The 103,424-nt window shown below is 38.8% G+C and overlaps 1 protein-coding gene across 1 annotated transcript; it reads left to right on the top strand.

Moving 5' to 3' along the window:
• Positions 1–14,237: 14,237 nt before the first annotated feature.
• On the top strand, positions 14,238–94,909 carry PLPP3 (phospholipid phosphatase 3). The gene is made up of 6 exons (XM_083361110.1): positions 14,238–15,044; positions 52,300–52,457; positions 68,360–68,643; positions 69,817–69,874; positions 82,409–82,585; positions 93,015–94,909. The coding sequence occupies exons 1-6, from the start codon at positions 14,906–14,908 to the stop codon at positions 93,135–93,137; spliced, it is 939 nt and encodes a 312-aa protein (XP_083217236.1). The 5' UTR covers positions 14,238–14,905; the 3' UTR covers positions 93,138–94,909.
• Positions 94,910–103,424: the final 8,515 nt, after the last annotated feature.

Raw genomic sequence — 103,424 nt, 5'->3', positions numbered from 1 at the left:
AGAGGCTTGTTAAAGCCTTGAAAAACTCTGTGCAACAGGATAAAGGAAAAATGAAGAGAAACCAAATCCTATAGTAACTTTTGAATGAACTAAAGATTAAGAACGTTAGAAATAAAAGTAAAGGATATGAAATTCATTTATTTGATCAAGGTAAAACAAGATATGTTGTTCCTTCTGGCAACCCTTTATGGACTTTCAGCTGACACCAGCAGATGACTGAAAAGACATTTGATGGGTTTATAGATAAGAAATGGGGTATGGGATGAAGAGATAATTGTTTATAACCTTACAGGGGATGAAAAATAACTAAATTTCTCCATACTTGTGATGAAGGTTGGAAGTCTCTTCCTTATATATTTCTCTTTATTATAGTCTGATTTTTCTCTGATTTTTTTTCTTCGCACTTTTTATTATCTTCTATTCTCATTCTTTAAATTTAGTTTGTTTTAGAATTTACTTTTTTAGCAGTATTTGTATACTTATTATTTCTTTCTTTAAAGATAACTACCAAAATACCTGATTTTAAAATGTACTGCAGAGAACGTATAGCTATATATATAGTTCTATATGTACAGTAGTTGCAACAACATGAAAAAGATACACACGCACACACTTTTGACCTACCAATGTTTATTTCTGCTAAAATGTCTAACAATTTGTTCTTCTTTCTGCCTTAATAGCCTGCCATATTTAGTTTAATTTGGCTCTAGACACTTAAATTTGACAGCTGAACTATCTTGGATGCCACAAGAGATTAATTTCAAAATATACTTATTGAAATAGAAACTGAGGGAATAAAAAAATGGATGATTTTAAATAGTGATAGGTGTATTGAGTTATTCTGGCAGAATAGTAATTGTTTTAAATGCAGTGTAACAATGGAAGTCTTCTTTCACAAATGATTTTGGTAAAATTCTGAATTCTTTTGTAGCTTGGAAATGTTTGATAATACCATTTTTAAAATTCATTCATCATGTCCTTATGTATCTTTATTCTTTCTTTTTTATGATGAAAATTTAACTTTTGGCCCTAGTAAGTATTGCCAGATTTTCGCTTTCAGCAATATGTAATTGTTGTTAAATCATAATTTAAAGTTGAATATTATGAATTAACCAGGTGAAGTAATGCTTGTTCAAAAACCATGGTTAAACAAACCCTGGTTAGTATGTTTTATAATATGCTGAGTTGTGTATTTGCTTACCATAGTAGTAGTGTGTCATCAGAGATAGTGGCTGTAGAATGGAACGAAGTCACATCACACAAATATGTCTAGCACTTACCGATCCTAACCAATATAATTATTTTATTAACAAGATTATTTCAGATTCAAACTCTAGAAGTGTTTGGTTTAAACTGAAATCAAATTTTTCTTTGAACATATAAACTATGTTGCAAATTAAAGAGTTCCAACAACCACAACAGAGCATGTGAAAAATTATACGGATGGGGTGTTTTAGTTGTACAGACAACACTAGTACATATAATACACATTTAGCTGCAATTATTTTGGATGTCCATGGATCTGTTGCACATTGGGAATTAAAATTGAAGAGATCTGACTTGGGAACCACCCAATTAAAAGTGTTGGTAGGATCCCTGTAACTAAGTTATCATTCATAGACAATTAGTATTGTTAGCAACTAAATATATATATATTCAAAAGTAATAGTCTTGAAAAAAATATACATTTGGTTGATAAGTTTAAATTGTTTATCCTACTGAGTTTTCATAAACACTGAGTTAGAAAGAAAGATCTAGATAGATAGATAGATAGATAGATAGATAGATAGATAGATAGATAGATAATAACCTTTATTGTCACTGGCACATATTAAAAATGAAATTTTGTTGCTTGCTCTCAAAAGTGTACACATACATAACACACATTTAAACATCCTATATACAATAAATGTATTGAACCTACACCCTTACATATAAATAACATATAAATATTAATCACTGTCCATCTTGAATGCATAGCAGAAAGAGGAAGCTTTAGAGTTCACAAGGTTAATACTGCATGGAACAAAATAAAGGTTGTTTGAGTGGTTGAGCATAGACTCATTTTTTTTCCTAATTTTATCAGCCTGATATCTGTTCCATTTTTTTCAGATCCTTGGAGCTAAACACGCAAAAGATGGAGATGTTCTTCAGTACTTCTATATTCCATTCAGTCCATGTTGTTGCCAACTGATGAATCTACAAGGATCCTTTGTTGGACTTCAGTAGCCTGGGATGATACATCATGAGAAGCAGAAGAGTAGCAGAATTTACTTGCATGATTCAAGTTAGTTATCAAAATCAGAATTTGGCAACCCTTCTTTTTGAACAGGCAAATAAAGACCCTTAGTTTTTTGTAATGTTATTTCATGCTTAGACAAAGGGAATTTTTTTTAATCTATTCAACTTCTCTGTACAGTTTATTTTTCTACCTTTAACCTAGTCTATTTCTCTCCTCCATTCTCCTTCCTTCTGGCTGGTAATTGTGGATATTTTGAAGCTCTGGAGATGTCAGACACAGTTCCCAGTGCAACATCAGAATATCAAATAATTAGATCACAATTAATAACCTGAAAGCTCATGATCGCTGGAGGATCTCAGTACTGTCTATTTGTAATGAATATATCAATGCAAGGCAATATAACTATTAAAATATGTAAAATTATTTTACTTATTACTGGTTTTAATAGACCAAAAAAACCCCCAGTTTTGAGTGGAATCTCTGCCAGTGAGCATAAAGAACGTATGAGGAAATGAGAGGCCAAAATCAATATTCTGCTCCAAGGTCTTTCGAAGTCTGAAGCAAGCTGTAAGTTTCTCAGCTTTGTTTTAGAGCGTATGTTTTTATGGAGGCTTAAGTTTAAAACCTGACTAATTATGTATTCAAGATTCAATCAAGACATTTACCTTGATTGCATTAATATGTGGAAGCACTAGATGGTAGCATTTCCTTCTGTTTGAGTTGATAAAAAGCCTTGCCCAATTTCAACTGCTTCTATGAAGGGGGGGGGGTGTAGAAAAATCTGATTCAAGCCATAAAATAGAAAGAAACTTTATTCAAATTGTTGTGTATATGAATTCCTTTGCCAAATTGCCCTATATTCGGTTTGGTAACAGCTGATGTTTGGAGGTTGGGACTTTTTCTGAAGATGAAATGGGGAAGAATGAGGACCTCCGATAAAATTAACCCTCTTAAAGTTGTTTCATATAAAACTGACCCTCTCTGGAAGATATTAATTATATAATTATGTGAAATTAGCTGAGTTTAATAAGACATTCTTCAGGTCCCATACTTGTATATCTTTTCTGAACATATACTGTAGGTTTTCCTCGACTTGTGACTTATTGTCCAGGACACTGCAACCGTAGTAAATGCATGCCAATTGCCAAGCTTCTGAATTTTGATCACATGACCAGGAGGATGCTGCAATGGTCGTAAGTGTGAAAAATGGTCATAAATCTCTTTTTTCAGTGCTGTTGTAATTTTGAATGGCCACTAAATGAACTGTTGTAAGTCAAGGATTATCTGTACACAATAATGATTTGAATTAAAAAATTTCAACTATGAATTAAAGTTTTGACTATTTGATTAGGCCACACAGGATTATGTATTTTATTTCATATAGCACATCATTTAACCATGTTCCACTCAGACTGCATATCTAAGTTCAGATAATGAGACTAAACCATACTACAGATATTGTCTCACTTTGTGCCAAATGTTTAGGGTTCTCAGGAATCACAGCTATGAAGTATGATCTTGTTTCCATTGTTTACTTGGAAGAAATTCCCATCAAATGTCATGGAAATCTTTTACAGAAGGATTCCAAAATATTAGATCAATGTACTAAATTCATGTTTAGTTATATTTAGATATTGATTGAAATTATTGGGCATTTAGCTAGAGCTGATGGGTTCCTTTAAAATTAGAATAATCTAATTCTAAGTATGGCAAAAACTGCACTCAGCCCATTGACTACTAACCAAGTCTGTTTTTCATTTGGAACACTAGTTACTGCTGAAAAGAGTATACTGTATCTTGATTAAAGACTATTTTATTGACTGATCACAATTTTAATCAATCACTTTTGCACAGTCCTTGCATATGTGAAACATTTCTGAATCTAAAAGCACATTTATTTTTAGATGGGAGGCACATTTTTATGGAATTCAGAGGAGGTGCTACTCCACATGTGAGAGACATCATAATATATTCCATAAGATAAATAAAGCCAGTTTGGTCTAGTGGTTAAAGAAAGCAAGAGACCATGAGTTCAAGTCCTGACATGGCCATGAAAGCCCAGATAGGTGACCTTGGGCCACTCACCTCACAAGGTTGCTGTTGGGGTTGTGGGGAAAACGGGAGGAGGAAACTGTGGTGAATATGTTTTGCTGCCTTGAGTTATTTCTAAAAATAATAAAGACTGGAAACAAACAAACAAACAAACAAAATATGACAAATCTTGCCACTTCTATCCTGAATGTGCATTTGTGTCAATAATTTCATCTAAATTTGATTCTCAATTAATTGGAGGCATATTTGAACCTATGAGTAGTTTTAATGAATAATTGTACTTTATACATGTAATCCACGATTTATAACAGTTGGGAGCAGAATTTCACCCACTAAGCAATGCAGTCACTAAGTAAGTCATCTTGTGACCAGTTCCAATTTCACAACTATTTTTTGCTGTGGTTGTGAAGCAAATCCAGCTTCCCTAATTGACTGCTTTTTGGGAGGCAGCTGGGAAATTCACAAATCACAATCATGTAACTACAAGACACTGCATCATCGTAGATGCTAGCCAGTTGCCAAGCCACCAAATTTGGCGAAGGATTTTTATGAACCATCGATGCATTTTATGATATTATGCACTTGCTTTCTAATAATTGCTCTGGGTTTTTCTGCTATTTTCTTCATAAGGTTAACAGGTCATCATTTCCATAAAAATTAATAGGACTTTTAAGAACAGAAATTGTAAGCTAGAAAAGGACTACTAATTCTGAAATATTCTTTTCGCAATGTATCCTGTTTTAGTGCTACTAGGATCTTGGCATGACTGAAGTTCCTGTTCACAGCAGAAATCCAGTGATTGTGGATCAAGGAGGTTGAGTTTCATGTACATTGCATGACATGTCACAATATTGCAACTCTCCTTATATTAAAAACGGGAATGATTTCCAAACTTATTTGGAATAAGGCAACAGTGCATGAATATTTTTATTATGGTCACTGACTAAAACTGCAGACAAATTATCTGATTAACTGGACCCGTACCAATCGGGTTTCAGGCCCGGACACAGCACGGAGACGGCATTGGTCGCGCTGGTGAATGATCTCTGGCGGGCTCGGGACAGGGGTTGTTCCTCTGTCTTAGTCCTATTAGATCTCTCAGCGGCTTTTGATACCATCGACCATGGTATCCTACTGCGGCGTCTCAGGGGGTTGGGAGTGGGAGGCACCATTTTACAGTGGTTCTCCTCCTATCTCCTGGGCCGCTCGCAGTCGGTGTTGACAGGAGGGCAGAGATCCACCCCGAGGCCTCTTGTTTGTGGAGTTCCTCAGGGGTCGGTTCTCTTGCCCCTCCTGTTCAACATCTACATGAAGCCACTGGGTGAGATCATTCGTGGTTTCGGGGTGGGGTATCATCAGTACACTGATGATACCCAAATTTTTCTTTCTACCCCGAACCAACCCAGCGATGCCCTCGCCGTGATGTCCCGTTGCCTGGAGGCGGTCCAGGTCTGGATGGGGAGAAACAGGCTTCGTCTCAATCCTGCCAAGACTTGAGTGGCTGTGCATATCGGCATCTCGGGTTAACCAGACCATTCCACCTTTAACAATGGGGGGTGAGGTGTTACCCCCCCCGTTGATAGGGTTCGCAACTTGGGCATCCTCCTTGACTCCCGGCTCAATTTTGAAGACCACATAGGAGCCGTGACCAGGGGGGCTTTTGCTCAGGTTCGCCTGGTGCACCAATTGCAACCCTACCTGGACCGAGATGCCCTACGCACAGTCACTCATGCGCTCGTGACCTCCCATTTAGACTACTGCAACGCTCTTTACATGGGGCTGCCCTTGAGGACTACTCAGAGGCTTTAGCTGGTGCAGAATGCGGCCACGCGAGTTGTGATGGGGGTTTCCCGATACTCCCATGTAACACCTCTACTCCACGAGCTGCATTGGCTTCCGGTTGCCCTCCGGGTAAGATTCAAGGTGCTGGTAACGACCTATAAAGCCCTAAATGGCTTGGGTTCGGGATATCTGAGGGAACACCTGCTGCCGGCATCAAGCTCCCTTCGTCCAATGCACTCCCACAGGGAGGGACTTCTCAGGGTGCCGCCGGTAAAAGATTGCTGGCAGGTAACACCCAGTGGGAGGGCCTTCTCAGTGGGTGCGCCTGCCCTCTGGAACCAGCTGCCCGTGGAGCTTAGGACTGCCCCCGACCTCCGTTCCTTCCGCCGGGACCTGAAGACCTGGCTCTTCGAGCTCTCTGGCCCAGGCTGAGAATTTTAATTTTAATTTTAATGGGGTTTTTTACTTTTTCAGGGACTGTTGTAATTATTTTTAATTGTTTTTAACTTTTGTATTTCTTGTTTTAAATACCCTGTAAACTGCCCTGAGTCCTGCGGGAAAGGGCGGTATATAAATCCAATTAAATAAAAAGCCCCCATTAAAAATAAAGTAAAAATAAATAAAAAAAATATTACAATTGATGTGAAAGTGGGTAATCAAAATCTGCCTGATTTTACAGACAGTGTAACAAAATTAAGTACAGGAGACTAAGATATACTGATCTGATAAAAGCTGTACATAAAGGTCAAACTTTCCAGCATATTTTACCAGGTAAGGAATTATAAAGTGGATCTTTGAGTCCTAATATAGAGGGTACAATATAGCAGGACATGAGCTATAATTTCAGCAGTTCCTTGTCTACAGGGACACAGTCTTAGCTTGTAGAACAGTGTTCCCCAACCTTATTGACTCCATGAACCAGCAGTGGTGGCGGAGGGGAGGGGATGGTTTTGTGTGCGCAACATAATGCCACGCATGTGCAAATAAATCTTTGCACACTTGCCTGCCACTTGTACAGCCCAGTTCCCAGTGGACCATGGATTGGTATTGGTCTGCAGACCTGGGGCTGGGGACCCCTGTCATAGTGGACTTTTTTGTATCAGTCTTCCAAAACTGCTATGTGGAAAGCATTAAAGTTTGCTTTATGTGGTATAAATATCTTGCTGGTTTGTGGGGCAACAGTTTATCTCATATGGGTAAGAATTTTCCCCCCACACTATTTTTCTTTTATTCCTAATGATTAAAAAAAATAGAACTCTTATTCAGTCTAAAAAATATAGAATTACAGACAGCCCTCGAATTACAACCATAACTGAATCTGGATTTACAGTTGTAGGTTGTTGCAGTTGTAAGTCGAGGCATCACATTTTTTTTTACCTTTTTGCAGAACTTGTTAAGCAAATGCAGAGGTCATTAAGTGAATCAATTTTCTGCAATGGCCTTTTTTTTGCCAGAAACTGGAAGTCAACACCTGAAATCAGCAAAAAAAGGTCACAAATCTTGGTCTTCTGTCTGTAGGACACTGCAAACAGCTGTAAAGTTGAACTGGCTGCCAAGCACCCTAAATGCAGCGACATGACCACGTCCCTTGTAACTTCAAAAGTAGGTCATAAGTACCTTTTGGGGGGGGGTGTCCCCAGATCTCCAAAGGTCACTAAGCAGCCCATCGCAAGTTGAGAATTACTTGTAATGCAGCAGGTTTACATATATTTATTCAAAAGTGAGCCCCATTTAGTATCGGGGGGGCTTCACTTTTGAGCACAAAGATGCAACTCTTACCTTCCAGAGCAAGGTGTAATGATGGCCTCTGTTGTCCAACACAGAGGGTACGGAGGGTACCGTGTTGGCAAAGGCTGATATAACAGTTGTGCTGTTTTGTACCAAGTTTCATTTCGTTTCATTTTCACCAATGTCATGTCGGCCACTGAAGAAAGTCATCATGACGGAAATCTTTTCTAAAATATGTTCACTGCCAACTGAGAGGTTTTTTTTCCATTTTAATAAAATGGATGTCGGTATGTTCTCAGTAGTATTTTCTTTCATTATTGCTAATTCAATAAATAAACTCTAAGTTTATTCAGAGCATGTTCTCTACCGCTTTACGTCAGAAATAGACCCAGTATGGTGTAGTAGTCAAGGTGTAGGAATGATGTTGAGGGAACCTAGGTTTAAATCCATTCTCGTTCACGAAAGGTCACTGGATAACTTTGGGCCAGTCACTTTTTCTCAGCTAAAGCCTTCCCGGGGTTATTTTTTAGGGGAAAGTGGAGGAAAGAATGCTAACTACGCTGCCTTGAGCTCCTGAACAAAAGGTAGGGAATAAACCTAGCAAGTAAACAAATACTTGTCCACATCTATGACAGAGAAGCTAGCCTTAGTAAAGAAGGCCAATCCTTCAGCCTACAATCGTGTGTGTATTAAGCTAGAAGTAAGCTTCCTTGAATACAAAAGATTTAAGAGCTTTACGTGGGATTGCTTTGTCGAAGGATCCTCCTACCCCCAATTCCACCCCAGCCACTCCACCCTGTATACTGGTAGTAATATAGCTCTAAGTATAGTCTTACTGAGCCTCTCTTTAGATAGCATTATTTTATTGACTGATTGATTTTTCAAATGAACTGGGTTGAAACTGATTGTTTTGTGGGACCTCATTGTAGAATAGATAATGCTAGATAAGAGGGATGTAGCAAATAGGTTTGTCTCCTTCCTTGTGCAATGTCCTGTCTTAGTACACATTGGTTTACCCAAACAGATTGTCTTTTGTGTGTCTACACACGGATGCAAGAATCTGTTCTTTAATGTAAGAATTATACTTATCTTGCTGAATTGGGAGTGCTGGGCTGAACCTCACTGACAGTCTGGAGATTTTGCACGCAAAAGGCTATTGGTCCAAGGCCACCCTTTCTAGACAAGCTAAGAAAACCTTCTGTCTGAATTTTGGGAAACTCATTTGGGGATCCAAGAGCATTTTCTATTTCCTTGGCTATACAAATATTCCATTCTTAGATGGCTTTTCCAAATGCAAAATTAAAAGGTTTTCAACCTTATTTGTTGGATGGACACCATTCTATTTATTTAGGAGCTTACAATGGCGTACATCAGGAGTATGCAACCCTAGCAAATTTAAGACCTGTGAATTTCAACTCCCAGAATTCTTCAGCCAGCATGGGAATTCTAGGAGTTGAAGTACACAAGTCTTAAAATTGCTATGGTTGGCTGCCCCTGGCATACACGGTTCTCCTTCCCCTTTTTCCTGACAACAATCCTGTGAGATAAGTTAGCCTGAGAGAGAGGGTGATCACCTAGTGAAGGCCAAAGGTGGATTAGAAATTGGGTCTTTCCAATATTTAATAGCATTTAGCACAATCAAGCAAAAAACAGATCAATCAAGTCCAGGCTGATGAAGGTTAGACTTTTATGTCAGATGTAATCCAATACTGAGCCAAAATCTGGTGGAGAGTGCTGTAGCTGGTACTGTTTTTATCAAACAGTTTTCATCTCTCTCAAACAACCTTAATTGCCAATCTGAAAAAAAAAATCTTAGAAGGAGCTTCCTGATGATGCTTTCTGTTTGTATTTAACTGTAGTGTGGGAAGCGAAGGAAAAGACAGTAAATGGCTGGAAGGAAGATGGTTGTTGAAGGAAAAGCATGACCCTTAAAAGTGACAGTAGCAGCTCCATTGACAAATCTTGTGATGACAGTTCCCAAATATATCTTATGTTGGCTTTCAATGGAAATATGGGAAACCAAAATGGCTGGGGACAGTTGGGGAGATGATTGTAGGGTAAAGGAGAGAACATTCACAAACATCCCACTTGTTTGTGTTATAGTTAAATAAGGGCAAATGGGCAAATAATTTATATAGCACCCATGAGAATCTCATTAAACTCAGCTAGTTCTCAACTTATGATCACAACTGAGCTAAAAATGTGTGTCATTAAGTGAGCTGTGCTCCATTTTACGACCTTTCTTGCCACAGTTTTTAAGTGAATCACTGCAGTTGTTAAGTTAGTAACATGGTTGTTAAGTGAATCTGGCTTCCCCATTGACTTTGCTTATCAGAAGTTCACAAAATGATCATGATCCCGGGACACTACAACTGTCATAAATCAAATTTTCTCTCGTCGAACTAACTGGACATTGGTATGAAAAAATGCGAAGTAATTTTTCTGCAGGTCCCTAATTCAGAATGAAAACGCTGAGGTTCCTCCCTAAATCTGTTTTCAACTCCACAAGTTGGAACCGCTAGAAACAACAACCAATAATCAGTTGTTTTGGTTCAGTTTAAATGTCAGATGTTAGTAAGTCAACACTGCATAAGAATCATGTGAATATTTTTGCTAGTCACTTTCAAATCCCCCCCCCCCCGTTAAGGCAAAAAAAAAGAGGAACAGGTATGTTAAAAGCATTAGGCAATGTGTGCATTATGCCATTACATTGTACAAGTCAAATCCATCTTAATAATTTAAGAGTTCTGTGTCCTGCCTTTGGAGATACAGAATTATTCTCATGCCAGGTATTTCGTATAAAAAGCTATATGTTTCCCAAGTAGCTTCTAGCGATCAGGTAAGAAAACGTAAGAAGAATAATCCTAAATGAATAATATAACCGCGATCTCACAATCTGGGAATTGGTCTTACCCAAATCCCAATATGTCAATCATTGTGTAACCATGTAAACAAACCAGTCTCGTTTTGCTTAAGGAACATGCTAGATGAATAATCCAGTCAAGAATAATGCATTATCCTTTCCCCTATATACAGGTAGTTGACTTACAACAAATTCATTTCGTGACCAAAGTTATAGCGACACTGAAAAAAGTGATTTATGACCATTTCCCCCACTTATGACCTTTGCAGCATCCCCATGATCATGTGATCAAAATTCAGATACTTGGCAACTGGTTCATACTTATGACCGTTGCTGTGTCCTAGGGTCATGTGATCCCCTTTTACAACCTTTTGACAAGCAAAATCAATGGGGAAGCCAGATTCATTTAACAACCATGTTACGAACTTATCAACTGCAGTGATTCACTTGGTAAGTGTGGCAAAAAATGTAAAACTGGGCAAAACTCACTTAACAAATGTCTCAGTTGAAAACAAAAATATTGGGCTTAATTATGTCTAAACTTAAAACTTGGTTCCATACCCACCCAGCCTATCCTCAAAGGAGTACCCTGATTCAATTATTGTTCTATTTGGGTGTTTGTGCTTTGCACTGAAAAGCTTTCTGCATCCATTTCAGTGAAAGAAATTGATTTAATTTTTTTGTGCAATTATATACTAAAATAGATTAACCAGCAAAGGTGATGCTAGATTCCTTCTGATTTTCGCCAGTATAGACTACGTTGGTTCTCTTCCACAAAGTAGAGGTGACTACGGTCTGTATTTGGACTAAGTCAAAATAAAGTATATTTTTGCCTGAATGAGTGGATACACTGCATAATGATGGTGGCAATTATATTTATGCAATGGATAACAGTATCTGGGCTGTTTCTGTCTGCTTTGTATATCTTATGCAACAAAGCCCATATAAATGAAATTTTTGGTTTTCTTGGAACTGCAATTAATTTATGAGCAAGATTTTAAACTTCTGGGCTTTCTAAAATATTTCACCTTAAGTTTAGTCTCTTTCTTTTGTTCTGAGCAGAGCTATTCATTGTTTTATTTTTCAATACACATTTTCAGTCTATCTGGCTATCAAGGCCATTTTTCAAAATTCAGAGGATGTCAAAGGTGGTGTGCTTTCTAGAATACCAACTTTCTATTGTTATGTTTAAATACCATTTAAGTAAAACCTTTTTTTAAAAAAAGTAGAATATGACACCAAGAATTGTTTATGGATAATTTAATCCCCAGAAGCACTATATTTCGGTTAAAATCAAATAAAATAAAATCAGCAGGTAGATTTATGGTGGGGAAAATTTCTTATGTAACATAGACAGTTCCTGCACACAAATATCTTGTAGGTTATCGGGTTATTTGAGATATATAATGTACAGAGATGAATATTTTGAATATGAAAGATGCATACAAAGGTTCTGCCACATACAGGCTGCCGCCACAGGAGACAAAACACTGCTGTGTTGCGATTATGTCTCCTTCTCTTTAAAGAAACATAACTACAGATTCATGTTGATCTGGATAATCCAAATAATCCTTATTTAGGCTAACCAGCCCTGTTCCAGGATGCCGACTCTCCAAAAGGAAGACAAATGGATTTTTTGGAAAAGTGTCATATTAACATTCTAATTCTATGGTAAAATTTGGAAACTTTTTTTTAAAAATAACATTATTATCATCCTAACTAAAGTTTTCATCTCATTTTCTTTCCCAATATATTTGACAGGCAGTCTAATTTGACAGTAGCTATTACTCATTTCGAAAGGCAATTGAGCATCTATTTAAAAATCTTTTAAGGTGGCTAACTGAAATCAATATGTCAAATTCAATCCCATCCTGGATTCTTTTTTTACTAATATTAGTAAAATATATGTAAATCCAGCCTTATTTACGTATGACTGGATTCACATATTTGTAACAAATGTAAATTGGTTTTCTGATCTACCTACCACAATGCAGCATTGATTGTCAACAGCAAAAATAGTTTTGTTAAAAAATAAGATGCAAAATAAGGCAATTATATCTCCACTAGGTTTAATATTCTCTATTGCATTAACTCCAAAAAACAAAAGGCGGTTAACATCCAAAACCAGGTGTGCAAGTTGTACACTGCACAAAGGCACCATGACTTGCGGCAATGCCAAATGATAGGAATGGCGGTAGCTCAGGGCTGCATTGCAAGGTACCTGTTTGGGGGAAGAAACCCATCTAGTTATTATTCCATGCACAGTGTCTGTACATGCGCTGTAGGGAAAAAAGGAAGCAATAGGAAGCAACATGACTCTCTGGAAGCAAGTATTGTTCTCCATTATAACCACTATGTTCTCTCTAATCCTTGGAAGGCTATTTTGAAAGACATGCAACACTAATCATGGGTGAAAAAGATGAATATTTGTGACGTGGATCATCAATTAAATAAAACCTCCATGTGCATGCTACTCTCTGATGCATACGGAAATCCAATTGTGTAGTAGAGGCTGCATAATATAAGTATGGCAACAATACTCTAAGGAAGGCATTCTGCACATATTTAAAAGTATTGTTGTCTGAGGATTCCTTCTCTTTTTAAAGAGGGGAATGATGTAGTTTTAATATCCTGGGATGATTCCAAATTCTATCCTGTCAACATTTTAAGCCACCTGCTAAACCAGGTTTCTCAACCTCAGCAACTTTTAAGATGCGTGGACTTCAACTCCCAGAATTCTTCATTAAACAGTTTCTTCATTAATCAGTCTGTGTGAGGGTCCCCAAAAACCTTTGTCCCTGAATTGCATTTTAATCAGAAGAAAAATGTTATAATCCATTTTTAAAGTTATGGATAGTTTTCAGCCTTCTGCCCCAAAGGCCTTGCTTGGCCCTGTTCTTAAGATCACTTTTGATTCTATTAAATTTCCATATAATTTGGGGGGGGGATGGGAACAACTTGGGAAGAAGAACATTTAAAATCAAGCAAAGAGGCGTTTCTGAAGATTTGACCCCAGTTTCTTCAGCTCTTTATGAAACAGTCATTCTGAACCCAGTATCCACCAAATATGATGGAATGTATAGAGGAGCCCCTTACAAACCCAGCCCACGTGTTCCCTGCTGTAAAGCGATCTCCGTCTCCCTCTGGCTGTGGATAATGGGCTATGAAGTCCATTATCTATCCCTCTCGAAGGAACCAGGCTGGGAAAGTCTACTTTAATAAATGTAAGAGATCTCCCCCATCGTTTTTTGCCGCTGAGACTTTTCCCGAGCGGCGGGACATCCATCAAACTGCGAGAACTTACGAGCCATTTTTGCCACAGGCGGGTTGCGGGTAAACAGTCCGCCTTAAACCGGCCTGGTTACTTTCCGATTCACCGCTGGGGGCACTCGCACGCCGGTTTTCTGGGTCGTTTTCGCCTCTTGGCCCCGCTTCGGGTGGGGACGGGACGGGACGGGACGGGGAGGGGAGGGGGGGAAACGACCGCGTAGTAGTTAATTATCATATCTGCCCGTTTAAGGAAGGGGGTTGTACTTGGAGAGCGCACAGTGGAAAAGGACCTGACGGAATAAAAGTAGCGATACAACCAGCTCGATCCCACAGTACCGGTGGCGGCGCTAGCAGCGGCAAGCGCAGCTTCGGCATATTTTTGGGGAGGTTGAGCTCGGCTTGCGGGCGAGGTCCTCCTGGACGCTCGCCCTTCTCTCTCTCTGCCCGGCCCCCCAGCTCCATTCATTAGCAAACCAGCCTCCTGGCTGAGAAGGACTGAGGTAGTAAACCCGAGCCCTGGTCGCCTCCGGTCGGGAATAGCCGGATCACGGAACAGGCTTGTGTGTGCAAAACTTTATTTTTTTTTTCCTTCCCAACTTTTGGAGACTCATCCTTTCCAAGGAGTTTTCATTAGTCCTCATCAGGACTTCATAAAAGATCGAGAGGAGGGGAAGGAAGGGAGAGCACCCTTCCTGCGGTCTGGAAACTTAATTCTAAGCGGCAAGTCGAGCCAAACAAAGCTTGCGACCCTCTCGCCTCTTCCTCTTCCACCACCACCACCCGAAGATCCGGACGCAAAAAAAAAACAAACCAGCCAGCCAGCAGCATCGTTTCTAACGCCTGGATTTTTCTGCTATTTTCTTTTTTTTTTTTTGCTTTTGCCCTCTTGCCTCCCGTCTCCATCAGCTCGCCCGAAGACGTCGTTGCTTGGAAAGGCGATTTCGGTCTCCCCCCCCGCCCACCAAAACATGCAGAATTACAAGTACGACAAGGCGATCGTTCCGGAAAGCAAGAACGGGGGCAGCACTGCCTTGAATAACAATCCGACCAAAAGCTCCAGCAAGAAAGCTTTGTTGGTTTGCCTCGACCTCTTCTGCCTCTTCATGGGTGAGATTTGAAACCGAGCAGATCCTTTCTTCCGATTTAATTCTCTTTTGTTTTTCCCCCCGGATATCTTTCAAAGAAAAGAGAGGGGGAAAAAAACCAATCCCAAACTTACAACGTCGGTTCTTTTCCACAAACTTTTCTCCTCCTTCCACAACCACCTTGTGAATACTAACCCATTTCTCCTGTTCTCACTCTTCAGTCGTCCTGCCTTTTTTTTTTTTTTGCAAACTTTTCCCCCACCCCTTTTTCCTGCAGACTTGATGGCTGAACTTTCTCGCGCTGATTTTCTGCAAGAATATCGTTGTTTGAGGCTTGTTTGCACCCTAGGAGCGGCTCCGCGGTGGGGAGGGGGAAATCTCAAACTCTCCATTGTCTTGCCTTAGGTGACTGTGTAAATTATTGGCAAAAGCCCTTCTTCGATTTGAGGCACAAGTCCCCTCTTTGCCCCTCCCCCTTAATGGGCTTGATTTTAACGTAGGAAAGCACCTAGCTTCGAGATCGACTCGAAATAAAAATGGATGTCCTGCCATTGAGCTGAGCCTCGTGTAAACAAAGCATCACTTCCCGACTCGCAACCTTAAAGGCAACCAAGCAAATGAGGCGCCGTTTCTGTGGGCTAAATTCATTTGGTTGCTCTTGATTTGAGTTTCTGAAGTTTTCTGGGGCGAGAGGGGCTGCTTTTCGTGTGTTCCAGGTCTGAAGTGTGTGTGTGTGTGTGTGTGTTTGTTTTAATCTCAAGGAAGGATCCTATTTGCAGCCGCTGGAACAAACTCGGAAAAAGTTGTTAAAGGGGTTGGGGGGGTGGGTGGGGTACATATACACACACCATTATAAGTCCGCACCGAATGGCGATGCAACAAAGCCATAGTAATTGGTGAGCTTGAAAGTTTGTTTTGTGGACTTCTGAGGGAATTGAGAACTTTGAAGTCAGCAGCATTCCTTTTAAATAAGTGTTGTCTTCTGCAACATGTGGGAAGGGGCTAACAGTAAATAATCCCCTCCCCCCCTGCAAAGCTCCACTGCTTTAAGCAACTGTGTGTCATGCCATAATCTGATAGAAAGCCTGCCTTTGTGCACCTAAGAGTTACACCTTTAGAACTTCATACTACTCAGTAGCTTTTAACAGGACACATGGACCCTCCCATACAACATATTGGATAATCATAGTAGGACTCATTATGCTTTATATGTGGTAGCTTCAGTTTTCATGAATGACAGGCAAAGTGGTTAAATGCACATAAATGTAAGGTAGAGGATGAGACTTGCTCAGTACATAAGCAGATATTAAGGGATGTTTAGAAGTTCTGTCTGTCCCTGGTAAACATTGATCCTCATCATTAACACTGCACACTATTGAAAGATGCATCTAACTTCTTTACTAAAAAGATAGGATATCCTGCTGATGCTGCAAAGAAATTGAACATATCATCATGAATGCTGTATGACAGTAGTACCAAGGCATTTGTTCAAATAACCCAGTGGGGAAAAGAGCAAGAATGCTGTCCAAATTTTTATGATAACGATGTAAAAGGTTGTTCCTTTCAAACTTCTCCATCTTCTCCATTTCCAATATATAAGATGTATGGGTGATTTCTTCTTCATTTTGGGGTGCGCGGGTGGAAGGGATTTTACAGCTAGTAAAATAAATCTGTACTGAAATGGGATTATATTAAGGTCATTTCTAAATTTATCCACTTACCAAGGAGCAGCAACTAATCTTGCCTCTTTTCCCAAAAACTTTATTAAATTTCAAAAAGATATAAAATACAAAACAAAGAAAAAAGTTAAAAAGAGAAAGGGATAGGAAAAAAGGAAATGTATGCTATGATCAATTATATGATTTGCTTATACTTTTTTGTTGAAAAGATCATATAAGTGTATTAGCCACAGGAAATTTAGTCATTTATTCTAAGTAAGAATCTGGCTTTGTTGCCCTCTGTAGTTGCAGCTGTCCAGCTTACACAGTCTGATGGATTTATAATAATGTATACATATCAGATGGTTGGTTTGAACAATTAAATTTTAATTGGAGAATACTTTGGTATCCTATGACTTGACACTTTTAAAAGGGATAAGACTTATGATTCTAAAATTCCTAGTCATTGTGATTGGAAGTTCTGGGATTTGAAAGGCCAGCCCACCAAACTTTTGGGGAACAAATGAAAATGATCCATTGGAAATGTAACTGATATGATATCACTCAAAGTATTGCAATTAAATAAAACTGGCACGAATGTGGCCTTATTCTGTGCAAATAGGACAATATATCACATTGTTAAGTATATTACAATCCACATTAAGCAAGAATTAATATCTCTAACAGTCTTCATGATTGGTGTTTATATTCTTAAATGCAAAGTTAATTCTGTGATCAGCAAATCAGTGGCCATCTGCTCCTGCATCACTCAAGTAATTATAAGGGATTCTGAACATAAATGCCTTTTTTATTCAAATGATTTTTATATGCAAATGATTATATATTATTTTCTCGTTAACTTCAAAAAATACAGATACCCTTAGACTTCTGACATACAAAAATGATGACATTTTGAAGCAAAAGTTTACTTAATAGTACGGTATGTTTATACATGTGAATTCCTTAGTCTCTTTAAAGTTAAACAAATCATTGTTTTCCCCTCATCTGCCTTATGCATAATAATCTATGAAGGCTAATGCAAACAAGAAAAAGAACATATATGTAAATGAAGACTAAGGGCACTGTTGTGGCCTGTTGAATAAGGTGCTGTTAAAGGTCTCATCCTGTTTTGAAACCTAAAATAGGCATATAGTTTGGGATTACAACTTCCACAGTACTCCGCTATTGATACAGAGGAAGCAAATTGATTTTGGCTACTGGATTACACAATTTCCTGTCAGTGGGTTACATTCCTGGAAAAAGTCAGATTCATGATGCTACCCTTTTTATTTCATGAAAGGCACTTTATGTAACTTTATAATTTTATAAAATGTTTTATAATGAAACAAATCTAGAGTAGCATTTAATATGGCACAGATGCTTTATGGGCAGTGTTTTCTTATGTCATTCTGCTATTTCATTCTTCCAACCCAGGGAGATTAGAGGCTGATTCTCTCCAGATAAATTGGGTTTGGGCACCCTATTATTATTCAGTAATGTGATATGGAGAAATCGTTCTACAAATGATTGCTCAACTCACTATTCTGTACACTTTTCACCAAGTTAGCATTAGATGCAATCCTTTAATGTTTTGCACACTATTAGATTGCTAAGCAGGTAAACATGCACTTATATTTCTGAAAACCCTTACTTTTAACGTACTCCTGGAAGTATGTTAAATAGAAAAATATGTCATCAGGGTGATTTATGTCATTTGAGCAGTTAAGTCATTATACAGATTTGTCATAAAATTAAGCTAGATGTAGCTGCCCTGTTCTTTGGATCCAGTGGATTTCTCTGTTATTTTACTAGGATGTCTGGACACACATTTTGGTCCATTGGAGCCATTACATGTGGGTCTGTGAAACTGAGCTTTCACTCTAGCCATTTAATCATAGTTTTCTCCCCTCATACTTCCTTCATCACACTGACATGGTTCATACATCAAACTAAGCCATAATGTGGTTTATTTAACTTTTCCTTGGCATGTTCTAGGAACCCAGCTGTTATGGATTGTAAACTGTAGTCTAATTAACATATATGGACCCAGCCACTTGTGATTTATTTCAGTCCTTCCTAGGAGTAATTCCCATTGAATTCCTGATAGTTTCCTTATGAATGAAGTTACGCTGTCATTTTAAGCACAGAGTACAGTACAGCTTCTCTGCTTTAGAAAAGGCACTTGTAGTGGGAGCTCTTTGGCCAATAAATCAACACTTGTTTAAGAGCAGTAATTATCTGCCACTGTGTTCTCTAATGAAGCCTCCAGCTAGATACTCTAGTAACATTTGCATATTCCCTAAGGTACTTCTTTAAAAAATGGCTTAGCTATTGGAAAGTGTAGCAATTACAATTTTTATTGTGATGTTATGGTAACATTAAAAATGCTTTACTTATTCCTCCATATTGCAACTCAGCTGTCACATAAAAATACAGTACAATAGCATGTCACCTTAATAACCAAATTCATAACACAAATGGTTTCTGCTTTGAGCATATTTTTCTTCATTCTGACAGTTTGGTCTAATTTCTGAAGACTTCTGTTCATCTGGTTCCTATTACTAGGCACTAATATATTAGGCAAAGATAATAGATTCCACCTCCTCCTTTTTTTGTTATCCCCTGCAAATATGGACCTCAAGGAAGAAATAAACTCATAGGAATGCACAAATAATATTTTTTTAAAGTAGAAACATACAAATACTATACATTAATCAGCTTTTCTAAACTGAAAAATAAATTCCCTGATAGGTGTTTTGCTTTTATCAGCATTTAGAACATTTATATTGTAGAAAATGTGATCCTAAATTCACTTAAGGGGAGTAGTTCTCATTGAACAAATTATTATTTTACTTCTGCATAAATATTCATGAGGTTGGTTTATAAATGTAGTAAAAAGTCCATTTTAATTCTTGAAGATCCTTATGATTACCAGCCATCAAACACTTAGATGCTCCATTAAATATATTGGGGCTTGTAAATAGACATGGGTAAGATTATTCTGTTTTTTTTTTAAGTTTTATAAGTAACACAAGATAGCAAACATATCTAATGCTGCTTCCTCCAGCTAATTTCCCTATTACAGCAACCCTGTGAGATAAGATGGACTAAGTGTGAGTGACTAGCCCAAAGCCACCTAGCCAGCTTTCGTGCTTAATATGGGACTAGAACACAAAGTCTCCTGGTTACTAACCTGGTGCCTCAATCACTAGACCATACTGTTTGGTGATTCTGGTAATGACTGGCTAAATACATGATCATAGGATCAGTGACATAACATAATTAACAAAAAGCCTTTGTGTTCCAGAAGGCCTTTCTATTTGGTGTCATTTAGCATGTTGAAACTTGGAATGAAAAGCCACAGCTCAATGTTAGCCATGTCTACTACTGTAAGAAATAAATCCCATTGATTTTAGCGGGACCTACTTAATTCCATTAAATAACCACTTCAGAGTATTATGACACAATGCTATTCATGTACCCTTGGAAGCAGTAAGGCTTCTTTCAAGGTAAATATGAATGATCTTAAGATTTGTGAGCTGACCTGAGCATGAACTAGCTTCTTGATAAAGGGACAATATGATTATTGAATTATTAAGGATTAGTTGAATTTACATCATCTATGATCTCTGTAAATGTAGGAAGAGCAAGTGAATGACCTTTTCCTGTGCACATTCAATTAAGGACACTTAAAAGTGGGCTTCTGTGTATCTTCCCACATATCCTCGGGCTGTCCTTTGCTTGGCTATAGGCCAACATTTTCATTCCATGATGACAAGGAAACAGGTGGTTTTATTGTTATTGACTTTCCTTTTCTTGTACAGAATATGTAGATTCAGATTGTCAGTCCAATTACTGCCAGTTGCTGATTTTCAAATCACTTTTTGTAAGGATGTAAGTGTAAATGTTCGAATGAAAGTTAATAATTGTCTAATTTAAAATTCATTTCAGATATCTATTCTATGCCCAAAAAATGTTTCTGTAATTAACAATGCAATTATACTCATTAGGATTTCAGTAGAACTTATTGTGCTAAGGGTGTACAAATTTACCAACAGGTTAAGTACAAATTAGTGTTTTGCTGAGATATTGGCCGAAGTTTTTTTCTTTCCTCTGTTGGGTATATCTTAGATGAACCTTCAACCATATTCCTGTGGGATTTTAATCCAATGATAGTTTAACATCGTTTTCAAAACAAGGAAACTGTAGCTTGTTAGAGAAGAAAGCTTACTTTAAAAGAGTTCTGTTTATTTGTTTCATTTTATTTCTATTCTGCTTTTATTATTATTACAAATAATTCAAGGCAGTGAACATATCCAACACCCCTTCTTCTACCTGTATTCCCCACAACAACAACAACCCTGTGAAGTGGGTTGGGCTACCAGCCAATGACTGACTCATACTTGCCCAGCTGGTTTCATGGCTAAGGCAGAACTTGAAGTCACGAGTTCCATGCTTTCTAGCCTGATGCCTTAACATTAGACTAGACCAGGGGTAGGCAACCTCGGCTCTTTTATGACTCATGGACTTCAACTCCCAGAATTCCTGAGTTGGCTGACTCAGGAATTCTGGGAGTTGAAGTTCATGAGTCATAAAAGAGCCGAGGTTGTCTACCCCTGGACTAGACCAAACTGGGTCTCAAAAACATTCATAAAGAGAACACATATATTAGCTTAGATTCTGTGGACGGTGAAGAGGTTTATTGACATTACAACTGAGTTACAGATGGAGTGGTCTTGGACAAATTGTTATTTCTCAGCCTGATTTCTCCAGTCTCCAGATAGAAGAATAATGTGAAGGGAAATGAGGTAGGAATCATAAAATACTTTGAACAGTGGTATGATGCTTTTTATTCCTTTCTCTAGAACACATTCTAGTGTTCTTTAAAAATATGAAACAAATCTGTACATAAAAACACATCCTGTATTGGAATAGTAGTTTGCCTAGTGTACCAAGTAACAGGAGGAAAAATGGTAAATAATTGTCTTAATTGGATGCCAAAAAGAAATATATTTAATTAGTATGTATCAATTCTCCCTTCACTCAGTGTAAATCATTATGATTTTTTTCATATTCTCACTGCTTAGCATACAGGTGGAAGAATAGTAATTAACACTAGAGTTAAATATCTTCTACATTAGAGCAATTGGCACTGAATTCAGTGGGACTTACTCCTAAAAGGGGGGAGGAGATTGCATATTTAATCAATAAAGATGAATTGAAGCAAAAAAAAGTAATTGGGATCAAAGATATCAATAAACTGTCAGGCAAGGATATTTATCTCATTTTTTTGCCTACAAAGTATGCAGCCTTTATTTCTGAATGCTGTGTTTCCTGCCAGGATTAACCATTAAAAAGACTGTGCATTTTATCTGTTTACTTAGCATTTTTGTGAGAATGTACATTCATCATATTTAGATCCTATTTAGAAGTTATTTAGGAAGTGTGATCCAGCTAATGGTTGACGTTTGTAGTTTCAGTACAGTATCCTTCTTAAAATCCTGTACCTGTATTAAATTACCGTAGATATGAAAAATGGCCCTGGAGCAGGAATGAATAACTTCTAGTCTCCCCAGTTGCCATGCTCTGTACCTCTAGGCAATCAGCAACAACATTATCTGCAATTGCTCAGTTTCAGCTTCCACCAACTCTAATTTGCAGCACAAATGGAAAGAGATGATCTTAGGTCCAATCAGTATCAGTTGAAGATCTCCTTTGTGCCTTTTATAACTGATCCATGAAGTGTTTAAAAATGTTCTGCATCTGCTGGCAAAAAAGCATTAAAACTTGTTTCTCTCTGGAGGATACTATGGATTGGCAGATCAGAACAAGTTTTTATGTTTATGTTGCAACTGATGCCTATATTCAGCTACTGAGGATCTTTCTATTGCATTAATCAGTTACTTAAGACCAAGCAGGAGCTGATGAGCTGATAATGCCTTTGTTACCTCCTTATACTCTGTAAAGTTGATCCAAGTAGGTGGATCCTGTAAACCGTTTTTGAAGTGGAATTCAAGCACAATAGTGCTAAAAATAAAAAAGACACTTATTCTATCTGAGAGATTTCTCCAGGGTAATGGATATTTTAAAAAGATAAGCAAAGTCTAGAAGTATTACTTTGCAGTACCCAAAACAATGAAGATTGCAGTTTTAAGAATTTTATTCTGGAATTGAGTTTCATTCAATTGAGAGAAAGGTTGTCTAGCTTATTCACTACTATAAAGCTCAGTTAATGGGAAACAAATGATTTTTTTTTCAATCCAGGAGCAAAGGATCACTTTTATACTCTATTATTAAACACATTTTCAATAAGAGATTATTTTGTATTACATATGATCAAAGCTGTTGGGAAATCAACAGCATGCTTTATTCCTAATCTGTTAGATTTGAAATGCTACTCAGATTTGTTAAGATTGCAGATTACATAATTCCCAACTAGTATTGCTTAAAGTTGTTCATCATTTTTTTCCTGCTCCTTCTACACATGTTTTCACCGAATAATGCATTGCAGGTAAAATCTGTAGCTAGTCCCAAATGCATGTGGTCCAATTTTCCAAGTTCCATCTAAGATACAAAATCATAATATATGGTATGTAAATGCCTGATTTGAAATACTAATTCCATAACTAGCTCTGATAGAATTTCTGCAGGCTAGGTATTATTGAAGTTTCTCTTCTAAAGACTAGAAGCAGAAACTAAAGAGACAGTTGATACCATTGTATATAAATATACAGTATAGGAAGGTTTAAACCTGGTTGATCTGACTAAACAGTCTATAAAATTACTAGTTTTCAATCTTGAGCCATTTACCAAGTCAACATGATTGTCAACATACAAAAATAATTTGCCAGAAAGTATTTCCCACCATGCAGGCATGGTATTAAATACTTGGGTTTGCTATCTGGCATGAGGCCCTGGCAGTAGGAGTGAGCCCATTTCATGGATGTTATTGAAGTTCTTGGCAATTTTTTTATGCTTTTGATTTTTTTAAAAAATATAAGCAAATTTATCCTGTTTTTGTTTTTCATTATCAGTTTTCCAGAGTCATGTATATGTAATGAGCATCCAGGAAAATTTATTAAATAAATATATTTATTTCTTTGAAATTTATATGCTGCTTATCTCGTGGTGCACAATAACACTCATACATACAGAATATATTTCATGGAAAGAGAATCAATTGCTGTAATGCTTAATACTATTCTAGTACTACACAAATACTAAAAGTTGATAGGTTCTACCTCCTTATCCAGAAGAACGTTATTATCTATAGGTTTGGAGTCTACTTCCTATTTGTAGAAATGTCTGGGTTTGAAGCTAATCTCAGATAATATTAATTAAACTAATCTACTTTGTGGGGATTGGCCAATTTTGTTGTTTTCTGCTTTCCATAAAAAATTGAAAGAATAATCAGTGAAAAACAATGGGAATCCAAGGCCAGGATAAAATAGTTTTTATCCATTTGTTTATTATATACATCTATAAAATATCTACTTTGTAGACTTAAGGTGGTAGCAGTTGGTAAAAGTGAAATGTTAAAGATACAAAATGCTCTCCCACCAAAATAGAAATACACAAGGAAGGTTATAAAGTAATTTACTCAGGAGACTATGACCCTCTCTTCCCAGGTATTATCCATCAGAATTATTATAAGTGGATCCTACACATATCAAAGGCAGTACATAACAGGAGAGATCAGAAGTCCGTGAATAAGACTTCTGTATGTGCAGCTTATGTTTTGACAGCTGCCATAAAATATTGGGAAAGTAGAGGTTTTGCTGGATTGGTGGTTGGTATAACTAGCTACAAGTGTAATGTCTCTAATCAATAAAAGTAGCTTGTGAAATTATTAGGGGTTGTCATCACTTTGAGAAAGGCAGGCAGAGGACAAATGGAGTGTTCAGCCAAGTTTGTTTGGGGTGGCAGTTTGCACACCTGTGGTCAAGTACAACATCACCAATTCAAGGCAGATTTAGCTGAACACCATCAAGCCTCATCAAATGTCTAGTATGTTCTTAAAAAGCACAGTATTTGTTGACTATTAAATTTAAATGTGAAAACAGGACAAAATAACTATATCAGCCTTCACTTAAGGCTCTATTCTTTCTAGCCTTTTCCTTGATTTTGCTGTTTCCAACTCAATTTGCTTAGTAAGAGGGCTTACTCGGTGACCAGTGGACTAGGTCAGGTCCTGTTTTGCCCTTCCTATAATCAGTACCCATAGGCATCAAGCTGTTAAAATGTAACATTGCAAAAATCGATCATGAGTGTCATGACATTAGAAGTTCCAATACACCGAGGACTATTTTTTGGATTTTTTTAGATGATGGTTTCAGCATCACAAATCTAGATTTACTTTTTTTCCCCCCCTAGGATTAGGATGTCAATTATTAGGGTCTAAATTCCTGTTGGATGACACTTGCAGCTATACACAAATGAAGATAGCACTTTGGGGAAAGCTGCATTTAAGTGCCATCAGACATTCTGCTTAGCTATGCCAAGCAAGGAATTAACTCATTACCAAGTGATCTACTATAGGGGCTTCCTCTAGAGAAGGAAACAGGTCTTTTCAAGCTCTGAAGATCTTCTTCCATGTACTATGCCAATAGGTGCTTCTTTTAGATTCCTATCCAGTGTTTTTCCCATTTAAAACATTTTGATCCTCCCTGTGATCCACAACCATATTGATAAGTACAGTATTACATAACTTTTATTCCAGATTTAGATTAGTGGCTGTTATACTCTGGGGGAAAATGGGATCAAGAAATTAATAATAATAATAATAATAATAATAATAATAATAATAATAATAATAATAACAACAACTATTATTATTATTATTATTATTATTATTATTATTATTATTATTATTATTATTATTATTATTATTTGAATTTGTATACCGCCCTATTCCCGTAGGACTCAGAGCGGTTTTCAGGGCAGTTAAAAGCATGAAATACAAAAATTAACATCAATTAAAACAATTAAATTCAAGCCCCAAAAGTAAATCTAAAAACCAATTAAAATTAAAAACCCCTCAGTCTGGGCCAAACAGCTCGAAGAGCCAAGTTTTCAGGTCCCGGCGAAATGAGCGAAGGTCGGGGGCAGTCCTAAGTTCCGTAGGTAGTTGATTCCATAGGGCAGGCGCTCCCACAGAGAACGCCCTTCCCCTGGGAATAACCCGCCGGCATTCATTAACTGGCGGTACCCTGAGAAGGCCCTCCCTGTGGGAGCCCACAGGACGATGGGAAGATGATGCCGGCAGCAGGTGTTCCCGTAGATAGTCCAGACCCAAGCCATTTAGGGCTTTATAGGTCATTACCGGCACCTTGAGACAGATAACCTAGTCTTCTCTTTATCAATCAAACATTAAGAAAGGCAGATAATTCCTTACTGAGTATTATATTGTACTGATGATATATGTTGGATTTGCCCCACTGACCCATCCTGCTAAAGAAAACCTGCTGCCTTGTGTATTCTTACAGTGTTGTGGCATTTACTGCCGTTTAGAAATCAGTAAATTGTTTGTCTCTGCACTTGTTTGTGACAGGTTGGTGATAAGGTTAGGTCTGAAAGTAGAATCTTTAGTTGGAAAGAAAAACTTCAGAAAAAGGTGGAGAAAAACTAGTAATGGTGGATCCCCTGTTCAATCCAGATTATTTGTGGCTCCTTTTCCCCAATCCTAGAATTCAGAGAATGCTCTGAGTAGTTTCAGTATTTTCTTAGAAGTAACAGCTTCAGGTGCTAATTCATTAATCACAGAGCTAAGATTCTATGAATGCTACTTTGAATAACTTTTTACTTTTTAATGCACTGACTTCTAAACAGGCTACTGCAGCTTCCATCAATTGCTTTTCATGAAAAATGGTGGCAGCATTGCATCCAGCCACAAATCCAGTGTCTTTTCTTTTAAAATGGTCTCAAGTGCAATTGTTTTAAGTAAACTTTTCTTTAAAAAAGAAGTTAGACTCTGCACAGGTTTGATTGGGAACAAAATAACATCTTCAAAATGGGTATTAATTCCCTTCCAAGAATTCTTTTTCCCCCCCCTCCCATTGTAGGCTTCCTCAGAGTGTAGCCATTCTGCAATAGAGGCAGGCCCACCCTTTCTTTTCATGGGTTTGCTGAGGCATTACATTCAAAAAAGGGGAGAAAACGAAGAGAACGTGAAGTATGTGTGTCCCAGCTCTTTGAAATCTTTGTCAGCTGTTTCAATTCTTCTGTGTGGGGAAAAGAACAAGGGAGGTGGGGAGGCATTTTCCTGCTAGTTTTTTTTCTTTTTTTTTCTTTTTCAGTGCTAAAGCTGTTAGCAGAGGTTAGTTCCTGTGGCACATAATTTGCACAGAAACCTGACTGAGCTGTCTTTCCCACTCTTGGGCTCAGTGTAGGCATTGTACAAGCCTTGTCTCCATGGCAACTGGCCAAGAACACCAAGCTAAGGTCTTCTTAGCAAAAGAGGCCCGTTGCCATGGTTTTGAGGCAAGAATAACACCATCCCAGAAGCCTTTTGAAGTAAACTGGTAATTTTAATGCAGTTAATTGTATTTCTCACCCAAGCAACCTCAAACAGACTCCCAGTGAAAAATTCTTTCTTCCTTGCAAGTCATCTCCTCCCATTGCCCAGGATCTTAATTAGAGACCACTAAGGCATCTTACTAAAATTGTTCAGAGTCAATACCTAGCTGTTAAATATGACCTTGTTCAGAGTTGAAGTAGCCTTTTCTGTTTCCTGGGACTTTCTTGGCCTTGTTTTCTGGGAATTTTCGGCAACATTTCTAAGTATTTGGAAAGGTGAAGTCTCTACATGTCTAGAGGAAGACTGCTTTGAACCAAGCATTTGACTTTGTAGCCCACCATGGACCCTTCATCTTTCTTCATCTTCTCTATTCATTACTAGAAAGGTTGAATTGTCTCTCCTTATATCTTATACCTTATATATACCATAACTTAACCCATATCAAGATACTAAGTGAGAATGCATCTGTGTTTACTATTTTAAGCAACAACCCTGCTTTCATCTGAGGATACTAGACTACTCCTTAAGTGGCAAAAAAGTAGGAAGGCCTAAATTGTGTTTAACCCCTCCTCCCGATTTCTGATTTCTATTTTGCCATGTTGACAAACAGGAAAAAAAATCCCGGTTTTATTTCCCGTCAGGACAATCACCACCAGTCTTTCTCCTTAACAAAGGATGGGTGGCATAGGCCAGGTTTACTCAGATGCTGAGAATGGTGGGTCATTCAGCTATGAAGTAGCATGCATTAAGAGGGATGGTGAGTTCTGCTGTCTGATGGAGTTAGTGCTTCCAATATGGCTGCTCAGTTCAGGTTTGTCGTTTGAGTGATTTTTGAACAGGAATGAAGTGCTTCCTAAAGAACAAAAAACTTTCTTTTCAGAATTAGCCCAGCTGGCAGGTAACAGAGAGGGCTTGGAGTTGACTGGTCGGTAGGATCAGCGATCAGTAGAGCCTGGTACTAAGACCCAAGGTAATTTTGAAGCTAGCAAGATCCAGAAGTAGTAACCTAGGAGCATCCATGAATAACAGACGCACAGAATAGACATCTAGAATTGTTACTGCCAAAGCAAAATTGAGCCCTTCTCCTCACCAAGGAAAGTAAAAGTGACTGTGATGTGTTGTACAAGCCGTGCAGTTGCCTGGGGCTTGTCCCAGGCATATTGAAGTCAGGGCATAGTTGCAATCGTCAGCAATAATAAAATATAACAAGTATAGTAAAAAATATACGTAATCACATGAAGTCTCTGGTCCATAGTAGGAGCAGAAAACTCATAATGTGCCCAGAAATGACATGATAATATGCAACTGGAAGAACTCCGTTTTCTTTGCTGGTTTGAATCAGCTTTCTATGCAATGTTGAATCTGCTGAAAAAATTACACATATAGGACCTGATAAGCATTACAGAAAACACTAGTTACAATCTATATGGGCGGATGCTGCAACAAAAATCAGATTTGGTGTTTCCTGCAGCCTAGGTCACAGGGTAGGAACCTTGGCTCTTTTATTACTCGTGGATAGGCATGGCTGGCTCAGGAATTCTGGCAGTTGAAGTCCACGAGTCATAAAAGAGCCAAGGTTGCCTACTCCTGTGACCTAGTTTAAAGTGGCCACAGAAGGCAATTCCCAGTGATCAGATGGAAAAGATGTTGCGGCAGCAATTCAACATGGCCAGTAAGAGCTGGGCTGATGGCCATGGTGAATCAGACAGCAGGTGACCATTGATCAAATCCACAGTGAAAATTTGCCAGGTGAAGAAGAAGAAGGCTACTTTAAAGCTGGGACAGTTAAAGATGACTTTAAGCTGCCCCACAAGTGGTGGGGGATGAAACAAGGGCAAGATCATGAGGTCATGACAGGAAAATTGATTGCTAAACTATGTTTGTACCCTGGTTAGGGTAAAGAAAACTATCTCATTCAAAGATTAAGTCGGTTGGTTATTAAAGACAGAAGGAGAATGATGAATCACAAACACACAGCCTTCTCCTAGAATTGTTTATTCAGATAAGGCAAAGAAATAAACCAATGTTATCAAACTTTATCTTCAGAGGGAGATGGGTCTTGAATTCTATTTTCATCAGAGGAATAAAGGAACTGAGGTTTTCTGGGGTTCTAAAATTGCCTTTTTCAGATGTCACCAGTTGCTCAGAAAAGGAACACATGACAGCACTTTTAGTCAAGGTTCGTTGATATCAACAAGCCTGTCTCCCATTTTGATGTAATTATTTGACTGTAGCTCATTTATCAGCAGTAATTGTCTGCTCCTGGAATTCCATTGTGTGCCTCTCTGTTTGATTATATAAGTAGTCTGCCTGGTGCTTTGCTTGCATTTTTAAAGGCTTAGATTGTATTGCCAGTGGCATATTTATACAAATAACCTATTTATAGTTTGGGGCAAAACCGAATCAGAAGCAGGTGGGAAGCCGAGTTTCATACTAGGATCCCTAAGGCTTTTACTGAATGGGCGTATTCCTTGCATTTATTTTATTGAGGTCTTTACGCTGCTGTCAAAGTGGCAGCACTTTTCAGATGCTGGAAAACTGATGCCTAATTATAGAAATCTTGTGAAGTTTACAAGTTCTGGTTTGTTTCTGGTACTTGGGTTTCCTTCAAGCAGGTGGAGAAAGGCCCCTAAGACATCAAGCTAATGTTCTCATTAAATGGCTGGGTTTTGAAATCCAAAACCAGAGAGCAAGGGCCAAGTTAGACATGACTAAACATGACATCTCTTCATCTGCGTAGAGTGGAGCTGAGGCTGATTTTGAGAGCAGGAGGGGCTGCTGGATGAAGAATGGAGAACAATTCCTTGTCCCTTTCTTTTTTATAGCCAACTTTCCAGATCTGTTGTATTATAAATCCTGTTATCCCAACAATATATCTCTAATAGCCAGGAGTGATAGGAATTGTCATTATTGTACATATCTGACCAGCAGGTAAAAAGGATGCTATTGAACCTCTCTTTATCCTATGCTACAATCACTGTAAAAGGAAACTAATAATAAGGAATTATTACAGTTGTGCAGGATAGCAGTACCTGTTCTAGTTTAGACATACTTTTATAGACTTTCACTTTTGCAGTAAGGCTTACAGGTAGTCCTCAACTTACACCGTTCACTTAGTTACAACGGCACTGATAAAAGTGACTTATGGCCATTTTTCACACTTATGACATTTGCCACATCCCTTTGGTCAGGTGATCGAAATTCAGATGCTTGGCAACTGGACAATTGAAGTGTCCCAGGGTTATGTGATCAGTTTTGTTGATCTTCTGACAAGCAAAATCAATGGGGAAGCCAGATTCACTTAATAACAATGTTACTAACTTAACAGCTGCAAGGATTCACTTAACAACTGTGGCAAGAAAGATCATAAAATGGGGCATAACTCACTGAACAAATGTTTCACTTAGCAACATAAATTTTAGGGTTGATTGTGTTAGTAAGGCAAGGACAACCCACATATAAATAAAATCATATAACCTCATTCATGACCAAAGGTCAATATCCCACCCCCAATAGATTTGTTAAGGAAGAAAATGATGGAATAACTACACTTTTTTTCTCATCTATTATCGTTAAGCAACTATCTGCTAGGAAACATTCTGTATATTGTACATCTATTCTGTACATCCATTCTGCAGTTTTTCTTAAATCCTCTAAAGGCTTATCCTGATATTTGCACACATGTGGGGCTAAAAGAAGGCATTGCTCAACACAAATTCTGTTCCAATGTCTGTGCACATCTGTCTAAAAGGGATTTGGACCCCCGTCCATGATAAGGAACTCTTTCATATCAGTGTTCCTGGTCACATTTAGGACTGCAAATGGGTTAAGTCTTATCTATTGTATAGCCTCCTTTTGTAGGAGTATCTATGAACAGCTGGGTAAATGCAATTACTTGAAATTGAAGCTTTTGTGCATGCCTGTATCTCTCCAACTCTATTTTGCTCCTATTTCATGCTGAGCCTTACTTGGCCTGTGTCTTTGTGGTAATGTCATTCAAGGTTGCATTAGTTTGTGAGTGAGCTTTTAGAAAATAATACTTTCCAATAGGTTTGCAACATTGTCAATCTTTTCTCTTTTTTTAACTTGGCATGAATTATTCACAAACACAAATCCATGGAAAAGTCAGATGGAAACAGCCCATTTAAGGGAAGAAAAAGAAACATCCTCACATGCTTAAAGTTACAAAGAAGTTTCCTGAAGGCTTGGCTCTGTCCTTCCTTGGAAAAACATTTCCCACACCTTTCTTTTTCTATTTTGCACAGCATACTGTATACCAGCAACCATAGGCTTTAGCCAATTCTCTGGAGTGGACTTTGCTTGGAATTTAAAAAGTGAACAAACTATGGGTATGTTTGGGATAGTGTTAAATGACTTCTTGCCAATCGGTGTGTAATCAAGTCTTTTTCTCTGAAACTCCAATTTTCATCCGTGCTATTTGGCTTTGTCAAATTCCCCCAGTGCCAATGAGTGAATCATAACAGACATACAAAACTTCATCTAGTGCAAGATATGCCTCTGATACTCCTACAATGCTAGCTGTGGCAGAGCATTGGAAGCAGCCAAAAAAGCCTGGTTAACCAGAACATCTTCAAATTATTACTTTTTTTTCCCCTGGAGAAAATGTACGGTATATTAAAGAGCATGTCTCCCAATCTTTGCTTCTTGATTAGGAAGCTGTCTCCATGCCATCCATTGTCTCTCAGTAATGTGAAACAAAAGTGTCTGGCTTACATTCCATAGAAGACAATTTAGCAGCAATCTAATTGGAAAATCATTTGTTTGTTCTCCCATGAAATAAATGCCAGCATTGGAAGAGATATTTCCTTAAAACAGAGCAATAGTGATCCAAATAATTATAAACTTGACCCCCAGCAGATAGGTACTCTACATCAGGCATGTAAAACTCCCAGCCCGTGGGCCAGATGCATCATGCTGAACCACACCCACCCCATTGCCGACAATGGGGGAAAAGTTGCAATACATCGCGCGATGTCGCGAGTTTGCCATGCCTGCTCTACATTATTAATATTTATTTGTAAAGGTAAAGGTTCCCCTGCACATGCGTGCTAGTCGTTTCCGACTCTAGGGGCCGGTGCTCATCTCCGTTTCAAAGCTGAAGTGCCAGAGCTTGTCCGAGGACGTCTCCGTGGTCATGTGGCCGGCATGACTAGATGCCAAAGGCACACAGAAGGCTGTTACCTTTCCACCGTAGTGGTCCCTATTTTTCTACTTGCATTTTTATGTGCTTTCAAACTGCTAGGTTGGCAGAAGCTGGGACGAGTAACAGGCGCGCTCACTCTGTTACGCAGCACTCGGGATTCGATCCATCAAACTGCCAACCTTCTGATCGACAAGCTCAGCGTCCTAGCCCACCGAGCCACCGCGTCCCTGCATTTATTTATATTCACCCTTTATTATTTTTATAAGTAATTCAAGGCAACAAATATATTCAACACGTTTGTTGTTGTTAGCTGCGAAGTCGTGTCCGACTCATCGCGACCCTATGGACAACGTTCCTCCAGGCCTTCCTGTCTTCCACCATCTTCTGGAGTCCATTTAAGCTCACGCCTACTGCTTCAGTGACTCCATCCAGCCACCTCATTCTCTGTCGTCCCCTTCTTCTATTGCCCTCGATCTTTCCCAGCATTAGGCTCTTCTCCAGTGAGTCCTTCCTTCTCATTAGGTGGCCAAAGTATTTGAGTTTTAGCTTCAACACACTTTCCTCCTATTTTCCCCACAACAACATCCCTGTGATGTGGATTGGATTAAAGAGGAGTGACTGGCTCAAAGTCACCCAAGCCAGCTTTCATGGCTAAGGTGGGACTTGAACTCACAGTTTTCTGCTTTCTAGCCTGGTGCCTTAACCACTAGACCAAACTGGCTTTCCACTTTGACTCTGCTTTGTCCTTGAGGCAAAACCTTTCTGCTGATTTGGATATCAGAGTTAGAAGAGCTTTGCCATTCGCTTCCAAAGTTGTCTTAAACAGAAATAGAACTAAAAGCGCTGTGTGAGAATCAAATTATTTCATACCACTGATTTGGATTTCAGATGCGTTTCCACACTGAATGGTAATGTTACAACTTTGTGTTTCAAGCAGAGAATCATTGATAGCATGGAAAATAATGGCTCTGCCACCTGCAGTTTTAGTGCAGCAAGATTAGTTTAGGTCACGGGGGGGGGGGGGGAGAGACTGTATAAATTTATTCAGGTTGCCATTTGGTATTAATGTAAAGCGCATACTGACCCTTAAATACTGGTTTGAGTGACGGAACGGGAATTTTATGAATGCTTATCCTTACATCTTTGATTGATCTTTCATAAGCTAACACCAGAGTATCTTAGTATCGTTGTTGGCAGTCAGTGAAAATGACGCGTTTTACCTGCTGTAAAATCATATTGCCAAACCCAGCTGTCCTGCTATAAATATTCCTGAGTCTTCAGTGCGTCTCTCTGGAATCTGAACTGAGACTGCCATTTTCAGGACCAAGCTGTATGTCACCTTAACTTAATGGCTTTCGTTTGGGACGCGTGATTTCTGATCCCGATTCAGGTGGGTAGGAAGGAGGGCCTTTTACCTGTTACTTTACATTGAAATCTTGATTCAGTTAACCTTCCCCACAAATTATATGTTGTTATGCCTTCAAGTCAGTGTTGACTCCTGGCAACTGCCTGGACTAGGGTGCCTGCAGTTTTCTTGGGAAGATTTTTCAGAAGTGGTTTGCCATTGCCTGCTTTCCAAGGCTGAGAAAGAGTGATGAGCCCAAGAACACACAACTGGCTTTATGCTTGATGTGGAGCTAGAACTCACAATCTCCCAGCTCCTAGCCTGATGCACCAAACTGGCGCTTTCCCCAGAAGTTACACAAGAGTTATTTCCCCCCCCCCACATTCACAGAAAATGTAAATTGCAGGTACAGCAAGGAGATTCTTGATCTCATTTTTGAAAGGAGGGGGCAAAAGGTTAGAAGCCCTGACCTGAATCAGCAATTCCACGCTGGCAATATGTGTGTGGATGTGGAGGAAGATCGACACTACAGGCTGGAGCACAGTGGTATGTATTGGCTCTCAGTGATGCCAGCATTGAGCTTTCAAGTCTAACCATTGGTATTTATTTAGGAAAATAAATGTTTGGATTTTTCATAAGCAAAGAACTGGCAGTTGCCTTTCTGTGTGTTGCCAGATAGTATTAGTTCAGCAGACTATTATGGAAAGAAGCAGATTCATACATTTAACTTTGGAAAGACACAAGATGGAAATGTATGTTGAGATCAAGCTTTAATATTAAAAATAAATTTCATACATGTGACGTTTTTAGAAGAAGCTAATAGTGGGAACAAAAGGGACATGGTGGCTCAGTGGGTTAGGACGCTGAGCTTGTCGATCAGAAGGTCAGCAGTTTGGCAGGTCGAATCCCGAGTGCCGCGTAACAGAGTGAGCACCTGTTACTCGTCCCAGCTTCTGCCAACCTAGCAGTTCAAAAGCACGTAAAAATGCAAGTAGAAAAATAGGGACCACTACGGTGGGAAGGTAACAGCGTTCCGTGCGCCTTTGGCATCTAGTCATGCCGGCCACATGACCATGGAGATGTCCTCAGACAAGCGCTGGCTCTTCGGCTTTGAAACGGAGATGAGTACCGGCCCCTATAGTCGGAAACGACTAGCACGCATGTGCGGTGGAACCTTTACCTTTTTTAATAGTGGGAACATTTACACCATGACCTTATCTACTGCTTTATTTTAAAAATGACAATCAAAAAAGGGAAAGCAGGAAAAAAATAGCATCCTTTAGATTCACTTTATAATACAGCATTAAACTACTACAGAATGAAAACAACCCATTTCAAACTTTATGGTGTTTCTTACCTAGACTTTGCTGGATAATGGTGCCTTTTCTAATTTAACCTGGAGTGGGATAATTCTAGATCTCTGGCAATAATTAAGGATAAAACTTTCACTTAAAATAATTCTATGCTATTCTTTCCTTTGCTCGGTTGATTCCCCCACGTTTTTTTTTTATTATTGGCACTAGAAAGAGCTTCTTGATAATAAATATGCCTTAGCACTGATGCTTGAAAATCTATCAAGGGGAACCATAGACCTGTTAGCAGATCCTTCCAATAGCTAAGGCCCACCAACCATACTACAGGATTAAGGGGTTCACTTGCAGGGTCTGCTGAGTTGGGAGGCAGCAGCCAACAAAGAAGCTTTTCAGTGGCCAAGTTGAGATTTGGCTTTGCTGAAAATTGTTCGGGATTGGTGAAGCACCCAGAGCTCTTGGTGAGGAACAAAATATATTAGATATATGCAGTGAAGTAGAAAAACCCCTCAGCAGAGCATGGCTTTTTCTATAAGCTGATAATCTCATTTATCTACTTTGTTTCTCAGCTTCTCTTCACCCTCCAGGGACAGCTCTTCCCTTATTCCAACCGTTCTTGAGTTAGCTACCTAGAACGTTATTGATGCAGAGGATGTCTGAATACAGCCTAGTAAAAATCAGGAATTTCTACTGAAATCTTGCATTAAACATAGACTATTCACCCACGAACATGAGGATTTTTCCTCCTATGGAGGGAGCTTGCTTAGTTTTACAGTGTAAATTACATTCTGGTTTTTGTTTTTTTATTTTTGTTCAGTGAGACATAATACACTAATTACTGCTATGTGTACCACATTTGTTCTTATTTTGTTGACTTGAATCCATATTATAGAAAGTAATTGGAGGAAGATGAGTTATGTTTGGAAGCAGGGAGTAACTAAATTCTTCTGTTATACGAATAAAGCCAATTACATATTTATTTTTATTTATAGATGCTATTTTACAGTGTTGTTTTTTTAATTTGAGGCAGAATCATTCCGTCTCTCTATTCCACTGATATAGCTTTTCTCTTTCCCATTATGCTTGGGTTCTCCATTAATTTTTCCACTAAGAGACATGTGCTATTAAATGACTGTAATCATTCTGTTTAAAGAAAATAATAATACTGTAATATAAATTGGAGGGATAGGGAGAAACCAACCATGTCCAAAGCTCAGCTGTGAAGTGCCAAATTCATATTTCCCTATTGTTTTCCTAATTTATTTGAACAATTTCTAATGAAAAAAAAAACTTTTATGAATGGCTAAGACTTGCCACCTTCGATGCATGCTGAGATGTTTAAAACACAAGGGTGGGGGAAGGAAGGTTTGGTTACACTAAAACACATTATGATTTCAGCAAACCACACACTACTTTTTCTAATCTGTTTGGTAACATTAAGAACACGTGTGGATTTAAGCTTAGTGAGGTCCTTAAATCATTGAAGAGCATTCCAATTTTGTATCTAGTTTCTATCTCACTATTGTGAATGTAAGGGACTGCTTCTAATGAATTCCAGAAAGAGAATTAGGATTTCCTAGTAAGTAAAACATAAAACCTAGAACAAAGGGCAAGCATGTTTCCAGTGGTTTGTGAACCTGACAGCAAACCAACACTGTACCAGTCAAAGTACAGGTAGTGCTTGACTTGTGACCAAAACTCAGTGTAAAACTTCTGTTGTTCAGCAAGACAGTTGTTTGTCAGAAGGGTGCAAAGGGTGATTTACATCAGGGGTCCCCAACCCCCGATCCGTGGATCACTACCGGGCCACAGCATGCCAACAGCTAGTCTGCACAAACAAGAAAAGCCCCATCCGTGGGATGCAGGCAGCACACAAACCCACACACTTCGCGGTCCACGGAAAAATTTTTCTCCATGGAACCGATCCCTGGTGCCCAAAAGGTTGGGGACCTCTGATTGACATGACCCTGGGACCATCATAAATAGGAACCAGTTGCCAAGCATCCAGAGTTTGATCACCTGATCATGGGGAGGTTGCAGCGGTCGTAAGTGTGAAAAATGGTTATAGGTCACTTTGTCAGGGCCATTATAACTTCAAACGGTCACTAAACAAATGGTTGTCAGTTTTGAACTATCTGTAATTCCCAGTGCTGCCCAGATACTTGATGCCTTTCAACAAATACACTGTTAGCATCGCCAATAACTCTCATGGGTAGGTAGTCTTGAAGGATTATGTAGAATGTATAACTCAAAACATCTCCACAGTTCCATATTATATATTTAATTAATTAATTAATATATTTTGATTGCCTGAGTCACTGCAGAAAGACAGTAACTGCTTTAGACCAGATATGAAGAAATCTGTGGGGGAGATACACTCAAGGTTTTTGAGGTCTGGGTGTGGTGTTGCAGATTGTGCTCTGCTAGTCTACAATATTAATCTGAGGAATTTTTTTTTGTCTTTTAATTTTTTTGTGGGACACTAAATATGAAGAGCATCTCTAATTACCAAGAATCCTCACCATTTCATACGAGATTCACAGTCTGGCTTCACTCAGCACACTAAAACCTAATATAGGAATTGTTTAAAATGCCCAAATTACCTGGGTGTTTGCATAGCATGTTGAACCAATGTTAAACCATTTGTATTATGCCTTAACATGCTGTCAGACATCAATTAACCTAGGTTAGCATCAACTACAGGCTATTTTAAATAGGGTTAATTGCAAGCAGTGTACTGTAGTCTTTTAACTTTATAAGTAAATTTGGGGAGGCCAACTCTTATTTAGGATCTTCATCGACTTCTTTCAGAAGAGAGAGTGATAGAGATGCAGTCTTTACTATGGTATAATCATCTGGCTTCTGTTGCTTGTAGAATATAGAATAAAGGACTCCAGGGTTTGACCTGGTTCAAAGACACAATAGCAGTGCTGTAGGACTTTATATATTTTACCTGTAGTTTAATGGTTGTACGTGTCTAGTACAAGCCAGTGGACTTAAGGCACTTTTGAAGAAAAAAATAATAATTGCTATTTACCCAGCTCTGTAAGTATATACAATGTTACCTTTTGGTCAAATAAAAAATATAATTGAATTTTTCTTCTGAAAAAAAAATAAACATGTTTCCTGACTATTTAATATTTGTCATTCCTTTAAAGTTAAAGTCATTTAATTGCCTGCCTGCACAATCCCCTTATTCTGAACCATATGGCCTATTGTTTGAACTATTTGCTTGAGATTAAAGTTAGCAAACAATATAATCTTATGTTGCTTGCTAGATAGACATCCCAAGACCATTAAGCCCTCAGCCCATCCAAGCTCCTATCTATAACAAGAGCAGTCAGATATAATTGATCATGCCTTCATTTTCTGATATCTTAATCTTCAAACGTACGTTTCATTTACAGGTAGTCCTCGACTTAGCACAATTCGTTTAGTGACTTTTCAAAGATACAGTGGCACTGAAAAAGTGACTTATGACCGTTTTTCACACAACAGTTGCTGCATTCCCATGGTCACATGATCAAAATTCAGACACTTGGCAACTGGCATATATCAATCACATGTGATCACCTTTTGCGAGCTTCTGACAAGCAAAGACAATGAGGAAACTTAACAACCATGCTACTAACTTAACAATTGCAGTGATTTGCTTGACAACCGTGGCAAGAAAGGTCGCAAAATGGGGTAAAACTCACTTAGCAACTGTTTTGCTTAGCAACAGAAATTTTGGACTCCGTTCTGGTGGTAAGTCGAGGACTACAGTACAGATTTTGAGAATAGCTTGGCTCTGGTGGGCCTGAAACAGGACCACATCCAAGATAGTGAAATCCATTGTCTTGCAATATATTACTGATACATGTGCTACCTACTGTACTTGTGTAGATGCACACATATCCACATATTCCTTTGGAACATTACCAATTTGTTCCTGAAAGTTTTATATTATGTGTTTGTTCTGCAGGCTACTTCATACGTTTTTACATACATGAATCTCTGAATGAGCAGACTTGGCACCCTTTTGTAGATTTTAATTTAGCAACAGCAAAAATGCAGTCTGTTTATACATTCCTGTGTAGAGAAATAAATTTTTGATTGGTGTAGTTTGACAACCCTTTTCAAAGGCCTGTATAAGAAAAGTAGGAGGAGGGAGGAGGAGAGTTTGGAGATTTTTTTTTAAAAAAAAGCTTCAATTTTCTCAACACTTAAACCATCAGAACCATTTCTTTGCAGCCTTTAAGCATGCTGTTTCTAAGAATGATTGGGAATAAGGTTTTAATTTTTAAAACCAAACTTTCAAAGAACCTGTGTCTTTTAATGAGGGACAGAAAGGAACTGAATTTTCCAGAATGAAATTCTGGGGGTTGAAGGTTATATATCTTAAAAGTTTCTAAGGTTAAGAAACACTCCACTGTTGTATTATATCTATTGTATAGGTTACATTTGTCTTTGATATATTTTATTATTGTGCAAGCTACAACAACATTACAAAAACTGTTTGGTAATGCTGCTGTCTATAGAGAGGTCTCCTCTATAGGCAGCAGGAGTGGTCTTACTTTATTAGACTATACTTAATAGAGTACGACCAAATTTAGTTGCTGTTTGGGGGCTGTGTGTGTACGTGTGTGTGTGTGTGTGTGTGTGTGTGTGTGTGTGTGTGTGGCTTTCCCTCCTCCATTCCTTTGTGATTGTGGCATTTTCTCATAGCTTTGTTCCCAATCCCAATGATTAGATTTCATCTGGGTGCTTCTCCTTTTCTGCTTTTCCCTTTTCATGTCTGATTTGACAAAGGGAGTTGTTGAGCAAAAGGATTTTCCATGAAAAGCCTACGGGTTTTCAGGCAATCATACCAGCCTGCTCTCATGGCAGTGCCATGGTGAAAGGGAGTAACATTATTTGGCACGGAGGTCTTAAGGGGAGGAGAAAGTGCTGAGAACAGAGAGGCCTTTATCTAACATGTACCGCAATAAGATGCAAAAAAAAGTGAGAAAAAGAGGTTGCTATTCCCTATTTTTCTCCTCCAATGTATTCACACATTGCCTGACTGCAGGGCACCGCATTGTTACAAGAGGTCTGAACAGGAAAGTTGGACATTACCTTTTGTTTAAATTTGTAGAAAACACACACACACACACACACACACACACACACATATGGGCTTTAGGAACAAGCTCCAGATTTCGACTGCAATATATGAGATGCACATGTACAGAGTACGGTAATTTGTTATCTGTGAGGCTGCTCAGCCTGTTTTGAAGATTCAGAGCTATCGGTCTTTCCCGTCTTCTGAATGCAAGATGTTCAGCAGAGTGAGAACTCCATTAAACTATTAAATCATGATTCTATGTGAAATCAGATTCTACAGTGATTCTATAAAAACCCTACCCTGCAAATACAAGTAGCAGTATTTTTCAATCTCATATTAATTACGTTTGTTCTAAAAATCTGAATCAACTAAAAAAAATGTCATTATGCTGGAATCATTGGGGAAATTCCATTTAGACAAAGTTCTTGATCGATAAATTGTACAGGATAAAACTTAGTGGCCGAAAGTCAAACCTGAATGTAGAGGTGAGAGTTGGAGGTTTTGAATTGTTCCAATCTCGGTTCCAACATTCCAGAATGAAAGAAATCCACCAAGGGGGTATGGCCTTTAATCATCTTTGTTCAAATGCAGCAAAAGGGATGCATACGTAGTAAGAAAATCTGGGCCTTATACGTACGCTGACTGCTATTGTGTGTCTGTGGATCTGATTCTGTTTAACTGGAAGAATTTTAATGTCACAGGTATATCTGGATTTAATCTCAGTTGCTAGCTGCTTTGTAGGACAGTCAAGACTTACTAAGACATTGTGCTACCAAAACTAAAGCCAAATTTTGCAAAAGGATGTGTGCTTCATTTCCTATACAGAAACTGACAGGTTTGGCAGTTGAATCTTATTTTTAAACTCTTGGCAGTGGGTTAACATTCATCGCTGAATCCATGGCAGTAGATGGTTTACAGCAGTAGAACAAGCAATGTTTCCACCAGAAGGAATGACAGTAGGTTTCACAGTGATCAGAGGATCCCGCCTCTTGTCACTTGGGGTGATTGCTTTCTTTTGCCTAATGAAGGGTTGGCCTTAATGAAAGCCCCTTGGACAGCTTTCTATACTTTCAGGGTAAGAGCTTCCTACAACAAAAGCTAGCGAAAGCAAGAAAATTGTAATTGGCAGCAGAGAGATTAGGGTACATTCCTAATCTAAATGAGCAACATATGCAGAAAACTTTTAATAAAAATGTTAATCTGCTAGAAGGGGAAGTGAACCAAGAGCAAAAAAAAAGTATTCTGGGACTTAGAGGGCTTTTTTAAAAAAATTTTTAATTCCATTTACCGTATATCCTGCCCTTCTCCGAAGACTCAGGGCGGCTTACAAGCTTAGCAGTAGCCTTCATTCTATGTATATGCCTGCTTATTAGGGCTTTCACACACACCCCAAGCGGCATTATTACAAAGTCAGCTTATTGCCCCCAACAATCTGGGTCCTCATGTTTTATGAACAGAAAGCAAAAGCACACAAAGGCCTGGTATGTGACTTTTTCAGACTCACAAGTTTTCATAATTAATTGTGGAATAATTATAGCTGACTAACACCCCCAAAAAGTGTAGTTATAAAAGGCAGATGAAGGACCAACATATGAAGTTATTGGGACTGTACAATACAGTGTGGCTCATGTAACCCCCACCCCACCCCCAAAAGGCTCATATAGATTTATATAGGTAGTCCTCAACTTACAAACATTCGTTTAGTAACTATTCAAGATTATAGCGGCACTGAAAAAAGTGATGTATGATTTGTTTTTACATGACCATTGTAGCATCCCCGTGCTCATGTGATCAGAATTCAGGCACTTGGCAACTGGCATGTATTTATGACGGTTGCTACATCCTGGGGTCATGTGATCCCAGACAGCTTCCAAATAGCAAACACAGTGGGGCAAGCCAGATTCACTTAAGAAGTGTAGCAAAAAAAAAAAAAGATTGTAAAATTGGGCATCACTGACTTAATAACTCTCTTGCTTAGCAACAGAAATGTTGGGCTCAATTTTGCTCATACATCGAGGACTACCTGTTTTAAGATTTATGGAGATATGTCAGATACAAGATTCAAGCAGTTCACAACCTACATTACTGCCAACGTTTTTTAAAAATGCCATTGTGAATGAGGGGGAAAAATCCTTCTATTCATTAGTCCTGATGTTTAGAATTAGATATATTTTCCTTGTTTTGAATCAACACTAAACCAGAATTTCACAGTTTGGTTGTAATAGGCAGCCTGGTTCCTCCCTTAGATTGTGTGTGTGTGTTTGGCGGTAGAGGGGAGGGAAGGAGTAAGACAAAACAACACAAGGAAGAGTGTGTGCCAAGTGTACTTTTCCACAGCTTCACAAACCACTGCATATAAATATGGGGACAGTAATTCTTATGTGATTATTATGTAAGCTTCAATCAGTTAGAATTTCAGAATTACAACTTTCTCATCTCAGCCAGGTCAGTCGAGGTCAGCCGCATATAATTTGCTTCTGGAGCTTTAGCAGTTTGAAATACTACAGCTTGCTATGGTATGTCCTTTTTTGGAATTTGATGGAATAGCCCTGTTTTCTAAAATACTGTATTTTGATCCCATTTCTTTTTTTCTCTTCGGCTTCTTCTGGATTGATTCCCTTTAACATAATGATTTCACCAACTACCGGTATATCATTTCTTATATTACGCCTTAATGTTGAGTGGATGACAAACCTCATCGGTGTGAGAGATACGGAGATACGGAGAGATATGGAGTTGTGTGCTATCAGGAAGAAGAGGAGTTCCAAACTGGCTCTTCCAAAAGAGGTTGTGGGTTTTTTTAGACTTCTCTCATTAAAATGAGAATATTCTATAAGGTGAGATTTATTATTTATAAATATTCAAAAGTAACAATGTCTCAGGAGGATGGTAAAGAATCAGATTAGATTATTGAACCAGTTTATGGATAGTTCTCAATTTACAAACTGGTCATTTAGGGACTATTTGAAGTTATGATGGACTTCCTGAAGGCTACTTGTGATCCTGATTTGAAGTATTGATGACTCTGCCTCCACGATCACATGATTAAATTTTGGGTGCTTGGTAACTAGCCTGCATTTGCAGCATCCCACAATCGTGTAATTTCAATTTCTGACAATTTTTTTTTGCCAGAAATTGGTTTTTCCTTCCCATTTCCAGCTCAAAACGCCCATTGTGGACAATAGATTCACTTAACTACTGTGGCATTCTCTATGACCTCCATGCTTCCTTAACAACCACCACAAAAAAGGTAAAAAAAAATCGGGTATGGTTACATGGTGACCCACTTAACGACCGGCATGATTTATTACTATAATTCCAGGTTGGATTATGGTTGTAAATCGAGGACCTGTTCAATATTTCTGCTGAAGCATCATATAAACTTTTATGTTTGGTAGCTAGAGCAAGCTTTGATACAATAGTCCATGTTAGTGAGGACTGTTAGAAGGCCAGTGTAGTTTTGAATAGCTCTTACTGCACTGCACTGCAACTTTTTTTGCTGTGATCCTGTTTCACCTTTTGACGTAAAGATCATAAAATGGGGCAAAATTCATTTAACAGTTGCTTAGTAATGGAAATTTTGGGCTCAATTGTGGTTGTAAGTCAAGGACTACCTGTATAGTATGGTTCTTATCCAATAGCATTTTACAATGACTGTATTCATAAATTGGTAGCTTGGTTTTGACCTAGTATGACGTGTGAATCTAGATGTTAAGACTTGAAAATCAAACTTCATTGACCCCACATACACATACAAAAGATGTTGTTTTTGACTTTTATATTTATCTTGAGTCAAACATAGGAAGAATAGGAATTTTGGCTTCTTATCCCAACCTGAGAGATTTGATAGTGCAAATAAGAGGATTTGTGCAATTTCAGCTGTTTCGGGGTCTATCACTCTATTGCAGGGGTGTCAAACTCAATTTCATTGAGGGCCACATCAGCATTGTGGTTGCCCTTGGAGGGCCAGGTGGGTATGGCCAGGGTGGGTGTGGCCTACTGGGTGGGTGTGGCTAGAGTGCGTATGGCCTACTGGGTGGGCATGGCCAGCTCTACATCATTGGCATCAAGGGTGCCTATGGGGGCCTGGGCAGGAGTGGGACAGATCTGGGGGTCTCTGGCAGGAGGAGGGTCTCTGGGCCAGGGCCAAGGCAGTGGGGGCCGTTCCCTCACTGCTTCCAGGATGGCTTCGGGGGCCACATGAAACCACTTCGCGGGCTGGATCCGGCCTCCGGGCCTTGTGTTTGACATGTCTGCTCTATTGGCTCTCTAGTCACTGTAAGCTAAAAACAGAAGGGGAAAATAGTTTTTTATTTTTTGTAGAACTCCTATTAATTTGCAAACCAAACATAAAACCCTAGTAAGACCACACCTGGAATACTGCAACCAATTTTGGTCACCATACTACAGTAAAGATGTTGAGACTTTGGAAAAAGCTCAGAGAAGAGCAACTAAAATGATCAAAGGCCTGGAGACTAAAACATATGAAGAATGGCTGCAGGACTTGGGTTTGGCCGCTAGTCTAAAGAAAAGAAGAAACATGATAGCAATAGTCCAGTATTTGAGGGGCTGCCACAGAGAAGAGGGCATTAAACTATTCTTCAAAGCACCAGAGGGCAGGACAAGAAACAATGGTTGGAAACTGACCAAAGAGAGAAGCAACCTGGAATTAAGGAGAAACTTCCTAATAGTGAGGACAATTAACCAGTGGAAATTGTGGGCTTTCCATCACTGGAGGTTTTTAAGAAGAGACTGGACAATCACTTGTTTGAAATGGTGTAGGTTCTTCTGCTTGAGCAGGAGGCTGCTGGATTAGAACACCTCCAAGGTCCCTTCCAGCTTCTATTCTATTCTATTCTATTCTGTTCTGTTCTGTTCTGTTCTGTTCTGCTCTGCTCTGCTCTGCTCTGCTCCTATTCTATTCTATTCTATTCTATTCTATTCTATTCTATTCTATTCTATTCTATTCTATTCTATTCTATTCTATTCTATTCTATTCTAAACATTAGACAAAGTAAGGCATCACTATTGTAGATTTAATCATGAATAGGTTACCCAATGTGTGTGTAAATGTATAAGATATTCACATACCATGTCTGTGTGTACTTTTCTTTCTATTTGATATTGTTGTTGAAGGTCTTAAGATGTAATTTTATCCCTTTTATTCTTTTAATACCTGTAAACTGCCTAAAGATTCCACGATGATTGAGATAGGTTGCTAAGTTGCATGAATAAAAAAGAAATGTACTGGACAATAAACTTCTGTAATAGTTATTGGAAATCAACTCAGGTGCTTTACCAAACTGGGCTTTCTTTCTTTGCTGTAACATCAACAGGGAACGGACGAGGGTGGTATAAAAACAAAGCAAAGGGAAGAATTTGAAAGGTGGGGAAAGCAACTGTGTTTAATTTAGTGCAAAGGTGAAATTTCAGCTGGGAAGATCAGAGCTGCTTGGCTGGGTCACCACAGAGAGCCCATCGATGGGGAGCCAGTGAAAGTTTATCCTCTCATGGCCCCCATCCCCTCCCAACCTGCCCAAGTGTTCAGTTTTCAAAGCACTGAATCCAACAGATGAGTCCTTTGATTTTCCTCCCCAGTGCATGCTGTCCTAAAATGTCATGCTTTTTAAAAAAGAAATCACCTCCTGTAGCTCTGAGGTTGTTAGCATTTTCCGAGGTAGAGTAAAAAATTAATTGGTTGTGGAGCAAAATGTTGATAAAATGATCCATTTGATGCCTCAAGCCCACCAGGGTTCACTCAAACTCTCGTACTTGGTATTAAAATGTAATATAGAAAGCAGCTTCAACTTTTATTATTATTATTATTATTATTATTATTATTATTATTATTATTATTATTATTATTATTATTATTATTATTATTATTAAAGTCCCTTTACAAATAGCACCAGCAGAGAGAAGTCAAAAAGTCACTGTGACTTCCCTCCATGCAAAAGGGACATTGATTTTCTTTGTGTTTCATCCTTAACCATTGGAAAACCTCTTCCAGGTTTTAACTAGACCCATGAATGTTCACACTTGTTTCAACCAGCACTGCAAGCAGAGAAGGTTCCATTGTATGATGAAAAGAAAAATAGGTTTTAGCGATTTGTTATTTAATCACGTTATTTAATATTTTAGGTCCAAATCTCCATTGGAAGAATGAAAAATAGATTTCTTAAGCCAATATATTGTCATGAATTCAAGAGTCTCCCAATGAGCTTTCATGGCAGAGAATGAAATAGAAGCTCAGTCTCTACTCAGAGTCCAACACCTCACAATGTGAAGATGAAGGGGAAGAACAAGGAAGTGATCTAGGCAGTGACTAGCATTAACATTAGTGGCTGACTCAGATGTTGATGCCAAGTTACGTTTCCTGCACTTTTTTGCTCTTTCTCTTTCACAAACAGTTCATCAAGGAGTTGGATCTTCTCGAGTTTGGCTTTTTCTATAAATCAAAATTTGACAGAGAATGAGGTGGCTGGATGGAGTCACTGAAGCACTAGGCGTGAGCTTAAATGGACTCCAGAAGATGGTAGAGGACAGGAAGGCCTGGAGGAACGTTGTCCATGGGGTGGCTATGGGTCAGACACGACTTCACAACTAACAACAACAGCATAAATCAAAATTAACATCGTACCTCAGTAATTCAGCTCTTGTTATTGGATTTCTTTAGCATTATGGAGGTTTAACAAGCCCATCTCTGCATTGCCCCGGGATGTGGATGGGGCTACCTACCATTTTAGGGAGCAGAGGAACTGGTGATGTCATGTTCAGCACTTCCCCCTAGCCTGCTGGAAAATGACCCCCACCTCAGGTACTTCCATACCCAGAGTAGTATTTTTTTTCATCTGCTAGCACAAGTTGACCTGCCATACTTCATTCCATTCTACATGAATGCCTCCATTCCTGTTGGTTAGGGTGTACTTTAGCTGGTGCCTCCCTTGTCCCCCATTCTGAAATTAGTTGTTGTGGTTATTTAGTTTGTGTTTGTTTGTTTGTGGAAAGGGAAGTGACGGACTTTTCATTATTTTGTTGTATTTTGTTTTGACTTGGTGAATTAACAAGAGTTCAGTCAATTCAAGAGTTCTATTTCTCCTTCTAGCCTAAGTGTCAGGATGAACTCTACAACAGCTGTGTTCTGCAAGTTAGAAAGCAATTGGTGATTGATAGCCTGGAATAAGCAAGAAGGGGAAAGAAGCAGGGGAGCCTACCAGTTGGGAGCCATATTAACCATGGTCCAGAGAAAATACTTAGCCATTACTGTGGGTAGGATTTCTGAAGCTGGCTTCACTTTAGCTAGTTCACACCCAGAAGACAATCAAAACTGCAGTGCAGGAAACCTTTAAAGTCCAGCTGAAAGTCCCATGAATGGGGTCTTATTTAGAACAGAGTGGAATATAGAAGTAGCAAAGCTGTTAATACTCCTGGTTTAACTGAAAGCAGAGATTGGGAGCCTTTCCTGTAAACATTCACACTCCAATGTCTTTGTGTTCTTTTTTCTCTGCGATTTTCATCTGCGGCGACCCCACAATTGCCTCTCCCTAGGGCCCAAAAAGAGTTTCATCTGTACATTTATTTTCAGGGTGGCCTAAATCCGTGCTGGAACCTCAGTGTTAACTATTCCCATAAGATGGGGTAGATGCCAGACATTGTGGATGGCGACTGACACCCAACTCTTCAAACAATCTGGGCTCCAAAAGATAATCTTTAGAAGCAAGATTACCTTTCCTAGCATATTGGCACCACTGTGTTCTTTCAGAGGGCAATGTGTGGCTAGGCCTAGAAGTAACCTTTCTAAACATGGCTTCTGCCCAGGCCTCAGAGTCTGGGCATGTCATGGGTTCTGTGAGCAATATCCGTTCAGCTTCTGTGTGTGTGTTTATGTTTCTCATATGAAAATAGGGAATCTGAGGTTACTGTTGTGCTGGAAAAATGTCAAGACTCAATTGGCAATATCCCACCAAACCACAAGTTTGCAGGAGACAAAAAACAAAACCCTCGAATTTCTAAAAACCATGCCTGCATACTTGTATGTATCTCTCTTTCTCTCTCTGTGTGTTTTTCTATATAAAGTATGTGTATGTATCTGATTGAAAAGACTAAAACATATGAAGGGAATAAATCATATGAAGAACGGTTGCAGGATTTGGGTTTGGCGAGTCTAGAGAAAAGAAGGACTAGGGGTGACATGATAGCAGTATTCCAGTATTTGAGGAGCTGCTACAAAGAAGAGTGGGGTGGGTGTCAAAGCTTATTTTCCAAAGCACCAAAAGGCAGGATAAGAAAGAATGGATGGAAACCAATCAAGGAGAGAAGCAACTTGGAATGAAGGAGAAACTTCCTAACAGTGAGGACAATTAAGCAGTGGAACAGCTTGCCCTCAGAAGTTGTGGGTGCTTCATCACTGGAGCTTTGTAAGAAGAGACTGGACAATCACTTGCCTGAGCAGGGGACTGGACTAGAAGACCTCCAAGGTCCCTTCCAACTCTATTCTGATTGATTGATTGATTGATTGATTGATTGATAAAGAACAACCCCCCCCCCCAAAAAAATGTTCCCTGAATGAAGAGAATGCATAATATAGTGTCTAATATCCTTGAAAAGCCTTTTGCCCTTTTCTTAAAGCCTGGTTTAGCTCTCAGATAGGTGTATTGTTTGATGGAACATATGTTTTACAGATCTGTCGTGTGAAAACTATTAAAAAGAGGAACTAGAGCAATAACAATAAGCCATGTAACCATGGTGCATTTAATCCCTGAAGTTTGACTATTAAACTATTGCTTGTGCATATGAAGCCAGATCACATCATGCTGTGTTAGCTTTTCAGCAGTACATTTTCATTGGGATGCAAAGGGTTTTTCTTTCTTTTTTTAAAAAGATTATTAGTATCACATACTTTTGGCTCAGGAGCCCAACTCTGTCTCCACATTGGCTGTCTCTCAACATAATTTAGGTTGTGGAAAGGGGATGTCTGCATACACTAAGTTTTGGGTTGCAAAATGAAGGATCAATTGACAAGAATATTGCTGCTCAGTGATTATGAATGTGTTGTAAAATAGATAGCTCCATAAACAGCTGATTTTTGATTTAATTCCAGGTCAAAAATTACTTTCCTGATTGTAATTTCCACGATTGTTTTTAACATATGTTCATTAAAATACAGTAAATCCTCCTGGTAACAAATCACAATGAAAGAGCAAGTACATATTCTTTCTATTTTCATAAAGCAGTGGTTTCTCCTATCCCCAAATTTAACCCAGTTTCAGGAAGATAATTCTTCTTTTAAGCTATTTGATTTATATTCTTTGCTTTTGTTAGCCCTTGGGGCTAACAAAATGTAGAAGAAAAACAATTTATAAAATAGTGAAATTGTCATATTAAAATTATCAATAAAATATAGGGATATGGTCATCTTTGTGTTCCAATAAATGATGGGTAACAAACTAAAACCCTAATTCTGTGGGAATTGGGGATTTAGATTCTGCAGTTCTTTTAATCTCACAAGTGCTTTCTTCCAGACATGGGTACCTTCTTCCTGCTTGTATGAATGAGATCACCATCTCTGTAGTCGGAGGGCTCAGAAACGTTAAGGGTAACACAAGCAGTGTGCGGCCATTAGAGCAAATCAGGAAAGGTCCATGGACAGTGTTGTCCTTTAGAAGCACAGTTGAGAGGCTCTTCCACCAAGTTCATGAAAGAGCTACATGAAGCTGATAGTAAACTATGTAATGTGAGCAAATCTGTCTCAAAAGTGTGGCTTTAAAAAAGTCCAGTTGTCCTGAGAAATCCACATACACACAACAAAGGTGACTTAAGTGAGATCTTAGTAAATAAAAGGCCTTATGAACGTTTGATTCCCAACTAGCCACGATGGCAGTATTCTACCTCTGACCCTTTTTAATTCTGTCAGTGTCAGTCTGACTCACTCTGCAAGGTTCAGTTGATGTCAGAATGTGTCCCAGTCATATTCCATAATGTAGGTGAAGTAAATAAGCTGGTAAAATGCTGAACTTGGCAATTGCTAGATCCACTGAGAAGCGGCACCTTGCTTAATGCCAGTTATGTTAGTGGCAGATCTCTCCTTTTGTATCACTGCCTAATGTTGGCCCTGGCCTGGCATGGTAATAGCACCAGCTGCAGCCATTAAGGCTTACCATTAGCAAGTTCCAGGATCATGGGAAGATTTTTAATTTGCCAATTCTAAGGGAGAGGAGAATTGAGACAACATGTTGGCAAGGGCATTCAACAAGATGCATACACGCTTGCATATGTATAAATAGGATTTATATCCAAATTTGGAGCTGTCTTTCAGCAATTACTATAGTTTCACAATTGTGGACGACTGAACACGCTGTCCGTTCCCACTTTTCATCCAATAGACATAGTTTAAAAAACCAGAACTCAGTTAATGTTACTTTTAAAAGACAACATTTAAGACACAGTGCTTTAGTATTATACCTAGGCAATCTTTTCCTTGAGGTGTTTGTGTGTGTGTGTCTGTGTGTGTGTGTGTGTGTGTGTGTGTGTGTGTAGTATGCTTAGACAAATCATTGAAATCCAGAGAAAATTCATTTGTGTCACAAGCAGACTATCGTGATATAATAGGCAACATGAGATTAGAATCAGGAAACCTGGATATAAACGCTTGCTCATTGTATCGGTACTTACTAATGGAAGAGAGCTTGCTGGTAGGAAGAGTTGGTAGGAAAAATGACAGTGTTATACATGAATATATAAAAGCCTAAATGCTTTTTGTATATTTTTATTTATGGAGGGCGTTGTATTTTTCACGCATTGGCACTCTATCTGCATACTGTTCCTGTTCATAAAACTAATTCTAAGAATAGGGAAATTATTTGAATGAGACTTCAGAGAGAAAAAAATGTTACTTATCCTGTAATTCTGGAACTATCCCTTTCAACAAGGATGAGCAACTACGGCCTTTTTACATCTGTGGACTCCAACTCCCAAAATTCCTGACCCAGCATGGAATTCTGGGAATTCACGTCTACAGGTCATAAAGGGGCCATAGTTGCCCACCCCTGCAATTGAGGTTTTGTGTTTTTGAAGCAAAAGAGACACAACTCTACCCTTTCCCATGAGTTAGAAAAAGTTAATTTTGGGGCACTTTGTATATTGGTTGGCTATCAAGTAAGCTGAAGACTTCTGGGCCCCTATGTTTTGTTAAAGGAGCATTTCATAAGCACAATGGTTTCTTTCATCAAGCAATCTGTTGCTTATTTCATAGTAATCCATGTAGATGGAATGATAGAAATCATATTTCTCTTTGGCATCTTTCCATGTATGTTTTAGAGATGATTACATTTGTTATTGGTAATGTAAACATTATTCAAGATCTTCATTTTAGTCTTGTGATCTCAACAAAAAGTTCTTTTTGTTTATTTGTGGTTGGACAGCACATAATTTCTGTAGCTTTTGCTGAGCAGAAAAAAAAGAACTATCTATGTCCATCCCACCTTTGTATTATTCTATTGCTACAAGATAGATGAGGCCTGAAATGTTTTAAAGATGAATACTGCATCCAGTTTTAGTCACCACGATGTAAAAAAGATGTTGAGACTCTAGAAAGGGTACCGAGAAGAGCAACAAAGATGATTGGGGGACTGGAGGCTAAAACATATAGGGAACGGTTGCTGGAATTGGGTATGTGTAGTTTAACGAAGAGAAGGACGAGGGGGGACATGATAGCAGCGTTCCAATATCTCAGGTGCTGCCACAAAGAAGAGGGAGTCAAGCTATTCTCCAAAGTGCCTGAAGGCAGGACAAGAAGCAACAGATGGAAACTAGTCAAGGAGAGAAGCAACCTAGAACTAAGGAGAAACTTCCTGACAGTTAGAACAAGTAACCGGTGGAACAGCCTGCCTCCAGAAGGGGTGAATGCTCCAACACAGGAAGTTTTTAAGAAGAGACTGGCCAGCCATTTGTCTGAAATGGTATAGGGTTTCCTGCCTGAGCAAGGGGTTGGACTAGATGATCTCCAAGGTCCCTTCCAACTTATTATTATATTATTATATGACAGTTCTGCTGGGCTGGATGACTGTGCTCTTATGGACCTGGCTTAAGATGAAGTTGCAAGTCTTCACTGAATTCTTAATAATGAAGATTTCTTGGTTATTTGGCTGAGTGTTCTATGTTTCTTAACAACTTTTTCTTCTCTTGCTTTTCTCCTATTAGCTGGATTGCCGTTTTTGATCATTGAAACAAGCACAATCGCTCCCTATCCACGGGGATTTTACTGCAATGATGAAAGCATCCGTTATCCTGTGAAAAGTGGAGAGACCATCAATGATGCTGTCCTGTGTGCTGCAGGCATTCTTATTGCCATACTTGCTGTGAGTAAGACAAATACAGAAATTTGCCTCGGGTAACCAAATTTGCAACAAAATGTTTTCTGTCTTTAAGCAGAATAATTGGCAAAGCCATCATGTTGGGTTTTTGGTTTGACATGCTTCATGACTTCAGCCATGGTTGGTTTTTTAAACACCAGGGCTTAAATTAAACTCAGCCACTGGATTGTAAGCAAAATACATGTACCTGTCTTTTGGTACTATTCATAAATCTAGTCATTAAACTATCTTTTTTTTGGGGGGGAAGGATGTGGAATAGCTGGCTTTCATATTACAGTTTCAACTGCAAAATATATCTGGCCACTGTACAGATCAAAATAATGTAAATGAAGTTAGGGTATCCTATCTCTGAGGATGGTATTATTAGGCGATTAAGAATGTATGACTTGGAAAACTTTATGAATCAAAACATATACAAATAATCTCAAAGTAAGGACATGATGGCCTTTCAGAACCATGCAAACAAGATAAATCCCACAAAATTTAGTTCATACCATTTTCAAGTAATGCGCAGCTAGGAGTTTCGAAGTTAATGGTCCGCAGTATCCCTAGACTGATAGGTTTTTTTTTTGTATTTATATTTCATGATGAATCATGAAGTATATTCTTTCTTGGAATTGGCCGTTATCTGTAAATATTTCTCACATGGTATTGGGTTCAAAGATAAAAAATAAAGAAGTATAATTTGAAATGAAATGTGAAATTGGAAAAATGAAGAGAAGTAGGGTCTATAGTAAATAGCAGGGGTCTTCAAACTTGGCCCTTTTATGACTTGTAGACTTCAACTCCCAGAATTCCTCAGCCAGCCATGGGTCTATATTACCACAGTTCTTTGCACTGAAATAATATTTTGCTCGATACTCTTGCTTGGAGACATTTCTGCAAATATTTTCTCATTATCAAGTAAGATTTTTGGACGGAGTGAACTCTGTATATCATAGGCAATAAAGGGATACTATTTTTATGCACAGACACATAAATGGAAATGGTTTTATAATTGAATTTTCCTAACCACCTAGAGCCTCAACCCAGATGGGATGCCAAAGTAATTACAATGTGCAACAAGAATAAATCTTTGGCTATGTTTTTAAACCATAGTTTATTACATGTGATCCCATAAGCTATGATTTACATTTGCTCTGCAAATTAGATGAAACTTTGGTTTCTTAAAATAAGTAGGAATTAATTCCTTGAATGCATAAAGGAAGAAGAAGGAGACAGTCCATGAAGTCAAGGGTAATTTTTACAGTAACAAATAATGGTTTGGTATGCTTATGAAGTAAGTTATTCTGATAAATGCTGGAAAGTTGGGTTATGTTTCTGATTAAACTAGGAGATTTAAGTGCAGGGCTGCACATGATTGGCTACACAAAACCACTGATTTGTAGACAAATGTAATGTCCATATTTCAGAACAATTTCAGAAACTACATAAATAATCTTATGAGAAGAATTTTTTGTTCACATGAATGGCCATTATTTCCTCTCCCAGGCAATTCATTCATTTTTGAATGCCAGCATGATGACTGGGCTGTTCAGTCAAATGCCACATTTTTAGTCTTCTCAGCTGAGAGGCTGTCCTTTCCCCTCTTTTTCCTTTTTATTTTTATTTTTTCCCCTTCAGAAGTTTTTTTAAAAATATATTTTTTTAAAAAAATATGATCTAATTGTCTTCAGGCCCAAGTTTTAACAGATTTGGATACCTTACTACCCGACTTGCTTCAGCAGTTTCAGCAGTGGGATAGGGTTGAAAATCAAAATGGCCACTGAGAAGCAGTGCCTAAAGCAGCTCAATCATAAGAATCACAAGCTGATTCTCAGGTAGAAAGTTTGGGAGTGGAAATTATTTTATGAGAACTTAGTTTAATAAACTAAATAAGGACTGCTTCTGATTTCTAGTATGCTTTACAGATAGTACTGGCTTAGCAACACTAATTGGGATTGGAAACCCCATCAAGTGACATGGTGCTAAGTTGACTTCTGTATCTATGACTTCTGACTTCCTGCTAGCTTCCTGATTTACTTTACTTGTAGGAAACCAACAGGGAAGGTTGCCAATCATAATCATATGATCGTGGGATTTTGTGGACTGGGCATAAGTCCTGTTTGATTCATATTGCAGGTTCGAACAATTGCTGAACAATGTTCATTAAGCAAGGACCACCTGTGTTGTATTGGTCAGTGACAGAAATAAATATGATAAAGTGATAAAGTATTAATAGTCAAGCAACTATTAATCAGCTTTCTTACAACAAAAATGGCAGATTAATTAAAAACTAAAAAGGAAGACACAACCAAACTATTTAAAAAAATGCTTCTGGGTTAGATTTGCAGATTTTAAAAAAATTAAATTACAGTAACTAGTAGTGGGAAATATAAATGAATTGATACTATTAACATTTTTAAAAAGTGAAGAAAGCTTTATTAGTTACAGTGAAATAGAGAGATACAATTTTGACTTTAAAAATTAAGAGATGATAGAGGCAGAGAAGATACAAATAAAATAATTATTGCAAAATTTAAAAACAGCATTTGTTATTCGGTACATTCTAGTTGATACAACTATGTCTACAGCGTAATGCTCCTTGTACTAGACTTGACTTGTAACCACTTCAGCTAAATAAAGCATTGCAACATTGCTATTGTGTACATAACCTGCTCATTTAGAAAGGCAATGATCGATTAACCCAGTGACAAAAAGAAGATAATTGTTTAGATTACCATTTCTATTCTGTACTAATTTTATTTGTGTAATCGTGATCTACATAGCTGAAAGAGCCATAGCAGCTGTAATCCCTACAGGTTGAAAAATTATATTTCATTGTTTTCAAAATCTTTTAGACTTTCAGACAGCTATCCAAAAAACAAATACATGTTTTCTTTGAAAGGTATAATTTATGATCCAGGATTATTTGAGTAGAATATGAAATCTTCAGAAATATACAGCATCCCTATTCTTCTCTTATTCTTTTTGACTGTTTTCAAACAGCATAGAAACATTCAGGAAGATTAAGCATTCATTTTTATTGCTAGAGCTTTTTAAGGGTGCGAGATTTTTTTTGTTTGTTTGTTATCAACAGAATATCTGTGAGAGGTCTAGGTCATGTTTTATGAAACTTCCAGGATTCACGAAGTTCTTGTTAAATAAACTTTGGAGGTTATGACCTTTGTCTCCTTTGGTGCATGACAGGATATGAATACACAAGGCACTTCAGATACTAATTGCCTTAGGGACCATGTTTCCAGACCTCCCCTAAATAATCCCAGAGATTATCACGGTGTGTATTTCTTTCACTTTAGAAGATGCAGCTTAATTTTTGAGGATCTCATATTATGCACTAGTCCTGGTCATGATTTATCTAGTAATTGTCTCAGTTGTAATAAAAGGCTTTCTCTTTCCATAGTTGAGTAACTAGATCTTATTGATCTTTTGACACCTGTGTTTTACCAGTTTAGAAGAGACACTTGATGTACATAGGTGAAGTAAAGATCACATGCATACTTATATGGGAATAAATTTAATTGGACACTCTAGCCTTTGTTTCTAAATAAACATACACAGACATAATTGCATTGCACATTCTTGAACAGGATTTAATTTGTGTTTTTATATAGTAGATTACACTGAAGTTCTTAGAAGATAGGAAAGTAGCTCCTCCAATAATTCATATGCTACCTTATGTCAGTCATTTAGATATACTCACATTGAGCTACAAAGTCTGACAGAATATAGTATATTTTGGGGAATGGGGTGAGAGAAACAGTTATGCTTACAAAAAGACACCACTAAAAAATAAGATGAATATGTTTGCTGATAGTCCTTGCTTACCAACCGTTCAGTCAGTGATTGCTCAGAGTTAACGACAGTACTGAAGAAACAGATTTAAGCTTGATTCCCCCAACATTTCAGCAGTCCCAGCACTTAATTTAATTTAATAATTTAATAATTTAATTTGTATACTGCCCTTCTCCCGAAGGACTTGGCCCCTGGCTCACACTTACGATGCTTGCAGTATTCCACAGTCACGTGATTGCTACTTGTGACCTTCCCCAATGGCTTCCCACAAAAAAAGTAAATGACAAAGTATAAATCGTTTGCACCCTCCCCTTCCCAGTAGTAGCCAATCCTGACCCTGCCATGTTCTTACTATGCTTCTCACTTACCTATTGGCCAGCCTCCCTGAACTGCCAAGAATGTGCTTAGTGACCCACGATACTTGATGGCAGTCGGGGCTTCATCATTTAGCAACAGAGATTCTGGTCCCAATTATCATTGTTAACTGAGGACTGCTATATTCAATTGAAATCTTAACCATTTCCCACCCGATTGGATCCTTAAAAATACAGGTAGTCCTCAACTTACAACCACAATTGGGATCAGAATTTCTGTTGCTAAGCAAGGAGGCTGTTCAGTGAGTCGTGGCCTCTTTTTTTTTTGCTATGGTTGTTAAGCCAAATCCCTGCAGCTGCTAAGCGAATCCAGTCTCCTCCATTGATTTTGCTCATTGGAAAGTGACTGGGAAGGCTTCAGGGCCTCACGATGCTGCAGTCGTCATAAACACGTGCCGGTTGCCAAACAGCTGCATTTTGAACTCATGATCCTGTGGTTGCTGCGATGGTCATATGTGCGACGATCATGTATAAGTCTTTTTTGTTGTTGTTGTAACTTTGACTGGTCACTGAATGTACGTTGTAAGTAGAGGACTACCTGTGCAGTAACTTGAAAATTAAAGAATTCCTGCTTGGGAAGGGGCAATTGCAAGGATGACTTGTCAGATTCAGAGAGGCAAGTTCTGTTAGAGGCTTTTCAAGTATTTGCTAAAAACCGTTTTCAGCCCTGTTTCAGCATAGTAAAATGCTGTGCACTTTGTTCTTAACATTACTATTCCCCTTTAAACATTTCCAGCAGTTCACACCACATGGATCCTCTTTGCTGGACACACAAGTCAGAAGAAGAGCTTAATATCTTTAAAACTTGTTTATTCAGGATGAAGTTTCAGCTTTTGCACATCTGTACTGAATTAGTTGCCCGGAGCATTCTTTCTTTTTCTTCTTACTAAAAAAAAACCCTGGGGTTCAGCATTTGCCAAAAGAACAAGATTCTCCTACTTCAACTTATTAAGGGTTTTGCCACAATTTTGGCTATAGGAGGATGGGTCATGACTGTGTAATGGCATGCTGGCGGGAAGGCAAACTCTCCAATTTTCAAACTGCTATATTTGTGCAATTATCAAGACCACCAGCAGTAAAAGAAAATATTAATCTCGTCAAATACTCACACATGTCCCTTAGGCAAGTTATTAGTAGTTTTTTAAATGTAGCATATTTTTGTATATTCCAAAGATAAGACCACTCTGCAGTTTTTGTTGCTTTCCCCCCCTAATTTAGTTAAATCATATTCCTGGTTACATAAGATTAAGATTGATTGTGCCCAATCTGTGTTGTAAATTTTAATCTTACAATGTTTCGCTAGATCAGGCAGAATTTATTTCTGTATCTTTGATGGTGTATACAAAATAATGAGAAATGAAGGTAGAAAGATTCAGTTACAGTTTGTGATTAGAAATTTGAAGGCATCAATATTTGATTTCAACTGATCTCAAGAGTCAGTTTGCTAAAAAAAAATTAAATTTGGCTACAATGGAGGCATCAAAATTTCTGAAGCATCTTTAATTTTTTTGGGCAGAGTGAGTTGAAAACAGAAAACATACAAGAGCTTTTTAATTTTAGAAATTTAAGCTCTAGTCCAGTGGTGGTGAACCTATGGCACGCGTGCCAGAGGCAGCACTCAGAGCCCTCTCTGTTGGCATGCGTGCCACTGCCATAGGAGCAAGTCCATCAGGCTGCCACCACCGCCTGGAGCAGGAGCCCCATCCAGCACAAAGGAGGCGAAGCGGCAAACTAGCAAGCTCAAGTAGAGGTGGTAGAGCAGAGGTCACCAACTATTGTCGATTGGTGGACTGGAAGAAAAGGGACGGGCTGCAAATAGATGGGGAAGAAATGGAGGTAGTGACAGATTTTATTTTCCTGGGTTCCAAGATCACTGCAGATGGGGACTGTAGCCAAATTAAAAGACGCTTGCTCCTCAGGAGGAAAGCCATGGCAAATCTAGACAGCACACTAAAAAGCAGAGACATCACCCTGCCAACAAAAGTGCGTATAGTCAAGGCTATGGTCTTCCCAGTTGCAATGTATGGCAGTGAAAGCTGGACCATAAGAAAGGCTGAGCGCCAAGGAATTGAGGCCTTTGAACTCTGGTGCTGGAGAAGACTCCTGCGAGTCCCTTGGACTGCAAGGCGATCAAACCGGTCAGTCCTAGAGGAGATCAACCCTGACTGCTCTTTAGAAGGCCAGATCCTGAAGCTAAAACTCAAATACTTTGGCCACCTAATGAGAAGGAAGGACTCACTGGAGAAGAGCCTAATGCTGGGAAAGATTGAGGGCAAGAGAAGAAGGGGACGACAGAGAATGAGGTGGCTGGATGGAGTCACTGAAGCAGTAGGCGTGAGCCTAAATGGACTCCAGCAGATAGTAGAGGACAGGAAGGCCTGGAGGAACGTTTTCCATAGGGTTGTGATGGGTCGGACACAACTTCGCAGCTAACAACAACAACAACAGTGCCTGTGTGATACTAATTAGCCCTGCCCTGTTCTTGTGTGTTGCAGCGCCTTGTATCTGCACCCCGTGGTATGGCGTCGGCCATTTTTGTGCCTTGCAGCACGGTGGCCCATATTTGCACCCTTAGTTTTTGTGTGCCAAAGCGGCACTCAAAGACACTTCCCTGCCCCCCCCAGGACACCACAATGCTGATGCAGTTCTGCACTTTGCGATAAATAAGTGGGTTTTGGGTTGCGGTTTTGGCACTCAGTCTCTAAAAGGTTCGCCATCACTCTTCTAGTCTATACTTTCAAGGATTTGTTGAAATAATATTTGAACATTCTTCCTGAACCTCTTTTAAGGTAAAGAAAGTACATATGAAGAACTGACAGCTTTGTGCGGCAAAGGGCATATTAGACAGCTTTCTTACCAATATAGATAGCAAGTATCCTCCTTCACAATAAAAATTTTCAAAATTAAAACTTTTCCTAAAAAAAACTCTTCTACCTTCTAAATGTTTACTTCTGGCATGATTAATTGACAAGGTTAACTTTTGGGTGGAACAATATATTACATATACTTTGTGCAAACCTTGAAAATGGCAGATAAGTGTTAATATCAGTACTCTCTATTATTATGAAATCTATAATATAAAAATAGTACAGTTCATATATTGTAGGTGAAACAGCAGCCAACCAATCTCGACTCACTCATGCAGACAAAAAGATGAATTTATTTAATATAATCCAAGAGGGGGAAAAAGTTGCAGAATGGAAACAGAAATTACTTTTGTTTATTTTTGGAAGAGAGAGGTGCAGAATAGAATGGGGACTTAAGGAACTGCAAACAGTTTGGGCAAAGAGACCTTGATATAATTTAAGAATTAAGGACAAATAAGCATGAAAGGATTTTATTGGAGAAAAATGGAAGATCACAGAATATTATTTATTAAATTTTATTTATTAAATAAATAGATATAGGGAAAGGTAAAGTATCACAAAAGAGAAGTTAAAAAAATAAAATAAAAATCGGAGTCCCTGTTTCTCTCCTCTTCCCTCACCATCATATATCAGAATAGTGAGTGTGACAGCAGCAGAATGCTTCCATGAGCACTGTGAAAAATCAGGTGGTGTACAAAGATGAGTAAAGTCATTGGTTATGAACTCAACCATTTCTCCTCCTCCCTCCTCCTCCTCCTCCTCCTCCTCCCCTTCTTCTTCTTCTTCTTCTTCTTCTTCTTCTTCTTCTTCTTCTTCTTCTTCTTCTTCTTCTTCTTCTTCTTCTTCTTCTTCTTCTTCCCCCCCTCCTCCTCCTCCTCCTCCTCATACCTGGGTAGAAACCAGCAATAATGCTTTGGATCTTGCCAACCAGAAAACCAATTGAATCTCGAAATTATCTTCAGATCTCTCTGAAGCTATTTGAAAGGTCCTGATTTGATCCGATGTCCTGAATTGATTTGATTATTTGACTAGTGGGCTTGATTCGGTCAGAGTTTCTTCAAAGCAGCTAACCCCTTCAAAGTTCTGCATAGGACAAGTGGACCTGTGTAAAATGTATTGGAGTGGAAGTATCAATCTCTGTAAAATCCAAAGGGTGTTGTTTTTTCCTTCCCGTTTTGCTCTATCATGTTTTTATGCACTAACCATTCATCCATACCCCAGGAAAGGATTTGAAACAGTCATATGGATCAACTTGGATTTGTATATTTTCCTTGTATTTAATCAAATATATTGAATGTAGGCTTACTACAGGCCATATGCATATCTGGTGGAAATACATTCCAAAGTATCCACAGAAACCATGGAGGATTTGTTCCAGTAAATGAACAATGTTTCAGTTGCCTGTAAATAACTCCAATAGACCATCTGGCAATTAATTGCATTCTTCCAAAGAAAAAGAGATTGAGACAGAGATGCTTTTATTCATGCTGTTATGCAAATCTAGTTCTTGGCTTTCTGCCTGCATTTGAAGGTAATCCAACAAATAGACAAGCCATCAGCTGGGCAGCACTTGTCTGAAGGATTTCCAGCAAATTTTGGAACAGGCCAGGTCTTAAGCCTAGGTAGCTTTAGTGAAGCTCCAGAACTTTCATATCAAAGTATTGCAATTTTGCAATCCAAATAATGCATGGAGCTTTATTTATAAACTAAAAATACCGTTATGTTTTTCTTAAATTTTATACTATGAAGTAACCACAAATGCTCCATTTTTAAATTAATTCATTTACCTGTCTTCTCTTTCACATCCTTATTCTGTAGTTTACATAATCCATCTCTTCATTCGGCCTCTGTTTTCCACAATCCAGTTTCTCAAACCAAGAAATCTAGATCTTACTTGCATTTTTTATATATATTTTCATCTTCTCCCCTGCGAACTGGGCTTGCAGGCTAGAATAATCTTCTATGAATTATATCTGTGTATACTAACTGCTATCTTAGAGAGAATCTTCATGGGCTTTGACCCATGATTGTTTTTTATTAGACACTCTTAACCAACAATCAGTAAGCTTAGTGCCTGCTGAAAACCAGAAATGAATTTTTGAAGCATCTGTAAACCATATTCACATTTTACATTTTTTTTCTTTCTTATGTGAATGCAGATGAAATGTGCTAAGCATTAAAAAGAAAATTTGGAGATTCTATTGAGCAATCTGATGTCCCCACCTGCAGTGATGTGTGTTTTGTATGTTTTTTTTAAAAAAGGTCTTTATTGTGTTGACTCTTCAGCTCTGGACTAAGTCTCCAATCAAGTTGTTTCCATTTGCCTAACATTTTACATTTGGTTTATTTCCTCTTGTTTCTTTTAGTTGTTTTATGGCTTTGACCCATTGACTTTGCATTTTATCATTCATTGCTACATTGTTTTTTTCAGATTCTTCTTTTATAATGGAATGTTTGAAATTCTGCTAGCATTAAAGACAACTTTAGAAATTAAGACATTGAAGACCAAATCATAGGTTTCCTTCAGAATTGGATTGAATTGAATTGAATTGAACCTTTTATTGGCAAAGTATAACCATGTATACATTGAGATTGGCTGAGTCTCCCTTCGTGCCCCCCACAACTCACAGTGGCAACAAATCCACCATCTTGTTACACCATGTGAGCTAATTGCACACAACGCACCGGTGTCGCAAGTCCTGTTCAAGAGCCTGACAGCCCATGGATAGAAGCTGTTCTTCAGCCTGTTGGTATGGCTGGCTATACTCCTGTATCTCCTACCAGATGGTAGGAGAGTAAAGAGGTACCGACCAGGGTGTGAGTCATCCCTGAGAATTTTCCTCACTCTTCCAAGGCAGCGAGCCCTGGCGATGTCATCCAGTGGTGTCAGGGGACAGCCCACGGTGTTTTGTGCTGTGCTCACCACCCTCTGTAATACTTTCCTATCCGCGACTGTCAGGCCACCATACCAAACCACAATACCATGCAAGAGGACGCTCTCTATAGTAGCCTGGTTAAAGAAGGTCATTAGCCGTTGTTCTACCCTGTTCTTCCACAAGACCCTGAGGAAGTGGAGTCTCTGTTGGACCTTTCTGGCCACCTGGGTTATTTAAACATAAATACAGTTTCCCAGAAGTAGTGTAATCCATTGATTCTCACTTTGTATCTATAAAGTAGACTTAATTCTTGAAAAATATCTTTCTCTTTCACTTGAGACATTTTAAAAGTTTTAGGTTTTTTAGTTCCATGTTTTAGTTTTACTTGAAGTAATAAGTAAAATTGGAGTTCAGTTCACCTATTTTGAAAATATGGCAAAAAGTAATTAAACTTATGTTTCCCTTTCATTGAGAATAAACATTTGGACTTGATTAAACTGTATTTTTATTAAATTGTCTTCAGTTTTTGAATTTAAAAGATGCTAGGCAAGCAGGTTTATATAGGCAATGTATAGTGTTACTATTAAGTCCAAGGCACTTCCTGTAGATGTGGAAATAACCTAGTTAAAGCTTGTGAATTGTGCTAGTAAAAGCATGCTACCTATCGGAAGCAACAGAAAAATATGAGCAAGTATGAACTCATCCATGATCGTAAGGACCACTGCACTAATAATTGAATGTAAACATCATCAAGAGGTGAAAACTTTTATTCACATATGCCTAGGCTGATTGCATTTCAAGTTATAACACAAGTTTATTGTATTATAAGATATTTTAGCATTGCTTCTGTGCTTGCTTGATCCTTATGCACAATCATTTGCATTGATCATGTCATCTATCTTGAAGCACGTATCCTGACTTAAATATTCCCTTTTCTGTCTCATATACTTCCAGGAAATTGCAGATTTGTGACCCTCTTTTCATTTCCAGTACTCTATCCCAGGGCTGTTCAACCTTTTCACCCATTGTACCAATTTTAGGATATGGCAACATCCGAGTACCACCAGTCGTCTAGCAAGGTGTCAAAAACTTGATGACCCCCCCAAAAAAGAAGAAAAGTGATGAAGTACAGGTAGTCCTCGACTTACAACAGTTCACTTAGTGACTGTTCAAAATTACAATGGCACTGAAAAAAGTGCCCCCCAAGCCACAGCCGAGCAAGACACCTGCCTGCCGGCCCGGGGGCGCTCTTCCTCCTGTCCGAGGTTTTCATTGTTGTGAGCATTTCAGATGAGGATTGGCATTGGGGTTGGGGTTGGGGGGTGCTTGGTTTTTATTCCCCCCATCTACTGGGTGGTTGCAGCAGGTTTTGGTCACTTCACATGATCCTGGGACACTTGTGACCATCATAAATATGAATGCAAATCACAAGACTGTGGAGATGCTACAACATTCCAGCTGATTGACGCTTCTTCTGGGCTCAGCAGAAGCACCAGGATCAGCGCCGAGCTCCAGCTGGAGGCTGGCACTGATCCTGGTGCTTCCACTGAGCCCTGAAGAAGCACTGATCCTGGTGCTTCCGCTGAGCCCTGACAGCCCTGCAGCTCCAGCCGTCTCTCGCTCAGGCTTGTGCAGTGCTGCCACTGGTTCAGCTCATTCCCCTCCCCCGCTACCACTTTTCTAGGCTGGTCGCGTACCACCTGCCAGGTGCCAATGTACCACAGGTGGTACCCGTACCACTGGTTGAAAAGCCCTGCTCTATCCAGAACCATATAGCAATTGGATGACATAAGCATATAATTTGGACACAAGCTATAAATGCTGGTTTATAGCGCTCCAAAAAAATGAAGCCCTTGCCTGATTAATTTCACTGAGCTTTCTAAATAATGCCATGAAACAAATTTCTTTTCGAAATGGCCTTTCTAAATGTCATGGCTCCATATAATGATGCTTTTAGTAGAAAATCATTGTTGATAGTTTGAGTCAATACTCATATAGCCTTGTACATTACAGTGTAAGCAAAAGATCACAGATATTGGGTGTGACTATATCTTGTTTTAAATGTCCTTAACCTGGTACTCCCAAGACAGTTTGGTGCCTATCCTCTGGAACAAGGTTCTCTCCCAGATGCAGATGGCCTTCACTCTGCTGTTGTTTAGATAAGCTGTGGCTACCTAGTTCTTCACCCAGCCCTTCGACAAGGGACAGTGAGATCCTTCGTTTTATCATACTTTCCATGTTTTTCTGTATTTTTATGCTTTACTGTAATGTCTTTGATTGGTGATATCGCCCTATGTTCATTCAGGCCTGAGTGCATTCAAGTTAGTGTTTATTATTAAATTATTATAATCTCATTATCTCAGCTGGCAGAAAATGATGGAATTTTAGTACAATACATTAGGATTATAAGCAGAATCAGTATAAACCACACTATTAGTTAAGAACTTTTTAACGATTCAGGATTATTATTTTTCCCTATTACTACGTGGCCCGTGGTATAATAGAAATGAGACTCAACCATGACGTCTTTTTCAGGATAGTTTGCGATTTTGCCTTAGAATAAGTTATATGTTAAAATAATCAATTAAAACTAAACCTAAATATATTTAGGAGCTATAAAGAAAGTGCTTCTTTAAACACTGTAAAATAAAACTGGAGAGAGGGACAACCACCACTTGTAACATTCTTAAACAAGAGGATAAGATAAATAAGATTTGTGGGCATACATGGAAGATAAATCTCCCTGTGGCTTAGACCAGGTTGGGTAACTGGAGCAACTTTATGATCTGTGGACTTCAATTCCCAAAATTCCTGTGTCACCATGGCTGGCTCAAGAATTCTGGGAAGTCCACAGGTCATAAAATTGCCATGGTTGCCCACCTCTGACTTAGACTGTTGTTTTTCAACCTTGGCATTGTTGAGGAATTCTGGGAGTTGAAGTCCACACATCTTCAAACTGTCAAAGTTGAGAAACACTGGCTTAGATATTTGGGTGCAGTTATAATAGCATTTTAAAAGCTCTCAATCCAGAAGGCAAGATTGAACTCAGAGGATTAGTTTAGGAACTGTTGTGCCTGTGGAATTACTTGCAATTCTTGACTACAACTGAAGCTTATATTTTGCAATTTCTGAAAAGCAATTGTCCAATAAGTGGTGTAATGATGCCAGAAACGCCCACACCTTTTTGATTTTATGTTATTTGGTTGCTTTCGGGTAATAGGCAGTACATGGAATGTTCAAATGAAACCAGATGGACCAGTTTTTCTAATTATGTCTCTCCAGGGTTGTCATTGCCTGTAGGTTAACCTGGAACAAAGATATCAGGATAATCCTAAAGTTTGCAACTCTTAAAACAGTAACAAGGTCTTACAGAACCTTCTGATTTAATATCAAACCCACATTATACTTATAGTTTGGGAATCATTAAATTACTCTGAAGTATTGTCTGTTTCTATCCTGATATGTATGTTTTCTTTTCAAGATCAGATTCAGTGACTGGGAAATAACCCGACCACATTTGTGTCATGTGAACTCTTTAATTCAAATGTATAAACACCTGAAATATGTGTATAAAAACAAAACAACTCTCCCCCAACACACATTTGTAGGTTGCACAGAAATGTCTGGTTGAGCAAAATGAAGTAGATGTAAGAATTCCAGCTATTGGGTGATGTGGACCAGAAACCACACCTGTAGCATCTTTAACCACACTGAGCAGAGTAGAGTTACAAAAGTAGAGTGGAGGATTCCATTTTATTCTTCAGAATAATCACATTGTCATACAGAAAAATGGGTTTAGTAAGTACGAACATGAAGAATATGGAGATCTGTCATTTCACTGGTCAATAGAGCATAGATTTGTTCTTCAAGATGATCTAAAACTAGCATGACAGTGACTCACTTAAGCAGATCTTTATTGCTTGTGCCATACAGATTCCTCTGGAAAGCAATAAAATAAATATGTTTTGTGAGCTACAGTAAGGTAAAGGTAAAGGTTTCCCCGCACATGCATGCTAGTCGTTTCCGACTAGGGGCCGGTGCTCATCTCCGTTTCAAAGCCGAAGAGCCAGCGCTTGTCCGAGGACATCTCCATGGTCATGTGGCCGGCATGACTAGACACCAAAGGCGCACGGAACGCTGTTACCTTCCCACCGTAGTGGTCCCTATTTTTCTACTTGCATTTTTACGTGCTTTCAAACTGCTAGGTTGGCAGAAGCTGGGATGAGTAACAGGCGCTCACTCTGCTACACGGCAGTCGGGATTCGACCCCCCCCCAAACTGCCGACCTTCTGTTTAACAGTAGCCCCCTGTTAATTTGTTCAGATATATTGAAGCTGAAACAGGCAGCCCAAAGTTCCACTGAATGAGTAGCTCTTTTTCTGATAAATAGCATTGTCTATATATGAGCAGTATTTACTGTAATGGAATTAGAAACAGTTTTTTAATAAATCACATCTGTTTGTCAATACACAAAGCCATATAAAAGTTCTTAGTGGGAGGAGCAGAGAGAAAATCTGATTCATAGAAGAGAAAAACAAAACACTGTGTTTATTAATAGAAAGGATGACATGATAGCTTGGCAGTACGTTAATAAACATAAGTTACCTACTGCAACTAGTTAGATACTCAGGGCATTTAAGAGGAACTGATATAGTCAAAGTTAACCCACAAAATCAGAGGAGCAAACCCATGTGCCAGTAGACACTCCCATCTACAAATTAATATCTGAGAAGTAAACATAAGTATCTCTTAGCCTTCATCTTCTTCTAGCTCAATACATCCATAAGTGTTACTTCACTTCACATCATCTTTCCCTCAATATTGGTAGAAAACACTTATCTATAATACGCAGGGTGAAGGTCTGGATTTAATTTCAGATGGACTGGTGCTACTATTAGTTGGAATTGAGTTGGTTGGTAGGTGGATCAGGATAGATGATGGTCTTATATCTGCTGCTGTTCCAAACTTATTGCTGAAAACAGCTGCTTCTTTATGAAGTTGTAAAATACTGTGGTTAATTTGTTGCTCTGAACACCCTCTTATGTTGGCTGGTAGGCCAACTGGAAAATTAGTAAGTAGTAAGTGCTCGTCATGCCTGAGGCATTGAGTACTCTTGGGTTAGATTTGAGTATTTGGTACGTAAATGAAGATTTGCAAATCATTTCGAAAAATAAAAAAGACCATATTAGAAAAAGCATCAGATGTTCAGGCAAAGAGATCACTGTCCCAGACACTGGCAAAAATAATGAAATTGTTTGGTACACAAGTAGATTTATGGGCAATGAGTGTGAGCGTGTGATTTCAAAATCTGCAAGAATAAGGACTCAAAACCACACTGGCTGGCTTGATTGAATTCTACATGGCTTTGATGGTATATTTCAAAGCAAACGTATATGGAAAAGAGTGCATGAGCACATTTAGCATTCTGAAATATACTACTAGTTGCTAGATGAACAGTTCAAAACCCTTAATTTGAGCTAATCTACTTTTACAATCTATTTTCCTGCCTGTGATGATCCTGACTTTATTGGCTATATTTTTCCACTGTAAAATGGAAAATTGTGACTTAATAGAAGAGGGAAATCACCTTTTTTAAAATGAAGTTAAAATTTCCTTCAAGTCAACTTCAGTACCAGTGAGGAAAGACAGTCTGTAGTTTTCTTGGCAACAATATGCCATTTCCTTTTTCTGGATGCTTTCTCAACTCCACAGCCTGCTATTTCCATGTGACCTCCCCAAAAATATATTGGATCCAGTCCAGATTACCTTTTTGCTGTCAGCCAAGTTCAACTAGTTGCTGCCAATAATTTGTTACTAATAATAATAATTTGTTACTAATTTGTTACTTCATTTGGTGAACAGATTTCAGCAGTAATCAGCTATTGTGTTAAAGCTATACAATCTTCAATAAGACTGAATATCCTTTTCAAATGATAGCATTTTTTTTAAAAAAGATACACCTTTCTTTTTTGCAGATTATTATAGGAGAGTTCTATCGGATCCACTGCCTGAAGGAGAAATCTCGGTCTTTTATCCAGAACCCATACATTGCAGCATTATACAAGCAAGTGGGCTGCTTTGCATTTGGCTGTGCTATCAGTCAGTCCTTTACTGATATTGCCAAAGTGTCAGTGGGACGCCTGAGACCTAATTTCATTGCAGTGTGTATGCCAGACTTTACAAAAGTCAACTGCTCCCAGGGTTATATACAAGAGTATCAGTGCCTTAATCCTGATGAAAGCAAAATCCAGGAAGCAAGGTAAGAGTCTTTTTTTTCCCAACAGACATCTGTAACTCAACGAAAATGATGTCCTTTGGTCTATGTAGATTTCATAAATCTTGCTAAAAAAAATATATGGAAGAAGAATGCAAAAGAATATTAACATTGTTAGGAAATCAAAGTAAAAGTAAAAAAAAGCAATTAAGAAGAGGTGTGACTGATGTATCGAAAGAAGTTATTTTCATAAAAGCATAGAATATAATTGTCAAAGGTGAGCTTAAAGATCATCTGCCCACTATGAGAACACATGACTATCGTTTTGGGTTTTTGGGGGGGTTTTTTGGGTTTATCTCTATTAATGCTGTACTGGAAACTGGAGAAAGGGAGTAGTCATACCATGCATAATCAAGATTTTTTTATCATTAGATAGGATTACAGATACCAGTTTAATTCAGTTGTAAAAATTAATTGGACAGACTCTCTCAGGAAGACACCATCTGTGAATCTACACAGCATACTAAATACATATTATACTCTCTATAAGAGGAAGTGTGCTTCCTCGCATTGGGTACAGCAATGATTGCATTGTTTCCATTTTCTACTTCCCAAGAGTACATGAATGGACTTCATAGGAGGATTGGATAGCCATTGCACTTAGACTTATATGCTGTCCCATTGTGTTTTGCTGCACATTCTGGGTGGTTCACAGACCCAGCGTATTTCCACCCAACAATCTGGGTCCTCATTTTACTGACCTTGGAAGGATGAAAGTCTGAGGCAATCTTTTGCTCTGTCAGGATCGAACTCCTGGCAGTGAGCAGTTAGCCTGCAATATTGAATTCTAATCACTGCGCCACCACAGCTCACAATAGTTCTTTAGTAAAACCAAATAGGAATATTCAATCAATTATTAAACATTACCCAGAGTCACCTTGTTTGTGTGTGTGGGTGTATAAATAGTTGCAATGACAAGTATTTGATGACTAGTTATCCATTTGTTTTATACTACACATAAATCAGTTAACAAAATATTTCTGCTGTCTCTGTAACAATTATTCAGTCTTGAATTAATAGTTACAAATGAATTTGGACAGAATAAAGGAAAGTTTTAGTTCTGTGGATTTTTCACCCTAAGAGATGATAAAACAGAGTAACCGACGGTTTATTTAAATAACAGAGTGAATGTAATGCTTCCTATCTTTTCCTTTTCAGGAAATCATTTTTCTCTGGACATGCTTCCTTCTCACTCTATACCATGCTTTATTTGGTGGTAAGTCTAAAGTTATTTTACCTAGCAAATCATGTGTAATCTCTCTCTCAGGTTTATAATGGGAAATGAATGAATGTTATGAACCAGAAAAAGTTTTAAAAAATCACTAGTATATATATTTCATGTAGTAGAATCATAGATTAAAGCTTTATTTATTACAACCTAGAATATAACTTCAAGGGCTTGTCTCTTAATCCTAGTTTACACAGTCAAATTCCTACATGGGGTTGTTTATGCAAGAATAAATCCATGTTTTTAAAAAACCCTGTTATTTATGAAGAAACATAGCCACAATAATTCAGATTCTACTAGTTCATAGAATATATGGTTGAAACTTACTTGAGTTTTACAAGTTCATGCATTTGCATACAAAATTGCTTTGAAAATACAGCAGTGTAAACATGAAAAAATGCAGTCATGTGAACAATGTTATTTTGGCTTCCAGCCATCATTTCCATGTAAAACAATGTGGCACGGATCCTGCAATACTGGTTTTTCTTTTTACATTTAAGAGTTTCTGATAGTTGTTTTGCATCCAGCCGATCTTAGATTCAAATAAGGGCCATAGAGGTTTTTATCTAGAAGATCCAAAATTCAAGTTGTAGGATAGTGTTAGGAAGGACTGAAATACTGGAAGATCTCTGAATTTCAGTGGTAGACTACCTCTAGTTTGATGGTCCAAAAATAATGTTGTTTATTCATGAATGTAGTACAGGTGCTTGCTATCAAAGGGGGTAGAAGTGAAGTAGATAAATCACTATGTTTTGAAATTAAAGAATAGCAAAAGCTATGTTAAGAATGTATTAGACAGAATGGAACAAGAGTTACCAAAGAAGAATTCAATAACCCTACATAGAATATATCAATTGATAATCCAGATTAGCTGGTTGATGCACTTAAAAAAGAACACCACATCTCTGTTTAGGATGAATAATAAAACAAAGCCATGTGGCAAAGGTGTGTACTCCCTCCCCTGTGTGCCAGCCTCACTAGGTAGATCAGACCAGAAAATCAACTCCACTGGAAAGATGACAGAGATTGAGATTAGCTATGGTAACAGGATCTTGTGAGATTGTGCTGCACCACCTCTTCCTTATAGTCCAGTGAATTCGGAAGGCATCTGCCTGAGATACTTTTGAATGTTATCTCATTCTGGACTTAAAAATGTTTTACCCTTTGTTGCTTTAGCAGTGGCCATCTTCCTTAGTCTCTACAGCAGGGTATCCAACCTTGACAAACTTTTAAGTTTTATGGATTTCAAGTCTTGGTTGTCTGGGGAATTCTGGGACTTGAAATCCAGAAGTCTTAAAGTTGTCAGGGCTGGACACCTCTACTCTATACCATAACACCTTGATTAAATGATCAGTGGTGATCCGATTAAAACAATAACTCTGATTAATGGTAAATATATTATTAAAACTTTACCCCCTCTTTCTCCCACCATGGTGTTCTATATAATAATAACATGTTCTCCTTCCCTATAGCTGCTGCAGGACCACTAACCACAAAGAAACAGATTAGCATTAGAACTGTAGTTAGGCCAAGAATCTACTTCCCATGAGGAAATTAAATAAAAATCCACTCAAAATTGTCATGTTCTACTTTGAGATCTAGAACTTGGTTAAGTCTCATGCACACCCAAAATTTCACAGTGGAACACTATAAAAACTTGCCTTAATTATAAACAATTGCTTAGTAATGTTAGGAACACAAGAAAGGCTGTATGTTTTTTCCTACACTGTAGAGGAGAATATTTGGATAAAATAAATGAATGAATTCGTTTTCAATTAGCGTTCTCTTTCAATTCTAGAAGAGAGACTCTACTTTTTAATAATTTTAATATATTAACTGGATGCAAGATTGTAATACATTAACTAGATTCTGCTCCTAGTTAAACAGCCTAGTTGACTATCTAGCCAGCATTAAAACAAATTCAGGTTAACTAATACTACCCATGAACTGTGGTTGGTCAATCTTGATTATCAACTGTCATTTATTAGCATTTATTTAACAATTGTTAAAGAAGAAGGGATGATTTCAAGCTTACAGGAAAAGTAGGGACATTTTGGGGAATAAAAATAACAGCTATTTATTTTAACTTTAAAAATATAGTTGTAGCCTAGAGGAGCAATTCAGCCTCTTGTCTGTATCAGACAAAACTTGAATCCTCTGACAGATCACTGAAAATCCTTTGCTTCCAAGAGTGGCTGCACCCACATTTTGTGTCCAACATGGGCCAGAGTGTGAAATGGGTATAGAAATGCAATCCTTGAAATGGGTCCATTGGTTTGAATGTCATGCATTCCTCAGATTTAAAGAAGACTTGGAATGCTTGGAAATCCTTATCTGTGCCTGGCTATGGTTACAACAGCATCGAGAGCACAGGACACAGCAAGGGCGCAAAATGTACACCCTTACACATACTTCACTTCATCAAAAAACACATTGAGAGAATGTTAGGCTGCTTATCTGGCATTTGCATACATGGGGTGAAAATTATAATTATCTCGTTCATTAGGCAAAAAAGGGGGGGACTTCCTTTACTCAGAAGCACTCCAGGAAGCAGGGCAGGTGGATTGACTTGCCCACATAGTTTCACTCAAAATTTCTGGGTCTGGCCTTGTTTTTCTTTGTCAGTGAAAAATGGCTCTGCCCTTCCTTTCCTCTGCTTGTTATGCGAAAGTGCTTCCTGGCTGGAAGTTAGCTGGGTAAATCTCCTGAAAGAAACCTTGCATAGGTCAATTATGGGTGGAGCAGCCCTAAGCTCTTGGGAAGGAAGAGGGAGAGAGTTAATGAATGATTTGTGATTAAAATATAACATGGGAAAGGCCCCTTTTTTCCCCCTTTTGAGACTTTCCAAAGATCTGTAGGCTCCATATCTGTCATATTCTTAGATATGAAATAGGAATGGGGGTACCAAGGAGAGATGCAGACTTGAACATATAAAAACATTAAATATTTCTACCTATAGGCCTTTCTTATTACATTTCCTTCTTGTTGCTGCCTGAAAAGATAAATTAAGACAACTGCCTGCTGGTCTTCCTCCTCCTTTCGCGTTTCCTCTTTAAGTTGGTAGTAATCTTTGAAATTTAATTTCCATACATCTAGGCTGTTTGATAGTCTGTGTGAATTTATTTGCTCACATTTTCCTCTCACTTTTTCCCCCCTTGTAAGGATTTCAAAGTTACTCCATAAACATTTATCCCATTTCCTCTCGGCAATGTTAAAATAACATGGCCAGTGAATTGAAGGGACGTGCATGCACCGCCAAAGCAGTTCAAACTTGATTTTGTTGCCAGCAATGCATAGATGGAGTGTTTGTGTTTGGCTTTTAGTTACTAGCAATGAGGCTGATCTCTTGGAGTTTGGATAAATGATTTATGTAACTCATCACCACTACCATTGCTGGGACAAAGTGGCACATTTTTTTTTTTTGCAACTTAAGATTTTACAAGGCAGCCTTGCATGTAAAGAATGGTCGGAAGACAAATCTTTATTTAAAGACATTATTTCTACGAGAAGTGAAGAGTATACTGGCCCTTATTTCTAACTTCCTTAACTAGAGCAATGGAGAAGAGTCCCAGCAGCTTCTGGAAAGCCACATTGTATTGAATACTTTTTGTTTAAAGGGTTAGACAATCCAACAATGTGGTATGTATAAAAGGCCACCTTAGTGTGACATAGCAGAGGCACACAGGTCACAATCCTCTAGTCAGGAGGGCATGGTGTTTTTCTACTCAAATCATAATAGTCATCTCTAGATATAGATGTGCTAGACGCAGATTTTATGAAAATATAAAATTGATTGTTTGCAGTCTTCAGTCCCTTTTTAGTGCAACACTCTATCTTATCCTTAGAATATACTCAGAATTGTTCTGTTTGTTCATTTTTTTTCACTTGTTTAATCAGAAGAATCTAATGGTCCTTCCTAGTACTGGAGTTTGGAGAAGAGTTCTTAAAACTTGGCTTTGCACATGAAATTAAATTACGATTTTTAAAACAATGCTTTGCTTTTTTAAAAAAAATCAAAAATATCTGGGTGCAAACACAACGCTAAGTCATAAACTATGTTTGCAAGTCACATTCCCTAGGTCTAGACCAGGGGTCGGCAACCTAAAAAAGAAAAAGAGCCACTGGGAACCGGTTCCATCACAAATTAAAAAAAGAGGGAGCCGCGTGCGTGTGTCCATGCAAAAAAACCTTTTTGCGCATGCGCGGACGCACGCGGCTGCCATTTTTTTTAAAAATGAGATGGAACCGGTTCCCGGTTGCCCGACGGCGACGGCCCGTCTGCAAAGCTGCCGCTTTCGGCAGCTTTGCAGACGGGCCGTGGCAGCTTCCTCAAAGAGCGGCGCCTCTGCCCATTCCGAGAGGTGCACGCGCACCTCTCCGAACGACCGGAGGTGCGCGCGTACCTCCGCACGAATGGGCAGCGGTGCCGCTCTTTGAGGAAGCTGCTGCGGCCCGTCTGCGAAGCTGCCGCTTTCGGCAGCTTCGCAGATGGGCCGTGGCAGCTTCCTCAAAAAGAGAGGCGCCCCTGCCCATTCCGAGAGGTGCGCGCGCACCTCTCCGAACGACCGGAGTTGCGCGTGCACCTCCCCAAACCTTTGGGGAGGTGCGCGCGTACCTCCGTGCAAAGGGGCAGCGGCGCCGCTCTTTGAGGAAGCTGCCGAAAGCGGAGCCGGAGGTTGCCGACCTGTGGTCTAGACACTGTACAAAGTGAAAATAGGTTTATACCTGGTCTGCACAACTCATTAACATGAAAGAGCCACATTGATAAACTAAAAACCCTCAAGAGGCAGAAAGAAATACTGGAAATGTCAATCAGCTGTTCTGTGGCTAATGGAGGAGCAGGAACATTGAAGCTAGCAGTGGTGGCTCTAAATTTATTACTTTAAAAAAAATTGGTGGGTCTCACAAGGCTGCTTGGCAACCTGTGTGCATCCTACAAGCCACATGTTGTGAGGCCTGATCTATACTATGGATTAACACATTGTAGGAACCAAGTGACTGTACAGTGGCTATGTGACAATCTCACTGGGGGAAAAATTCTGATAAAAGTTTAATAAGAGCAAATAGCTATTTGAAGAATCGCATTGGATTTATGAACATGGGATTGCCCTTGCCTATTGTCTAAAGGGTCCTAGGAGATTGAAGCTTTGATTTGAACTGGTATCAGGCTGAGTGTACCTGACAAGGTTGAAGATCTATAAATTCTTTCACACTGTACTGATCAGCCAGGACAGAAGCACATTTCATGGAAGCGTAGCTGTTTGTGAAATGTACCCCCTTAATTTAATTCAGCACTGGAAATCTCCAGAGCAAATCCTGGCATTGCTGCCAGTGGAAATAGGTCGGTAAGAAAATAGACGCAAGGAAGTTTTAAGATTCACCTTTGGTTTAAATTGGTTGCTCTCGGTTTGGATTTTTTTTTTAAAAAAAATTGGCATGCTCAAACAAGTATTCTATTGCTGCTGTACTGGGGTCTGTCTTTGCATGTTTTGTCTCATACAAAAGTGTTGCTAAACGCTTTCTTCCCTCCTCCCTATTATAGTACATATAATCAAGGCCCTTGCTGGCTTTGAATCTGCTGAGAACTTTCTGGCCCAGCTGATCATACTGTATAATTAAATGCAACCTGTTCTGCTACTTTCATTTGTTAGAATTTTGAAAAAAATAAAACTTGCAAGTGCTGACTAAAGGCAAACTTTCCCAAAAGGTGCTAATTTCCCTTCATTCTCAAAGTGAGCCACTGTTGAGGGCATTTTCTTTAAATAATTGTTTTGTCTACCTTCTAGACCTCCAGGGAATGAGTCTTCCAAGTTTTTAAAGCTTCTACATTTATAAATTCAAATTTGGTTCCTGTTAAATTTTTAAAATTCAAAGAAATGTTTGCATATAGTTTGAGGATTCAGATTTTGCCTCTGCTATTCAATCCTTGTTTAGAGCAGATGACATGTTATGTCATACATGTAATATACAAGAGTTTGTATAACAGCTGGCATATTACATATATATATATGTAAAGGTTTAGGGAAAATATGACAGTGGTCTCTAATCTATACTTAATAATATAGAATATATGAAGTGGTCTCAAAAACACTGATTTTTAAAAAGATTTTCCAAATAGCGATGCTGTTTTTTAAATAGATATAAGCAAATGCCTGTATATCTGAATACGGTTTGTTGCTATAAGACACTATCTCAGGCACATATTTTTAACATGTTGGTCTATTGTTATGTGGAAATAAATTAGCCTTTATTATCTGTGAATATAAAACCAAGCCCTGATTAATTTGTTCTCCTTTGGGCTGCACATCTCATAACATCCATATAAAAAGAGTTGAGAAATAATGCAGACTAGCAGATAATTCATTCCTTTCTTTGATCTGCGGAGATTTTTTTTTAAGATACAGTGTTGTTGCTAAGGAGACACTGACATCAGGTACTTTTTGCACTTGGACCTTTAAAATTCATTTTAGTTGGGTGCATGGATTTTGTATTATCATCTCATGGTAATAAAACAGTAGTCCAAAACTAAAAGAAGATCTTATCTGATAAAGTTAGCTATTTTTGCAGAAATTTCATGCCAGAATGTCTATATTAAACTTGTAAATAGGTGCACCAGAAATATTTGGCTAATAGACTTCTGTGTCTGGTGCTTTGAAATTGAAACTATATTTCTAAACTCAAGAACAGCACAATGATTGAAGAATCAGGTGTAGTGGTTCCCTATGATGGGTTCAATATAGGCCAACTTTACTAACTTGATGCCCTTTAACTCTGTTGGGAATTAGCTCCAAGTTGTAAGCCTTATACTTTTCTTACAGAGAATAATATCTAAATTTCATTTCCAGATGTATCATTGAATAAATATGATAACTTTATTATGTGACTATTGTTTATACACATGAAAGAATGTTACATTGTGCCTTTATACTGTATAAATCAGTAGTTCTGCAGCGAGTTCAAAATCTCAACTTCTGTAGATTTACCTCAGAAAGGAGGAAAAAAGTTAGAATGGGGTTGGATAACCAGAAGTCCCAGGACCACATAACCCTTGATCCCCTCTCCTCTTTTTCAGCACCAAGGTCCCCCTTGCTGATAAATTGCCCCACAGTTAAATGTCCTTTTTTAGTGGAGCAAAAAGAAGAAATTAATATAATCCCCAGTTGGATATAGCATAGTTGATAAAATAAAGAGAAAAAAGAAAATCCCCTCAACATTTTAGGAAAATACTTCCAGTTATGTCCATAGATATAATGAGATCCTATCATTGTGGTATTTAGCATGCACAACAATTAGAAATGTGACAAAATATCAATAGGTTGCCTGCCCGTGTTAGAATTTGTTGGACCAAAGTTTATTTTAGCCTTAATGTCCTGCTTGTTCTGATACAACTATGCCAGTCTTCAAACGCTACATATTCCCTTTGTCTTCCTTAACATCAATTATTGCCTTAATGTTTGCCAGACTTTTGCTATTTATTATAAATCAAGTATATAATGTTACCCACAGAGACCATGTATGCTCCAACAGTTTGAAAATAGTCATTGGATTGCTTTCTTATGTAGCACTGCTGACATATATTTAATTGTGCACGATGAATTAGAAAATCAACTCTCGTATACCTTTAATATTTAATAGTTGGAATTTCTAGGATTGTTTGATATTTATTTTTAGCTACCAGAGCAGACCTAAAATTATATTTCAGTAGGATGATGGCCAATGTATTATTAATTAGATAAACATTGGTGACTGATTTCAAAGCACAAATTCAAAAAAGGAAACATTTTAGTCTTCCCCTCTTGCATTTTTCTAATCGATCTGAGCATGGCCAAATTCTGATACTCATTTGTAAGATGTTAATCTTTGCTATGATTCATAAAAAACTATGAATCAATTTTATAACCACATTCCAATTAATCAAGTAGTACTTGATATGTCTTCTTATTCATTTACAGAAACAACATTGTATGCTAAGCCACCCACCCCATCAGCCTCATCACTCATTTTGTGTGTGTTTGTGTGTGTATGATGGGATGGTTTAGAATACAAGGTAATGTTGTTTTTGGAGATAAATAAGAAGACATATAAAGTACTGTTTGACTAATTGAAATGTTGTTATAAGATATATCTCCAGTTATCAAATCAGAGGAGGATGTGCAGTTTGGGTTGAGTCCCTCCATTCCTCCATCCTTCTTAGCGATTCCAATAGCACAAAGTCATCTCCGTTTAGTGATATGGAGTATCTAAAAATGCTTTTGCTCAGCCAAGACAAATAAGCAAAAAGTTAATCTGACGTGCACAAGCTTCAGAACATATGTCTTCACTAATACTACCGTAAATAGCAAAAAAATGACATTTAGGTAGTGAATTTAGAAACAGAGTTTGGGTTACAGCCTGGAATGAGCAGCATTTTTTTTATACAATTATATTCCGAAAAGTACAAATATGATCAACTATTAATAGTTTCCTCCTGCTGTTCTGTAACTTGCTGAAGAAACACGGATACCTCATTTTTATTTGCTTAGGATCTTTGGCTGACCACAGTCTATTCCCTCTGACATCACTGGAAGTCCCCTGGCAATGGCGGTACTGCATATTCCCCCAGAGCTGTTGGTTATGTGGTGTTGCCGCTGTTGCCAGAATTTAATACTTGTATGGTTTTTCAGCAGCTCTTGCACCCGATGGTCACCGGGTCAATGCTTTCTTCCCTCCCTCTTGGTTTTGTCACACTTTTCTAGTCCACGCTATTGGAGGCTGTTTTTCCCATGGCTGTCCATTGGTCTGTCGCTGTAGTTGTTCAATGTTTTGTTACTATCCAAACACCACCTTGGCGCCTCTATAAACCTCCTCTGACTGAGTTGGAGACTTTACTAAAAAAAACCATAGACGGTATATAATTCTCTATAAAAACAACTTTAGTATTTTTTTAAAAAAACAAAGATTTGTTTTCTTTAGCTTGGTTTCACTTTATAATGAAAGCTTTTAAGAAGTAAGGATAGGATGGCAATGTCAGAATGGATCATGAATGAGATGGGGGAAGATTTGGTTAGCAAGAACCCAATTAATTAACCCTTCATGTTTAGTAAACGTCTGGGAGAAACCTGCTGTTTTTACAGCATTTGATCATAAGAAAATTAGATACAGATTTTTGCCTGTGTTCATCTGTGATAAAACCAGCTTCTGTTTCTGTTTTCCTAGGAGGGCTTTTTGCAAATTTGTTACCATGTCATATTTTGAGACATATCTGAAAAATTGTTGGGAATTTGATTCTATGGGTAACCACTCCTATATAATATAACAAAAATACTGGTTACAAGCCAGACATTATCTTTTCATCAGAAAAGGGTATGCATATACATATTAAAATGTTAACATTCATCTTAAAGCTTAATTTTAAAAGACATGTTGAGGGTAAAATTTCACTGGCTTTAGTTTTCTATTTCAGAGCACTTCAGTAGCAAAATTGCCCTTATTGGTGGAATACTGTTGTTCTATTAATCTAAAAGGTACCTTAGAACACAATTCTGGGTGGCTCAAATAACAGTAAAACCAAGAATGAGTAAAAACCATTAAAAAAACTCATTTCGGCCATTCTCTGATGCCTCCACCTTCAGTTTTCTATCTTACCCTATCCTAGTGCCAGGGGGCATATCCAGCTTTTTACAGCCTTCTCAAAGGAGAAAAGGGTGAACATCTGAGGGGTCCACAAGGAAAGGAGTTTCCAAGGGTATAGCTGCTACAAAAAAAATCACGCTTCCTAGGTCCCACTAGACGTAACGTTTCAGGGAAGGGCTTTTAATGAACTATTCCCATTTTCTAGCAACAGTAGGTTGCTCTTCTCTGTTCCAAAGCCCCCAAAACAGTTGTAATATACCAGGTAAGAATGGGTAAAAATGGGCTTCAGACACTGGGCTTCTTCTCAACCTGGTCAACCTGTCTGACTTTTATCAGTCAGACATGTACATCTGATCTGGGTTATTGCTAGAAAAAGTTTTAAGCATTTTCTTCATACCCACTTTTTTACCGTGGTAATGCACTCGTAATCATACTAACATTATCAAAGAAGAACAAGATCTAATGTAGGGCCGGGCTTACCTTAAATAACTTTTCATTGTAAGAATGCATGTTACTTGTAGGATGCCACACAATTGGACCCATTGTGTTAATAGAAGTAATTCAGGGGGAGGGTATTTGGGGGCAATTGTGGGCAACTCCGCTCTAGAGATATGGGAGCACTTCCATTAATCTAGGACAGGGGTCCCCAATCCCCGGTCTGTGGACCAGTAGCGGGCCACAGCATACCAACAACTGGTCCACACAAATAAGTGAAGCCTCATCCATGGGATGCAGGCAGCACACAAAACCACGCCTCCTCCGGTCCACAGAAAAACGTCTCTCTACGGAACCAGTCCCTGGTGCTCAAAAGGTTGGGGACCTCTGATCTAGGAGATAAACTTAGATGGGAAGGCTTTAAATTCCACACACCCACCCGAGAATTATACCCACTGTACTCAACCATAGATACTTTGGTCAGGACTGGATGTGAGCTAGATTTTACCCACAGAATACAGAAAATTGTATCAAATGAGCATTCTTCTAAGGAAGGTTTGAGAGGCTGGGGTTTCAACATGTGTGCTTAGGATTCAGGCAAGGGTTCCCTAGTCACAAAAAGCAAGTGCAACCTCAAAATTTAACCAATGCCGTTCAGTAATTATGTCCTGGCAAAGAATCTGATTCCATGTCATGTTTAGGGAATCAGAAACTCTTGTTGGATATCTTCTTATTAATCTTAAGCTTCAGCAAATATGCAGGATTTTTTATGCACTCTTGTAGGTGTTAACGTAACAGTTCAATTCCTTCAATCAATATTACAGCTCAGATCCTACACAGGACATTTCTGTGACCTTGTCACATCCCATTCCTTGCTTCCTATGCACAGGAAGGCAGTAGCTGATGGGGTATTCAGTCAGGCCTACATTCTCCACACCCTGGCTTTTGGGTTGGGTCAGCTACCAGCTTCTTTGATTTGTGAGTAGACGTCTATGTGTTTCCTGCAGCCTCTTTCCTTTTTTTGCCTCCCTGGTTCCCACAGGAACCTGAGAAATAGGCTGTGCCCTCAGCTTTTGAGAGGAAACTGGATCAGGATAAGTGGGGAGGGGCGAGGCAGGGGACAAGTGCCCATTTGACCTCATTCAGCTACTTCATCTCGGGTCACACCCTCAGTTTTCATCTGAGTATATGTCTGTGCATATTTATAAGTTTCTGCTCCACCTCGGCAGCAAAGATGTCATTTTTCACTAAAAAAATTTATGTTTAAGAAGTCTTAAAGTCGAATTCACAAAGCAACTCTTATCGAACTTGAATTTCAGGCAAAACTAGAAAAGGGGTGAAAATCAAACATATGACTTCACAATGTTAGAAACTACACAGTGGAAGTATTTTTAAGATACCCAGCAGCCAGTTTTGAAAGAGCTTTGTTGACTTTTACAGAGCACAGAAAAAGGGAAGGCAAAAGGATTAGGGCACCTTTCTTATGAAGAAGTTCTTAAGTGTGGGATATTTAATCCAAGAGGAAAAATGACAAAAAGGAAATATTATAATCTGGAAAAAGTGAAATAGTATCCTTGTAATTATTAGAATGAGACTCAGGGTTACCCAGTAAAGTTTATTAGAATCGTTCCAGGGAAGACAACGTAATTTGCTATGCACAGTTTGAACTTTCAGATTTTTAATCTAAATTAGAACCAGATGAAATGTGGCTCTGTAAGGCAATTTCCCCCTAAAGAGAAATTAACTTGCATAAAGATTGGGCGAGCCTGTCATCTTCCAGATATTGCTGACTACAGTTCCCAGCAGCCATGAGTTAAAGAGTTGTCTGCCAGGTGATGTGATGCTTACTGGCATAGATACTCTCACACAGAAAAAAAAAATATTATCAGTCTTGTATTTTTGTTTGTCTGTATCAGCTTTCTCCAATGACACACTTGCTAGGTTCAATGGGAGTTGTAGCCTAGTATGCCCAAAATGCAATACTGCAGGTCGGGTAAATGAAATCAGTAGCAAGATGAAATCGGTGCCCCAGTATTTAGTATTAGCTTCTGTACAGAGAGAACTGGCTTTTGGTAGCTTCATACTTGAGCCTTGGTGGAGCAGTGGGCTAATGCCTCCTTAAGTAACACCAGCTGCCTGCAATTAGTGCAGGTTCGAGTCCCACCAGGCTCAAGGTTGACTCAGCCTTCCATCCTTCCGAGGTGGGTAAAATGAGGACCCAGATTGTTGGGGGCAATTAAGCTGACTTTGTAATAATGCCGCTGGGGTGTGTGTGAAAGCCCTAATAAGCAGGCATATATATAGAATGAAGGCTACTGCTAAGCTTGTAAGCCGCCCTGAGTCTTTGGAGAAGGGTGGGATATAAATGGAATTAAAATAAAAAATAAATAAAAATACTGAGGAAGGTTGTGACAGTGTCATTTGTTTTCAGGACAGTATCATTGTACTTTTCTGCTGCTTTCTTTGTTATTACAGTTGTACCTACAAGCCAGATTTACTTGGAAAGGAGCCCGCCTGCTTCGCCCCTTGCTGCAGTTCACGCTGATCATGATGGCATTTTACACAGGACTTTCTCGTGTGTCGGACCACAAACATCACCCCACAGATGTACTGGCAGGCTTTACACAAGGAGCCCTGGTGGCATATTGTATAGTAAGTCTTCTATATTGCCAGATTATTATTTCAATAAATATCTGTAAATGTTACTTGTAACAAAACTGTACTCTGTTCCATAGTAGAGACTGCAACAGGACTCCATTTAACCAGGAATTGTAATATGGCACATAAAACAAACATTACTATTTAAGCACCATATATAAGGATTTTATCTCCATCGCAGTGTGTGGAATATATATCCAACAGGGAGACACTGCTAGCGAGACACTTGGTTTGTTTGTGTATGTAGAAGATTTTTATACTACACTACATCTGAGAATCTAGTAAAACACTAACAATCTAAGCAGTAAAATAAACTAAACAGTAATAACACTTAGAAACGGAATTGATTAAAATCTGCAAGCAAGGAAGTGACCGACAAGATTTCTTAAAATATGTCTAAGATAAATACACAAAGCTGGAAGAACCGGGACATTATAACAGGTTTTACATAATAATAAAGTTAGCTCTTGGCAAATGTTCCTAGACAGGATTTTTCCGTCTGCTAGATATTGTCTTTCTTATCCCTGATCATGATGGGACCTGGAAGCAAGCTACAGCATATGAGCTTATCATTTGAGCATGCTTGTGTAAGGAAAAGTGTTCCTTATGACACCTACATTGCAAGTTGTTTTACATTTTTAAAAGTATCTGCCACCATACACTTGAAGAGACCTCAGAGGTGGAGTCTTTCAAAATTGGCTTTTGTAATACTGCTTTCCTCTGTGTAAATCAAGGATGCATTTTTAAAACATGAAATCTATTTAATTTAAATTAAATTTAACTTCATTAATTAAATACAATTAACATAATTACTTCCTATGAATTTGACATTGAATTAAAATTGTAATTCAGTCGCAACTGTTGGAAGGGCTCAGAGCCACTCTTGTGGCTTTTGGGAGCTTGACGTGAATTCCAGGTACTACAGCCCTCCTATAAAGAAACTTGAAAGCCTTAGGTTCACATTCTCGCAAAGTGTTGATTAGTTTTTGGAAGTTGGTTTACCCAAATTTGTTGAAATGCTAAACTTATAGCAGAGTGCATCATTTAAAGTGATAAAATATTGAAATTGGATTTTTCTTTATTCCAGTCTAAATGTTAATGTGGGATAAGCCTACTTGTGTTATGAAATCAGTCATCAAAAACTATAGGACTTGTTACTGTAAGACGAGAAAAAGAGCTATAGGATTTTAATACACTGGTTATAGTCTTGAGTGTCAGCTGAAAAGCAAAGGTGATATTGTGTGCATCAGGATGACATGATGTAGATTATGTACTTACTGTACATCATGACACATCCAATGTCAGTTTGTTGTTATCGCTTCTACCAGACATCTGTGGTTACAGGGCATTGATATCTGGGACACTGCCACTGCAATCAATATGCTAAGAAATTGTTGTGGCCCACAGGCAGGTTTCATACTAGATACCCTGATTAATACTTCTGCCAACTAAATTGGGAATAATAGACAGCATCCCAGTCTTAGAAGCTCATGATGGATTGCATGGGGAGAGACATCTGAATACTATCAAGCAGCAGTTATGTACGTGGAGGTGAAAGAGACTCAGAAGTTTAGCAGAGAATGAAAAACAATATACTGTGTTTTGAAGATTGGTATAAATATCATTATAACAATATAACAGAATAACAAGAGTTGGAAGAGACCTTGGAGGTCTACTAGTCCAAACCCTGCTCAAGCAGGAGGCCCTATATCATTTCAGACAAATGTCCAGTCTTTTTTTCAAAGTCTTCAGTGATGGAGAACCCACAACGTCTGAAGGCAAGCATTGGTTAATTGCTCTCACCACTAGGTTGCTTCTCTCCTTGGTTAGTTTCCAACCGTTGTTTCTTGTCTTACATTTTGGTGCCTTGTAAAATAGTTTGAGGGACGCAGTGGCTCAGCGGGTTAGGACGCTGAGCTTGTCGATCAGAAGGTCGGCAGTTTGGCGGGTCGAATCCCGAGTGCCGCGTAACAGAGTGAGCGCCTGTTACTCCTCCCAGCTTCTGCCAACCTAGCAGTTCGAAAGCAGGTAAAAATGCAAGAAGAAAAATAGGGACCTCTACGGTGGGAAGGTAACAGCGTTCCGTGCGCCTTTGGTGTCTAGTCATGCCGGCCACATGACCACGGAGACGTCCTCGGACAAGCGCTGGCTCTTCGGCTTTGAAACGGAGATGAGCACCGGCCCCTAGAGTCGGAAACGACTAGCCCGCATGTGCGGGGGAACCTTTACCTTTACCTTTTAAAATAGTTTGACCCCCTTTGTCTTTATAGAAGCCCTTCAAATATTGGAGCAGTGCTATCATATCCCCCGGTCCTTTTCATTAGACTAGACATACCTAGTTCCTGTAACCATTCTTCGTATGTTTTAGTCTCTAGTCCCTTAATCATCTTGGTTGCTTTTCTCTGCACCTTTTCCAGAGTCTCAATATGTTGTTTATGTCATTGTGACCAAAACTGGATGCAATGCTCCAAGTGTGGTCTGACCGAGTATTATAAAGTAATATTAGCACTTCACATTGATATTATCCCTTTGTTAATGCAGCCTAGGACGGCATTGGCTTTTTTGGGCAGTTGCTGCACACTGCTGGCTCATATTTAAGTGATTGTCCACTAAGACTCCAAGATCTCTCTTGCACTTACTGCTTACTGTTGAGCCATTATATTAGCTGAACACATTAGCAGCCAAGAATGGGCCTTGGGAAAAGGGAAAAAGGAAAAAGGGAGGAGGTTTACTTCTCAGTAGATTGGATTACGTTGGCCTTGGTAAAGCCAAGCAAGAAAGGGAAGGGCACTCTTAAACCAAGAAAACAAATGTGGGATTTCTGTATATAATGCTGGGGAAATGAAAATATATAAATGCCAAGTGACCTCTAGCCTTTCAGGTGTAATGTACAATGCTGAAACTCATGTGAAACAGCTGTTTTCTGCATTTCCCTCCAAAGGCATGTTTAGTGTTTGAAAAAAAGAAAAAAAAACTTTCTTTGAATTTGGGCCAAACTGGGCATATTACCAGCATAGTTTATTTTATTTATTTATTCATTCATTCGTCAAATTAATATCTCGTGAAGAGGGTGACTCTGAGCAGAGTTGAATAAAAGCCATAAAACAGTATTATATAACAAACAATTATTATCAAAAAATGTGATTATACACTAAGGACAGCAGATGTCAACAACAATGGAGCCGCTCAATATGTAGCTGGGGCCCCAGGCCTGCTGGCATAACCAGATTTTGAGGGCCTTCCTTTCGGAAAATCAACAGGGAGCCAGCCTCATTTTGGGAGCAGGATGTTTCATAAAAGGCCCGTATCCTGGTTCCCACTCTGTAGCTCCCAGCAGAGGGGACCCATAGCATACCTCTTCTGCTGAATCTGATGGGACAGGCAGGCAGATGTAATTGGGGAAAGGGGTCCTGCAAACAACCTGGCCCCATGCATAATTCACATAGGTGAATCCATAAATGATTACAATGGTTTTTTTTTCTTCTTTCCTAAAAGATTAAACACTTTCGAAAGCTACTGAATATTTTCTCTCTTTCCTTCACCCTTCTCATGTGCCATATAGAGCAGCTTTGCTGAATGCAACTTGTTTGGGGTTTTTTCCCCGTAGCTGCTTTGAGCAGGAAATAAGGGGGCTAATGAAGTAGCATTTTATGCCATGATGTTTCCTAGGTCTGCTTGATAGGAGTTTACCACTTACTTGATTAATTAGTTTCACTGTTGAACTGCATTTATTGTTAAAAAAAGCTTCCCCCCAACAATTGAAATTTAACTTCCTGTTACAAAATAATTTATTCTATATCAGTGGTGGCGAACCTATGGCACACGTGCCAGAGGTGGCACTCAGAGCCCTCTGTGTGGGCACACGCGCCATTGCCCCAGCCTCACCTCCCCCCACAGCCCCCTCCTCACCAGCAGCCCCACCCGGAGGAGAGTCGCCCCTGAGCACGGTCTGCGCGGATCAGCGCAGCCAAGGACATGGCAGTGGGGACAAGACTCTGCCATCACGCACAGTTGATGCTATGGGGTACGGGCAGAGGGCATGGCCGCCATGGCACTGCTGGGACGCCTGGGCAATCTGTGGCAGGTCATGGAGGTGGTGGGTAACCCTGCATATGGGCGGAGTGGGGGTGGGATGGGGCGTGGCAGGGAGGACGGGGAGGGGGTGATGGGGCTGGAGTGGGGGCCGGGCAGGACCGGTTCACCTTCACTGTTCTATATCCTAAGGCAGGAGTGGGGATTCTTCTCAATTCTGGGAGTTGAAGTCCCCAAGTCATAAGGGGGCCATAGTTCCTCACCTTTGTCCTAAGAATTGAGGAAAGAGAGAGATTGTGTTTCATGAAGTATCCTTTCAAATATTTGAAAAATACATTATATATCTCAGGTTTTTTTCTTATCAAACTAATATGTCTTGCTTTTCCAACCATTCTTCCATTAACTCAGCTTCTAGTTCCCTGAAATTATCTCTTTAAATATTCAATTTCTTCCCAGACACAACAATCCAGAAATGATTTGATTCCCATTTTCCATAGCTATTTATGAGGGAATGCAGCTGTGTAAGCATTCACATCATGTTTATATTTGATAGCATTGTATATGTCATTGAACTAATTTCAGGCTTTTTCATTGGGTTTTTTTTTTTAAAAAAGAGTGAACCAGGATGTGTTCATATGAGAAGAGACTTAATCAAGAACTCCGATTAACAAGTGTGTGCATCATCATCCTCTCTCTGTGTTAATTCTTTCACCTCTGGGTGAAAGAAGAGCTGAAGAACCACCATTTTGCCTTTACGAACCTGGAATTTGTAACTAGGGGTTGTTATAATCCTATACTTAATAAACGCCCAGTTGTCTTACAGATGGGGAACAGAGGCTTAGGATCCTTATCAGTATCACTGTAGACACCAAATTTGGAGTATCAAATTTTTAAAATTTTCTCATAGTTTTGTTCTCTGCCCTAGATGAAGCATAGAATTAAAGGTATATCGAATTATTGATGATCTCATGGCACAGAGTGAACCACTTTAGGCAGACAATAGAAGAGAAGGACAGTTTCACTGTTTCCTGTGCAGTGACAAGTTACAAATCCAACATACTTTTCCTGAGCAGTTAACAGATGGCCTAGTTTACTGAGGCAGAAGAGGGTTTGGCTACTTTGCCTTGACTTTCCTGTGACGAGGTAGAGGCCAGAGGAAACAGCTGTCTGCTCAAATATTAAGCACATGGATGGCTCTTTCCTTTTTCACCCCAATCATTTTTACCCTGCCCAGATCCTCTTCTATATGCATAAGGCCTGAGCCAGGATACGGAGAAAGCATTTGTCACTATTAGCCCAGCCTTGCAACGACAGGGATGACCAAAGGAAAGGAAACTTAGAAGAGGGATGGTCAGCAATTTTCTAGGGCCTCCCATGATTTCATGGCTACAGAATATGCCAGTCATTCAGTTGTTGCAGGAATAATATTTTATTCATGTATTTATTTGATTTATGGTGCCACCTATCTCATCAGTGTTTATGTTTATTTCTTCATGCCTTGAATGGATTTCTCCGGTTTCAGATTGTATCTCTGCCCTTGGTCTGTTTTATCTTCTATATAATAGAATTATACAGAATTACAATTACCATCTTTTTAATTCTAACTGGAGAGTGAGACCCAGGTACAGAACTGGCTATCGTGTTTTTCCCCCTCCTATTGCTAAAAGTCTGTACAGCCAAACTACTTCTTGCTTGTCCTGTTTTTATTCTCTTTCTCTCTCCCCGTTCCCAATCTGAAACTGATACATAAAATGTTTCACAGAAGAAGATTTATGAACTCGAGAACTTTCTGTTTTCCTAAGTCAGTAAAGTAAAATCTGACACTCTTAATTGTCTCGTTGCCAATGTTGGACGTTGGCAGTCTGGTGTCAATATGGGGTTATTGTTCCATAACCTTTTGTGATAGGGTAGGGTGGGTTTGATGGAAAAGAGCTTTTGTGTTGTTTATAATAGATTTGTTCTGGTTGTTGTTGTTCAGCTGCATAGGGAATCAGACCCATGCCTTGAACTGGATCTTTCATTGATGATCCGTCACCTTAAGAATTTTGTTTGCTGCACTGTGCCCATCCAACTGACTTTTATTTAGCTGCTTTTGCTAAACTAACCCCCTCCCCAAACAGCAAAAACTAAATTTACATCCAGACTGAATTATTTGAGTTATCTTCTAAAGTAAAAAATAAACAGATTCTTTCCACTTTGGATTTCTGGCATGTTTTAGAGGAACAAGTCAAGAATCCTGATATAAACAGCTTGGTGGTAAAGTCTTGGCTTGTGAAGCCATTTTAACAGCAGGAGCTATGAGACAATATGCACTGCAGTCTCTTTTCTCTGAAAAGTCAAAGAACTGATTTGATCATTTATAAGGCTTTAATAGTAGGAAAAATGAAAGGAAAAATAAAATGATAGCCAGCAGCAAGGAGGATAGATACAATTACAGTATCAATGAGTACACTGTTGGGAAACCTGAAAGAACAGGTTAGGGACAGACCGTTATGGAGAAAATCTATCTATGTGGTAGGTAAGAATTAAAAACAATGATGGCATGTAATCAGTTCATCCACCCATCCATCCATCAGTCAATCACATGCAAATCAGTCTCTATCCACCTATTGCTAAGCCAATAAATAGGATATGGGTCTAGTGATTTATTATTTGTTGTATAATGTTTTTCCACAAGAAAGTTGTGATGTCCTAGCATTTGATTTTTTTCTCATTGGTATTCAAACGCTCTAGTATTGGGTGGAATTGATTGATTAATTTCCCCAACTGAAAAAAAACAATATAATATTTGTATTTCAGCAGCTGAAACTTACTTGAATTCTCTGTAACATAAATATACTGAGAATTGCTAAAATCAAAATACATTTTACATTCAGTTTTAGCAGACGGTATTACTTATGTAATTAGAAAATGAGGGAGGTCAGGAATCTGACCATCTTAGACTATTTTCAGGTATTGCCTTAAGTATTCCTGACCGAATAAAAGTTTTTCAAATATCTATTTATTTCAAATGACTTTGTACAGCAAATATTTATGGTGAAGAGCACCTTCCACAAGAAATGAAAGTCCAATCGAAAGTACCTTGTGGATTTATCTTACGTTTTTTGCATTCCACATACAAAGCATGAACTTTTCCAACCTTGGAAGGTCATGTTTTATGCTTTCTGTATGGGTCTGTATAACCTCAAGTCTTCACTAAAGCGCAAGATGCAGTTTAAAAGAGAATTAATGCTATTGCTACCCAGAATCTTATATAAAGCCACACAAACCATGAACTGCAGAACAAAGGCTAAGGAAGCCAAGATGATACCCCATCCATCATTTACTTATTTATAAAATTTGGAACAAATAGAATCTGATCTCTCCTTTGGTCATTTACACTGCATGATCACCATTCCTCCTGGCACAGATTGATCTGTCATGGAGTTTTCAATATATAATGTGGATATACCTGAGATAGAAAGAAGTTCTGGCAGGCCTTCAGCAGTTTACTGCAAAAAAGCTACAAGAACATTTGATCTGGACTATAAATAACAATAGCAAGAGCCTTGGTGGAGCAGTGGGCTAGTGCCTCCTTAAGTAACACCAGCTGCCTGCAACTAGTGCAGGTTCGCATCCCACCAGGCTCAAGGTTGACTCAGCCTTCCATCCTTCCGAGGTAGGTAAAATGAGGACCCAGACTGTTGGGGGCAATAAACTGACTTTGTAAAAATGCCGCTTGGCCCCCCCCCCCCCGAAAGCCCTAATAAGCAGGCATATACATAGAATGAAGGCTATTGCTAAGCATATTGATTTGTGCTTAGATTGTAAGCCGCCCTGAGTCTTCGGAGAAGGGTGGGATATAAATGGTATTAAATAAATAAAAATAAATAAATAAATAGTACTTAGACTTATATGCTACTCTATATTGCCTTACAGACTCTCTGGGCAGTTTACAATGTTAGCATATTGCCCCCAACAACCTGAGTTTTCATTTTACTGACTTTGGAAAGATGGAAGATTGAATCAACCTTGAGCCCTGTCAGGATGTGGGCAAAGTTTGCCTGCAATACTGCATTCTAACCACCGCCCCACCAAGGCTTTTTCAGTACAGTTGTGTTATAATTTGAATGAAATTTACCCTTTCCAATTAAAAATCTAGAGAAAATAAAATATGCCAACAGCACAAAGAAATAAATAGGAAAATAAAGAGCATTTGGCCTCATTATTACCTAGTACCAAGGTTCTCTTTAGAAGTTACCAACAAGTGAGAGTTGCTTACTCTTTGAATATTTGCCTACACCAACTTCAATTTATGCTCTAACCCAGTGGTGTCAAACTCACTATGTCACGTGATGTGTTCCGACATATCGCGATTTTTTTCCCATTGTTGGCAATGGGGTGGGCGCGGTTTCGCCATGATGCATCCAGCCTGTGGGCCGGTAGTTTGACACCCCTGCTCTAACCGCTTTAGGAAGAAACAGAATGCAGATCTAGCAGATTTCTCTAGCACAAGCAATGTGAATGAATGGCAGGATGTGTTATATATACACTGTATACATACAGCATACAGGCTAATGAAAGTAAGTAGGCAGGTGTGGTCATGATTATGCAAGTGCTTTGATTTCAATAGAATTTAGTCAGAGCTAACTTTTGTGAGTAACTATGAGTTGTTCACAGACCTTTTTCTTACAGGGTTTCTCTGCCAGTGAGCAAACTCCTATGCATTTAGGATATTGTGAAAAAATGTATTTCTTAAAAGCAAAAGGGAAAAAGTTCTGGAAGGCCAATTTGGCCTAATTTCAAACAATTTAACTTAATTTCAAACTAATGAGTTTTAGGGTGACAATGAGGAAGAAAGAACCCCCAAAGATCTTACAATCTAACTATGATCTTTGCTTGTATTACCTCTTTTTCACAACAAAGTTTAATTGCTCAGTGAAGTAACTGTGCTTCAGTGCAATGTTTAGTTGCAGAAATATTATAAGACCACTAGAAGTCTCAATTTAACATTTGTATCCCATAAAATGAATCATTTCTTAAATCTGTAATGTGGTTGGTGACTTCCCACTCTGGGAAGGCATTAAATGATATTTTGCTGGCATACTGAGGATGGCTGAGCTTGGACCTAGCCCTGAAAGAAGTTTCATAATCTGAACAAAACTGACTCTTCCTGTCTTATTAAACTTCAGTCAATCTTGTATGCTATTTTTTAATATGTATCGTATAAGTCATCGTCATTTCTCTGATTGTAGCTTCTGATCCTTCATTAACCTCATAGGATTTGATGAGCAGTATCAGTCTAATTCTCCCACAATTTAGAAAGACGTTTACTTTCAGCAGAAGTTATAAATAAGTGCATAAGTGCATCCATATGACGAAGATTTTGATAACTGGAATATTACTTTATAAGAGAGATTAACTTTATTCTGCCATTCGCAGAACCAGGCGCTGTCTGGATCTCTTCCTTTCTGGCCTCAGAATAATATTTTGCAAGAGAAAAAGCACGCCCATTATGTTCGCCTGATAAGATGTTCAACTGCTATATTTGAGGAGGATGTTAAAGTTTCCTCTCAGGGATTTTTCATTGTATGGCTGCCTCTGTGAATAGCTAAACGAAGACTTTTTCACATCCGTAACAGTGCTTACCTCATTGGCTATTTCAGGGAAAAGTAGCTGGGAATTTCTCTTAATGCTGTCCCATAAATACTGAACAGTCATCCTTAGTAAGTGTTAATATATTAATGGAGAGGAAAAGACGATGAAGAAGAGGAAGGAGAGGGGAGAGGAAAGTGGTGAAACATCAGACTAGTCCCTGACTAATAATTGCAGAGAACTGACTCTTAAGGAAAATTTATTAATAGCAGTTTGGATTACCAGGAGTGCGACGGTGTGATTTTGTGTGATGATTTAGAAAAATAAAGCTGAAATTGGACTACTTTGACATTACCAAACCCCTTCCCCCCAAAAAATTCCTTACTTTAGTACAGTCTCTGCCTAAGTATTTCCATGCAGCAAAGTAGAATAGAAAATTACAGTGTGAAAAAAGGCTAATCCAATAAAATAAAAATAATCAAGAATGAAAAAGGTTATTCTTGTAAATAAGGGAGCAATGTTGAATTTAGTTGCCAAAATGTATTTTCTGTGTGTTTGCGTGTACGTATCTTGCTTGTTCTCTGTTACACTAACTCAGTTCTCCAACATAACGGGTCTGTATCTTCTGAACAGCTATTTTAACCTCTTCTAACAAGGTTCACTTCGCACAACTGAAATGTACCAGGCTGTGGAATTTTATTTTATTTTATTTTTTGTAGTATCATCACTTTAGGAATATGAGATTTGACTAAAGCCAAATGCAGTAGGAGTAAAACTTGTAAAACCTCATTTAAAATATATTTATTTTTATTGACAGGTATTTTATGTCTCAGACCTCTTCAAGCAGAAAGCCAAGGTGTTGCAGCCTCCTCCCATCCGGAGGGAGATATTATCACCTGTGGACATCATTGACAGGAACAACCATCACAACATGGTGTAGACATTTGATGTCTTTTAATTGTTATTTTTTATTTTGTTTTTTGCAAAATGACTGCTGACAGCAACTACCTGCTGCTCTCAATCTCATCTGACAGTAGAATGTAGGGAGAGACTTTTGCCTGACCGCAAGGTCTTACTCTGTGGCCTTTTTACTCTTTACAACATTTGCATAAAATGGATGTTGTTCAGCCAAGTCAGAGGCAACAATCACAAAACAAGTTAACTCATGCAGGAATTTCTAAATGTGCAATTGGCTGAGTGTTCATGTTGTAGTGAATGCTAAATTGTTCATACTGTAATGAACGCTAAATAATTGTTAGGAAACTGGCCATCTCTGTTTTCTTTGCTTTTCCATCCATCCTTCCTTCCTATGAAGATTTGTAATTTTCTGTTAGGAAAATGGGACAGGGATGTAGAGAGACAAACCCTCATTAACTAAATTATAGCACTATGTAGAAGAAATAAGCACTGACATCGATTGTGGTCACTTTTTAAGGATAATCTCTTATATATATCTATATATTTTGGGTTCTTTCCATTCCATACTGTGACTTACTTTGGTTTAGATGAAGCATGCCCTGTAAAATATTAGAATTTTTTTTTCCTATTGTACATTCCCCTGAACAATAGTACCACTTTCTATCTGCTAAGACATAAAACAAATTGACTTGGTAAACAGAACTCAGCTGATTCCCCTGACTGTAAGATTCATTCAGTATTTGCTCTTGCAAGTGATAACATCTCTAAATATTGGACAATAGATAGGATTAATTAAACCACAGGACATTTAAGATATCCAGAATTCTGAAATTTTTAATAGGTATTTTCCATAATCCTGTTTAGTATCTCTGGCCCGCATTTACCCAGTGGCCCAATAAATCTTCCATCCACTACCACTAATGGTGGAACTGTACTTTGAACGGTCCCTGCTCATAAAAAATTACTTTGTATGGACAGTCTTGTTGATGTACACTAGCACTATGAGGTCTGGGGTTGACACTCAGAACACTAATACTCCAAGCGGGTGACGGACTGCTGGGCAGAACCGTCTTATCCTGATATTCAGTTAAAGCTCTTCTTGAATTTCCCATGCCCTGAAGATTACTGGAGATTTGTAGCTATTCATTATATGCATTTCCTCCATTGTATTGCTCTTAGGGTGAGCTGGATCGCAATTCCCATTATGATTGGCAGAGCTGGATGAAATGGAGGGAGTTGTAAGATATGCATTGAGGGCACCAGGTTGGGGTGCAGCTCTCAAGAAAACCAAGGGCAGGCAATGAGAGAGAGCAGGACTAATTTCTAGCCTTTGGGAGGAAATTCTGAAAGACAGGTGTTTAAAATTTGTTTTAAGAAATAGACTGAGCAGGCTAACTAAGCAGACTGGCCTTTGCACATCTTTGCCATGCAAAATCCGTCCTATCATTTCAATTCTAGCAAGCTATGTTTTTTTATACATATAAATATATATAAATATATAAATATTATATAAATAATGTATAAAACATTACAAATTAACTATGTAAAATATTATTTCCAAACAATGTTAGATATATCCACTATGATCATAAACTGTGTTTTGACCTGTGTTTATTTACATGTTGCTGCTTAAAAGGAAAGCATTGGTTTTGATTTTTTTTATATAGTCGATTAAAATATTGTAGTTCTTTGGTAGCAATATTTTAATGAAAATAACAACTAAAGACAATTATATAAAATTGTATTAAATTGTCTGTATTTTTGTAATGTTTCTCCTTTTTTGTAAAAAGAATATGCAAGACTTTTTGTAGAGTACAGAATTAAAGTTTGTATTTGCAAAAATATTGCTGTGTAAATGTGCTTTATAGAACGAATAACAATTTCCTGGGAAAATAACTTTTCCCCCTCCTATCAAGGGCTACATTCTTACCTGCTTGCCTTGCACAGGAGACAGATGTTGATGGTGGAATTGTCAAGAGCTGGGAAAATCGGGAAATTGGCAGTTCAGATGAGTATAAAGATTTATTGCAAGCTTAAGCTCTGCAATAATCTGATCAATTAGCGGGCAAGAGAAATGAGCAAGAGAAAAGAGAGGCGTTCAAGGTGGGCTGGACTTAGTTTTCTTGTGGGCGCACACGGACTCATGACTTATGACCCCTCCAGGCTCAGCCTGGTCATCTACAGGATTAGAGCAGTGGGACATATTAGGTCCAATGGGGCAGGTTCTATTCTGTCTCCTTCTGGCAGAAAAAAATCTGCTTTTCTTTCTCAGTTACTGTAATCCATCCCTTTATCTCTTCCTTCCTCCCAATTCTGCAACCAGACAGAAAAGGAATAAGGATGGGGTCATTCATTCTTACTGAGATTTGAACTGAGCAGCTGGGAAATCATTCTGAGGGTCCCTTAAAGCCTTAGGGCTGCAGATTCTCCACCCTTGCTTTACATTAATCATGGATCAGAAAAATACAATTTCTGGTTAAAAGATTTTTTGCTTGTTTGTTTAATTCAAGATACCTATGTCTCAATGCTAATGAAAAGGTATAATGTAATTATTGCCTTTTCTAAAACTATTAACATGTTATTCGTGGTATTATCAAGGAAACACCCTTAGCTTTCAACTTACTTCTTCCTGGAATACCTGCATACCAGTCCATTTTTTGGAAGACAAAAGCTTCAGATTACTCTGTGTCCAAATCAAACTTGCATGTTTTTTTTTACTTCATGGACAAACCACCCAAATTCAGTTGTTCTTATGTACAGACACCACTTTGCCCATCCTCTTTCTCTGCATTTTTAGTGTTCTTGCTTGAGTAACAACATTTATGTAGCAAAAGTGGCATCATAAACAAGAGTTATAAGTAGCCTTAGGGAAAGCACTGAACAAAAATTAGAAAAACAGAGGCATGGGTGTATTTGAAAGAGAGATAGATGGGGTGCCTGTTAGAGAAAAATGAAAAGTAAGCCAAGGACAAACTAAGTAAATTGATGGGAATAGAATAGTATGACTAAAATTTCTGAACTGCAGGATTATGTTATTATTTTTAAAAGTAGTTCAGGAAGCAGAGTGGCTCAAATGTTGCCTGAGGATTAAATTAAGTCAACTCCAGTAATTTCCATCCTAAAGTCTCATGACAGCAAGAGGGGCAATGAATAAATTAAATAAATAAATTCATGAAATAAATGAAATCCTAAGATCACATATATGTGCTAAGCAAACATTAAATTGGCTGCAGGTCTATACTGTTTGGCTCCAATCTGTGACAATACAATTTTGAATTAACAAATGAAATCAATGGTGTTCTGTATGACAGGTACTCAATTCAAAGTTGCAATGGCCTTAGAAATAGTGGCTTGCAGTGTGATCACAATATTTGGACATTTGCTAACAACTCACATTTATGACTAGTTGAAGTATCCTGCGGTCATGTCACGATTTTCAATCCTTTTTGTCGACTTCCTGCAGAAAACACCCATTGGGGAAACTGGATTCACTTAATGGCTACATGATTCACTTAACAAACATGATTTGCTTAACAGTCCTTAATAACCACTAAAAAAATTGTTGTAAAATCAGGCCCAGCTTGATTTTCAACCCCAACAGCGTGGTGGTAAATCAAGGACTGCCTGTATTTGAAGTAGAAACTATACAATCATTGGGCAGAAACAGTACAGTGTACTCTGTCTAAGCTGAAAGCAAATCAAAGTGAATTTCATTTAGGTATTATTATTATGAGTGTTGTCCCATTCTATGACCTTTCTTGCCATAGTTGTTAAGTGAATCATTGCAGTTGTTAAATTAGTAACATGGTTGTTAGGTGAATATGGCATCCCCATTGGCTTTGCTTGTCAGAAAGTAGCAAAAGGTGATCATATGACCCTGGGACACTGCAACTGACATAAATACATGCCAGTTGCCAAGTGTCTGAATTTTAATCATGTGACCATGGAGAGGCTGCAACAGTCATACATGTGAAAAATGATCGGAAGTCATTTTTTTTGTCATTGGTGTTGTAACATTGAATGGTTGCTAAACAAATGGTTGTAAGTCAAGACCACCTGTATATCTCAGGGGTTCCCATATTTCACAGAATCACAGCCATTTGTTTTACATAACGTGAGGAGCAAATCCTGGAGGGATTTTTGTCAATATGCACATTTTAACTATGCAAGCAAAGGAGAAGAGCTGGCTAAAATCACCCCACTTTTGTCAGGACTTATTTCCACAGCCAAAAAAAGGGGAGCAAAACTCAGAGCATGTTTTGACAGTACCCCCGCGGGATCAGTTTTTTAAAAATTATGAATTCCCTCTCAATTGTCCATAACCCTGATCCACAGTTTGAGAATACCAGATGCAGTTGGCTTCATGCTCTGATGCTCAGCTTCCTAAAAGCTTCTCAGTGGTCACCTATCTGAAACCTGACACAGCGGGACTCTTTTTAAATTCTTAGGTGCCTTCATTGCCATTCATCCATTACATTCTCTTAATAAAAACAGTAAACTGAGAAAAAGCTGAAACCCACGTTATGAAGTATGATCTGCCAATGGATTTAGAGGGTTGAATAATCCCATGGATGCTAACTTCTATATAAATTTTCAGCCTTACAACCTCTATCACCGCAATGGAGTTACACTTACGGAATGAAATAAAAAGCAGAGTCTTTCATACTGAGCTATGTGGAAATATCAGGGGCCTGGGCTAGGGCTTTACGGAATGGCAGCTGGGTTTATGGGGAAGGACTGTGTTTGCAGTGGGAATGGGTAGAAATTGATGTAATTCGGCAGAATTTGGAGTGCCAATAAAGGAGAATATTTGTAGCTTGAAATGAGAGGTCCTTGGTGCTCTCCCAGATTGGTTGTTTTCTTGCAGACATTTCATTACTCAAATTAGCACTGCGGATGTTACATAGTTTAGGTAATGAAATGTCTGCAAGAAAACAACAGGCTCAGAGAGCACCAAGCACCATCAAATTAGGAGTGGATTTGATTTTTCCACTGTTGTGGAAAAATGTTGTCCATCCATTTCTTTCATCCGGGTGAGGTTCAAGGTGTTAGTGATGACTTACAAAGCCCTTCATGGCATGGGTCCGGATTACCTATGGCAACACCTGCGGCCGGCGTCAACTTCCCTCCGTCCAGTGCGCTCCCACAGAGAGGGCCTCCTCAGGGTGCCGCCGATCAAAGAATGCCGATTGGTGACCCCCAGGGGGAGAGTGTTCTCTGTGGGCGCGCCAGACCTTTGGAACCGCTTACCGGTTGAGCTCCGGCTGGCCCCCGACCTTCGCTCCTTCCGGCGCGATCTCAAAACCTTCTTTTTTGAACAAGCTGGCCTGGTCTGACAGGATGGGGTTGGGTTTTTATAAATAGTTTTAATTTTAATATGTATTAATTTTATGGGCATAATGTTTAATGGCTTTTTAATTTTTGTATTCTATTTTTATTGTGTATTGCCCTGTTCACTGCCCTGAGTCCTTCGGGAGAAGGGCATTATACAAATTAAATTATTAAATTAAATTAAATTAAATATACCGTGTTTCCCCAACACTGAGTCTTACATTAATTTTTGCTCGTAAGAATGCATTAGGGCTTATTTTCCGGTTAGGACTTATTCTGGGGGAAATACGGTACTAAATGCATTTGTCTGGCTGACGATTTTAACTGGGGCTTATTTTGGGGGTAAGGCTTATATTACGAGCATCCTGAAAAATCATGCTGGGACTTATTTTCCAGTTGGGTCTTATGTTCAGGAAAACACAGTAGTGCAACCTTTTGCATTACAGTACTTGAGTTTTATATTGCATTATTGCTAGTAAAACAAGGTGTTTTGGGAGAAACTAGTATTAGTAGTAGTAGTACTAATAGTAATAATGACAGCATTGTTAGTAACATTAGAGAACAGCCATATTCTTTATAGTGGAGAAAATGTTTCCTATCTGAATATTCCCCAATGGGTACACAGAACATTTATCTACTTGTGCCAAATTACCCTCCTCCTGGCTTTTAATACATGCATTGCTCATCCCAAAGGTGCTTTTTGACGAGGCAACTGGACTTTCTTTTTTCTCGTGAAAAAGCACCTTTGGATGACCTGGATGACTTATAGAGCCTTGGTGGAGCAGTGGGCTAATGCCTCCTTAAGTAACACCAGCTGCCTGCAATTAGTGCAGGTTCGAGTCCCACCAGGCTCAAGGTTGACTCAGACTTCCATCCTTCCGAGGTAGGTAAAATGAGGACCCAGATTGTTGGGGGCAATTAAGCTGACTTTGTAATAATGCCGCTTGGGGGGTGTATGAAAGCCCTAATAAGCAGGCATATACATAGAATGAAGGCTACTGCTAAGCTTGTAAGCCGCCCTGAGTCTTCAGAGAAGGGCGGGATATAAATGGAATTAAAATAAAAAAAAATAAAATAAATGACTGAGAATCTCCATAGACATGCATTGTTCATCATTTCTCCACTGCTTACAATGGACTTCCAGATTTTCACAAGCAAAGCATTTACTCAGTTTCCTTATGTGGAAACATTTATATGTTCCCATTTATATGCCCAAAGTTAAAATGCTCTAAACCTGGGATATCAAACTGCCAGCCTGCGGACCAGTTGCATCATACAGAGGCCACGCCCAGCCCAGCTCTGGCAATGCAAAAAAAAAGTCACGATACGTCAGGACATATCATGTGACACGGCAAGTTTGACACCTGTGCTCTAAACATTGTAGCTGAACCTCGAAGAGGTGTTCTTTCATTTCGTTGATCATTTTGATGGCCCTTTTCTGTACTTATTCTAATTTTCTTCCTGCTGTCTAAAAACCATGCACCTTATTTTAGTGTGACCCACAAAATAGTTGTCTGTAAAGAATTGCAATATTGACTTGGCTGTAGTTTTATCCTTTCTTTTTTTTTAAATGACCCCAACATGGAATTCAGTTGCACACACGGAGCTGATCTTTTTATTGAACTGGTATTTTTTTTTACTTAGCTATTTGTGAAATGACTACACCTACTTTTCCCATCACATGATTCCTTGTTGATTTCCTTTTATATCAATAACCTTGAAAATGTGCCATGTTCTTAAATAAAAGTAAGCATGATGACCAAAGCTGGTGGAAATTAAAATGAACTTTAAAGTACTCTGTAAATACCTCTCCAGGAAGCTCCCCAAGAATCAGCAGATCCATTTGGAGACAGAGCTGCTGGCTAGTGATAGATTATGCCATTATCACTAAAGAGTTTCATCAATTGTTTACTTTTGCAAACAGGATTGTCACATCCTATACATCAGTTGCAGTTGCTTAAGAGTTAAAAAAAAGCTAAAGACTTTTAATGCCCTTTTGGCCCTGTTTAGCAGAGCAAAGGCTAACATCTGGCACACGTCTAAGAAGAGAAAAATTTTTTTTTAAGATAGTTTAAAAATAATAATAATAAAAGCACAAAAGATTAGTTGTAAGTAATTCAAAAGGCGAGTTAGTTGTAATATTAAAAAAATAGAATAGGAAAAATGACAGGCCCCCCCAAATAACAATAATAACAATTTATTAAACTTACATGCTGCTCAACTCCCAATGACTCTGGGCAATTTATGATCATGTATGTAAGCGTGTAAAAACAGAGAACAAAACAAACAATGGAAGAAAAAAAGCCAACTAGAGGAGAATAAGGAAAAAGGCAACAGTCATCTTCCCGAAGACCTACCGTAGGTAAAGAGCCAGGATTTTAAGATAAGGCCTTTTAAAACAGCAGGGTCTCCAACCTTTTCAACGTTGCAGACCTGTGGCAGTGGTAGGCAGGGGAGATTCTGTGGTTCTGTGAGCCTCGGGTGAATGCGCAAGAGTGCATGCCCACCGCTAGCACAAGAAAGCTGCGTGCACGGATGGGTTCGACAGCTGCTTGCACAGCCCAGTTCCAAATGGGCCATGGCCTGTGGGTTGGGGATCCTTGTTTTAAAATACAATAGGTGAGGAGCCATGTGAATCTTGGGGGGGACCCTCATTCCAAAGGGCAGGCACCCCTCCAGAAAAGATGTGCTTCTGAGATCCAGACAGAGGGCACTGTTTAATTTATGGAATGCAGAGCATGCTACCCCTGCCAGATTGAACCAACTGGGTAGATACTAAGGGAGGCAGGTGACCCCTCAAGTAACCAGGCCATACGTACAGTCACCCACGCACTCGTTACCTCCCGTATAGACTGCTGCAATGCTCTCTACATGGGGCTGCCCTTGAAGACCCAGCTTCAGCTGGTGCAGAGTGCAGCTGCACGGGTAGTGATGGGAGCACCCCGATACTCCCATATTACACCCTTCCTGCGTGAGCTGCATTGGTTACCGGTTGCCCTCCGGGTGAGATTTAAGGTGCTGGTACTTACCTTTAAAGCCCTACATGGCTTAGGCCCGTGATACTTGCAGGACCATCTGCTGCCGGGAACGAATTCCCATCGCCCAGTATGCTCACACAGAGAAGGCCTCCTCAGGGTACCGTCGGCTAGACAATGTCGGCTTGCGACCCCCAGGGGAAGAGCCTTCTCTGGGGAAGTGCCAGCCCTGTGGAACCAGCTCCCCCCTGAGCTTCGGATGGCCCAAGATCTCCAGTCCTTTCGCCACGGCCTCAAAACACTCCTTTTCCACCTGGCTGACCTGGACTGACAAGGATTTTAATTATGTTTACAATTTTAACTCTAATCTTTAATTTATTTTATTTTTTAATTTTAATTTATTGTACAGAGACCTTTAATTTTGTTGTTGTTAGCCGCCTGAGTCCTTCGGGAGATAGGGCGGGATATAAGTCCCATTAATAAATAAATAAATAAATAAATATGCCATGCAGGCACATGATTATGAAGAATGGAACTAATATAACATAGAGATAAGCAATCTGGAGCTCTTCAGTGGTTTTGATTGTAATTCCCAATCAACAGTGAAGTCTGATACTAGGAAGGAATAACTCTATTTGCATCAAATCCTAATGATGCCAAAAATAACACCTGGGCAGTTATAGCATCTTTGGTGGCGCAGTGGTTAGAATGCCATATTGCAGGTTAACTCTGCCGACTGCCAGCAGTTCGATCCTGACCGGCTCAAGGTTGACTTAGCCTTCCATCCTTCCGAGGTTGGTAAAATGAGGACCCAGATTGTTGAGGGTAATAGGCTGACTCTGTAAACCACTTAGAGGGGGCTGTAAAGCATTACAAAGTGATACATAAATCAAAGTGCTATTGCTATCATGAAAATCATGCATTATGAATTTGTGTCCCATCACCTGGTGGAAGTCCTTAAGTTACAGCATTTGTATAAGGAAGTCACATGTATATCTTGTTGTTTTCTGTGTCTTGCTACCCTGCAGATGCCTACGGGAAGGTTGTAGATTTCCTCTATTGTACAATTTTACTTAGGCTACAAAGTCTCCCTTGTCTAAAATTATACCACTAGCAAAGTTTGAACTGCACTTTCACCAAGGAATCTACAAATGCAAAAGAAGATTCTCCTGTCACTGCAAACTTAGGATAACATATTACTATGTGCAATATTAACCCAGTGAGCGTCTTGCCTCTTGATGCTGTTGTTTGGGCCTAAATAGCAAATGACACAGCTGTCTTCAAGTGGCTTTCGCTGAAAATTATTGTTGTGCAAATAACAATATAAGCGGGCTCTGTTCCTTCCCAGATCACAGGGAATTTAGCAATCTTATGCAGACATATCATTGCTTCATCTAATTTTGAACTGTCTACCTTAATTGGCAGCAGCTTTCTAAACTCTCAGACTGTTAACTTTCCCAGACATACTTAAGAGATGCAGACTGAACTGGCTATCTTTTGCATAGAATACATATGGATGGTCATTAACCATATGTTGTCAACAGCCTGTTTTCCACGCAAGTGGTCTGGATGTGCAATGGATGGGTGGGTGGATAGATAGACATTTCTGGGAAGGATCAGTGCAATGAAACCTCCATGCATCCCTCACCACCACCCCCGAAAAGAGGCAGGGGTGGGGGAAAGAGGGAAATGTCCATAGGGTGACTGACTTTATTTATTTATTAAATTTCTATGCTGCCATCTCCCCTACAAGGTGACTCTGGGCAGCTTACAAATTATTGAACAAATCATTTACTTATTGAAATTATGCAGCGATATAGTTTTGATAGTTGCAAAGAACATAATTGCAGAACAATTCCCAGTGATAGTTCAAGACCTTCAGTCTGGCACCCTACAGAGAAGTTGGACTACAACTCCCAGCACTCAGAACCAGGACCCCATGTGCTGCCCAGTTGAGAATAACCCAACAACAGACCAACACAAGAAAAGTAGTCCTGTGTAAG

The sequence above is a fragment of the Vipera ursinii genome, assembly GCF_947247035.1.
Source record: "Vipera ursinii genome assembly, chromosome: 3".
In the NCBI taxonomy this organism is placed as follows: Eukaryota; Metazoa; Chordata; class Lepidosauria; order Squamata; family Viperidae; genus Vipera; species Vipera ursinii.
This window is presented reverse-complemented; position numbering and strand designations above follow the sequence as displayed.

Bases quoted from the DNA above. Each gene is read 5' to 3' on its own strand.
- PLPP3 (XM_083361110.1), top strand. From the start codon at position 14,906: ATGCAGAATTACAAGTACGACAAGGCGATCGTTCCGGAAAGCAAGAAC. The intron at 52,458-68,359 runs GTGAGTAAGACA...TCTTTTTTGCAG, and splicing joins TTCTTATTGCCATACTTGCT to ATTATTATAGGAGAGTTCTA. The intron at 82,586-93,014 runs GTAAGTCTTCTA...TTTTATTGACAG, and splicing joins CCCTGGTGGCATATTGTATA to GTATTTTATGTCTCAGACCT.